This window comes from Pungitius pungitius, chromosome 1 (assembly GCF_949316345.1).
Source record: "Pungitius pungitius chromosome 1, fPunPun2.1, whole genome shotgun sequence".
Classification (NCBI taxonomy): Eukaryota; Metazoa; Chordata; class Actinopteri; order Perciformes; family Gasterosteidae; genus Pungitius; species Pungitius pungitius.
In genome coordinates this window covers 13,300,413-13,436,558 of record NC_084900.1, presented here as the reverse complement: position 1 = coordinate 13,436,558, position 136,146 = coordinate 13,300,413, and the positions used below count along the sequence as shown (strand labels likewise).

General features: G+C 43.1%; 7 protein-coding genes and 2 long non-coding RNA genes across 16 annotated transcripts in view; 7 read left to right on the top strand and 2 right to left on the bottom strand.

The window, feature by feature from the left end:
• The first annotated feature begins 2,023 nt into the window (after positions 1–2,023).
• On the top strand, positions 2,024–18,171 carry gripap1 (GRIP1 associated protein 1). 4 transcript variants are annotated; one of them, XM_037479772.2, is made up of 29 exons: positions 2,025–2,185; positions 2,892–2,958; positions 3,353–3,414; positions 3,594–3,620; positions 3,821–3,928; positions 4,653–4,809; positions 5,109–5,248; positions 5,447–5,483; positions 6,319–6,482; positions 6,609–6,656; positions 6,811–6,842; positions 6,966–7,013; positions 7,190–7,289; positions 7,545–7,622; positions 11,503–11,595; positions 11,948–12,082; positions 12,165–12,260; positions 12,392–12,502; positions 12,727–12,828; positions 12,903–13,016; positions 13,096–13,173; positions 13,850–13,945; positions 14,198–14,254; positions 14,346–14,445; positions 15,044–15,174; positions 15,784–15,900; positions 16,138–16,231; positions 16,331–16,512; positions 16,591–18,171. In XM_037479772.2, exons 1-29 carry the CDS (start codon positions 2,138–2,140, stop codon positions 16,633–16,635), a joined length of 2,667 nt encoding a protein of 888 aa, XP_037335669.2. In that variant the 5' UTR covers positions 2,025–2,137; the 3' UTR covers positions 16,636–18,171. The 4 variants fall into 4 exon arrangements, with proteins under 4 accessions (XP_037335672.2, XP_037335669.2, XP_037335671.2 ...); XM_037479774.2 differs by having other exon boundaries at positions 2,026–2,185; positions 6,412–6,482; XM_037479773.2 differs by lacking the exon at positions 2,025–2,185 and adding an exon at positions 2,396–2,434.
• Positions 18,172–25,903: 7,732 nt separating this feature from the next.
• kcnd1 (potassium voltage-gated channel, Shal-related subfamily, member 1) lies at positions 25,904–51,651 on the top strand. Of its 2 annotated transcripts, none has more exons than XM_062562127.1 (9): positions 25,904–25,990; positions 28,426–29,450; positions 36,221–36,466; positions 37,347–38,059; positions 50,009–50,171; positions 50,359–50,442; positions 50,625–50,714; positions 50,843–51,081; positions 51,260–51,651. In XM_062562127.1, exons 2-9 carry the CDS (start codon positions 29,295–29,297, stop codon positions 51,453–51,455), a joined length of 1,887 nt encoding a protein of 628 aa, XP_062418111.1. In that variant the 5' UTR covers positions 25,904–25,990; positions 28,426–29,294; the 3' UTR covers positions 51,456–51,651. The 2 variants fall into 2 exon arrangements, with proteins under 2 accessions (XP_062418111.1, XP_062418110.1); XM_062562126.1 differs by having other exon boundaries at positions 25,904–26,196.
• A 1,545-nt stretch (positions 51,652–53,196) lies between these two features.
• On the bottom strand, positions 53,197–56,927 carry LOC134129036 (uncharacterized). The gene is made up of 3 exons (XR_009956212.1): positions 56,822–56,927; positions 54,067–55,864; positions 53,197–53,831 (listed from the first exon to the last, which is right to left on the bottom strand). It is a non-coding gene; the product is annotated as an uncharacterized LOC134129036 (long non-coding RNA).
• Positions 56,928–56,992: 65 nt separating this feature from the next.
• LOC119222841 (suppressor of tumorigenicity 14 protein homolog) lies at positions 56,993–90,283 on the top strand. Of its 2 annotated transcripts, none has more exons than XM_037479780.2 (19): positions 56,993–57,125; positions 58,034–58,196; positions 58,340–58,470; positions 58,686–58,756; positions 58,972–59,156; positions 59,228–59,263; positions 59,436–59,664; positions 60,159–60,295; positions 60,409–60,506; positions 60,650–60,750; positions 61,447–61,580; positions 61,691–61,795; positions 62,256–62,363; positions 62,437–62,553; positions 63,002–63,127; positions 63,411–63,594; positions 64,062–64,333; positions 65,009–65,145; positions 89,403–90,283. In XM_037479780.2, the coding sequence occupies exons 1-19, from the start codon at positions 57,084–57,086 to the stop codon at positions 89,562–89,564; spliced, it is 2,538 nt and encodes an 845-aa protein (XP_037335677.2). In that variant the 5' UTR covers positions 56,993–57,083; the 3' UTR covers positions 89,565–90,283. The 2 variants fall into 2 exon arrangements, with proteins under 2 accessions (XP_037335677.2, XP_037335675.2); XM_037479778.2 differs by having other exon boundaries at positions 61,447–61,589.
• A 1,951-nt stretch (positions 90,284–92,234) lies between these two features.
• Positions 92,235–100,438, top strand: LOC119222851 (tyrosine-protein phosphatase non-receptor type 7-like). 3 transcript variants are annotated; one of them, XM_037479796.2, is made up of 11 exons: positions 92,235–92,430; positions 95,040–95,222; positions 95,546–95,726; positions 95,822–95,906; positions 95,997–96,076; positions 97,306–97,443; positions 97,519–97,680; positions 97,817–97,992; positions 98,149–98,262; positions 98,346–98,430; positions 99,483–100,438. In XM_037479796.2, exons 2-11 carry the CDS (start codon positions 95,122–95,124, stop codon positions 99,591–99,593), a joined length of 1,233 nt encoding a protein of 410 aa, XP_037335693.2. In that variant the 5' UTR covers positions 92,235–92,430; positions 95,040–95,121; the 3' UTR covers positions 99,594–100,438. The 3 variants fall into 3 exon arrangements, with proteins under 3 accessions (XP_037335693.2, XP_037335694.2, XP_037335692.2); XM_037479797.2 differs by having other exon boundaries at positions 95,037–95,222; positions 95,825–95,906; positions 99,483–100,437; XM_037479795.2 differs by having other exon boundaries at positions 95,037–95,222; positions 99,483–100,435.
• A 352-nt stretch (positions 100,439–100,790) lies between these two features.
• On the top strand, positions 100,791–105,295 carry LOC119222857 (ADP-ribosylation factor-like protein 8A). The gene is made up of 7 exons (XM_037479806.2): positions 100,791–101,226; positions 102,440–102,520; positions 102,660–102,733; positions 102,914–103,007; positions 103,369–103,436; positions 103,720–103,790; positions 104,109–105,295. Exons 1-7 carry the CDS (start codon positions 101,104–101,106, stop codon positions 104,159–104,161), a joined length of 564 nt encoding a protein of 187 aa, XP_037335703.1. The 5' UTR covers positions 100,791–101,103; the 3' UTR covers positions 104,162–105,295.
• Positions 105,296–106,204: 909 nt separating this feature from the next.
• LOC134127710 (uncharacterized) lies at positions 106,205–108,458 on the top strand. Its single transcript, XR_009956204.1, has 2 exons — positions 106,205–107,598; positions 107,650–108,458. It is a non-coding gene; the product is annotated as an uncharacterized LOC134127710 (long non-coding RNA).
• A 4,944-nt stretch (positions 108,459–113,402) lies between these two features.
• Positions 113,403–121,326, bottom strand: gpr37l1b (G protein-coupled receptor 37 like 1b). The gene is made up of 4 exons (XM_037479794.2): positions 119,961–121,326; positions 118,342–118,656; positions 115,841–116,209; positions 113,403–115,284 (listed from the first exon to the last, which is right to left on the bottom strand). The coding sequence occupies exons 1-4, from the start codon at positions 120,597–120,599 to the stop codon at positions 115,111–115,113; spliced, it is 1,497 nt and encodes a 498-aa protein (XP_037335691.2). The 5' UTR covers positions 120,600–121,326; the 3' UTR covers positions 113,403–115,110.
• Positions 121,327–132,134: 10,808 nt separating this feature from the next.
• LOC119221695 (tyrosine-protein phosphatase non-receptor type 18) overlaps positions 132,135–136,146 on the top strand; it is a 4,581-nt gene continuing 569 nt past the window's right edge. Inside the window, exons 1-5 of the mRNA XM_037477739.2 lie at positions 132,135–132,464; positions 134,068–134,184; positions 134,496–134,632; positions 134,708–134,785; positions 135,631–136,146. The exon at positions 135,631–136,146 is cut by the window's right edge and continues 569 nt beyond it. Of these exons, the coding sequence (XP_037333636.2) occupies positions 132,397–132,464; positions 134,068–134,184; positions 134,496–134,632; positions 134,708–134,785; positions 135,631–135,704 (474 nt within the window). The 5' untranslated portion in view covers positions 132,135–132,396 and the 3' untranslated portion in view covers positions 135,705–136,146. The remainder of the gene's footprint in view (positions 132,465–134,067; positions 134,185–134,495; positions 134,633–134,707; positions 134,786–135,630) is intronic.

The window sequence follows — 136,146 nt, the reverse complement described above, 5'->3', positions numbered from 1 at the left end:
CAGGTGGAGCGAGTAGGGAATGCTAATTGGACTGTGTGAACTACTTAGCACTCACTTTGTAGTTTAACTTTCTTGAAGAAATTCTACTTTCTCGTTGTTCATGTAAATGTGAAGTGTGTGTGTGTGTGTGTCTAGGGGGGAGGGGGGTGTATGTGTATGTGTGTGTGTGTGTGTCTGATGGGGGTCAGACGCATTTAGATGAAGCAGAAATAAAAAATGAAGGCCGCTGGATGGATTTTCTATCTGAACTTCTCTGGAGACTTCAGACCCGATGAGGTCGTCTAACTGGGACGAGACCGAAGTAAACAGAGGAGTCAAGAGTTCCTCCTGTCATCAGGTCATTAGAACCTCCTTCTTGCTCCTCTCCTCCTCTCATTAGGTCATCAGAACCTCCTTCTTGCTCTTCTCATCAGGCCATCAGAACCTCCTTCTTGCTCCTCTCATCAGGTCATCAGAACCTTCTTCTTTCTCCGCTTATCAGGTCATCAGAACCTCCTTCATGCTCCTCTCATCAGGTCATCAGAACCTCCTTCTTTCTCCGCTTATCAGGTCATCAGAACCTCCTTCATGCTCCTCTCATCAGGTCATCAGAACCTCCTTCTTGCTCCTCTCATTAGGTCTTCAGAACATCCTTCTTGCTCCTCTCATCGGGTCGTCAGAACCTCTCTGACTCTGTTCCTTTATCACATGCATTGGAGCTCTGAAGCCAGGAGAACCTCCTCCTCTCACGTAGCTGAAGAGGATCAGATTGTCTCCTCTTCTTCTTCTTCAAACCAAACAGAAGGATTTAGATCGGATTTAAGAGAAAGGAGGAATTTCACACTCTGTCGTTTCAAATCGCCTTTTTCCACCAACTTTCCCTCCCATATAAGGTGTGTGTGTCTGTGTGTGTGTGTGTGTGTGTGTGTATGTGTGTGTCCGCTGACCCCTGCCGTCCTCCATGCCTTTCCACTGAAGAGACTGACAGCCTTATATAGAGCTGAGAGGACTGAGCAGGACGGAGAGTTCTCTCACCTCCTCATCCACCCCCATGAGGGAGAGAGGGTGGAGGAGCTACACCTGTAGAACCTCCTCAGCTCCACGTGTACGAGCAGAAGCATCATCACAACTCAAACAAACAAAGACACGTGACAACAGGACAGGAGACAGGAGACAGGGGAGAGGAGACAGGAGAGAGGAGAGAGGGGAGAGGAGACAGGAGACAGGAGAGAGTAGAGAGGACATGGGGGGAGGAGAGAGGAGACAGGAGAGAGGAGACAAAAGAGGAGACAGGACACAGGAGAAAGAAGAATTATGTTGTATTAATTAGTATTTTATTTTCTGAATAATTTTGTTTGTAAATTTCGTCCGAACCTCAACATGCAGCGATTTGATTTTGATTTACATGTGATAATAATATAATGTTAGTCTCAGCTTTAAGCTTTTACTGCAGTAAGTAAACTGAGTTCTGAGTAATCTAAGAACAATGTGGACACCCAGTGGGGAGAAGTGGAACTGCACATCTTAAAGAATCTGGATTAGAAATGAGAATGCTCAAAATGGTTGTTTGCCTCATATTATAGTTTATTTTACTTACTTTTGGTTGCCCTTCCCCTGTGTATCTTTATTTGTCTCCTTATTTAACCATCATATTACACAAATAGAACAAAATCTAAATACATAAAAGTATAGAAAATGTTTACTTTGCACGTGGTGACTCTGTCAGCTGCTCCACAGGTGAACAGTAGAACCAGGGGCCGAGGTTCCCTTCCTGCTTCTGGAATAGTTTGTAAAAGCTGCACCACGAATTTCATGGTGACCAGACTAAATAGTAAACTAAATATAGTATACTATATAGTCCTCTGCGGCCTAGTGGTCTGGACTCCTGGTTTAGATTGTATTTCACTGGCATACTTTGACTATAGAAACATTTGCAATTGCACTTTGACTTGTAGTTGACTATTTTCACAATAAATCTAAACACCTCCTCCACCTCGGCAGCAGAAAACCCTTCAATTAAAATGCGTTTCATTCTTGGTTTCCGGGAAACGGTCAAAGTGAGACGTCGTCGCGCGGCTCCGCCTCTGTGCTGCTCTGCTACGTCTCCTCCTCCGCCGCAGCTAGCTTAGCCTCCTGCTAGCTAGCCGCTCCGGTAAACATGGCCATGTCGCAGGCTCTGTCGGAGGAGGAGTTCCATCGGATGCAGGTGAGGCCGACGAACGCAACAGGTGTGCCCGCAAGTGTGCGGGTCCGTAGCTGGAAAAAGGCGCGCTACCTGTCAGTGCTGCTGCCAGACGCGGCACCACCGACCGGGACGTTAGCTTGCATGCTAACCGTAAACCTTTAGCAGCTAACGGGATTTTTAACGTTATGCTTTGAATGACGTCACGTCAATCTCAACCGAGGTATCGATCAGATCGACCACAGACTGATGGAGGCGTCTGGGACTGACAGTGTAAGGGCGGGTCATGCTGGCCGGCTGGTCCGCTTTAGTTTAGCGTAGTTTAGCCTAGTTTAGCGTAGCTTAGCCTAGCCCATGGGAGGAAAGGAACGGTTCCGTGTAGCGTTAGCTTACCGGAAGCTAACGCTTTTTTTTTTAGCCTCGAGCTACGGCGTCAGCATCCACGACCCAACATGCATGCACGCGCCCACACGCGCGCCCACAGAGCGAGATCAAATATTATATAGCATAAATATATCAAAAGTACACATGGAAGAAGTACTCTGAGGCCTTCCTGTTGGTTTATTCTACTATGAATACATTCACAATACATGATGCCATTTTAAGTATATTTTTGGCCAAGTTGAAGTTATTGAGCATATGATCAGAAAAAGCCCCATCATAAATGAACCACTTAGTGGATAAATGTATAATAATAAATGTATAAAATAGTGTGTGTGTGTGTGTTCAGACTCAGCTGTTGGAGCTTCGGACTCAGAACTACCAGCTGTCTGATGAACTCAGGAAGAACTCAACAGGTAAATGTATTATAAAATCAGGACCTTCCTGCGCCCCCCCTCCTCCTGACTGACATCCCACCGGTCACTCCCTTCACACTCCACATACACTTGTCACTTTCTGTTTTTAACTTTTTATTTATATATATAACTCCTCTTGCACTATGTTGTCTTATCTGTCTTGTTGTCCTTTGTCTTACTGTCTGATGTTACGCACCAAACGCAGAGTCAAATTCCTTGTAGTCTGACATATTTTGGTAAATTTTGGATATATTTCCTCTTGAATGATATGTGTACATATATTCTGTTATATATTATGTGTACATATAGTTTGTTTTTGATCATCATGTGTTTAGTAACGACTCAGTTTAAACATTCATTAGTTATGATCAATGACTGATCAATGTGTTTTCAGAACTGAACGCTCTCCGTCAGAAACATGTTGTTTTGGAAAGAGATTTTGTCAAAGCACAGAAGGTAATACTTTGTTTGCTATCATTATAATAAATAATTCCTATTTTTATGAACATAAAGTAATTCATCACTGTAATTGTTTTAATTTCTTTTGAGTTTCCTGATTTTAAATCAGATTATCAAATCTAACTAAAATCTTAAACCTGTTCTAAATAATATTTATTCATGTATTTTTCCTTCAGGCTGTGAATAAGAGCAAAAAAGCTCAAGTAAGTTTTGTCTTCTTTTTTCCAATTCATGTTATTAGTTATTTTTTCAGTATTTTATAAGTTATTCTATTTATTTTAATTCTATTTCATGTTTTGATTTATTTTTGTCCTGATCTGCAGCATTTGTGTGGTGCAAAGACAAACAAGTCTAAATGTACACGTATTAATATCTATTGAGCCCATTGTTGCCGTGGTTACAGGAGGTGGAGGCGTTGCTGAGTGAGAACGAGATGCTTCAAGGGAAACTCCACAGTCAGGAGGAGGACTTCCGCCTGCAGAACAGCACGCTGATGACGGAGCTCTCCAAGGTACCTTTGGGGGGTGCGGGGGTGCATCCTAATGAGGACCTGGCCTTCTGGTCTACGTGGGTCGAGTCCTCCAGAGGCAGCATAAACTGAACCACAGCAAGCGGTCTGTGAAAGGACACCGCTCCTGCTCGCATCATCAGCTTTACCTCCTGTTGCCTAGCAACCTGCTGAGCTTAAAAAAAGTCTTAAAACGCAAAAAAACGGCTTAGATCACACTAAACTTAGTATATAGTTAGTTTCAGACTAAACCTCGACTAAAAACACCAACAAACTGTAGCACTTAAACTGTACTTATAATAAAGAGTTGTAAGAGTTGTAAATCAGCTAATTTGATGAAATTTCACTTTGTTGTTTCTTGTTCTTCTGGGTTTGTTTTCTTATGGTTGAAATGCACTGACTTGAAAAGTCACTTTGGATAAGAGCTAAATGACGTGATGTGACTACCGCACCATGTGACTACTAGGGCCGTCAAAATTGCTTCAAAATGACGTTTGAATATTCGCTTTAAAACCGCACATATTACGTCACGTCCAGACTGAAAGTCATGAGTACATTTGAACATTGAACGCTCTGAGCTGTGCTGAGGTAAACATGGAACTTGTTCTTTGCATGAAATGGCAAATGATCAAACTAGTGCATGAAGCTGTTTTATGTCTATTTTATTCATGCAATATATACATTTGAATATAGAATATTCGTTGACTACTCTTTCGTTTGTTTCCAGCTGTGCACACAGATCGAACAGCTGGAACAGGAGAACAAGGGCCTAAAGGAGGAAGGAGCATCCTCAGGCCATCCATCAAACCCCGCCTCCATCTGCGTTGACGGAGAGCTGCTCCGCCTACGGGCCGAAAACACCACCCTCCAGAAGAAGATGAAAGGTGAGCTGTGATTGGCCGATGCTGAGGTATGTTGTGGAAGCTGAGGAACAGAATCAATCGAAGTGAACTGTGTCCAATCAACATTTAAACATTTGATACTAATTCTTGAGCTGTGGGGGCGTCACCTGGACTTTGTGATTCAGAAGGTTGATTTTCAGGATGAAGAGTTTATAATTAGGGCTGTCGATTTTGTTACTTTAATTTGAACGTGACGCGCATTTGATCATCTTGGAGGTTGAATTCTACCAATAATCAATAAATACGTAAATCAATTAATTAGCTGCAGATTTCTCCTTCAGGCTTCCAGAAGCGCTACGACCGGGCCAACCCGGGCGTTACCACGGAGACAGATGGGGCGGCCGGGGCAAACGGAGTCTCTGGCGTCACAGGGAAGGGGGAGGAGCCACAGGCCGAGGGAGCCAATGAGAGGCTGGAACAGGTGACCAATAAGTTTACTTGTTTATTCCTTATTTATTTTACTTTACTGTTTACTTTTGAACATACCCAGCTGATGTTTATCAGAAAATGTTTTAAACTCTATATCAACATTTCCTGAATGGAATCTTACGTCTTTATTCTTATGTGTTTGTATGTGTGTGTGTGTGTGTGTGTATGATCATCTCTATGATCTCTGCAGGAGGCGCAGCTGGAGCTCTCAGAGAAACGGATGCACGGTGAGTTCACTCCTCATTTATCAGATCTTTATTAATCCTCCACTGGATTTATGCTAAGCTAACAGCTTAGGAATCACCCCCTGCAGTCATTTCCTCATAGACGTCTATGGGAGCAGAGGAGTCGCCCCCTGCTTGTCACTACACAGAATGACGCTTTTACATGTGGAGCTCTGACTTCATTTGAAGAAGCGGAGCTCCACATGTGAACTTCCTTAATGACTCGTTAGATCTGCACTAGATGAGTCACATCTCTCTCATGATGATGTCATAGGCTCAGATCCATTCTCTATGAATCAACCCTCAGATTTCTTTAGGTTTTGCTTTGGTTTGTGTGCAAATGATCTGATGAAATTTTGCAAATTGAATGATTAATTTACAGCACAGAGGGCATAGACATTTAATTCTACCTGTGTTCCTAACAATGGACTCGTATAAACCCAGCTGTTCTAAACAGCTGTTTAGTGGGCAGGACAGAACTCTAAGCCCCTCCCCCTCCCGTCAAGAGCGGATGAAGCGAAGCACCACCGTTGGTCCGGCAGGCGGCGCAGACCTTCTCTCGTGTTTTGTTCTGACTGCACCTTCAGCTCGCCTCAAGTATTATTATTTATTAAGAATACTAATAATTAATTATTATTCATAAAATAAATGATTATTTATTAAGAATACTTTGACCCAAAACCTGATGAGCGTAGTTTTGTAAGTGTCAACATCTTCAGCGCTGGGACGAACGAGATGTCAGTGAACGCGCTGCGTGCTCCGTAGTTTGCGTCTGGCCCTGATGGACTGATGCCCCCCCGCCCCACCCCCACCCCCACCCCACCCCACCCCCCTTCAGGCCGGTCAGAGAAGAGCGTAGAGGAGATAGTAGCTAAGCAGGCAGCGATAGGCTGGCCGGCTCTCTGTCCAATAACACACTGCTTTGGACCAGAGACGGAGACAAAGCTCCACACGGAGCGGGAGGAGAAGAGGCTGCTGATGGAGCAGGTCCAGAGGGTGGAGGTACTGAGTCACACACACACACACACACACTATGGATCCTTTACCTTATTTCAACACAAAATGTTAATATTGAGTTTTGTATAACGTAAGATTTTAGTTTAATAATTGAAAACATCTTGTCTTCAGGAGTCCAAGCAGGCCGAAGTCACCAAACTACAGGAAGAGATCACCAAGGTAATCCAGTTATTGATCACCTATCTGTTCATATTCTAAAGAAGGATTTCATAAAACATGTTTGAATGATAATGTATTTTAAAAAGAATGCGAGAGATTATGAGGAAGATTTGAATCATGATTTGCTGTCTATGTGTCTCTGTCCGTCCTCCAGCTGTCTGACAAGCTGAAGAAGAAGCAGGAGAGGTGAGGCGTGGGTTTAGCCTGATGTGTATTAGTACATGAAGATGTTTGTGTATCCGCTGTAGTTCTACTTGAAACATCCTGAAGAGGAGCTTTGATATCTGACCTGTTGTTCTGTGTTTGTAGTTTCCAGCGTCTGCAGGGAGAGAAGGAAGCTCTGTACAACGACAGCAGGTCACTACTCCATTAGAACTTCTACACTAGTACCACCACAACTAGTGCAGCTACTGCGCTCTGCATTATACTTCTACTGGTACTACTGCACCAGTACAGCGACTCTTTGTCACTAGCAGTACCATTACCTGTGCGTGTTGTACATCACATGTTGACATGTTGTTGTTTACCTGCAGGACAAAGATCGATGAGATCAACCAAAGAAAAGAGGAGGAGCTTAAAGCCACGAACATCCGCATCCAGAAACTACAGTCGGACGTGGTGGCAGCCAATCAGGTCGGCCCTCAAGCACAAAGTACTACAGTAAAAGGAGTACCTTAGTGAAGACGTACTAAAGTAGTACTTTAGTACCACAGTGAAGAAGAAGTACTCTGGTTTTTACTCTTTTTTTCTTTACTGATCAGAGCCTGAACGCATCACCATGAACTCAATGGAACCACCGTTAGCGGATTTTTACATGGAGCAAATACTATTCAATTGAAGTAAAAGTACCTCAAAAATAGCGAGCTGACGTGTGTGTTGTGTTTTTAGACGACGGCTGAACTGAGAGAGCAAATCCAGAGCAGAGCAAGAGAGCATGAGGTGCTGGTCCACACCATGAGGGATCAGGTAAAACACACACACACACACACACACACTGAAGAGAAGTGCTTTTCATAATTCAAGGATTTCCTTCTACTCCCATTTTCCTCTTTTCTTCTCCAACGTGATTCAGTTCTGAAACATCAGTATTTGTTTATAATAAGGGGATGAAATCCAGCATTCTGATTGGTTCAGAGTGAGTCACGGGGTGAATTGAAGTCCTGTACGCCTGTTTGCATGGACTTGAGCGTTACACATGAGTACACAATAATAATAATAATGATAACAACAGTTAACGTTATCGTTGAAAAAATTCTAGAAACACCACAAATGGTCCGTTTGGGGCAATGCGAGCTTTCACAACCGATTTAGGGCACCTTTTAGCTAAAGAGTCATGAGCGATGTGAATGAATGAGACAGTTAAAGAGGAGCCTACGCGAGTCGGACACAAGTCCATGTCCTTGTTTTTGAGACATTGGATGAGTGGCGATAGTCCGAAACTAAAGACAAAATGAGTGACTGTCCCACTCAATGCGTGACACTTGAGAGCCCAGCTTTAATACTTTAATATTACGGCTGTTAATAGATAAAAGAAATAAACTAATTAATCGCACATTTTGAAATTCATTCATCATGATTAATGGCCATAATGAATGTTGTTTTTAATGAATGTCTTTCTTCTAAAGACTAAATCATGCAAATAATGAGTAATAACTTTAGAAAGTGTGTATTTTAGACACTGTTGTTTAATTGTTAACGTTATTTTAAACACAAACTGCCCCCATGTGATCATGTTGGAGGTGGAACATGTTGAACTAGTGACTCTTCCTGATGTCCTCGTGCACTTTGCTCTCATCTCTCCATCATTTAACAATGTCCCACATTCAGCAGGACGTTTTCAAACCACTGTCAGCATGTGGTCCTCTGTAGATGTTGAGATGAGCCTAGCTGGTTGATCCATACTGGTTAACGAGGATCCATTGGAGGGAAAGTCTGGTGCCAGCAGCCGCGGTAATTCCAGCTCCACCAGCGTATATTAAAGCTGCTGTAGTTAAAAAGCTCGTAGTTGGATGTCGGGATCGAGCTGACGGTCCGCCGCGAGGCGCCACCGTCTGTCCCAGCGCTGCCTCTCGCTGCAAGAAGCACGAAAGCATTTGCCAAGAATGTTTTCATTAATCAAGAACGAAAGTTGGAGGTTCAGAGATATTGTTAATATCCACATTAACGTTTGAACAACGTTACCATGGGAGTGAAGAGTTTTCAGAACGCTTAATAACGTTTGATTTAGCACGGCCCGATCTAGTGGATGCATAACGCAGCCCCAGTCAAACCTTTTACTGCAGTATCTTCTATTCTATGCGCCTTATAATCCGGTGCGCCCTATATAGGAAAATAGGTGATTCATTGAAGGTGCGTCTTATAATCCAGTGCGCCTTATAGTCGTATATATATATTTCACTGATATTCTACTAACTGACTGACCTTTGCAGAAAGCATGACCTCACAGCATCTACTGTCCTATTTGTTATGAAAGCTCAACGTAGCGTCGGCTCTTAATATATAACCTTGTATCCTAATACACTGCACTATACTGAGTGTATATATAGACATTCACACAAATCATCAAAAGAAAATATATTTGATAACGATTAGTTATTTTAATTTTTTTAAGGGTAAAAACTCTCCAAATATGCTCCACTCTCCTGAAGCATAAAATACACAATGTATTGAGTTTTTACATTACATGTCATTTAGCTGATGCTTTTATCCAAAGCGACTTACATTGCATTATAACCCATGTGTTCTTGCCTGGGGAGCAGTTAGGGGTCAGGTGTCTTGCTCAGGGACACTTTGACGTGGCACATGGAGCAGCTGGGATTCAAACCATAAACCTTGCAGCTCCCAGCACATCACAGTACTCCATTAATATGAATAATATGTATTTCCAGTAACACTTGTGTTTGGGATGGTTCTTCTTGGATGTTTCCTTTTGAGATAAACATTTGTCTCCGGCTCCTTCTCCGCTTCAATAAGTCGACAAAGAGTAGGGTTGAGTATCGTGGATCGAGTATCGATTGGAATCGGGACTAGATCTGCGATTTACCCGGAATCGTTCAAAAGTTTAAAATTCGATTCCTAGTTTCGATTCTCAGTCCGCCGGCGCCGACCGGAAATAGAAACCGCTGAACACCAACGAAGAAGCGTCCACCGGAAGTGTTGGCGTAACAGAGCGATGGAACATGAATAGCGTGCGTCGGCGGTCCAAAGTGTGGTTACAAAACGAAAACTCGGCAAAATGCAACATTTGCAGCAAAAAAATTTCATGCATAAGAGGGTGCGCGTCAAATATGATTAAGCACCTCCGAGGTCATGGAGTGGAAGTAAATGTGTGCCCTGTCTTACCTGCAGTATCACACACTCATGTGTAGAGCTGCAACTAACGATTATTTTAATAATCGATTCATCTGTCGATTATTTGTTCGATTAATCGATGAATCGGATAAAAAAATAAATAATGTAAAAACATTAATTTCCAACCCTTTATTGAAAAATAGAACTGACTGTGCACTTTCTAAATATGTTTTGCACTAACAGATTGCTCCTTGAACATCCCTAAGTAAGCAAATAAAATGGACTAACACAAAAAACATACACACATCGCGTGATGTATACTTTATAGCCGCCAAATTAAATATATTAGGTAAAAAATCATGAATCATCCCCGTGGTGCTCCCGTGCCAGGCCATGTCGCTTTTGCATATCTTACAATCAGACATGTCAACCCTCCCGAATTTCAAAGCCCCTCCCGAAAATATCCCGGACCGACCTTTCTCCTGATTTCCACCCGGACATCAATATTGCTGCACCACCCGTCACTGGGCGCGCTGTTTCAGACCGAACAATAATAAAGGTTACTCCTTGAAGTCGAGCGCGGCGATTAGAACGTAAAACTACTGGCGCTGCAAAGAAAACCGCAGCACCCCACACCCCCCCCACACCCCCCCGTTGCCCGCTAGGACCCGCACCCCCCATTTCAGATCGCATTGGCTTCTCTTCCTCCGCATGTTTCAGAACAGTAGTACGGGTCTCTCCGATGTTCTGCTGTGCGAGCGCTCAACTTTTTTTTCTCAGCTCTGCGCGGCGCGCGCAACTTTCTTTTAATACTCAAAGATAATAGTCGCGCGACACAACGAATCGATAATGAAATTCGTTGCCAACGCTTTTAATAATCGATTCTAATCGATTTCATCGATTCGTTGTTGCAGCCCTACTCATGTGTAAATGTGTTTTTGTGAGGTTTCAAAAATAAAGCTCTCTTGAGGAAAGTGTACCCCTGTTAAAATATATTCATAATTTATAATGTTTATACAATATTCAAGTTCATAGTTTGATATTTATATTGTAGTTGAAAACAGCCCTGTTAGAAATTCATAGTAAAGTTAATAAAAAGTAAAAAGTTCATAGAATTAACATTGATGGAGAAGGTCAGACTATTTCCTTCAGAAAGACCCTTGGTTAGATAGCTCATTTAAAATATCTTAAACTTAAACTTTTTTGACTCTGCCTCTTAAAAGAATCGGAATCCAGAATCGCTGGGAACCGGAATCAAAACAAGGAATCAGAATCGGAATTGTTCAAATTCAAACGATACCCAACCCTAACGAAGAGTCAGCTGGTTCTCATCGGAAATAAAATCCATTTGAGTTTTATGAGAAAATGAGAAGAAATGACTCCTGGAAGACTTAGAATATGACTGTGGACATGCTGGTGTTATTTCTACCTACTGCTCTGTGTTTCTAACTTTCTCCTTCTCTTTTTTCTGTTCTTTGGTTCTGGTTCTTTGTTCTATTCCTGGGTCTTTGTGCCGTGCTTTCTGCCCCCGCCCTGCGGCTTATGGGTACTGCAGGCCGCCAATCAGAGCGCAGTCAGTCAGGAGCAGGTGGACAACATCCTGCAGGAGAACGATGCTCTGAGGACTAACCTCGCTGCTCTAGAACAGGTAATAGGCACAGAGAACTTTAAATAGAGCATCACACTACTTCATTTAGAACTTCATGGCTATGACGATGGAACCATAATGCTATAATGTAGTGATAAACAGCTTTTACCGAGCTACTTTAGAACCGGTGATAAACCTGGAAAACCTCAAGGCTTCATCCCTAAACTTTGGTCTGAACTCACCTACCTGCCGTAAACCCCCCCCCCCCCCCCCACCATCTGACAGGAGAACTGAGCTGGGTTTCCTAAGGTCCAGAGAAACTAAGCGTGTGCTCCACCCTCACCTCCGTCACCACGCTGAGCGGGTGGTCTAACGGAGTAAATTAAATGCTGCTTCTCCTCGTGGTGTGCAGATCCAGACGGTGAAGACGCAGGAGGTGAATCTTCTCCGCGAGCAGCAGGAGGCCCTCACGCAGGAGCTGCAGCAGAGACGAGCCGAGCGGGAAGTGATGTCGGCGCAGAGGGACGACCTGGAGTCCCAGCTGCAGGTACACACACACACACACACACACAGAGGAAACGAGGCCTTCAGGGCGAGGTGAGGTCTTCATATCTTCTTCTCTCCTGCAGGAATCCAGTTTTGCCAGCAGGAAGTTGTTGGAGCAGTTAACTGAAGAAGGACAAGAGAAGGAGAAGCTGCTGAGAGACCTGGAGGAGGCCAAGAAGGTACACACACACAGACACACAATACGCACACATACATACTCACAGTGTGAATATATACACACTTGGTTGTGTGATGTACATGAAGCCATTCAGCGTGATGGTTGTGTTTCATGTGTGTTTCATGTGTGCAGACGGCAGAGAAGAGGAAGGCCATGCTGGATGAGATGGCCATGCAGATGAACCAGGAGAAGTTTGACCACAAGGAGGCGGAGTCAGAGCTCAAGCTGCAGCACGAGAAGGAGGTGAACTTTTCTTCTTCTTCTGCAGTTCCACTCCTCACTTTCTTCTTACCTTCATTCTACTTCTGCTCTCCTTCACATTGTTAATTGGACTACAGAAAGTCAGTAAAGTCTGAATAATGATCCTGTTTTTCATGCGTCCCTCCTCTTCCTTCCTTATTTTCTCTTTCTGTGACCTTCTGTCCGTCTCCTCTTCTCAATTCCTCTCCTCACCGTCACCCCCTCAGGTCCTGGGGGTGAGGGCTCGCTACGAGAAGGAGCTTCGAGGCCTCCACGAGGACAAAAACCGCTCTGAGGAGGAGATCCGTCAGCAGCTCCGAGAAGAGAAGGTATCAATATATCTCGTATAAAGATCAGTAACCCTTGAGTGCACATAATCAATAACTTGTGATCGTGTCCTGAGGCCCGGGCCAAAGAGCTGGAGGGTCTTCAGCCTCGAGTGGAGGAGCTTCAGACTCAGGTTCAGTCCATGGAGGGAACCAGAGGCTGGTTTGAGAGGAGACTGAAGGAGGCTGAGGTTAGCACTACCGTTAGATTAGCATCACTCACTGCTATCCATAGCTGAAACGCATTGATTATTGATTTGTTCTTTGCAGGAGAAAATAGAAACAAACTCGCTGGAACATCAGGAGGAGATGGAGCGAGTGAAGAGAGGACACCTACTGCAGCTGGAGGTACACACACAAACACACACACACACACACACATGTCGTGCTAACCCCGCCCCCTTTTATTAAAACGATCATAGTTGATAAAACAAACAACTTTAAACTGCGATGTGGTAAATGTTTCAACGTGTTGAAGAACCAATGAGGGGAGTTCTCACAGCGGGGGGGAGGGCTTTAACATTTAAAAAAATAGTTCACAGTAACCGTGTTCATGAGTTCAGACGCTGAGACTTTATAAAGTCCTGAAAACATTTAACGATTAACTCGTCCAGGCGGGAGGGCGCCACCCTCGTTATCGTCAGAGCCCCCCCCCCCCCAAAGGAGAGGCGCTAATTACGTTATCAGTTAATTAACGACAGTCCAATTAGCAGTGGGTCAGGAGTCCCTCCCACAGACCACCAGGGGGCGCTTGATATTATCAGCTGCTCTTTCATTCCATTTCTATGAACTATGTTTTCTTCCCTTCTGTTTCTTTTATTTTAAAAGTTTATCAACTTATTAATTCTGGTAGAAGAAGGAAATGAATTCACACTTAAATGATTCCTGTATGCCATTCAAAAGAAAACTCCATTTTATTCAAATGAATATGATGTTGTACGAGTTGATAGAACATCACAATCACATCTGAGGAGTTCCTCCATCAGACCTGAGATCAGCTCCTCCTCCTGTGTCCTTCCTGCAGGAGAAGCAGTCGGAGATGGAGGAGGTGAAGCAGCAGCTGATGGAGGCGGAAAAACAAAAGGACGGACTCAACGACACCATCGAGAAGCTCAAACAGGTACAAGTACTACAGCGTATGTACAAGTACTACTAGAACCGCTGCTGAGCACCAGGGGGCGACGTCTCCCTCCAACACCACACCTCACTGATCACATGTGAACACACCATGACAACGCTGTAATTCCTTACTGAGCCTGAACGCATCATGGCTGTGCTTTAGCCGTTAGCAGCTACACGACTTTTTGACTGAATATCAACGGTTAAAGACGTAATCTCACAAACATATATTGGTGTGGTTTTGTGTCTGCAGGAGATTAAAGACACGGTGGATGGACAAAGGATACTTGAGAAGAAAGGAAGTGCTGCGGTGAGTACTGGGGGGGGGGGTCATTTGCAGAGTAATTTAAGATCAATCGTGGATGCAAAGTAATTATCGTAAAATAAGTCTCTGTGTGAAGCTGAAGGATTTGAAGCGGCAGCTTCAGCTGGAGAGGAAGAGAGCCGACAAGCTGCAGGAGAGACTTCAGGAGATCCTGACCAACAGCAAGACCAGGACAGGTACACACACTGTGAGGTCACTGTGACGTCACTGCTTCCCCCGCTCCACCCACCAGCTGTTTGTCCAAACTCATGAGGTGCAATCACTTCAGCCGGGAACCCGAGGCGCAACTAACGGAGCAGTATTTAACATCCACTAACTGGACGAGTTGCCGTGTGTGTGTGCGTGCGTGTGCGCGCGGCTGAGATGTGATTGTAAGGCGGCCTGCTGACCCTGCAGCAGGTTCAGGTTCAGTCCAGAACCTGCTGCTCAATATTTAATGTGGCGGTCTGATTCCCAGTGCTGACGTGGACACACTGGCGTCTGCTGGCAAAGCGCACACACACACACACACACACACACACACACACACACACACACACACACACACACACACACACACACACACACACACACACACACACACACACACACACACACACACACAGGGCAGTCCTTTGGATCATGTATAATCTATGAGGAGTGATAAATGTTTAAGAGGCTCCTGCCTCTTATTTATGTTCTGCTGCGTCGGAGGGACGCTGCATCACATGAATCAGTTTTCATAATTTGTTAATAAAAGCAATTCTCTGCACATGAATCAATCGTTGTCTGCAGGTCTGGAGGAGCTGGTTCTGTCAGAGATCAACAGTCCCAGTCGGACCCAGCAGACCGGAGACTCGTCCTCAGTCTCCTCCTTTTCCTACAGGGACATGATGAAGGAGGCCCAGCCGACCAATCAGAACAAGGTGGGCGGAGCCTCTTCAATACGACCGGTGTATTTCTGTTTCATTCTCTTCCTTCGTCATTGAAAACTGTTACTCAGTGTCTTGATATCAGCGGAATAAGCTAAGCTAACGTTAGCATCAGACATCTGGATCTTGAATTGACACAGAAACTAGCTAAGCTAACGTTAGCATCAGACATCTAGATCTTGAATTGACACAGAAACGAGCTAAGCTAACGTTAGCATCAGACATCTGGATCTTGAATTGACACAGAAACTAGCTAAGCTAACGTTAGCATCAGACATCTAGATCTTGAATTGACACAGAAACAAGCTAAGCTAACGTTAGCATCAGACATCTAGATCTTGAATTGACACAGAAACAAGCTAAGCTAACGTTAGCATCAGACATTTAGATCTTGAATTGACACAGAAACGAGCTAAGCTAACATTAGCCATGAGCTTGTTTTATTGATTCTTCAAAGCTTCAAAGCTCCCCACTTTGAATACAACTTTCTTGAACTTGTACAAATGTGTCCAGCTGTTTTCTTTACGCTCAGCGTCCCTCAGCCGACTTCCTCCATCTTGTCTTTTGTCTCTGGTGTGACGCTTAATAAAGTTGTTTTTTTAGTCGGGGGGGGGCAGCCCTCAGTCCCAGCGGCCCGCTGAGCTGTCGGACGACGAGGTGGGGGAGCTGTTCCAGCGCCTGGCCGAGGTCCAGCAGGAGAAATGGATGCTGGAGGAGAAGGTGAGGAGAGCTCGCCCTGATCCATTTCCTGCTGCTTTCTGATTCTGGTTGTACTTTTCACTGCTCTGCAGCTTTACTGTAACTTTATTAAATGAATATAGAATCAACTGAATACAGGTGACTGAAAATACCTGTAGATCATTTAAATAAGCTCCGCCTCAAAGAGAAGAGGAGGGCTTTTGGTTTGGGTAGTATTACTGCAAAGGGCTGAAGTATAAAACTGTGTTCCTCTTTCAGGTCAAACATCTGGAGGTCAGCTGCTCGTCGATGGCTGAAGACATCTGTAGGAAGAGCTCCATCATCGAGACCTACGTGATGGAGAGCCGCATAGGTAACACTGACACACACACACACACACATTACCTGCTAAAGCTTGCATGCTAACAGGCTGAGAGCTATTCCTCACCTCCTTGGGTCCTCGTCTCCTCAGACGTGTCGGGCGGCGCCATCGGAGGCCATGGAGGTCACGGGGGCTCCCAGGGCGAGCGGGGGGGTCTGGGCTCGGTCCTCAGAGATCTGGTGAAGCCGGGAGACGAGAACCTGAGAGAGATGAACAAGAAGCTGCAGAACATGCTGGAAGAGCAGCTGACCAAGAACATGCACCTGCAGAAGGTGAGAATCTCCTGATCCACAATCAATAACCAATGACAGCAGAGCAGTGGATGTGATACATCTGCCGTCTCTCTGTAGGACCTGGAGGTTCTCTCCCAGGAATTAGTCCGTCTCAGCAAATGAGGATGAGGCTATCGTCTGGATCCATCCATCCATTTCTTTGAGTTCTCACCTCACCTGGAAGGAAAGGGATGACTAACACCTGGAATCAACATTGCTTCCTTTTCCCATTCCCTGCGCAAGCAGACTTGTATCATCTCTGGGCTCAGACTAACGTCTGGAGCCTTCATGATTTCCGTATCCTTTAGGTTACAACTAAATGCTGGGACCTGTTCTTCAAATAAACAGAACCAACGGTAAGTTTCCAAGGCGTAGAAGAAGAAAAAAAGTGAGATTTGAAAAGTTGGACTCATTTGTGTTGCTATTGAATGTACTGTAATTAGACTGTACCACCCAGTTCTTCTGGGTCCTGGCTACAACCTGGAAAACCTCCATTGTAACTGACAAAATATTTTTGTGACTAAGACTAATGTCTGTGTTAGGTCCTGGCTATGTCATGGAGTACAAATGTTATTTTGTTTTCCTTGTGCAGTCTGTTGTGATCTGGCTATTTCCTGGCCTCTTTGTATGCAACCTGATACTTAAGCACTGATACTCGGGTGTGGCTATTTCCTGAATCCCTGCTGTTCACATGAACTTCTCTGCATCCCTTCCCTTGTTTACAACTTTTAGAACACTGGTTATTGATTGATCATTTCTCCTTGAGATTAAGCGGCGATGACATATATTTCTTTTCAATTTTAAGTTTGTACAATGGTCAAAACACATCTGTAAAATATTTAGATATATATAGGCTTTAATGAGAATTATAATTATCCAAAAATTTTGTTGTGTTGTTTTTTCTTTTTTTTTCTTAAAGAGGCACGACGTTAAACGAAATATATGAATCATAACAGTATTCAATTTAACTGCAGCTAAATGTACGATGTTTAATGTCGCAATTTAATTCTAATCCCGCCCACCCATCCTGATTTATTTTTACGGCGTGTGTTTGTCTTTTCATTCTATTCCTGGGATGCAAAACTGCTCAATGAAACCTAAATGTTTTTTCTTTGTCTTTGATTTATCTTCTTTCGATAATTCTGCAGGGATGTGTCTATGTCTTGGACCACATGAACTGTAGCTTGTCTTGCACTTTTGAATTTTGTTGTGTGTCTTATTTCCATCCCCACTGGGGACACCAAATGGTGCAGGAAAAAAAGTGAAAAACTGTCTTCTTGCATGCTAATGACTGAAATCATGGGCCATGTCTACTTCCTGCTTAAAACCACGTGTATATTATTTTGTTTTTAGTTCTCGCTCTTCGGTCCACGAGCTTGACATGTCGCCAATGCAGCTTTTTATTTCTTTTAATGGGTCCGTTCAGACGGCCAAAAAGAAAAGGAAATATTAAAGATGAGGACTCATTCATTCTGAGGGAGCGGGGTCGGCCTATGTGCTGGACGGCGGCTTGGCCCTCTAACGTTTAAATATATATTCACGCTGTGATATGTCTTGTACCTGTATTTAGAATCAACTGATCTATTTATGAGACTGATGATGCAAATTATTGTAACATCAAGAAGAAATATTGTTGATAAAATATTATGTGGAAAAGCTGACTTGTGTCTGGTTTTCTTTTAATTATATTTTAATTAAAAAGAATAATAGTTCCTTTCTTTTAGGCCCTTAAATGTAATCGAGATCCTGCATATGGGTTGAAAAGGTTTCAACAGATCAACTCTGGCTCTGTCTACGTCCTGGAACACGTGCCGTAATGGAGTTCATTAATTCTGCAGACCAACGGGCAGGAGGACCTAACCACCCCCCCCTCCCACAATCCTCTCTGCTCGTTTGATTGAACTCTTTGTGCTTAAGGTTAAGTTTGGAGACAGCGTCTCCGCTTCGCTAATTGTCCGTCCAGCACTTCCTGTCCCGCAGAGACAGACTGATTAGTGAGGTGATGAGGTCCTCCTAAACGAGATAGCGCCTGATTGGCTGAGCAGAGGGTTAATTAAAGTGGAGCAAGTCGATGATGAGTTCTTGGATATGTGCTTTTAATTCCAATGAAAGTTCAGAGGGACTTTTTCTGTCTGTCCACTGTGATGGAAAAAGACAGAACATTAGTCTACTTCTTTGATTAACACATTAAATATATATATATATATATATATATATATATATATATATATATATATAAAGTTTAGTTTAGTTATAGTTTTATGTAATATTCAAACCAGCTGTTTAATTTTAATGTTAACTAAATATTGATCTAAATTCATTCTCCATCAGAGTGCAGCAACACGAGACAGTCAATGGCGTCCTTACTGTCCGACCAGCTTCTGTAACACACACACACACACACAGTGTGGGTCCACCTGACGAGGTTAAAGGAACATTTCCTCCTCAATGTGGATGTTTAGCTGAGATCTGATCATCTGGTTCAATGATCACATGAGTCTGTCCCTGCAGTCCAAGGGTCCAACTTGACTGGCAGCTTGCATCAGAGACATCGGAACATGATCACGTGTGTTGTGTGTGTCTCACCTGTCTGTCTGCCATCTGAGAGACGGACTGGTGGACGGGCTCAGCGATGTTTGGTTGAAGACGGACTCATCCACGTAGACGTAGATGCTTCAAAGTTCCATTCTATCCGGAAGACACCAAATGAGTTTTATCAATCACATGCCTTTTCATTTTGGACAAACGGAACCGTGTGCAGCTGCTTCGTGTTCATGTGTCATGAGACGCTGACGCTGATGTTTGTCCTCTGTAATGAAACTCTTTGTCTCCCTTGGTCTCATGGCGTTGTTCCTACAGCCTCCACCGGTCCAGGTGGGAAAAAATAGAAATGCAAAACACAAAATTGAGTAAGACAAGATGTCAAGAACATGCATATGTCCTCAGCCTCTGCTGCCTCTTTCTGACCTCCCAACTCCTCTTCATCTTCCTCTTCCTCTCCTCTGTGATTGTTGACTCGGTCCAAGTCCTTGTCCTTCCATTGTGTGGTGCTCCAGCTGTGTATATATTTGGCATTTGATGGTTCATGAGATACACCTTCGTTAAATATGAAGTCAAGATTCACCTGGGAGCAATTTACAAAAATGTGTAATGTAAATGTAAAGAAACATGCTGGACGTTTCATGTCAACTTGTTCAATTCCTTTTCAATTCAATTCATTTTATTTTGTAGAGCCCAAAATCTCAAATAACAAATTAGCCTCAGAGGGCTTTACAGTCTGTACACATGCAACATCCTCTGCCCCAAAACCCTCACATCGGCACAGGAAAAACTCCCCAAAATATGAAAAGCCCTTCAATGGGGAAAAAAGGGAAGAAACCTTAGTGAGAAGGTCAGAGGAGGATCCTTCTATCAGGATGGACAGACTGCAATGGATGTTATGTGTACAGAATCAACAATGTAAAAAATGTACAATACATTCAATTCCTCTAACAGAAATTATACAAATAATTGCAAGTAGCAGAACAAGTGTACAGCAGGACCACTGCAGGGACAACCACCATCAGATAGAACCACCATCAGATAGAACCACCATCAGATAGAACCTCCATCAGAATTTAGCTGATCGAGTCTGCCCCCCGGACTGAAAGTGGAAGCTGAAGGAGCTTGAAGTGTGAAGTTTCAGAACTTGCTATAGATAAGAGTCATTATAAGTCCAGTTTACGGTCTACAGTGTGTTAGTGTTTTAGTGGAGGTTTAGTCTGAAGAGGTGTGTCTTTAGTCTGAAGATGTAAAGGCTCTCTGTGGTCCTGATGTCATCAGAGAGCTCCTTCCACCATGTAGGAGCAGGACAGCAAAGAGTTGTGATCTTGTCGAGTGTTTTGCTCTCAGTGAGGGAGGAACAAGCAGCTTGATGTTGGGATGGAGGGTTTGACCATGTCCTGGATGGAGACTGGACCCCATCCATTCACAGCATGCTACGTGAGCACCAATGTTTTGAACTGGATGAGGCAGCCACAGGTAAGCAGTGAAGAGTAGTAGTAGTGTGGGAGAACTTAGGAAGGTTGAAGACCAGTTGAGCTGCTGCATTCTGGATGAGCTGCAGAGGTGGAATGGAGCAGAGAGACCTGCCAGGAGAGAGTTACAATAGTCAAGGAGATGACAAGAGCCTGAATCCGTACCTGCGCTGCCTTCTGAGTGAGAAGGGGTTGTATTCTCCTGATGTTGTGGCTTGAGCGTGAGCCTTCACTGTCCTCTCTAGTGATGTCCCTATGTCCTCTAGTGATGCCTTCACTGTCCTCTCTAGTGATGTCCCTACGTCCTCTAGTGATGCCTTCACTGTCCTCTCTAGTGATGTCCCTACGTCCTCTAGTGATGCCTTCACTGTCCTCTGTAGTGATGTCCCTATGTCCTCTAGTGATGCCTTCACTGTCCTCTGTAGTGAACCCAAACTGAGGGATTCTGATCTTTACAGAATGTGATTTTATGAAATGATGCTGTTCTTGTCATAAAATGTTGGAAGGAGTCACTCTGATGATGTCACTAGGAGTTCTAGAACACGTCCACTGTGTTTAATATTTGGCCCTCCAGTCTCTAGTTTCACCTCCTATCATCTTGTCTTCCCTCCTTTTGACCTCCCCTCTAATTTTATCTTTTTTCTCCTCCTCCTTTCCCTGGTTCCTCCTCTGTCATTTCCTTAGTTCCTTTTCACCTCCTTATCTCTGAGTTCATGAATCAAACTTCCTGAACTCATTGTAACGTTTACAGACATTGAACACCAGGACAGAGACAGACATTGAACACCAGGACAGAGACAGACATTGAACACCAGGACAGAGACAGACATTGAACACCAGGACAGAGACAGACATTGAACACCAGGACAGAGACAGACATTGAACACCAGGACAGAGACAGACATTGTGAGGATGTTTTATAAAGTTGAATTTAGTGAGAGAAGGAGAATCCACCAGCTGTGAATTTCTCTCTCCCATTGTCCCCATTGTCTCCCATTGTCTCCCTCTGTCTCCCTCTATCTTCCTCTGTCTCCCTCTGTCTCCTTTTGTCTCCCTCTGTCTTCCTCTGTTTCCCCTTTGTCTCCCTCTGTCTCCCCTTGTCTCCCTATCATCTCAGGAATCTGAATCATTGTGAGTCCACAGAGTCCAGAAGGTTGATGTATTTTTTCATCTTGTACAAAGCAGATATTCTGTTTAATAACTTTTGCTTATGAGATGAAATGAAAAGATAAATCCATCTTCAGGACTCTGTGGGTTAGAAAAAAGAAAAGGTTGCCAATTTGATCTGTTTCTATTTTCATCCTAATAGTATAAATCCCTTATTATTATTCACACAAATACTTACGTATCTGTACTTATTCCTGTTCTTTTAAATCCTTTAGGGATTCACTTTTTTCACATTTCTTACAGCTATATTAATATTTTATGTATTCTATATATATATATATATATATTTCTTACTGGAGCTCTAATCCACCACTAAAGTATTGAGATAAGATCAGTAGCTAGCACATATACAGTATGTGAAAAAGTGTATCAACTCTGTCTGTCCCATAGACGTCTATGAGAAAATTACTTCTCTCTGGACTTCAAAGTCCTCTTCTTAAGCAAAGTCTGTAGGGATTGGCTGAAAAAATGAGACCTGAAACACTTAGCCGCTAGCTACGCGCCTCGTTAGCATCAAATGAATCAGCCTCGATGACCTTCTCCTCTGATGGAGGCCACCTCCCCTCACAGCGCATAACAACATTGTGTTTTGTTCTTTATCATTATTATTTACCTCCATGTGGTCAGTGAGTTATTAGTTTTTCTCCATCGAGGCTTCACACCAGACTAATAAAGCGCGAGGTCGGTCTGATTGAAGGAGGAGGTCGCCGCCGCATGTTTGTTGACGAGATGAGTTTTAACCTTGTGACTTATGGCGGGGGACGGAGTGGGAGTCGAGGAGGGGGACGGAGACGGGGGCTGGTTGGCGTAACGACGGAAGAGAGGGAATAACTTTCATATTGCATTTTGCTCAGATGATTCTTACTGTTCTTCATTCATAAAGTATTTCTTGAATGAAGGATAAACTGCTCTTTGCTGTTAATATTGTTACATATAGAATTATCATATACATTCTTATATAAATATACACATATATATCCACATAGCGCCGCAGCAGTCTAAGGCCTGCCCCCAAACGCTCTCATTGGTTGAGAAGCGTGAAGACGCCCCTCCCAAGCCAACAATTATCAACACCCCCCTCAGTGTGACCCAGAGTGTGTCTGTATGACCAGCCTTCACAATAATAATAATTATATGTTTAACTATACAATTGTCAGCGTTAATTAATGAATGCTTTAAAGTATCCAGCCTTATTATAGAGACAAAATACACACCATAGACACACACACACACACACACACACATGGGTAAATTCATCATTCATGTGTTTGTTACCCTTCTTCTTTCTCAAGATTACTGTTTTCATCGTCCCTCGTCCCAGAATGCACTACTCTAAATTATTAATAACATCTCACACACAGACACACATACACACACACATTGAGTGTGTCTCCTATTTCGATCAATACATCCGCAAAAAGCTTCCCCTCCTTCTCTTCCTCCTCATCCTATAATAGTACATATAACATTGTCTATTCTTCTACTTCCTATAACAAAATACGTGGTTGATCAACAGCAAATTTAAATCCTTTGCTACATAGCTTAGTACATACATGTAGTACTACATCATACATGTTCTTTTAGCACCAGACGCATGTACTTCAGTCAAAAGTACCAAGAAATAACTTTACTTTTTGATTTTATTTTAATGATCAAAACAGGAAATGGGATAATGACCTATTGTTTATGTTTGTGTGTAGGTGTGATGGTTTATGTGTTTGTGTGTATACGTGTGTCGGTGTGTGTGTGTGTTTTGCGTTGAAGGCTCAGTTATAAAACGTTTTGAACTCACAAACATTAAACTTTAATGCATTAGCAGCTGGTGAGTGTGTAAGTGTGTGAGACTGTGTGTGTTTGTGTGTGTGGGCGTTAACACATGCTGCACATGGGCCTTTCTGTGAGGGCGTGTTTTCTGAATGTCTTCATTCAGGCGGACGATATCTCTATTTTAAAATGCATCATCTGAACTCCTTAAACTTAATAATAATTAAATGAACTGTGTTATAAATGTCGAAAGAATCTGTTGATTGAGAATGTTTGTTTTCAAAGCGACGTAAATCGCGAGAATAAGTTTGTCCTTTCTGTACATGTCTGAAGGTTTAGATTTTAAAATACAATAATAACTACATGAATGACGTAATGCTAATAGATAAATGCTGTAGCCGAACATTATCATTTTAACAGAAAATATTATTAAGTTTAAATTCGTCTCAAAATCTCGCACTGGACGTCCATCATTAAAAACCTTAAGATGACATTATTTCAGATGACAGGGTATCATGGGGATCAGAGGAACAGGGTATCATGGGGCATCAGAGGAACAGGGTATCATGGGGCATCAGAGGAACAGGGTATCATGGGGGATCAGAGGAACGGGGTATCATGGGGGATCAGAGGAAAAGGGTATCATGGGGGATCAGAGCAACAGGGTATCATGGGGGATCAGAGGAATGGGGTATCATGGGCGATTAGAGGAACAGGGTATTATGGGGGATCAGAGTAACGGGGTATCATGGGGGATCAGAGGAACGGGGTTTCATGGGGGATCAGAGTAACAGGGTATCACGGGGGATCAGAGGAACAGGGGATCACGGGCAATTAGAGAAACGGGGGATCGTGGGGGATCAGAGGAACAGGGTATCGTGGGGGATCAGAGGAACAGGGTATCATGGGGATCAGAGGAAAGGGGTATCATGGGGGATCAGAGCAACAGGGTATCATGGGGGATCAGAGGAAAGGGGTATCATGGGGGATCAGAGGAACAGGGTATCATGGGTGATCAGAGGAACAGGGTATCATGGGGGATCAGAGGAAAGGGGTATCATGGGGGATCAGAGGAACACGGTATCATGGGGATCAGATGAAAGGGGTATCATGGGGGATCAGAGGAACAGGGTATCATGGGGGATCAGAGGAACAGGGTATCATGGGGGATCAGAGGAACAGGGTATCATGGGGGATCAGAGGAACAGGGTATCATGGGGGATCAGAGGAACAGGGTATCATGGGCGATTAGAGAAACGGGGGATCGTGGGGGATCAGAGAAAAACAAATTTTAGTTTCACTCTACTGGCACCCGTGCATTTCAGAATTTATTTAAAAATAATTTAATTTGCTTTGAAATCTCTAAATGGTGCCGTCAGTCACACCCACTATTAACGCAAACCCATTTTAAAGATTAATGTTCTCCTAAAAATAAATGATTTGGGGGGGGGGGGGTGTGGATGACTGTTGCATGAAAATGTCAACAGGTTTGTCTGTTTGAGGAGCTGCTGAAACCTAACTGTTACGGTTCATTGTGTCTGAAATAACTGCTTTGATCAATATTAAGCCCTGATTTAACTGCACTACAGGCTGAGTCCTAATTGAAGAAACCTGAAATGTGCTCTTTATAATTTTATTTTGTATCGCACTGTTTGGCAATGATGTTTTTAGTAAAATAAAACATTTGCATGGAGCAAGCAAAACCATAAGAGCAATAAAATAAAGAAAAAAATTAAAGAAAAATTTAGAATAGATAAAAATGTGATTCATTGTGATTAATTTTAACTATGACAGAAATTAATAGATTAATATATATATATATATATATATATAATATATAATGAAAATACAGCTGAGCAGCAAAAAATTACATGACTTCAAAACACTGTAATCTATATGATGATTAGCAACATAATGCTTGAAGGGAGGAGGACGGGTCGGACACATGACTTTCATGCTGTTAAGGTCCTGTGTGTAACTCTTGTCAACGACAAAGCAAAGTACTTTTGTGCTGATTGAGCAGGACAAATAAGTGTTTAGTTGAGTTGGCTTAATTGTGTAACTGTAGAAACACCAGGGTTCTCCACAGGGGGCGCCAACATCACATCTACATCAACTTCATTGTTTTTATAAAGAGGGTAAAACAATATTAACAGATATTCTCTCAATGTTCATGTTTGGATTCATAATGCTTCTCTCTTCTTTTTCTCTCGACATGAAACTCTGATCAGTCTGTTTAATGTGGAGCAGAGTGTGTGTGTGTGTGTGTGTGTGGAGAGAAAAAGGAGGGCCATGAGGGAAAGAAGAAGAGAGTGACAGCAAACAGAGTGAGAGAGAAAAAGAGAATAGACGGAGGGGAGGGTTGAGCAAATGGGAGGTGGAGCCACAAAGAGAGAAAGAGAGGGGGAAAGATAGAAAGAAACAGAGAGAGAGACAGAGAGAGAGAGAGAGAGAGAGAGAGAGAGACAGAAGGGAGGAAGACAGTCGATGTGGTTGTTGCCGCGGCAGCAGAGAAGGACCGTTCTAAGACAGTAACTCTCCACTCCTCCTCCTCTTCCTCCTCCTCCTCCTCCTCCTCTTCCTCCTCCTTCTTCTTCTTTCTTATTATTCCTCCATCGCTCCATTTGTTTCCACCTGGAGCCAAAACTAACAAAACAAAACAGTTTCATCTTCCTCTTCTTTTAGTTCTTCACCTTCATCATCATCATCATCATCACGGCCACCATCATCAGCGGCGGTAAGTAATGCTCCAGATACCGGCGCTAGCTGAGAATAGAACAAGGAGAAAAGGGGGAGAAAGAGGAGGAAGTTGTGGAGAAGAGAATCGAGTCAGAGAAGAAGTGGATTCAAGGGGGGGGGGGGGGGAGAAAAGTCTGATAAGAGAAGAAGACGGACAGGATACTGAGGGATGAATATAGTAGTATAGTGTTTGATTAAACAATTAAATATGGACAAATAAAAGAATAACTGGTAGAAGAGGAAAAGATGAAAGATGATTGTGTGTGTGTGTGTGTGTGTGTGTGATAACCACCGTTAATAGCAAACACAGAGAACTTCATCACTAATTCATGCTGCTGGATTACATCAATCTCCACACACACACACACACACACACACACACACACACACACAGACACACACACACACACACACACACACAGACACACACACACACACACTCGGTTTATGTCGTCCTACTTAGAGCAGTTATCTCCTGTTTCTTCTATAAAGCCTTTGTAATATACGGTGGTGTCCTCTGATCAGCTGATGTGGTCTCTTTGGTCTCTTTGGTGTGTTTGTTTGGTCTGACTTCCTGTCGGCGTCTCATTGGTTCATTCTGAGGTCGTTAGTCTGCTTCAGTCCAAACCATCCGGATGAAATCCACACTTTGTTGGCGGATTAATCTGAAGAGTTTTTATATGTGAGGAATAAATTACAGCGTGATGATGATGAGGTTGGCCGTGAAGATGAAGGCTCCTTGGAGAGGTTCTTGTCAGTAGAAAGAAATGAGACACTGAAACACACGGCTCTTTATTTGTTTTCATTGTCTTCATTGAAGCTTTTTAGTAAACAAATCCTTATCATCAGTATCGGATCAAATATTGGCGACGTTGTGACATCGTGACCTTAGGGACGGATAGGCGATGGTTCCTGTGGCTCCTTCTCAATAAAAGCGTCCTCCAAGTTCGTCCATGTGGAGCAGCAGGAAGTGGATTGGCGGATTACGTCATGAAACTGTGATTTCAGGACATTATCGACGACAACTAGTGTCAAAAATGTGCTTTCATTTAATCACAAGGAGGATTTCAACGTTTCCTCAAACATCGGTTCCTATGCAGCGCCACCTGGGGGTCACTACAGAGAAACACAATGTGTGTGTGTTTGTGTGTCTGCGGTGTGTGAATGGGTGTGTCTGTAAGTGTGTAAATATGTGTGTGTGTGTTTGCTGAAGTGAAGTGCTGCTCACTGATGTCGTCTAATGGTTTCACACAAACCTTGTGACTGACCGGCCAACTGTGTGTGTGTGTGTTTGTGTTTTATGTTGAGTGCAGTTTCCATTCCAGCAGAAACACTTCTTCTCCTCTCGTTACTTCGATTGAGTGACGACACGTTTTCAAAGTTTAAAGAAATAGTCGCTTGTTTTTAAAAAAACGTTTTAGCTCCGAAAGCTAAGTACTTATTATATAGTATTACCAGGGATTAGAAGTACTCTAATAGTGTACTTAAACATAGTATTACCAGGGATTAGAAGTACTCTAATAGTGTACTTAAACATAGTATTACCAGGGTTAGATGTACTCTATTAGTGTACTTAAACATAGTATTACCAGGGTTAGATGTACTCTATTAGTGTACTTAAACATAGTATTTCCACGGATTAAAGCAATAAATATAAACACATAATGAAATAAATTTAAATAAAAGAATAGAAAAATGTTTTTAATTAAATCAAAGTAAATGTAAAAACAAAAATAACAAAAAACACACACATATATATATATATATATATATATATATATATATATATATTGTGCTTGTACAAATATTTACATTCATGTATTTAATCAGCCAATCAGAAGCAGCTTTTAAGAAATGGTTAATGACCTTTTGACCTGTTGGTTTCAGTCTCAGTAGGAACCAAAGAGCACAGACAGGAAGTGGGACAGAGTTGAAGGACGGACCAGCAGCAAGTTTCACTCTCATATTGTGATACTCAAGTTTTTACATTTTTAAGATTCATTTCAGAGTAAAAGCTCCTGACTCCCTGTCTCCTTCCTGACACCTCTCTCCTCTCCTGCTCCTCCTCTTCTCCTCATCTCCTATTCTGTCGCATCCTCCTTCTCCTCCTTCTCTTCTGTCTCATCCTCCTTCTACACTCCACTTTCCGATGAAGAATCTCTTTCTCCTCCTGTCCTGCTGGTTTGTCTCTCACACACTGTCTGTCTCTGTTTGTGTCTCCTGACAGGACGGCCATACATGGACATGGAGTAAGAGCCGCCTGACGCCTCCTTCTCCACTAGTGCCCCCCCTCCCCCCGCCTCCCGAAGAGACACAGATGGAGGAGCAGTAGAGAGTGCAGAGCAGGAGAGGAAGCTCCACTTAGAGGGAGGAGGACATTCTGTCTACCGGCAACTTCAGAAACCATCATCACAATTTAATAAGAATCTGAAAGGCTGCGGCGCTGCAACAAACCTGTCTTCAGAGGGGGGGGCTGTGGAGAGAAAGAGAGAGGGGGAGGGAGAGAGGGAAGGAGAGACAGAGGGGATGGAGGCCTTAAAACTTCCTTCCTCTGGATGTATTTCTTTGTCTCCAGTCCCACAGCAATAAAGCTGTGAGAAATAACTGTTATTATTGTTGGTGCGTGTCGTTGGTGGCTCGGGTGGAGGGGGGCGGGGGGCTCTGACTTGGAGCAGGACTCTCACTTCTTTCAGGTTGAGAGTTTGCAATCGGATGAAACGGAAATACTTCTGGAGTTTTTTTTATTTAAAGGCTCCAGTTAAGTTCTTTACTTTATTTTGAAAAGCAACAGGAATCCGATGGATGCCAGGAACCTGTCAAAATAAGACGATTGGAAACGTACTTGTCGGATGGATTGGCTGTCACTTTCCTTCCTGTTTTTTGTTTCATGGCTCAACACCTGCCTGCCCTCTGACCCGTGCTCCCCCGCTCCCCCCAATGCCCCTCCCCCCATCATCAACATGTCCAACTACGTCCTCGCTTTCTGCCTCGCCCGCTCAAGGACATCAAGGCAAGAGAAGAAGTGAGGATTTGATAAACACACACGAAGCAGCCCCCCCCTCACACCCCAAAAACACCTCCCGCCTCTGATTAGAAATGGCGGCCGGCGTGGCCACATGGCTGCCGTTCGCACGGGCCGCGGCGGTGGGATGGCTGCCGCTGGCCAAGAAGACGATGCCAAAACCCCCCGTGGACAACTCATCCAAGTCAGATGAGATCCTGTATGTCAACGTCAGCGGTGTCCGGTTTCAGGTGGGTGCGGCCACCAGGTGTGAAGGGGGGGGTCATTAAAACTCTTCAAGGATAAAGTAGCATAGAAATACTGTGTCGGAATTCCAGAAGGTTTGAACTTTGTCTTGGTCACAGAGGTCGTCCCTCATGATCATTTGCTCTTCCATGAACTATCAGCGGAAGTTTTGTGTTGATACTGAATTGTGCATTGTCTATTAGAGACCTGTCAATCAGCGTTAGGCCCTGCCCTAAAGCATCACCTGCTTTATAGTCTGTTTGACTCTAATGACGCCTTTCCACCGAGCGGTACGGTACGGGTCGGGTCGGTACGGGTCGGGTCTGTACCGGTCGGGTCTGTTAACCATGATTTGGCAAGCGTTTCCACCGCCAACAGTACCCTTTCTTGATAGGCGTGGTGTACTCCAGAAAGTAGTGGTAACGTAACTTGATAGGCGTTGTATTGGATGGAAAGTAGATTGACGTCATTCGATGGCGCGAAAACTGAAAGCTAACTGCAAACAACAATGGAGACATAAGGCCGATCCTGTTCTTGCTTCTCGATATGTGGCTGTTAAAGTAAATGCTGCGCAGCGACATTGTTGCGACGGTGTTGTAGTTTAAAAATGGCGCTTCGTGTGTTGTCTTTCCCCTTGCGGCATGCGCAAATGACGACACTCTTTCAACCAATCAACGGTCTGCAGTGAGTCTAGCTCCACCCTTTAGTACCAAACAACTGTGCCAGGTACCCCAACGGAAGGGTACCCAAAAAGTGGTACGGTATGGATTTTTGGTACTTTTCTCAACTTTTGGCAGTGGAGACACAAATAAAAGGGTACCGACCCGACCCGTACTGTACCGCTCGGTGGAAACGCGCCATAAATGGACCATCATTCACTATATGAACATAATGCTGCATTGAAGAAGACGAGACTGAGACCATAAACTCATGTTTACAATGTTTACTGAGGGAATAAATCAAGAGAGAGTCATTTCCTCATAGACGTCTATGGGAGCAGAGGAGTCTCTACAAGTATCGTTCGAAGTTCAGATACAATGGACCAGGAACTTCAAACATTCTAAAGTCTTGTCTGTAGACGCTTCTCTTCAATGTGAGGAGGAAGTCTTTTTTTTTAGCTTTACATTAACGCAGTGATTCTCAAACCTTTCTGCAATGACCCACTGTGGAAGAAGAAAAATGGTCATGCCCCAACAAATTGTACATTTTTATCAAGACAATTTTTTGACTCCTCCATATATGCTAGAATAAATAAATAAATAAAAAGCTTTCAAGTAATCACTTTCAAGTAAACCAGATTGCTCTATCATACAAAAATTCAACAGAAAATGTACAAATCTTTTTACAACAATACAAGTGTAGTTTATCTATAAACTACAGCAGTGTCAGCAGTGAGGCGTCTCTCTGTGGTGGAAATTAGTGGATTAGCCCTTGTGAGAAATCAAAAGTATCTTAAACTGGCTTTGTGATTAAGTATTTATTACTAACTAGAATAATGAAAAGTCATAAAGAATTCAGAAATCATCAACACAACCTGTAAGTACAGACAGAAGTTTAAATGACTCAATTCAGCTGAAAAGGGACAGATTGTTCCATCTCCCACATGTTGTCGACTGAGCTGCCTTGGGGGTCTTTCTTATTTAATTCCGCCTTCCCATTTCATTTTTATTTACTTTCCTTTATTTTCAGGGATGTAACGTATATATTTTTTTCCACAGTGACATAACAATGATAAATACTTCATTTCCCATGAGCCTCTGTCGCTATTTCAGCCGGAGAATTCTACTTGCAGTCCTACAATCCTGAAATGGATGTCATGTGACCGTGAGGTTCTTTTATAGTCCAACATGAAGTGATGTGACACCGCGGTGGAGTTCCTTTATAGGCTAACATGTGACCGTGTGGGGGGAGCATGGTTAGAAAAGTGAGGGGATAACTTGGCTGAGGAGGTGGATAGAAGGGATATTTTGGGGGGGGGGGGCTAGGGGGAAGGAATCAAGGGAGGGGAGAACATCTGTGAGTGAGAGTAAAAGGCAATGTTAGAAAAGGGGTTAAAAAGGGTGGGGCTCATGTAAAGGAGGGGGTGCAAAGGAGGTTCTGAAATGTCCTCTGTAAGACCTGAATACGTTCAGGGCCTGTCAGACTGCACTAATCAGCTAATACGGATCAGCTGTGAGTCAGCACGTGTGTGAGTATTACATTACATTACATTACATGTCATTTAGCTGACGCTTTTATCCAAAGCGACTTACAATAAGTGCATTTCCACATAGAGATACAAACTACACAAGTACACAACGAACAAGTAACAAGAAAGTACAATTTTCATCAAATAAGCAGTTTCAAAACATGTTATAGAAAAGTTCCATTATAAGTACAATTTAAGTGCTACCATTTGTTAGTGCTACGGTTTGCCAGTGTTTTAGTCAATGTAGAGTCTAAAGAGGTGTGTCTTGAGTTTTCGACGGAAGATGTAGAGGCTCTCTGCAGTCCTGATGTCATCGGAGAGCTCATTCCACCATCTGGGAGCCAGGACAGCGAAGAGTCGCGATCTTGCTGAGTGCTTTTCTCTCAGTGAGGGAGGAACAAGCAGCTTGGCAGATGCAGATCAGAGTGTGCGGGTTGGGATGTAGGGTTTCACCATGTCCTGGATGTAAACTGGTCCCGATCCGTTCACAGCATGGTATGTCAGTACCAATGTTTTGAACTGGATGCGGGCAGCCACTGGTAACCAATGAAGAGAACGGAGAAGTGGTGTGGTGTGGGAGTATTTCAGAAGGTTGAAGACCAGACGAGCTGCTGCATTCTGGATGAGCTGCAGTGGTCGAATGGCGGTAGCAGAGAGACCTGCCAGGAGAGAGTTACAGTAGTCAAGGCGGGAGATGACAAGAGCCTGAATCAGTACCTGCGCCGCCTTCTGAGTGAGAAGGGGTCGTATTCTCCTGATGTTGTAGAGCGTGTATCTACAGGATCACGTTGTCGCTGTGATGTCAGGGAGAGTTGGGAGTCAAGTGTCACACCGAGGTTCCTGGCATTCTGAGTGGGCGTTAACACGGAGTCGCCGAAGTTAACAGTCAGGTCCTGAGTGGGAGAGTTTTTTCCAGGGAAGAAAAGTAGTTCGGTCTTGTCTGGGTTGATCTTCAGGTGATGAGTGGACATTCACTGGGAGATGTCAGTCAGACATGCAGAAATCCGTGCCGCCACCTGAGTGTCCGAGTCGGGGAAGGAGAGAATTAGTTGGGTGTCCTCGGCATAGCTGTGATAGGAAAAACCATGCAAGCAAATGACGGAGCCAAGAGAGTTGGTGTAAATTGAGAAGAGGAGGGGACCCAGGACGGAGCCCTGAGGAACTCCAGTATTAAGAGGACAAGGTTCCGACACGATCCTCTCCAAGTTACCTGGTAGGTGCGACCATCAAGGTAGGATGAGAGAAGAGAGAGCGCGAAACCTGTGACACCAAGTTCCTGAAGGGCAGAGATAAGGATCTGGTGGTTTACTGTGTCGAATGTTGCAAAAAGGTCCAGAAGGATGAGGACGGAGGAGAGAAAGGCGGATCTAGCAGCGTGGAGTTGCTCCGAGACAGCGAGGAGAGCAGTCTCTGTGGAATGGCCCGCCTTGAAGCCTGACTGGTGGGGGTCAAGGAGGTTGTTACGGTGGAGATAGGAGGAGAGTTGGTTAAAGATGGCTCGTTCAATGGTTTTGGACAGGAAGGGAAGAAGAGATAGTTGTTTTCTTCAGAAGGGTTGAGGGTGGGTTTCTTCAGGAGTGGGTTAAGTCTTGCCTCCTTCAGAGTGTTGTAGAAACAGCCAGATAACAGAGCATTGTTAATGAGACAGGTGAGGAAAGGAAGAAGATCGGGGGCAATCGACTGTAGAATGTGGGATGGAATGGGGTCGAGGGGGCAGGTGGTGGGACGGGCAGAGGTTACCAAGGTAAGAACTTTGTTAGGAGACAGGAGTGTGAAACAGGGAAGTGAGGGCGATTGAGGCGAAGTCTGTGGGATATAGTTGGAAGGAGGTGGGTTGGAGAAGGAGGAGCGTATGTCAGCTATTTTTTTGGTAAAGTAGGTGACAAAGTCTCCTGGAAGAAGGGTGGAGGGAGGAGGAGGACTGGGGGGTTCGAGGAGGTTAGTGAAGATAGAAAATAGTTTTTTGGGGTTGGAAAATGAGGACTCAATTCTGGATTGGTAGAAAGCGCTTTTTGCAGCGGAGATGGAGGCAGAAAAACAGGAGAGAAGCGACTGAAACGCATGCAGGTCATCAGGTACCGGTTCAGACAACCACGGAACTGGAGGGGATCTGCCAGTCTGTCGAGTCTTAAGCGATCACAGCGAGTCGAGTGAGGAGGACAGAGTATCCACGGCAACAGAGCACCTGCGATCAATAACGAGCTCAGAGGGCAGAGAAAGACAGCCATTTACACATAATCCACACCTTAAACAAGTGTCCTCTAGCACAGCGGTTTTCAATAGGTGAGGCGCGCCTCCCCTGGGGGGCGCCAAACAGCCACAGGGGAGGCTTGACACATAGGGTTGCCAACTCTCCCAACCCCAAATCAGGGAGACTTTCGCGGGCTGACGGGGGGTGCTAGCTGTCGGCGGCCGGGCTGTGTATCATTTCACAGTGTAAAAGGTTTAGGTTTTTTTTCTTTGCAGCGCCAGCCTCACTGCTCATTTTAACAGATAGGACCGTTCTCACCTCACATACTCCGCTCTGACCCGGCACCTACGCACACTGGTCTGATGCGTCACAACAACCAGGAGTTTTTATCGCGTCATTGACTTAGGGGGCTGTGATTGGAAAATGGGACAGGAGCTGTCCCGGATGGAACAAATCAAAATTGCCCATAATTCGAGGTGTCCCGGGTAATACGGGACGGTTGGCAACACATGAAGAAAAAATGTATTAGCTGTAAAATGTATTAGCTGTAAAATGCATCGTTTCCTCGTCTTAAGAATGGATATTTATAATTTATACATAAATAATAATAATTATATATACATATACATACATGCAAAATATTGAACATTGAACAAACAAACGCTGATTTTAGCCACTGACTGTCGTCTGCGGTAGCTTTAGTGCCGATTACACGTAAAGCGTGTTTTGTTGACTTGTTGATAGGCCTGTGTTCAGTGATGTTAAAAGTAGCCTCAATCAGGCTTGCATGAAGTTGCACATTATTTGCTGTTGCAAAGAATTGTTTATGAATGCACTTTTAAAAAAGTTGTAGAAATAAAATGTCTTCAAATACAATATTAAAGAAAGATATTTACATTTATCATTTGTTATTGAACCTTATGGAATTTACTGCAAAGGCATGTGTGGGTTAGGGCTGGCGGACGGGATTTTGGGGAAGGGGGGGGCTCGGCTATCCTTACATACTCTAAGGGGAGGTTCACATTCACCCCATTTGAAAACCCCTGCTCTAGCACAAAACTATAACGGTTATCTAAAAAATAAGGTGATTTCATATGTCTGTTTATATGTCTGTCCGGTAATAAATAGGCTCTAATGGCAGTTTATAAAACGTGTACCTTCTTTATTTGAGAAATATGTCAGCAGATTTGTTTCTCCGGGGCTTGAGACAGATGTCTCACTCTCCGGCTCCTCAGGCCATAAGTAAATAATTCCAATATTTTTTTTTACCAGATTCTGACACTGGTACCCACTCTAGATGTTTAGCCCTCACTCTAAGAAATGCAGTACACACGTCGTAAAACTCAGAAACTAAAAAAAGTCAGTGGTTATGAAAAAAGTAAAATATTTGTATGAATATTTGTGAAGGAGTTGAAAGGTGCAACGAAAGAAATAGAAGAAGATGTTGTATAAAGATTCAAAGAACTATACTTGGAATGCTTCATTTCAACAATAATCCAGAATCCAACAGAAGTAGTAACCGTGACTTCCTGTTGACCATCAAAAGCCTTAAACAAATGAATTCATCCAACATCTAATTTGTCCGCCATTCGCAGCCTATTGTGTAAACAAACTTGTATTTCTCTTCATTTAAACCTTTGTTTCTATATAATACTTGTAATACTTGACTGTGAATGTGAGATATGCGTTTAGTCATGCGCTTGGGTTCAAGGCGTTTAGCCACTTAAGCTTTTTGGTTCTTCAGATTTAGTTTATACGTCTTCTGGTTTAGTGATGCTAAGCTAAGTTCAAACAAAACTTGACTCTTCAGCCTCTTGCTTCCTCCATGACTCAGAAGTTGAAGACCGCAGCTTCCTGTAGTTGGTAGGTTCGCCATCTCCAAAACAAACACCAAGTAACCCCAAAACAGCTTTGAAGACTCCAACTATGTCGGTGATGGTAGAGTTAAAGTATTATTTCTGAAATGCACAGTAAGGAATCAGGAATGTGGAAACATTTATTACCAAAATATGTCAGACCTACAAGGAATTTGAGTTGGTGGTTGGCGCATAACAGAAGAACAGTTGGACAATGGACAACACGACAAGATGACAACATGACAACACAGTGCAAGAGGAATAAAATAAAATATATATTGTAATGGGTTAGTACATAAGGCTATGGGTTAGTAAGCAAAGAAAGCTACATATAATGAATCCTCCCCACCTGAGCGGCAGCAGATGATTCAGACGTTAGCATCTCTACACCTCTGGACTTCAGAAAGAGAAACATCATGTCCTACATTCGACTCGCTTCTTGGGGTTTGTTTGAGAGCTTTGTGATTCAGCAGCAGAACGCCCACATCAGACCCACTTTTGGAGCTCCTTCTTTCACTCTCTCCTCCTCTGTTTCTCCAGACATGGAAGAACACTCTGGACCGGTACCCGGAGACCCTGCTGGGCTCCTCGGAGAAGGAGTTCTTCTACAACGAGGACACGCAGGAGTTCTTCTTCGACCGGGACCCCGAAATGTTCCGGCACATTCTGAACTTCTACCGCACAGGGAAGCTCCACTACCCGAGGAACGAGTGCATCCAGGCCTTCGATGAGGAGCTGGCCTTCTACGGCATCGTGCCTGAGATCATTGGAGACTGCTGCATGGAGGTAAACCTGCTGAGGGGCTCCACTGAGGGTCTAGACCAGGGTCCCGGGGGAGAAAGTGAGAGCAAGAAACTTAACACAACTAAACATCCAGATGATGACGTGTACAACTCCTCCATGTTGCCTCAGTGGATCCAGTGACTTCTGACCTCTGACCTTCCTCTCTCATGAGGTCTCTTTGATGACGGATCATCGTCCCCATGAGTCAGCTTAGGATGGGCCACGAGGCTCTCGTGTCCTCTCGTCCTCTTGTCTTTGATGTCGGTGTATAATCCACATCCCACTGATGGCTCTTTAGATGTGGCAACAACAAGGGATGGTAGGGATGGGATGATGGGGTTTATTTCCCCTAAATGAGTTCATGTTGTTTGAACCTGGGTGAGGCTGGTGCAGTGGGCCCTGCTGAGAGAGACCCAGTCAGTCAGAGTAATGAGGCAGGAACCCAGCCAGCTGAGTGGGAGGGTCGTCATAAGAAGCTCGGCCATTTTGTATCCTTCTGCATTAAGTCAACTAGCAGGGTTAAGAGAGTTCATTTTATATTATTCTTTGTTTGCTTCCTGGCGTGTGTCGTGCTCCGTACCGCTGAGGAATCCAATATAAATAACATGGGTCCATGGTGCTGAAGTAGAGGACCTGTAAACACAGAAGGTATTTAATGTGCTAATGCTACCTATTAGCTAACAGCTAGCTAGTCGACTAGCTTGATTGACACAAGTACACCAACGAATTTCTACGACCATCTTTGACCTTTTCTTCGACACACTACTTTCTGATGACGAGTCCGTGTGCTGTGATGGTTGAGACGAAGAAGAGGATTCTTAAACAACGTCTCATCTTCATCATGTGTTTTAGTTGCCTCATCTGGTCCTCCTCTTCCTCATAGGAATACCGCGACAGGAAAAAGGAGAACCAGGAGCGCCTAGCGGAGGACACGGAGGCCAACGAGGCGATGGATGCCCCCCTGCCCCCCCACAGCTCGTCCAGGGAGCGCCTGTGGCGGGCCTTCGAGAACCCCCACACCTCCACCATGGCGCTGGTCTTCTACTACGTCACCGGTTTCTTCATCGCCGTCTCCGTCATCGCCAACGTGGTGGAGACGGTGCCCTGCCGCCCCCCCAAGGGCAGCGTGAGGGACCTCCCCTGCGGGGAGAAGTACCAGCTGGCCTTTTTCTGCATGGACACGGCCTGCGTGCTCATCTTCACCTTTGAGTATCTGATGCGGCTCTTCGCAGCGCCCAGCCGCTGCAAGTTCATGCGCTCGGTGATGTCGGTGATCGACGTGGTGGCCATCCTGCCGTACTACATCGGCCTGGTGATGCCAGAGAACGAGGACGTGAGCGGCGCCTTCGTCACGCTGCGCGTCTTCCGCGTCTTCCGCATCTTCAAGTTCTCGCGCCACTCAGCGGGCCTGCGGATCCTGGGCTACACGCTGAAGAGCTGCGCCTCGGAGCTGGGCTTCCTGCTCTTCAGCCTCACCATGGCCATCATCATCTTCGCTACCGTCATGTTCTACGCCGAGAAGGGCACCAAGGACTCCAGCTTCACCTCCATTCCGGCCTCCTTCTGGTACACCATCGTCACCATGACGACGCTGGGGTGAGTCCCGTCGCTCTCGTGCTTCTTGTGTGTGTGTGTTGGTTTGTTTCCCGGGCGACTGTGATGCCTGCACTGATTATTTTTATTTATTCTATGTTGCCGCTGTTGATGTGATTGCTATGGCAACGACAGCGCGTCCTGGTCTCGTGCTTTGTGATATGTTGATATTATTGGAAACGAAAGACAGCTTTAACAATCTGTTTCCACCACGAGGCGAGAGGAAGTGTGATTGTGTGCGTGCGTGTTGTGTGTGTTGGCCTCCCACGCGTTACTTCTCGACTTTGGTCCACACACACTGCTGCGGTGTGGATGTAGCGTGTTTGTGTGATGAGGATGTTGATGAAGGTGATGTGTTCAACCTACAAGATCTATTATCTGCTCTTCAAAGAGCCTTTGGATACTTCAGAAATAAAGAGTGAATCAGTGACACATCGATGAGCTTCCACCATGTGGCATTCTAACAGACACACGACACACACACTCTCCATTTAGCTGCAGACTACCTGTCTGTGAATGGAGATGCATTGAGCACAGGGAGAGCTTCTGCTCAATGAGTGTTCCCCCTGAGGGGAGGGGCCGCTCCCTGATGGTCCGTTGTGATGATGTCACCCTGGACCTGTGATATCTGCTTGTTATATTGATGATGTTTAATAAGGTGAGAAGGAATCAATAATCCATAGAATCTGCCCCCTGTCACCGCCTCCTCTCCTCCTCCTCCCTCCTAGCAGCTCCTTTGTCTATCTCCTCCTATCTTTGTTTTTGATCCTGATGTTTTTATTGCTTCGCTCCTTGTTTTTATCACTAAATAATCAAAACTAATCATGAAACTATTTCAGCTCCTGCAGAGTTCATATCTGTGAGAGAGGAGCTCGTTGTGTCTGCAGAGGATCCTCCTCCTCCTCCTCCTGCAGCAGTACCTATTAAAACAACTCTCTCATCTGGATGGATCTGTTATACGATAAAGCTGGAGGGAGAAGAGATTATTTAAACTCCTCCTCCTCCTCTTTGTCTCAGTAAAGAGTCCTCAGCTTGTTTCGTAGTTTTATTTTTGAGTTGTTCCAAGTTGGATCAACACACCAGCAGCACATCTTCCTCATTTTGTCTTTTATCGACAACGCCGCCTGCTCGAGTTTCAAATTAAAATGTCCATTTAAAGGCGCGTTGAGCCCCTCCCGATGCAAACATTCGCGTGAATGTTCAGCCCTAAATGTTACATTGTGTTTGAGATGCTTTAGAGATGTTGACATAATTCACCACTGATAAACATTTGTTGATTTTGACTGTTTTGGGTCGACTTGATGTTTGCTCCATCACTTCTCATTAGATTAATATTGGAGACACTACACCTCTGAACAGATTCTGGTCCACGGAGCTTAAACCAGGTGGGACGGCTCTGTCTCGGCAGGATGCTCCTTCAGTAGGACTTGAATGTAAATTCCTTGAGTTTCTGGGCCCAAGCAGGTCTCGTCTTGTTGTTCTTGTTCTTCCTCAGTAGTGCTTCTTGGCAGCCATTGGACCACGAAGGCCTGATTTAGTCTCCTCTGTACATGTTGAGATGTGTCTGCTACTAGAACTCTGAGAAGCATTTCTGTGGACTCTAATCTGAGCCTTCTGAGGCTGGTAATTATGGATTTGGTTCCTCCTGGTCTTCCTGTCCTGGGGGGTCCTCATGAGAGACACTTTGATCACAGTGTTTGACGTTATCTCGACATCGCTAGAGACATTCAAAGCTCTCGAAAGGTTCCGGATGGACTGACCTCCGTGTCTTGAAGTCACAATTTACTGTCCTTTCTCTTTATTTTGTTGATGGCTTTCGCCATCATTTGGTTGATTTATCCACAACACAACCCTGCACATCACAACACATCTGTCAACAAGGGCGGATCAAGGGCATGGAGGTAGGGACGCAGAGTTTAAGAAAATAAAAGAACTTTAATAGTCAAAAAACAAAACTCAAAATCACTCCAACCAATAAAAAAGGGCGAGAAGGAGGAGAAAACAATTAAAGCAAAAACAGGGACCTGGACTTGAAAACAACAAAGGACTTTAAATGGCATGGGGGGACTTGACAGTCACAGGGGTAGACAGGACAAGGCAGGAAGTGAAGTTACCCCAGGGACACAAGAGACATGAAACTACAAAATAAGACAAAACAAGAACCCAAACCGTGCATCACAGCCCTGCACATCACAACATATCACAACCCAGCACAAAACAACACAACACAATACAACACAACCCGGCACAACACAACTGCTGCTAATGGAGAACCTTCCAGGTGACTCCATCATGGAGCTGGATGAAGGAGGGTCAAAGCTAAAAAAAAACGTTTTCTTTTGTTTATCATACAATTCAGTATTTGTTCTTTTTTTCTTTTTGTAGTCTTCCATATAATCATCATCATCATCATAATATAATCTAGAATGTAGAAAAAACAACTTTTGATTGGTATAGTAAATATAATATTCAACTGCTATATCTCCACATGCGTCTTCCATAGCTTGGAGAAGGGGTATATGTGTTTGTGGATTTTGGTCATACACTTTAGATCTCCAGGCAGAAAAGAATTCTTCTATAGGATTGAGGAATGGAGAACATGGAGGGAGAGAAACAACTAAAAAGCGATACAAACCAGACCAAACAGTCCCAAATGACAACGTACCTGAGCTGCTCTGGGCCGTCTATTTGATCTGGTGGAACGAGTGTGTTGTGTAGGGTGTCCAGGAATCTGATCAGATGGGCAGTGATGGATGACGCCATGGTGGGTAATCGCTGCACACATTCCCTCCACACTAGGCCGATGATGTTCCTTCCCCTTGTCGTTTTGTTAGGTTGAATCCAACCTCGTCAATTAAGATGAACTGGTGCTCCACTGCAGCCACCTCTAGCTCAAGGACTCTCTGAAACAGACATGGAGTGGTCACTATTGTTGAAGCACAATTGTTATAATTACAATACGGAAATATGTATAATTTATGCAGTGTTGAGAGTATACATCAGATGTGGGATTTTATAGGACCCACTTGCACATAGTTATACCACATGGTCAACCTAAGTGGCTCGGATCTCATCAGAGATTACGGTCCTTGGCCTTCCTCGTCCTTGTCCTTGTCCTTGACCTTGACCTTGTCCTCCCCGTTCTCCTCCTCTTACTCTCAGTCCTCTGCCTCTGGCTCTGTTGTTGGCATCCATTGCTCCAAAACAGAAGAGCTCACCTGTTGCCCTTTTATGCTGAAGCTCTGATTCCTAATTGTAACAATGTGTGACACGTGTTTGCCCATGTGACGAGTCAGTGTGCATAGTAGGGCAATTGACTTTAGAATTTTGAATGACAGTGTGTTTCTTGTGAAAACAAGGTTTTCTTCATGAAAATTGTGCCAAATGCAGAGAATTGTATGTAGTGTTTTGAAAAAAGTGTGTTTTAGAACTGCAATTTGAGTGTAAAGCAAGAATTGTGCTTGTAGTTTAGCACAATTGGTTCAGTGGGTTGGTGCATGATTTACATGTTGTGGTCATTGTGTGTCAAGTACCAGTATTTGTGTGTAAACAATTGAGAAAAACTGTGAAACAAGTATGTTAAAGCTGCATTCTGTGTAGTAACCAGCAGGGGGACTCCTCTGGTCCCATAGACGTCTATGAGGAAATGACTCTACTTCTGGGTAGTGACCAGCAGGGGGCGACTCCTCTGCTCCCATAGACGTCTATGAGGAAATTACTCTACTTCAGTGTAGTGACCAGCAGGGGGCGACTCCTCTGCTCCCATAGACGTCTATGAGGAAATGACTCTACTTCTGGGTAGTGACCAGCAGGGGGCGACTCTCTCTGCTCCCATAGACATCTATGAGGAAATGACTCTACTTCTTTGTAGTGACCAGCAGGGGGAGACTCTCTCTGCTCCCATAGACGTCTATGAGGAAATGACTCTACTTCTGTGTAGTGAACAGCAGGGGGCGACTCCTCTGCTCCCATAGACGTCTATGAGGAAATGACTCTACTTCTGGGTAGTGACCAGCAGGGGGCGACTCTCTCTGCTCCCATAGACGTCTATGAAGAAATGACTCTACTTCTGGGTAGTGACCAGCAGGTGGCGACTTTCTCTGCTCCCATAGACGTCTATGAGGAAATGACTCTACTTCTGTGTAGTGAACAGCAGGGGCGACTCCTCTGCTCCCATAGACTTCTATGAGGAAATGACTCTACTTCTGTGTAGTGAACAGCAGGGGGCGACTCCTCTGCTCCCATAGACGTCTATGAGGAAATGACTCTACCTCTGTGTAGTGACCAGCAGGGGGCGACTCCTCTGGTCCCATAGACGTCTATGTTTCTTTAGTTGTGTATTTTGTCCCCTTTGGAGGTCCATACTTGTGATTAATGGAAACAACTCAGCCAGATTGAAATCAATCAATAAAGCTGAATGATCACATGATACATCATGTACTACAGTACTAATATTACCTCTTCTCTCCTCCTCTCTTCTCCTCTCCTCCTCCTCTCCTCTCCTCCCCTCTGACCCTTATTGCTGCAGCTGCTGAGTGAGTGAGGAGATAAGCAGATAAAAAAGTCAAGGAGAGAACTCTTCCTCTCATCAATTATTTCCTCTTAGTGTCTGAGTGCACCCTCCTCCTCCTCCTCTCCATCCTTCTCCTCCTTTACCTCTTCCTCCTCGTCTTTCCTCTCCTTCCTGTCTTTCCTTAAACCCCATTTGTCTCCCTTACTTCCTTTCCTTGTCTCCACTTCCTCATACATTCACTCATTTCTGTTTCCTTCTTCCCTCTTTCCTTCTTTCCTTCCCTCCTGTAATTTCTCCATCTTTGTTCTTCTTCTTGTGCGACATTTTGAAACAGTTACCACACATCATGTGATATTTAAACATTGTTTGAGGTAAAAATAAACACAGAGATGTGGATTATGCAAAATGAACAAATGAGACCTTTTAGAGAAGCAAGCTTCTTATCAGTAAATAACAAAGAGGGAGAGAGATGGGGCGGGGGAGACAGAAATACAGGAGAAAGAAAGATGTAGAAATAAACTTCCAAAATATGAACTCAGCCATATGATTAAGATAATTATTATGTTTTAGAATCACAGCAGAACCGGGTCGGTTCTGAGATCACTGAGGGCCTCATGTGGGCTTTGCAGACCCTTCAGGCATCGTTCTGTTACGTAAAGGCCTCGCGAGGTACAAACAGGAGGTGAAACCCATACTGCCAGTCGCTGCAACTGAAAAGACAAATGACGTTTTCTGTGTCATGCATTCACAGGAGGGTCAAGGGAAAAGTGGGAGTTTCCCATAAAGAGATAGGAGGGGATTCGTAAAGTGCCTAATTATGTATTCCGCCGTATGTACAGACAATTGTCCTCAATACAGTTACTGGAAGAAACGTGACGATGACGTTGCATCTCCGACTCAGCGTCCACATTCCATTCCAGCAGGTGTTGAACTCCTGCTACTTTACACTTATTGGATCAGGACCATTTGAAACCGTTAGTCTGCACTCTGCAGCATCACAGCACAAGTACACAACGCTTTGCTAGCGCACTAGTCAATGTGCACGTTTCAACCACTGATGCACAAATCACACATCAGGTTCTGTGTCACTGAGTCTTTGGCTGATCCACGATAGAAAGAGAGAAGGAGGGCTGTTCAATCCGCGTTTGAATCCGATGAGCCGCAGGTTTGTAAATAAACGTAAACTGAAGAAGCGAGCGCTTCCTGCGTGTCACTGATATCAAATGTACCAATGAGAACTTGAGTGTTTTCCTCTGAAGGTTCTGAAGGCTCAGATATCAGGATGTTTGTGTGTGCCATAAATAGAAAAAGAGGAGGAGAGAAGTCAAAAAGGATGAAAAGAAAATCAGGAAAACTTAAAATAGATCAGCAAAAACAGCTTATGGATTTTTTTAATGTAAAATATGTTCTCATTGTTTAATTTTTCCTATCAATGAAACACAATCAGGAGTTGTGTCAAAGAATGATGCCATCACATGAGAGTGGTTCTTATTGTTTGTCTGATTTCTTTGAATGATTTAATGTGACTGCACGTCGCCATGGTGACGCCTCTCTTTGGTTTTTCATAGTTTTGAAGCCTTGAGATCTACGTTTTCGTTGTCGCCATCGTGTTTTTTGGCAACCAGAGGACGGGAAGTGACCATATATGGATAATGTACGTCTCTGGGACAGACCTGTCCATCAGTGTGTAGCCAGGCCCTAAAGCATCCCTGAGAGAGAGAGACAAAGAGAGGGAAACATGGAAGTACCATCCATCCTCCTGAAACTTTCATCATCACTCCATCAATTAAACATGTGGGTGGGTTACACTGAGGAGAGGACGGGAGGGTTTAAGGAAAGGCAGGAAGGTGACGGAAAAGAAAGACGATGAGGTAGAGAAGGAGGAGGCGGAAGAGGGAGGCTTTTAGCGGACTGCTGTAACCCAGAATAGAAGAGTTCAGAGCGGAAAACAAACTGAGCCGGTCAATACCAACGTCCTTGTGAAGGGAGAGGAGGAGGAGGGAGGAAAAGGAGAGGAGGAGGGAGGGGACAGAGAGACTTTGACATTTGTTTCAGGGTTAGGGTTAGCATGGTACACAGGGGTGAAAGTAGTTTTTACTTCTTGGTGGTACTATACAGTACAGAAGTATTGTTATGATAAACAGCGCTGGCAGCAATGAGTTTTAGAAGTGTTTAGGGTGAGGGTTAAACTGTTTTCAATACAGGTGCACGTTGAGGGTCAGGCAGTCAGGTACAGCACATGCGAGTGCCCAATCGGCAGAGTGCCATCATATGGCAGCTTTGTTGATTTGGGCAGAAAGAAATGTGTCCCGCTAGAATGACAGTTGAATGTCACTTGTTTTTTTTAAACTCTATTTAAACAACACGGCACTGCGGCAAGTTAAAACTAAGTCTCTGTCTAACGGACTAACATAAACATATGTTTGCTAGCCTACCTGCAAAATTACACCAAGTAGAGCTGTTTCATCCAGTGTAATTTATCACTTACCACTATCTTGTTTTTTATTATCCTCCTCTTTCTTTCTCTTCTTCCTTTTTTGGCTTCCTGAAGCATAATTCCGCGTCATGATGACTGCCGACCGACGAGGTTTTGTTTTTTGCTCCTGAGAGGGGCCCCTTGAGGGGGATCCCGATAACAGTGTCATTGCACTTTACTGCATTGACTATCAAAGGGGCGCTCACACAGTTTGTCGTTGCATTTTATTCTTATCCAGTCGTTGTCTTGGGGCCCCAAGCAGTTGCTTGTTTTGCTTGCCTTGTCATGACGGGACTGTGTGTGTGTCGTCATTTCTTACTGGTACGGCGTACCGGCCAGTACCGGCTTCCTTTCACCACTGATGGTAGACTGGTCAACATTTTAGCATGCTAGCATTGTTGAAATAGAGCTATGTTGTGACCTGGTTGAGTGTTCAGGTTTCCTTTCCCCTGTACCAGCGGTTCCCAAACCTTTTAGCCCCCCCAAAACCCCACCTTCTACATCTCCATTTTAAAAAAAGCCTATTTCATAGCTGCATTAAATGGACCAATGAGAGGTGTATTTAAAAGCTGTTAAATCTTGCAGTTTGAACACATACCGAACAAACATTGGATCAAATGAATCTTGAATCGGAACAAACAAACAAGCTGGTGGGAAAAAGCCCTGAAACACTTAAACAAAGTTTCAATAAATTCCAGTTACGTCACTTTTATACAGCAATAAGGACGGCGAGGACAAATGCACAGGCTCAGTGGCAGATTGCATCACATTTCAGGTTTATTTACCAACGGTCACACTAAATAAAATTAAAAATTAGTTACACATCACGATTGATCGTCAGAGGTCTGTGAATTTGAAATTGTAACGCTTACCCTAACCCCTAACCCTTGAAAGACCCGAGTAAAGCTGCGCAGTCAAAGTGTCACATTTAAATCACAAGTGTCTTTTTTTTAGCTTTTGGTCCGGATCCATCAGTTAGTGACCTCTGATCTAGAGGCTGCTCGCACCAAACTTTGGGAATTTCTTTCAGTCTTTGACTCTCTGTATGTATGTATGTTTGTCTCTTTGTCTCTATCTTTGTTTCTGACTCTTTTACCGTTTACCTCTTTGTGTCTTTGTATGACTTTATAAATATTGATTGTTGTACCTTTAGATCTCTTCGTCTTATAATTGGAGGGATATAATTGCCCGTCTTGCCCTCTATAAAATGATTACTATTGGCTGCCTGTCTCTATCAGATTGTGGTTGCTCGGCTCTCCTCTCAGAGGCAGGAGATAGGTATCGGTCGGTGCGTCCGATTGGCTGACTAATGGCTTCCTATCTGCTCCAATCAGTGAACGGCAGAGGACTGAGTTGTTGCTTCTCTCTTCGTATTTGTTCATCCTATCTCAGTTAGTACTCAGTACTGCACCAAAGTACACTTCTATCTGTTACTACTACTCTTATTACATAACATGGTAAATATTGTTTTCTCAGAGGTACATATACTACTTTTCATTGTACTACTTCTCAGAGGTATGTATTGTGCGTTTCACTGTAAGGAGCGAATTGTACAACATCTTGCAGGTACATTGAAAGTGCACTTTAAGCAGATTGTGAAGGTCGTACTTGTACCTTTACTAGATTAAGAGTGCAGGATATACCTGATATGTACACTGTAGCACTACTACCTGTACCTGAGTAAAGGATCTGAGTACTAAGGGCAGCTCTGGTTGTGTGTCTGCATGGTGGCTCTGGCTGACATAATCCCCATCATGAAATATTGAGAGTTGTGGGGGAGCGGCTCAGAACAACCGGCTGACCCGGGCCTCCTGCTCCCTCCCACGTTCTCCTTCTTTCAGTTTCATGCAAAATCAGAAATCAAATTTTCGTAACATAACTTCTCTAGTTATTTTAAAACAAATGTAGTGTTTCAATATTTTCTTGAAATTAAGTAGTTTTATTGTCTGAATAAATCTTTGTAGTGGTCGCCATTTTGTTTATTAAAAACTAGTGAACAGGAAAAGACCATATGTGGACTGAGGAAAACATAGACACCGTCCTTTCTTCTTAGGAAAGTTCCTCTTTGAGTCAAATGAAGTGAAGTAGTGTAAGTGGGCGCCATGATATGTACTATTCTTCAATGCTAAGGAATTGAGCTTCAATGCTTCCTTACTTATCTCCTTTAGCGTAGGAAACACTGGACCATCCTTTACCAAAGAAAAAGAGATAATTCCTTGCGGCAGCAATATTTAAATGACGTATCATTGGTCCGTTCATGAGAAATACTGTTACAATGATGACAGAGAAACGCAGATCATGTGAGAAACCATTAGCATGACTCATTTATGTTAATGAAGTTTTACTTTGAACCTTTGTGTCGTCTGTATGACTCAGACTGTAAAGACACATGAAGGCATCTCAGATGCTTCTTTGTAGCCGCTGCAGACTGACCTCACTGACATGCGTCTCCTCCATCACAACTATGCAGCTTAGTGCAAGTGGAGTCGATTCACTAAACACAATTTGAACCCAGCCTGGGTGTGAATGACCTGTCAATCAGCGTGCAGCACCGCCCTAAAGCATCTCCTGCTTGGTCTGTTTGACTCTACATGGACCAAACTGTACGACATGAACATTCTGATGGGGGGAGGGGAGGAGAGTAGGGGAGCGACAAGAGAGAGGAAGCAAATAAAGCAAATGTGTCTAGTGAAGGAAGAGGATACAAACCTTCTCCTCCCTCTGTGTCTCTAACAAGCCTTCGAATGCTGCATCCATTATTTACCACACAAACACACACACACTCACACACGCTCTGGTTTATTCACCCCTCTCTGCAGAAACAACCTCCTATATTTAAAACTCATGTTTTAGTGACCTCTGCTTGCTGAAAAGGTTCACAGCACGCTAATGATTGATTAACGATAATTATGAGGACATATGTAGCGGCAGGAATGTTAAAATAAGGAAGTGAGACAATATGCAGTGCCATCTTTTTTTGTAATATCGTTATAATCACCTTATTGTTGGTCATAACAAAAGTTAATAACTTTAAATTATATATATGATGAGAAGATATTTTCTAAGAATAAATCAAGAGAGAAGTAGTCCCTTTTTCACAGAGCCGGCAGATGTCTGTGACCTTCATTTGTTTGTTGTTCTATTATGTTGCATTAATTTGCACATGGTAAATTCAGCATATGGAAGTTCTGAGTCAGACAAACAATAGTCAAACATTCGACAGATGCTGAGGTTAGTGTCGCTAACCTAAGGACAACTAATCTTACAGAAAAGATAACTCAACAGTTTAGCTGCACTGAACCGTTAGCTAATCTGAATTTTACTAATCTGAAATTTACTAATCTAAATTTTAAATCTTCAAACTGAATTCCCAACAAAACTGAATCAAACTGTTTCAGTTGAACTGCACAGTCACACCTGGAAACGCTGCTAACTGACTGACTAAGCTAACTGTGTTAGCTAAACTAAACAAAGCTAACCTGTGATTGTGGTGGTAAAGTGTTACTACTTGGTTTAATCATCTGACTTAAAGGCCACCACTTAGCTCCGATGTTAGCTAGCACTCAGCTCTAACGTCAGCTAGCACTTAGCTCTAACATTAGCAAGCACTTAGCGCTGGCGTTAGAAATAGATTAACAGTTTTTGCTGCTAAGATGGACTCACTTCAACCAAATGGTTTCTTCAGTATATGAACACAGCAATTCATCCAGCTCATTTATTTTGAAATTAATGACGGTTTGAAATTAGGAACAAAATGGTGGTTCTGTGCATAATTTCTACAAAACCAGACAGAGACTGAGCTCCTAAACCCTGACTCACAAATCCCTGAGTTTATTTAAGCCATTAACTGCCTTCATCGCTTTTGTTTTAATAATTCTAAAAATCATACAAGCAATCCCATTGTTCCTTTTGAGGAAGAATAAGATTATGGAAGTAAATCTGTGTCATCGGGGGTTGAAAGAAAAAGGTGATTGAATTTCTAGCACTGAATATTTATGCATTGAAATAATGTATCTGAATGTTTTTCAACGTTAAAATACTGCAAAAAAGTCAACCTAAAAAAAATCACTGTTAAAATATTCAGCCGCAAAAAAAATCATGGTTACAATATTCAGCCCAGAAAATTCAGCCGTGACACACCAACATCCGGGACACTAAGGAAGAGCAATCGATTCTAGATTCAAGATCAGGAGCGTGCGTCAAGCTAAAGGAGCGAGCACCCAAAACACCTTCGGCTTCGGATTGTAGCCATGTCCAATAATAACGGGGCTTTAACTCTTCTTTATGCCAGTGTGGTTTGTGTCTGTAAGATTCCTTAATTCCTTAAGACAGCTGACATTTGTACATTAACAGACTGTATTGGACATGAACTAAGCGGAAGTTAAACGAGAGCATACAGCCGCTCACAATACGCCTCTTCTTCTAGTTTTGAATTAATTTAATGATGCTGAGATCCTTCGACAAGCTGTTAGGAGTGATTGGCGGAGTTTTGAAACCAGGAACGCGCTTGAAGAGGCAGATGAGCCACTGTAGCGTAGTGGGGGGGGCAGCGGCTTTAGCGGAGCGTGCAGACGCATAAACCCGACAGGACATGCAGGAATAACCGCAGTAGCGCCGAGTGCGGAAAGTGGTCGGTGGAAGGATCCTTTTTCTGAGCGGCACAAGCCGATCTCAGTTGGGTATTAAGCAGCATTCAAAGTCCACGTAACGTTAAATGAGTCTTCATGACCATGGTTAAACTTTATTGAGGATCTGGCACAACACAGCGACCTGCAAGTAGCGCAGAGTCTTAAATAAAGGGATGTACGTGTTAATGCGAGGCTTTAGAATTTATCTCAAAGGGATCCTGTATTTGCTCATAAAGTCTGAAACAAGAACCCATTTTCAGTGACGGTGTTACATGCCTACTGGTTTTTGAACTACTGGTTTGGTGTGACGGTGTGACCCCCCCCCCTCCCCCCAGGTATGGAGACATGGTTCCTAACACCATCGCAGGGAAGATCTTCGGCTCCATCTGCTCTCTGAGCGGCGTGCTGGTCATCGCGTTGCCCGTCCCCGTCATCGTGTCCAACTTCAGCCGCATCTACCACCAGAACCAGAGGGCGGACAAGATGAGGGCGCAGCAGGTGGGGGTCCGGGTTTCTATGTCAGCACGCTCCTTCATCCCTCAAACTGTTTCTAAGAGTCATCCATGACAACCTGGCTCTGCTAGCTACATGCTAGTTAGCGTCCTACAACTACAGTTAATGTGCAACTGTCTGTGTGTATGTGTCCTAAATGCTGACGGGCCTCCTATGTGTTTGCGTCCCTCAGAAGGTTCGCATGGCTCGGATCCGTATGGCGAAAAAAGGAGCTGCTAACGCCTTCCTGCAGTACAAAGAGGACCGGGCCCTCGGGGTGAGACGCACAGTCACACACACTCAACGAGCTGATAATCAGGGAAATAAAGAGTAACTGCAGGAGGAATCGTATTAATATAAACTCAATATACAACTCTTTAATGAATAGTTTTTATGTGTTATTTCTGTTGTGTTTGTCTGATGACACACTGAGGTTGTGTGGTCTTGTTGTGCATTCAGGACAGCGACACTACAGCTCTGTGTGTGAAGAACAGGTCGGCCTTTGAGTACCAACACAACCACCTGCTGCACTGCCTGGAGAAGACCACGGTGATATTCATAAGATATAAAGATATACATATTGATATGTATATATCATATAAACGTCCGTGTATATATAGAAGACATCACTGAAGCTCTACATGTGTGCCCCCCTCCCCCCCCGCCCCCTCCATCAGAACCACGAGTTCACCAACGAGATGAACTACAGCGAGCTGTGCACCTCGGACTCGGCGGGCTACCGGACCAGCCGCAGCACCTCCCTCTCCAGCCAGCAGGGGGCGACCGACATCTCCACCGGCTGCTGCCCGCGGCGCGCCAGGAGGAGAGCCGCCATGCGCCTCGCCAACAGCACCGTGTCCGTGAGCAGGGGGAGTGGCCAGGAGCTGAGCACGCTGCACACCAAGACGCCTCAGAGGTACACAAAGGCACACAACCTGCACACAAACACACAACCTGTGGAAACTTTTGGAGGTTCCCTTGGTCTCTCGTGTGAAGTATAACCTTCTGGAAGTTCTCTTGGGTCCTTGTGTCAAGTAGAACCTCCTCCAGGCTCGTCTGAAGTAGAACCTGTTACGTCTCTCTTTCTCCTCTAGTCGTTCCAGTCTTAACGCACAGACGGTGGACCTGAAGCTGAACTGCGGCACACCGGATTTCACCGCCGCTATCATCAGCATCCCCACGCCGCCCGCAAACTCGCCCGACGACAGCCCCGCCCCCGCACCCAGCATCCTGCGCAACACTCGGGCAACTGCCTACACCCACGACACCTTCAAGATCTCCTCCTTATAACGTACGACCTGCCCCCCCCCTCCCCTAAACCCACTTTTTCACTTCCTCTCTGTGGATTGACGGCTTTTTATAACACAAGCTGGCAAAAACAAAATCAAAGGAATTTGTAAAGAGAAACAATAATTGTCCTGTTGAAGAGCACCCCATGTCCCTCCCAACCCCCCTGCTGATTTTGGGGCGGTTCTTCTAAACAATGCCAAGGCACCCAAAGGGACCCCCTGCGGTCCGTCCTTGCATTTCTACTGGTACCGGGGACACCAAGCAGGTTCTGGTGGTTCAGTGGTTCAGTTTCACAGTGAATCTGAAGGACTTCAGAGTGCCTAAGTCCGTCGAACCCTTCTTTCATTGGATGAAGACGACGACTCTCCCCCCACCAGCTTGGGACTCATTAGTTTCTCTGGATGTTGGCCAGGACAACGCGGATCCACAACGACACTTGAATTGACGCGTTGGACCTATTGTGTTTAACAGGTTCTAGGTCTGCACGCAGGATCTCGTCTCCATGAGAGGTCACCGCACCAGAAGGACCATCCAGACCACGTGAACCCAACTGCCCCAGGTCTACCTGATCTACGCAGAGCTTGAGCCCCGGTCACCACACTGAGCTGGACTAGACTCTGGGGACTCAAACAGGACTGCAGAGGCATAACGGGTTACAGGAGGGACTCCGGATCCATGCGGGTCCGACGTTGGCTCTTCCAGTCCAGCTGTAGCTCAGGAGTGTTTGTCGGTGCAACACTGACGTCTAGACCGGAAACAAAAGCCTTTTACTTTTAAAAATATGCAACATCACGACAAGCAGGAAAATAGCACCAACATGAACAGAATAATAATAATAATAGTGTATGTGTTACAAAAGTACAGCAATCATCATCAGGGGCCGAGAGACTCGTGTGTTGTGGGATCTTTCCGTGGCCGAGAGGAGACAACAGGTATTCACAGCAGACTATGGAAAAGAAACGCGTCGGCAGACCCAGTGAGGTGCACTCTGGGGGAAACAAGGTTCGATTTCAACACCTTCATGAAGAAGTTGCTTCAGTCTTATTTAACAACGATGCTTCGTAACATCTTCAAACTGTGACCTCAGTGGCTACTGAAAATATGCAAAAAGTTTATATTCAATCTGATGCACACAAGCAATTATACTAGCTTTTAGTATTATGTGAGTATTAGTACAACGGCTCAACAAGTTCCAACAAAATGAGCACCGACTCGAACAAAACGTTTAGTTCTGGAACATTATGAGATTTGCCCCATTGATTGTCTCGAAGGCGCTTTAGCTTAGCTTCGCCAGCTGAGCAACCACCTGTCTCCAGCCCCCCCTGTGGTACGCTCTGGTACGTAGCGTCCGTACAGGTGTGTGTTGACACCAATTAGCACATTCAAGATCCCCTTTGTCCCTAAAGAGTGCACGCTGTCGGCGTGTTTGGCTCCGCCTCTTTTGACCAATCGGTAGATGAGCGAACAGACTGTAACATATTTTGTATCATAAACATTCACCCGAATCTTCTGAATGAAAACCCTCAACTAAAAAAGAGACATTAAAATACATGAGGTGGAGCATGTGGACGTAGCACTACTGAGCTTAAAAAACACACGACACTCATCATCCAACCAATAGCATGAGCACTTTCATTTGTTTCTCTCCTCTCATTGGTTGGTCCAACCCCCCCAAGACCTTTCAAAGAAGAGTGTTTGCATCATGACAAGAAGCTAAACAGATTTTAGAAAAAATATCATTCAGGCATGTTGCTCAACTGAGTGTGTTTGTGTGTGTGTGTGTGTGTGTGTGTGTGTGTGTGTGTGTGTGTGCGTGCGTGCTCACTAATATGCATGGGTACCGTTGTAGGTATTTTTATCTGTTTTTTCCAGCGGCTCAAAGAAACAAAGTTCACTGGATGAAACTTTTCAATGTTTGTGTCTTAAAATACATCTTTTTTTAATATGGTTTGTTCAGAAAGTGGAAACAAGACATACTTGTTTTGTGTTTGTTTTAAAATGAGTTTTACAAGCTGATCGCTGTGTTATTTTCATTTAACCCTCCAACACTGAAAACTTTCCTTCTGAATACCAATCAGAATTTTTTATTAATTCATTCAAAACACTGGTTTAACAGCATTCATTTTATTTTATTGTATCCTTTTATATCATCAGTAGACATATTTGAACTGAATTTGAATTCAAACCCTGCAACATGCAAAATGTACTTGGAAAAAAAAAAGTTACTTATTTCTCTAATGAATGGATGGGTCACGTTTCTTATTGTTATTTAATATTATTTATAATGTGGGGAGTATACAAGATATAACGTATAAAGTGATGGATCAAAGGGGACCAGCAGTCCTTCAGCTGAAAACCAGAGCTTCATCCAGTGAGCTGACGGAGGAGAGGAGGAGAGGAGGAGAGGAGGGGGAGTAAAGGGAGAATGGAGGAGAAAGCAGCTTTAAAGCACACAGGTGTATATTCCATTCCACTAATAAAGACTACAGAAACCATGTGCTTTGTTCTTGTCCAATCAGCTGTCTGCTGAATTTAACAGCATGAACTCATTGACACGTTTAAGTCCCCATGATGTGGTTATTTAATAATTCTTCACAGTGTGCATTATTACCTGAGGATGACCCCATGGAGGGATGTGAAGGACACTCAGATGTGATTGTGGCGCATGAAGTACTGTGATGTGCTGGAAGCTGGAAGGTTGATGGTTTGAATCCCAGCTGCTCCATGTGCCACGTCAAAGTGTCCCTGAGCCAGACACCTGACCCCTAACTGCTCCCCAGGCAAGAACACATGGGTTATAATGCAATGTAAGTCACTTCGGATAAAATCAGCTAAATGACATGTGATGTAATCAGATCTATCCTTAACGGCCCAGCATATCCCAGCATGCAGTGCGGGCCAAGTTTACTTTTAAATGTAACGTAATAGAATTCACTCGAATATCTACCGATAGGAATGTTATAATATAATTAGGGCCGGGACTCGATTAAAAATATTAATCTAATTAATTAGAGCCTTTGTAATTAATTAATCGAAATGAATCGCATTTTAATTGCATAAATATTTGACCTGAGAACAGTGAGAAGTAATTTTTTTCACATGGATTTTTATTTTTGTTCAACCAATTCCAGCAGACAGGTGTAGCAATAGCATATTTAGAAATATAGTACTTTCAGAAATTCAGGTAGCCTATAGGTAAGTAGACCTTCTGTAAACTATGTTTTTTTAAGTAGACCAATACTTTCAAGTACATTCAGAACATTGGTTATTTTTTCAGACGTGGACTTAGTTACCCTGGTCCTTAAACCAGTCATCTGGTGCAGTGTGGGTTGGGTGTGGGTCCTTGTACTCGTCGGGCTAACGTCCACGCTAGCTGCTAATTGTTTTGCGTTGAGGTGATACTTGAGGCTCGATGTGAATTCCTTGTTGCACAGCTTGCACACAACCACGCTCTTATCGACGCTTTCATCCCTGTGTTTATTACAATAAGATTTCCCATTCACGGGGCCACCCGACACGGTCTCGTCAGCTTCTTCGTTCATGTTCACTGTGGTTTGTTGTTGTCTGAAGTCATGAACGCTAGTTGGTGCTCCAGTATAATCGGTCCTCCGAAACTCATCCAGTGAGAAACGTTCCGCGGTGCAAAAAATAAGTGTAAAAATGCGGAAAAAATGTCTGTGTTATTTTTTGTGTAATTAATTAATCTTAATTCACATTGTAATTAATTATTGTAATTAACGCGCTAAAGTCCCGGCCCTAAATATAATATATAACATATCACATCTTAGTTTATGAAATCTATGAACCTGAACCCTCCTGGGTCCATGTTCTTATGAACATCAATGTACCAACACACATTTAAACAAACACACAACGAGCAGTTCGTCTGTAGTTATTAGTGAAAAGTCACTTTAATGCCTTAAGTTTCACACTTTAGAGGCTGACTAATATCTTCCTGAGTTGTTTTATATTAAGTTTATACTTCATATTATGAACAGAAATCGATCAAAGTGAGCTCACAAATATCACTAAGTGAGTAACGTTCTTCCCTCAGCCTGAAATATATCACGCTCCAGAAGAGGAGCGTATCTCCCTAAATTAAATGAACTAAGAAGTTTATCTTCCTTATCTGTACTTTATACGTTTTTCGGGCCAGCAGGTTGCTAGGCAACAGGAGCAGTGAAGGTAAAGCTGTCCTCCGTAGGACAGACCGTCCCATGTCAGAGACCTTCTGGTTCAGCCTGTGTGGTTGTTGGAGGAACAGCTCAGGTCTACGAAGGCTGCTGAAGGCTGGAGGCTACAAGGATGCAGACTAGAGATGCAGCTAGAAGGTGGAGGTCTGACCTGATGGAGCAGCGCTCTCTAGTGGACAGCAGGCGGCGGCAGGTCGGCCACTGAAGAGCTGCCTCCTTAAAATGAGATAAAGGATTAAGAAATGAGCCCAAACATGTGATCAGAACTGGTGTCCACTCTGTAATGTTTGTGATGAAGATGAACAGGAGCAGCTGAACTTCACTGGATGACACTGACAGAAGTGTATATAAAATATTTATTCTCCTGACACGTTGCTGAGGTGAACCTTTTATTGAGGGCTGTTGTATGACATCACACTGCAGTACTTTATAAAGGTTTCATCAGTTACAGAAGAGGTTTGATGAAGTAACAATAATGAATCAGTTCCTATTTTAACACACACACCTACGGGGAGCAATGATGCAACACGTGAACATTGTCAAACAATGAAATGAAACATTTTCAAGCATATAAACAGCTGACCACACATGTCAGACATTAGAGGGAAATATTCAATGATTAATCTTTGTTAAATATGTATTTATTATTATTGCAGTTGAAGCTTTAGCGTCTCAATGACAGTCGTCATGACAATGACGGTTTCCTCACGTCCTTTAATGAATTAATATTGTTTAATCCTTGTACTTTAATGATATTATTAGTATTTCCATTTCCTGCCACTTCATACTTGTCCTTTACAATATCTGAAGTAGTAGGTAAATTACATAGTGTACATGGGTCTGAAAGATTTAGTTTCTTTGCATATTGAATTTATTAATAATCGTATTGATTAAAATAAAACGCTATTAATTCAATGGTAAACCAGCCCAGTAGGAAGTAAACACAATGAGAATTTAAGTGTTAACACATAAATATACAATATAACATTATACATAATATATATATATCATCCTGTTTGGTGTGTACTTTTAATATGGGGCTTTTTAAAGTACTATAAAGTAGGCCTTGTACGTGATCAGAGTATTTCAGGTACTTCTACTACAACTATTCAAAAATGATTCATTTTTAAGCCTCTGTTGCGCGGTGCATCATGGGAGTGCAGGTGCGCCTACCTGCTCTCACCACCCGCAGGTCTCCGCAGGTGTGCAGTCGTGCGCTTCCTCCTTCTCGGTTGTTTCCGCATCAGAACCGAGCTGCGCGTCCTCGTCCGTCCTGAAGCCGTTTACACCGTGAACCGGAACCGTCACCGAGCAGCTCGTCACCCCGCCGAGGAGACACCTGCTCACCTGTCGTCGCCCCGGGACGGCAGCAGTGCGCGAGACGCGACGGGAGGAAGACGGAATAAAGGAAATAACTGTTAAAGTTCTCACCAATATGGATCTGCTGGACTCAGGACGGAAGTTCAGCCCGAGACAGGTGAGATCCCTCACTTGGGACGTTACCCCGCTGTGACGTCACACCCTCTTTACCGGTTCTCACAGCAGGACCAACTGGTTTTAATGCTGTTATGGTTTTAATAATCCATATTTAATACAACGTTCATCTTTAAAATGATCAACTAACTCACAATAAGGAACTAAATGATCAAATAAAATGAATCATTTAAAATAAATCTAAAACAAGTCGGCCGGTTCAATACATTTGATTATTACAACTGAAATCTATTCTAATAAATAAAAGTGGAAGTAAATTTACTGAAGTGTTGTCAGTATAACTTCCTGTTTTTCATGTGCTTAGCTTAGCTTAGCACAAACACTGGGAAAAGGGGGTGGGGGACTGCTAGCATGTTCAGAAACCTAAATGTAAAGAGGAGTCAATGAGGTCTGGTTCTGTGCTGCTTTCTCCTGGTGAGGAGCAGCTCTACGTCAGAAGGAATCAAGGTGTGGGAACTAACATTCCTGTTTGACTGCTGCTCCCACTTTCACCTTCACACAGAGGAACAGGTTCACAGAGACAACACAACATGTGTCTGTGCAGTGCAGCACCAGGAGAGTCTGTGTGGTGTAGCACCAGGAGAGTCTGTGTGGTGTAGCACCAGGAGAGTCTGTGTGGTGTAGCACCAGGAGAGTCTGTGGGGTGTAGCACCAGGAGAGTCTGTGTGGTGTAGCACCAGGAGAGTCTGTGAGGTGTAGCACCAGGAGAACCCATAGACCAGTTTTATAGTCATGGTGCAGTCCAATGGATTATAACTAAAGCATAAATAATTCATCATGACCGGTTGTAAAATCAAGCATTCAACTTTCAACAGAGAATCAACTTTCCAACAGTCCTTGATTGCTTCTAGTGCAATAAACTGTACATTGACTTGTTGGTATCCCCCCCAGGACCAGGACTGTGACCCCGCCCTCCAGTTCTTGCCGGCTTCGGACCCACAGCGGCTGCAGAAGAAGCCGGGCCGCCGGAGGACCATTTGGATCGGAGTGGGTTTGCTGCTCGCTGCGACCAGCGTGGCCCTGCTGACCGGACTGCTGGTGTGGCACTTCCACTGTGAGACCCTTCATCACCATCATCATCATCATCACTTTATTTAAACACGATCTGGTGGAATTAAACGGACAAATGACTCGTCAATTCTTAATCCTCATGGTGTGGATGTCTGTATAATCTATATGGATGTTATTCCTTCTCAGTACGCAGTGACGTCCGGGTGAAGAAGCTCTACATCGGCTCCATGGAGATCCAGGACCATGTCTACCTGGTGGACTACGAGGATCCCGGCAGCCTGGGCTTCTCTCACCTGGCCTCTCTGGTGGATCAACAGGTAAGAACACTTCCGCTGTGCCGGAAGTAAACTAAGTAGCACTAAAATATTTTAGCGCATCGATCTCAGCCACATTAATCACAATAATTAATGCTCATTTTAACAGCCCAAATAATATATATGTGTGTGCGTGTGTGTGTGTGTATGTATGTGTATATATATATATATATATATATGCATATGTTGCATTTATTTATGACCTTTTTGTCATTCAGCTGAAACTGATCTACTCCAAAAACTCTGTGCTGGCGAAACACTTCAAAGGCTCCACAGTGCAGGCCTTCAGGTACGAGTCACATGACCTGCTCTAGTATCCATATCATTATCATTTTCACTCCTTCGAGCACACCTTTCAAAATAAGTCCAAAACCGGACATGTTTAAGAACTCTGGACGGAGCTATGCTAGCAGTTCCCTCCAGTGCTTATGCTAAGCTAGGCTAACCTTGGAAGCGGGAGGCATGAATATATATATATTAAAGGTAAACTCCTCGTGTCTGCAGCGAGGGGGGCGAGGACGGGGGGGGCGTGGTGGCGTACTACCAGTCAGAGTTCGACGTGCACCTCCTCCAGCAGGCGTCTCTGGACGCCGCCGTGGAGTCCCTGGAGGTCAAAGGTCAGCAGAGACGAGGGCGAGTGCTGCTGAGGCCCAGCGACGCGCTCGTGGTCAACAACATGGTGTCGAGAGGTAAGTGTGTGTGTGTGTGTGTGTTAAAAGTCACTTTCATCGATCTTTATACTTAAACTCTCCGCCCACAGCCATCGACCCACGCATGACCAGGAAGTCTTTGTTGGGTAAGAAACGATAATACTTTCAAAGTAAAGGCACAAAGTTCATGTGTTTATTCTACATGAAGAGCATCCTCCGACACATTGAGAATAGTATTTAAGTATTGTAGTGTATTTACTAAGTATTACAAAGTATTTATGAAGTAATGAAAAAGTCAAGAGACTTTTCTCCCTCCAGTGAAGCAGCCTGTCAACGTGCACGTGGGCGAGGGGGGGGTGGTCCAGTCTCCAGGCTTCCCAGACTCCTCATACCCCCCCAACGTGTACCTGCAGTGGCGGCTGAGGGCGGAGCCTGGCCACCGGGTCCGCCTGGACTTCCACACGCTGATCCTGGAGGACGACTGCCAGAAGGACTTTGTCCAAATCTACGACTCGCTGGCCCCCATAAGGGAGCGGGTCCTCACAGAGTGAGACCTGCACCAGATCCCCAGGGATCCCCAGGGATCCCCAGGGATCCTCAGGGGGCCAACGGTCCTTCATTGCTAAATTTATGCTAGTGACTTTCATGGTAGTGACCAGCTTCTTTTGAGACTTAAATGCGAACATGTGACCCAAATATGAGATTCAACATGTGATGAACTGTATTTTACACACATGTACCATTTACTTTAGTCCAACTGTATTTATTGTTTTTATTATGTGGTTAAACAACCTTTTCTTCTACTTCCGTCCCAACATGGACACAACAAAATCACACAAAGTGGTTTATATTAAGTTAAAACAGAGAATAAAGTATAAATATATCAATTTAGGACCAAATAGATTAAAATAGAAATGTATTCTTAGCGAGATGAATAAAAAAAAACTGTGCTTTAGGAATTAGATTTAATAGTAAATGGTACAGTTTGTGTGTTTATTCAGTGTTGTTGTTTACTGAGATGTTCTTGTTGCTCCTCCTCAGGCAGTGTGGGTACCCTCACGAGTCTCTCTCCTTCCTCTCCTCCGGAAACGTGCTGCTGCTCCTCTTCATCGCCAGCGAGGGGCAGAACTTCCCCGGCTTCAGGGCCAACTTCTCCCAGATCCCTGTGGGGGGGCTCGGTACGACTCCACTCGCCAAACATTTACGGTTGTGGTCGTGACCAGTGTAACTGAGGGTTACCGGTGTGACCTTTGACCTCTGCGTCCTGCTGAGGTCTCCTTCCTATTTTCAGAGTGTGGAGGGACGCTGAGCGGGGACCAAGGATCCTTCTCGTCACCTTTCTTCCCCTCCAATTATCCTCCTCAGACCAAATGTGTGTGGAACATCAAGGTAGGTCCACCACCCTAAGGGGATCATCCTCTGGAGAGCAGGTAGATTTTATTCCTGTTAAACTGATTCATATTTTACTCAGATATGAATTTCCATTTGAGCCTCTGTAATTGTTTTGTCTCTGTTGTCCATTTCTTTTTTAGGCCCCAAAAGAAAAGTTTTTGAAGGTTCATTTTAAGAAGTTTTTCTTGGGTAACTCCAGCAGCCAGTGCAGCAATGATTATGTAGAGGTCAACGGTCAAAGGTCAGCAGGCTGTTTTTACTTCAGCATCTTCATGGTGTTAATTCTGAGGATTTGAAACATGTGATGATGTGACTTAAACCCAAAGCTTTAGATCTGACCACATGGTGACTGGGAGAGAGTGCTTTGACTCAGACATGATGTCATTAAAGTTGTTGTTCTTGGCCTCTTTGACTGAGCCAGACACTTTAATGAATCAGTGACCTGCCAAGATAGGACAAAGTCACTGAAGCTCACATTAAATCTGAAGTCCACCAAGTCCAGACCACCAAGTCAAGAACAATAAGTTAAGGTAATTTGACATTTAAAGAGTAGGTAAAAACCTACTCTTGAAATGTCAACAGGTCTTCCAAATGTAAGTCCCTAGTCTAGTCCGCCAGGTTGAGATCACCAAGTACACTTGCAAACTAATAAGCTTCAAGTCTCAAGTTATAAACCAAATGAAGATCTACAACTTGAAACTCAAAAGTCCTAAACAAGAAAAACAAGTTCCAAGCACCAGAAAGTTCGATCCAAAATCTCAATCAGGAATCATTTTTGCCAAGTATGTTAACACAAGAAAATAATTTGATTGATGGTGATTGAGTCCCAACCAGCAAGGTTCATGTCAAGTCCCAAACATATACCAGTTTTTGAATTAATTTTTGACAGGAAAACCAATCATTTCTTTTATTATTATTATTATTATTATTTTTTTAGAATGTGTGGCAGAAAACCCCAAAGCACCGTGGTCACCAGCCGAAGCAACGAGATGAGCATCATGTTCAACTCGGACTCGTCCTACGTGGACCAGGGCTTCACTGCTGAGTACGAAGCCTTCGTCCCGACCAATCGTGAGACAAGTACATCTCAACTACTTTTAACCCAATATCTAGCAATTCTATCCATTTCCAACGCATCCCCTTCCTTTGTGTCATCCTCACCCTATGATGTCACCGATCAGCTTGTCCTGGAAGGTTCCAGTGCTCCAACAACCTCTGCATTAACCAGACGCTGCAGTGCGACGGCTGGAACGACTGCGGAGACAGCTCTGACGAGGACAACTGCAGTGAGTTTTACCCAAATGTAAAACGGAAATGTAAAACGTTTCTGTCACTCTCAGAATTCTCCTTTAAGTCTTGAGGAGACCGTAGAAATTAAAACTCAATTTAATTTAGTCACAATTAGTCTGTAGAATGAGCAAACCAATGAGATCCAAAAGCCCCTCTGGTCAGAGACCCTTGGAACATCCCAGTGACAGCCCTTATAAGGCATGGGTCCATCGATCTCATTGACAGCCCTTATAAGGCATGGGTCCATCCATCCCATTGACAGCCCTTATAAGGCATGGGTCCATCCATCCCATTGACAGCCCTTATAAGGCATGGGTCCATCCATCCCATTGACAGCCCTGATAAGGCATGGGTCCACCCTTTACATTCCAATGGTTCTTCTGGTACCTCCTCAGGTGTTGAGTGCATTTCCTCTCTTCTCAGTTATTTCCCATCATGTCTTGTTCTCCATCGCAGAGTGCGAGGCCTCTCAGATGAAGTGTAAAAATGGCCGCTGCAAACCCAAGTTCTGGGAGTGTGACGGGTTCGATGACTGTGGAGACGCCAGCGACGAAGAAAACTGTGGTGGGTGGAACCGCTGAGAAGAATCCACGAATATATCCGCATCCAAACTATGAAAACGTTCCTCTGTCTGCAGGGAAATGCAAAGCAGGAGAGTTTTCCTGCAGAAACGGCCGCTGCGTCCCAGAAAGGTCAGAGTGCAACGGGAAAGACGACTGCTCAGACGGGTCGGACGAGTCGAGATGTGTGAAGTGTAAGTTGATGAAACGTCACTGCTGTGATTGGCTCCTCGGCTCCACTTCTTCTTCTCTGGTTTCTCAATGCGTTGTCCTGCATGATGATAGTTCAGTCACACATAAGGAAGTGTGAATTTGTTCGTCTGGTGGGTTATCTTCCTCTGTTTTATAGAGACACTCTATTAATCAACTATCATAATCAATGGGCTCTGCTGGAGGCTTCATGACGTCACCATGACTACGGCCACATCTCATATACAGTCTCCATAATCAATGACATCACAATGACCTCATCACAGGACCCACCTAAAGGAAAAATAAAAGTTTGTTTAGAATGAGCAGTGGTAGTAAGAGTTTTACTACTACTACTAGAACTACTACTACTACTACTACTACTAGTGTCCTGGCGTTGCAGCACCATTGGTAGCATTGGTAGTAGTACTTATACTGTGTCCTTTCCTTCAGCCCTGGTGTTGCAGCAGTGCTCTGAGTTCACCTTCCGCTGCAAGAGCGGACTCTGCATCAGCAAAGTGAACCCTGAGTGTGACGGAGAGCTGGACTGCGAGGACGGGTCCGATGAGAACGACTGCAGTACGTTACATTACATAATTTCATGTCATTTCATGTCATTTAGCTGACGCTTTTATCCAAAGCGACTTTCATTGCATTTTAACCCATAACAGTTTGCCTGGGGAGCAATTAGGGGTCAGGTGTCTTGCTCAGGGACACTTCGACATGGCACATGGAGCAGCCGAGATTTGAACTGCCAACCTTGCGGCTCGCAGTGCATCATGCTACTCCTCGCCCCCCTTCCCCCCCCCAAACACACACAGACTATGACCTGTGTGGCTTTTTCCTGTGTCTGTGCTCTCAGCGTGCGGGATGAGGCCATACCGCAGCTCCCGCATCGTGGGGGGGGAGGCGTCCCGGGAGGGCGAGTGGCCATGGCAGGTCAGCCTCCACGTGGCGGGCACGGGTCACGTGTGCGGGGGGTCGGTGCTTAGCAACCGTTGGCTGCTGACCGCTGCTCACTGCGTCCAGGACAACGGGCCTAACAAGTAGGTGCATTGAGCCTGTTTCATGGGCGTTCTGTGATGTTTCTAGTTTTTTTCTCTGATCTAGATTTTCAAAATGCAAGTTCTGCTCACAACCGTCATGACTAGAAGTGGAACTCAAACAGACAAAAGACAAAATGTCTGAGAGGACAAACCCCACAGAGAAATAAGACCGTTACCGTTTTCTGTGAGAGGGACACTTCTTTAGACACTCCCAACAGAAAGGAACGTGTTGTACTTTAAGTAGCTCACAATAACCATTTGGACATGTCAGTGGTAAGGAGCTCATCTGGAGGACGTAAATGATGTTGAAGTTGCCCGTAGCAACAGTGCATTGAGTTTTAAAACGCTGTTGCCCAGGTGAGACATAAAGACGAGGAAAAAAGTGTCCAGGTTGGGAAATACCAAGGTTACCCCTTAAAGCCACGAGTGACTACCTGGACCTTTGAGCTCTGTGTGTAATGACCCAGGTACTCCCAGGCCGACCAATGGGAGGCCCTGCTGGGTCTGCACGTGCAGAGTCAGACCAACGAGTGGACGGTGAGGCGGAAGGTGAGGCGGATCATCGCCCACGCGGACTACAACTCCTTCACCTACGACAACGACTTGGCCGTGATGGAGCTGGACGCCAACGTCCCCCTCAACCAGAACATCTGGCCCATCTGTCTGCCCTCCGCCACCTACGACTTCCCAGCAGGCCGAGAGGCGTGGATCACCGGCTGGGGGGCCACGAGGGAGGGAGGTGAGTCAACGGCGTGCGCCGCTCACAGGAAGTGACCTGCTTCATGTTTCAGAGATGTTGTCCAAAACTTTTTGATGATGATTAATATTCATGTTTTCAAACGTAAAGAAACACAATGAAGCACTTTAATAATAAAATCTCCCCTATAGTTTTTTAAAAGTTGAACAAATTATACAGAACGCTGCTGTAAAAATCTGCATCAGCCTTCAACAACTAATATTTCAATAGAGATTAAACCGTATTGTTCAGACAACAGATGTTTTATTTATAGTAAAATTCTTTTTAAGGATAATCACGCAGAAGTAGTTGTGATTACTGATCAATAAATATTGATTGAAGAGGTTTAAAGTGATTCCACGTTCCCACGGTAACCAACTCTGAGGAATAGCTTTGATAAAGTCCACTCCAGATTCTTCTAGGATGCTTTTATTGTGAAACCCTTGATACTGGAACAGGAAGTTGTTCCAATTTAAATCTAAGCTTACATTGTTGCACATGAGATCTGTCGCTTTCAATTGAACCATTGAACAGTTGTGTTCTCTATCTACTAAACTAAGCAACATCAATCAGTAAAGAGACTCCCTCCAATCCTACAGTGGGTTGTAAGTGTTAATGAGCTTCATCAGATTGCATGTTAGTCTAAAACGTGGTAACATCTGATGGTGTCGCCTATAGGCCTGGCTGCCACCGTCCTGCAGAAGGCGGAGGTCAGGATCATCAACAGTACGGTGTGCAAGAGTCTGATGGGCAACCAGGTCACCGACAGGATGCTGTGCGCCGGCGTTCTCAAAGGGGGCGTGGACGCCTGTCAGGTAACGCTGGTCACACAACACAAATCTGTGGGGATGAACGTACCCTGTGGACCTCACGCAGACCGCCAAAGGCCATCAGGCAGGGGAGGCTTTAGGGCGGGGCTACACGCTGATTGACAGGGCCCCATTAAAGCAGGGGATGCTTTATTAGTTGGAATGCTTCAAGCATTCCAAGTATTGTTCTTCTAATCTTTATTCCGCCTTATTAGTTGGAATGCTTCAAGCATTCCAAGTATTGTTCTTCTAATCTTTATTAGTTGGAATGCTTCAAGCATTCCAAGTATTGTTCTTCTAATCTTTATTCCGCCTTATTCTACTATTTCTTCCGCCGCACCTTTCAACTCCTTCACACTTTCAGCTATTAAGACCATTCAAATATTAAAATGTTCAGCTCATTCAGGGGAGGGGTGCTATGACTTTTCAGCTTTTTAGCTCTTATAATTGAATTAATATAAATTAATATCTTCAACCTTTTTAACATGGTTTCCTAATGGATTAAATTTTCAAATCCTTTCAAAACTTCTTCAACTTTCAACTTTTTCAGCTTTTCCAATCTTTCAGCTAGAGACACCATTTAAACTTTAAAATGTTGACACAAGTCTTAACAATTTTATTAAAAAAACAGCTTGTTGATATCTATTATACTTTTTTCATAATCACTAATTATGTTTCATTAGTTTTGGGGTTCTTTTTGAATTTACAGTGCGCGCTAGAGTGAGGAGAAAGTCAGACAACAAAAGAAGGTCCATGTTTTGTAAACTGCTGGTAGAGCAGTTTTAAAACACATAGAGACATAAAAACTACACTCAAACGTTCGGTAGAGTCTTGTGTCTCTCAAAATGTCATTATTTTTTGGCTACTCCAAATAGTTTTGCTCCAGAAAGCATTTGTTTGACGTGTGGGTTCTCAGTAACTCTCTGTGAGCTAAGTGCAGCTGCTGCGTTGCCGCGCCAACGAGCTGGGGCTCTGTGACTCACAGCTGATCCTAATTAGCTGATTAGTGCAGCCTGACATGACCTGCTTCTCTCCACCTTCTCTCATCATTTCAAAGCAACCCCCATGGAGGGAGTTCTTACTGTAATGTTTGATGAGGCCTATTAAATAATATATACTGTCTCTCAACCCCCCCACCCCCCCACCCACTCACCCAATACCATCATTTCAAAATAAAAGCTGCAATGATTATGTTATTTAAACATGAAGCTTAGGATTCAGCTGTTTTGTTAAATACTTATTGGGCTTTCAAATAGTACTACAACCACTACTAATATTTCTAGTACTTCTTGTAGTACTTATAGTATTTCAACTGGTATTATTACTAAATGACTTTTACTACTACTAATATTACTAGTACTACTAGTATTTCAACCCAATGGAGGGAATTCTTACTGTAATGTTTTATGAGGCCTATTAAATAATATATACTGTCTCTCAACCCCCCACCCCCCACCCACTCCCCCAATGCCATCATTTCAAAATAAAAGCTGCAATGATTATGTTATTTAAACATAAAGCTTAGGATTCAGCTGTTTCGTTGAATACTTTTTGCGCTTTCAAATAGTACTACAACCACTACTAAAATGTCTAGTACTTCTAGTAGTACTTCTAGTATTTCAACTGGTATTATTACTAAAATACTTTTACTACTAGTATTTCAACCCAATGGAGGGAATTCTTACTGTAATGATTGATGAGGCCTTCTAATATATTCTGTCTCTCAACCCCCCCACCCCCTCACCCAATACCATCATTTCAAAATAAAAGCTGCAATGATCATGTTATTTAAACATGAAGCTTAGGATTCAGCTGTTTTGTTAAATACTTATTGGGCTTTCAAATAGTACTACAACCACTACTAATATTTCTAGTACTTCTAGTAGTACTTCTAGTATTTCAACTGGTAGTATTACTAAAATGACTTTTACTACTACTATTACTAGTACTACTAGTATTTCAACCCAATGGAGGGAATTCTTACTGTAATGTTTGATGAGGCCTATTAAATAATATATACTGTCTCTCAGCCCCCCCCCACCCACTCGCCCAATACCATCATTTCAAAATAAAAGCTGCAATGATTATCTGTAATTTAGCCATGACGCTTAGGATTCAGCTGTTTTGTTGAATACGTATTGCTCTTTCAAATAGTACTACAACCACTACTAATATTTCTAGTACTTTTAGTAGTACTTCTAGTATTTCAACTGGTATTATTACTAAATTACTTTTACTAGTACTACTAGTATTTCAACCCCCATGGAGGGAATTCTTACTGTAATGTTTGATGAGGCCTATTAAATAATATATACTGTCTCTCAACCCCCCCCCACCCCCCCACCCACTCGCCCAATACCATCATTTCAAAATAAAAGCTGCAATGATTATCTGTAATTTAGCCATGACGCTTAGGATTAAGCTGTTTTGTTAAATACGTATTGCTCTTTCAAATAGTACTACAACCACTACTAATATTTCTAGTACTTTTAGTAGTACTTCTAGTATTTCAACTGGTATTATTACTAAAATGACTTTTACTACTACTAATATTACTAGTACTACTAGTATTTCAACCCCAATGGAGGGAATTCTTACTGTAATGTTTGATGAGGCCCATCAATTAATAACTTTTTAGTTTTCTTAGCTTAGGGCGACTGTGGGTGAGTGGGGAGCGCGGGCGGCCGTCCTCCAATCAGAGGGTTGGCGGTCTGATCCCAGGCCTGGCTAACCTGCACGTCAATGTGTCCTTGGGCAAGACACTTAATCCCAACATTGTTCCTCTAACGGTGACTACAGTGTGTGAATATTAGTTACTGATGGGCAGGTGCCACTGTGTATGGTAGGTCCTGTCATAGGTGTGTGAATGGGTGAATTATGTAATGTAGTGTTAAGGTGCTTTGAGTGGTCAGAAGACTAGAAGAGCGCTGTACAAATCTATTTTACCAAGTCCATTTGCTTTGAATAACAAACATTCTGTCTCCCAAACCCCCCCCCCCACCCAATTCCATTATTTAAAAATCAAAGCCTCAATGATTATCTGTACCTCAAAAATAGGTACACCACAATTGCTTTCAAATACTAGTGAAACTAGTGAAACTAGTACTTACTTCTTCTACTGCTGCTAGTACCACAATTACAGCTATAGTACTAAACCTTAAATTACTACAAAAAAAAATATTATTTCTGTGTTTTCAAATTCATAGAAGCTTCTCCCATTTCTGTTCTTTTGCAATTCTTTCAAGTTGATTTCAGCTTTTCTCATTTCTGTATTTTCAGCCATTTTTAAATGTATTTCAGCTGTTTCTATTCTTTCCGCAATGTTTATAATACTTTCAGCTTGTTTCATTTCTGTACTTTAAGCAACTTTTTGAAATTAATTTCAGCTTTCTGCATTCCAACGCATTTTCAGCAGGAAATGCATTTTCTAGTTAGTTGGAATGCTTCAAGCATTCCAAGTATTGTTCTTCTAATCTTTATTCCGCCTTATTCATCTTCTTCATATTATTCTATTTCTTCCGCCGCACCTTTCAACTCCTTCACACTTTCAGTTATTAAGACCATTCAAATATTAAAATGTTCAGCTCATTCAGGGGAGGGGTGCTATGACTTTTCAGCTTTTTAGCTCTTATAATTGAATTAATATAAATTAATATCTTCAACCTTTTTAACATGGTTTCCTAATGGATTAAATTTTCAAATCCTTTCAAAACTTCTTCAACTTTCAACTTTTTCAGCTTTTCCAATCTTTCAGCTAGAGACACCATTTAAACTTTAAAATGTTGCCACAAGTCTTAACAATTTTATTAAAAAACAGCTTGTTGATATCTATTATAGTTTTTTCATAATCACTAATTATGTTTCAGTAGTTTTGGGGTTTCTTTAGAATTTAGAGTGGAGTTTTCCGGATTGTCCCGGCATTTAGAGTGAGCGCCGTGTCAGGATTCAGTAAAAAAAAAAGAGGCACTTTTATCTTTACGGCCACAATATTCACTTTTCAGCCTTCATTTAAAAAGAAAACATTAGCCGTGCTTGTGCTGGTTGGACTCGTATAAGTTTGAAATCTCAGAGTCATTTACTTTTTGCGTGAGGAGCCTGATTGTCAGACAAAGTCTGCCCCGAGCCCCATAAGCTTCCATACAAATCTGCCGACATTTAAAAAAAAAAAAACACAGCCGGTACACTTTTTGTAAACGGCTGTTTGAGCCGTTTTAAAACACATAGAGACATAAAAACTACACTCATGCGTTTAATAGGGTCTTGGGTCTCTCAAAATGTCATAATTTTTTGGCTACCCCATATAGTTTTGCTCCAAGAAGCATTTGTTTGAGGTGTGGATTTTGTCTAAATCTCTTCACTCTCTTCGCCGTGAGCTAATTAGCGACCAGCTGTTGATCGATGGCCATAAAGACGTAGCTCAGGGACGTGTAGGTTTAACCGTGGTTAGATAACGGTACGTATGGACGTGCAGGTTTAACCGTGGTTAGATAACGGTACGTATGGACGTGCAGGTTTAACCGTGGTTAGATAACGGTACGTATGGACGTGCAGGTTTAACCGTGGTTAGATAACGGTACGTATGGACGTGCAGGTTTAACCGTGGTTAGATAACGGTACGTATGGACGTGCGTGTCGTGAGTTGGGACGGAGACCCGGGATGAGCAGACCGTAAGTAATGTGGAGGCTGGACCGTAAGATATTTGAGACATGTGAGAGCCATAAGTACTAGAGTGCTAGCTAGCTAAACTGCTAACAAGGCTACTCCCCGCTGGAGACTTAAACCGTGGGTGTGACGTTGTTCATTCGGTGTTGTCATTAAGCTGCAGGCACGTGAGTTTATTTTCTTACGCGAGTGATACTATTAATAACCTTTTCGCGGACCGCAAGAAGGTCCGTAGGTTAATAAGCACGTCAAAAGTTACGGGGAGTGGCGTGACGTTGTTCCTTCGGGGATTGAGCTGCAGATACGTGAGTTTGTTTTCTTACGCGAATGACAGGAGATCGTTTGGTCTTTATTTTACGCAACAGAGCGTCAACTTAATATACTATTAATAACCTTCATCGGACCGCAAGAAGGTCCGTCAGTTAATAAGCACGTCAAAAGTTACGGTGGACCAGCCGGGGTTAGGGGGGAGGAGGGGGTCCGCTGGTGGGCGAAACTGCGCACTGAGGAGTGAACAATTGTAATCGAGATGGGGGCTGTAGAATTTGTGTGTGTCCACTAACATGTAATTGTCCAAGTGAAACACGTAGTACTTGTATTAGTCATTGGCGCTGTATGCGTCCATCTTTATTTCACAAAACCGCGCATCTTTATGACATCATCAAGACATGACGGTTAACTTATCCGGAAGTATCCAGGGGCGTTTTTGATGGGACCGCCACGAAGCTTTCAGTAATTTCTACACTATTTGCAAACTTTTGAGGCACTCACCAACCATGCAAAATGTTTTTATATTTTATTTTGACTTGTTGCCAGGATCTTCTCCTGTCTTGTTTATTCTGTGCACATGGGCAGGTGCCACTGTGTATGGTAGGTTGTGTCATCAGTGTATTAATGGGTGAGAGATGTCATCTAGTATTAAAGCGCTTTGAGTTGTCAGAAGACTAGCAAAGCGGTGTACAAGTTCATTAAGTTTGAATGAAAAAGATTCAGCAATGTTTAGAAGTAATTTAAGCTTTTATTAGTTCTGTATTTTGTCAAATTCATAGAAGCTTCCCCCATTTCTGTTTTTTCCAATTCTTTCAAGTTCGTTTCAGCTTTTCTCATTTCTGTATTTCAGCTTTTTCTATTCTTTCAGCAATGTTTAGAATAATTTCAGCTTGTTGCATTTTAAGCAACTTTTTGAAATTAATTCCAGCTTTTATTATTTCTGTGATTTCAAATTCATAGAAGCTTCTCCCATTTCAGTTTTTTTGCAATTGTTTCAAGTTCATTTCAGCTTTACTCATTTCTGTATTTTCAGCCATTTTAAAATGTATTTCAGCTTTTTCTATTCTTTCAGCAATATTTAGAATAATTCCAGCTTGTTTCATTTCTGTACTTTAAGCAACTTTTTGAAATTAACTTCAGCTTTTTGCATTCCAACGCATTTTCAGCAGGAAATGCATTTTCTAGTTCCGACTTATTCATCTTCTTCATATTCTATTTCTTCCGCCGCACCTTTCAACTCCTTCACACTTTCAGCTATTAAGACCATTCAAATATTAAAATGTTCAGCTCATTCAGGGGAGGGGTGCTATGACTTTTCAGCTTTTTAGCTCTTATAATTGAATTAATATAAATTAATATCTTCAACCTTTTTAACATGGTTTCCTAATGTATTAAATTTCAAATCCTTTCAAAACTTCTTCAACTTTCAACTTTTTCAGCTTTTCCAATCTTTCAGCTAGAGACACCATTTAAACTTTAAAATGTTGACACAAGTCTTAACAATTTCCTAAAAAAAACAGCTTGTTGATATCTATTATAGTTTTTTCATAACCACTCATTATGTTTCACTAGTTTTGGGGTCCTTTTCGAATTTAGAGTGAGCGCTAGAGTGCGGGCAAAGTCGGAAGACAAGAGAGGGTCCATGTTTTGTAAACTGTTGGTAGAGCAGTTTTAAAAGACATAAAGACATAAAAACTACACTCAAACGTTCGGTAGAGTCTTGTGTCGCTCAAAATGTAATTATTTTTTGGCTACTCCAAATAGTTTTGCTCCAGGAAGCATTTGTTTGAGGTGTGGGTTCTCGGTAACTGTCTGTGAGCTAAGTGCACCTTGCTCCGTTGCCGCGCCAACGAGCTGGGGCTCTTTCTGTGACTCACAGCTGATCCTAATTAGCTGATTAGTGCAGCCTGACATGACCTCCTTCTCTCCACCTTCTCTCATCATTTCAAACCCCCATGGAGGGAGTTCTTACTGTAATGTTTGATGAGGCCTATTAAATAATATATACTGTCTCTCAACCCCCCCACCCACTCCCCCAATACCATCATTTCAAAATAAAAGCTGCAGTGATTATGTTATTTAAACATGAAGCTTAGGATTCAGCTGTTTCGTTGAATACTTATTGCGCTTTCAAATAGTACTACAACCACTACTAATATTTCTAGTACTTCTAGTAGTACTTCTAGTATTTAAACTGGTATTATTACTAAAATACTTTTACTACTAGTATTTCAACCCAATGGAGGGAATTCTTACTGTAATGTTTGATGAGGCCTATTAAATAATATATACTGTCTCTCAACCCCCCACCCCGCCACCCACTCACCCAATACCATCATTTCAAAATAAAAAGCTGCAGTGATTATGTTATTTAAACATAAAGCTTAGGATTCAGCTGTTTCGTTGAATACTTATTGCGCTTTCAAATAGTACTACAACCACTACTAGAATGTCTAGTACTTCTAGTAGTACTTCTAGTATTTCAACTGGTATTATTACTAAAATACTTTTACTACTAGTATTTCAACCCAATGGAGGGAATTCTTACTGTAATGTTTGATGAGGCCTATTAAATAATATATACTGTCTCTCAACCCCTGCACCTACTCACCCACTCCCCCAATACCATCATTTCAAAATAAAAGCTGCAATGATTATCTAATTTAGCCATGAAGCTTAGGATGAAGCTGTTTTGTTAAATACGTATTGCTCTTTCAAATAGTACTACAACCACTACTAATATTTCTAGTACTTCTAGTAGTACTTCTAGTATTTCAACTGGTAGTATTACTAAAATGACTTTTACTACTACTAATATTACTAGTACTACTAGTATTTCAACCCCAATGGTGGGAATTCTTACTGTAATGTTTGATGAGGCCCATCAATTAATAACTTTAGTTTTCTTAGCTTAGGGCGACTGTGGGTGAGTGGGGAGCGCGGGCGGCCGTCCTCCAATCAGAGGGTTGGCGGTCTGATCCCAGGCCTGGCTAACCTGTATGTCACTGTGTCCTTGGGCAAGACACTTGATCCCAGAATTGTTCCTCTAGCTGTGACTACACTGTGTGAATGTTAGTTACTGGTTGGGCAGGTGCCACTGTGTATGGTAGGTCCTGTCATTGGTGTGTGAATGGGTGAATGATGTTATGTAGTGTTAAGGTGCTTTGAGTGGTCAGAAGACTAGAAGAGCGCTGTACAAATCTATTTTACCAAGTCCATTTGGTTTGAATAACAAACAGTCTGTCTCTCAAACCCCCCCACCCAATTCCATTATTTCAAAATAAAAGCCTCAATGATTATCTGTACCTCAACAATGGGTACACCACAATTGCTTTCAAATACTAGTGAAACTAGTACTTACTTCTTCTACTGCTGCTAGTACCACAATTACAACTATAGTACTAAACTTTATATTACTACAAAAAATGTATTTTTTAATTCTCAGCTTTTCCTATTTCTATTATTTCAGCTTTTATTATTTGTGTTTTCAAATTCATAGAAGCTTCTCCCATTTCTTTTTTTGCAATTCTTTCAAGTTCATTTCAGCTTTTCTCATTTCTGTAATTTCAGCAATTTTAAATGTATTTCAGCCTTTTCTATTTCAGCAATGTTTAGAAAATTTCTGTATTTTCAGCCATTTTTAAATGTATTTCAGCTTGTTTCAATTCTGTACTTTAAGCAACTTTTTCATATTATTTTCAGCCTGCATTCCAACGCATTTTCAGCAGGAAATGCATTTTCTAGTTAGTTGGAATGCTTCAAGCATTCCAAGTATTGTTCTTCTAATCTTTATTAGTTGGAATGCTTCAAGCATTCCAAGTATTGTTCTTCTAATCTTTATTCCGCCTTATTCATCTTCTTCATATTATTATTCTTCTATTTCTTCCGCCGCACCTTTCAACTCCTTCACACTTTCAGCTATTAAGACCATTCAAATATTAAAATGTTCAGCTCATTCAGGGGAGGGGTGCTATGACTTTTCAGCTTTTTAGCTCTTATAATTGAATTAATATAAATTAATATCTTCAACCTTTTTAACATGGTTTCCTAATGGATTAAATTTTCAAATCATTTCAAAACTTCTTCAACTTTCAACTTTTTCAGCTTTTCCAATCTTTCAGCTAGAGACACCATTTAAACTTTAAAATGTTGCCACAAGTCTTAACAATTTCATTAAAAAAACAGCTTGTTGATATCTATTATAGTTTTTTCATAATCACTAATTATGTTTCAGTAGTTTTGGGGTTTCTTTAGAATTTAGAGTGGAGTTTTCCGGATTGTCCCGCGATTTAGAGTGAGCGCCGTGTCAGGATTCAGTAAAAAAAAAAGAGGCACTTTTATCTTTACGGCCACAATATTCACTTTTCAGCCTTCATTTAAAAAGAAAACATTAGCCGTGCTTGTGCTGGTTGGACTCGTATAAGTTTGGAATCTCAGAGTTATTTACTTTTTGCGTGAGGAGCCTGATTGTGAGACAAAGTCTGCCCCGAGCCCCATAAGCTTCCATACAAATCTGGCGACATTTAAAAAAAAAAAAACACAGCCGGTACACTTTTTGTAAACGGCTGTTTGAGCCGTTTTAAAACACATAGAGACATAAAAACTACACTCATGCGTTTGGTAGGGTCTTGGGTCTCTCAAAATGTCATAATTTTTTGGCTACCCCATATAGTTTTGCTCCTAGAAGCATTTGTTTGAGGTGTGGATTTTGTCTAAATCTCTTCACTCTCTTCGCCGTGAGCTAATTAGCGACCAGCTGTTGATCGATGCCCATAAAGACGCAGCTCAGGGACGTGCAGGTTTAACCGTGGTTAGATAACGGTACGTATGGACGTGCGTGTCGTGAGTTGGGACGGAGACCCGGGATGAGCAGACCGTAAGTAATGTGGAGGCTGGACCGTAAGATATTTGAGACATGTGAGAGCCATAAGTACTAGAGTGCTAGCTAGCTATACTGCTAACGAGGCTACTCCCCGCTGGAGACTTAAACCGTGGGTGTGACGTTGTTCCTTCGGTGTTGTCATTAAGCTGCAGGCACGTGAGTTTATTTTCTTACGCGAGTGATACTATTAATAACCTTTTCGCGGACCGCAAGAAGGTCGTAGGTTAATAAGCACGTCAAAAGTTACGGGGAGTGGCGTGACGTTGTTCCTTCGTGGATTGAGCTGCAGATACGTGAGTTTGTTTTCTTACGCGAATGACAGGAGATCGTTTGGTCTTTATTTTACGCAACAAAGCGTCAACTTAATATACTATTAATAACCTTCATCGGACCGCAAGAAGGTCCGTCAGTTAATAAGCACGTCAAAAGTTACGGTGGACCAGCCGGGGTTAGGGGGGAGGAGGGGGTCCGCTGGTGGGCGAAACTGCGCACTGAGGAGTGAACAATTGTAATCGAGATGGGGGCTGTAGTATTTGTGTGTGTCCACTAACATGTAATTGTCCAAGTGAAACACGTAGTACTTGTATTAGTCATTGGCGCTGTAAGCGTCCATGTTTATTTCACAAAACCGCGCATCTTTATGACATCATCAAGACATGACGGTTAACTTATCCGGAAGTATCCAGGAGCGTTTTTGATGGCACCGCCACGAAGCTTTCAGTAATTTCTACACTATTTGCAAACTTTTGAGGCACTCACCAACCATGCAAAATGTTTTTATATTTTATTTTGACTTGTTGCCAGGATCTTCTCCTGTCTTGTTTATTCTGTGCACATGGGCAGGTGCCACTGTGTATGGTAGGTTGTGTCATCAGTGTATTAATGGGTGAGAGATGTCATCTAGTATTAAAGCGCTTTGAGTTGTCAGAAGACTAGCAAAGCGGTGTACAAGTTCATTAAGTTTGAATGAAAAAGATTCAGCAATGTTTAGAAGTAATTTAAGCTTTTATTAGTTCTGTATTTTGTCAAATTCATAGAAGCTTCTCCCATTTCAGTTTTTTTGCAATTGTTTCAAGTTCGTTTCAGCTTTTCTCATTTCTGTATTTTCAGCAATTTTTAAATGTATTTCAGCCTTTTTTATTTCAGCAATGTTTAGAATAATTTCAGCTTTTATTATTTCTGTGATATCAAATTCATAGAAGCTTCTCCCATTTCTGTTTTTTTGATATTCTTTCAAGTTCATTTCAGCTTTTCTCATTTATGTATTTCAGCTTTTTCTATTCTTTCAGCAATGTTTAGAATAATTTTAGCTTGTTGCATTTTAAGCAACTTTTTGAAATTAATTCCAGCTTTTATTATTTCTGTGATTTCAAATTCATAGAAGCTTCTCCCATTTCAGTTTTTTTGCAATTGTTTCAAGTTCATTTCAGCTTTACTCATTTCTGTATTTTCAGCCATTTTAAAATGTATTTCAGCTTTTTCTATTCTTTCAGCAATATTTAGAATAATTTCAGCTTGTTTCATTTCTGTACTTTAAGCAACTTCTTGAAATTAACTTCAGCTTTTTGCATTCCAACGCATTTTCAGCAGGAAATGCATTTTCTAGTTCCGACTTATTCATCTTCTTCATATTATTCTATTTCTTCCGCCGCACCTTTCAACTCCTTCACACTTTCAGCTATTAAGACCATTCAAATATTAAAATGTTCAGCTCATTCAGGGGAGGGGTGCTATGACTTTTCAGCTTTTTAGCTCTTATAATTGAATTAATATAAATTAATATCTTCAACCTTTTTAACATGGTTTCCTAATGGATTAAATTTTCAAATCCTTTCAAAACTTCTTCAACTTTCAACTTTTTCAGCTTTTCCAATCTTTCAGCTAGAGACACCATTTAAACTTTAAAATGTTGACACAAGTCTTAACAATTTTATAAAAAAAACAGCTTGTTGATATCTATTATAGTTTTTTCATAAACACTAATTATGTTTCATTAGTTTTGGGGTTTCTTTCGAATTTAGAGTGGAGTTTTCCGGATTGTCCCGCGATTTAGAGTGAGCGCCGTGTGAGGATTCAGTAAAAAAAAAAGAGGCACTTTTATCTTTACGGCCACAATATTCACTTTTCAGCCTTCATTTAAAAAGAAAACATTAGCCGTGCTTGTGCTGGTTGGACTCGTATAAGTTTGGAATGTCAGAGTTATTTACTTTTTGCGTGAGGAGCCTGGTTGTGAGACAAAGTCTGCCCCGAGCCCCATACGCTTCCATACAAATCTGCCGACATTTAAAAAAAAAAAACACAGCCGGTACACTTTTTGTAAACGGCTGTTTGAGCAGTTTTAAAACACATAGAGACATAAAAACTACACTCAAACGTTCGGTAGAGTCTTGTGTCTCTCAAAATGTCATTATTTTTTGGCTACTCCAAATAGTTTTGCTCCAGGAAGCATTTGTTTGAGGTGTGGATTTTGTCTAAATCTCTTCACTGCGAGCTAATTAGCGATCAGCTGTTGATCGATGGCCATAAAGACGCAGCTCAGGGACGTGCAGGTTTAACCGTGGTTAGATAACGGTACGTGTGGACGTGCGTGTCGTGAGTTGGGACGGAGACCCGGGATGAGCAGACCGTAAGTAATGTGGAGGCTGGACGGTAAGATATTTGAGACATGTGAGAGCCATAAGTACTAGAGTGCTAGCTAGCTAAACTGCTAACGAGGCTACTCCCCGCTGGAGACTTAAACCGTGGTTGTGACGTTGTTCCTTCGGTGTTGTCATTAAGCTGCAGGCACGTGAGTTTATTTTTTTACGCGAGTGATACTATTAATAACCTTTTCGCGGACCGCAAGAAGGTCCGTAGGTTAATAAGCACGTCAAAAGTTACGGGGAGTGGCGTGACGTTGTTCCTTCGGTGATTGAACTGCAGATACGTGAGTTTGTTTTCTTACGCGAATGACAGGAGATCGTTTGGTCTTTATTTTACGCAACAAAGCGTCAACTTAATATACTATTAATAACCTTCATCGGACCGCAAGAAGGTCCGTCAGTTAATAAGCACGTCAAAAGTTACGGTGGACCAGCCGGGGTTAGGGGGGAGGAGGGGGTCCGCTGGTGGGCGAAACTGCGCACTGAGGAGTGAACAATTGTAATCGAGATGGGGGCTGTAGTATTTGTGTGTGTGTCCACTAACATTTAATTGTCCAAGTGAAACACGTAGTACTTGTATTAGTCATTGGCGCTGTATGCGTCCATGTTTATTTCACAAAACCGCGCATCTTTATGACATCATCAAGACATGACGGTTAACTTATCCGGAAGTATCCAGGAGCGTTTTTGATGGCACCGCCACGAAGCTTTCAGTAATTTCTACACTATTTGCAAACTTTTGAGGCACTCACCAACCATGCAAAATGTTTTTATATTTTATTTTGACTTGTTGCCAGGATCTTCTCCTGTCTGGTTTATTCTGTGCACATGGGCAGGTGCCACTGTGTATGGTAGGTTGTGTCATCAGTGTATTAATGGGTGAGAGATGTCATCTAGTATTAAAGCGCTTTGAGTTGTCAGAAGACTAGCAAAGCGGTGTACAAGTTCATTAAGTTTGAATGAAAAAGATTCAGCAATGTTTAGAAGTAATTTAAGCTTTTATTAGTTCTGTATTTTGTCAAATTCATAGAAGCTTCCCCCATTTCTGTTTTTTCCAATTCTTTCAAGTTCGTTTCAGCTTTTCTCATTTCTGTATTTTCAGCAATTTTTAAATGTATTTCAGCCTTTTTTATTTCAGCAATGTTTAGAATAATTTCAGCTTGTTGCATTTTAAGCAACTTTTTGAAATTAATTTCAGCTTTTATTATTTCTGTGATTTCAAATTCATAGAAGCTTCTCCCATTTCTGTTTTTTTGATATTCTTTCAAGTTCATTTCAGCTTTTCTCATTTATGTATTTCAGCTTTTTCTATTCTTTCAGCAATGTTTAGAATAATTTCAGCTTGTTGCATTTTAAACAACTTTTTGAAATTTATTTCAGCTTTTATTTCTGTGATTTCAAATTCATAGAAGCTTCTCCCATTTCAGTTTTTTTGCAATTGTTTCAAGTTCATTTCAGCTTTACTCATTTCTGTATTTTCAGCCATTTTAAAATGTATTTCAGCTTTTTCTATTCTTTCAGCAATATTTAGAATAATTTCAGCTTGTTTCATTTCTGTACTTTAAGCAACTTTTTGAAATTAATTTCAGCTTTTTGCATTCCAACGCATTTTCAGCAGGAAATGCATTTTCTAGTTAGTTGGAATGCTTCAAGCATTCCAAGTATTGTTCTTCTAATCTTTATTCCGCCTTATTCATCTTCTTCATATTATTATTCTTCTATTTCTTCCGCCGCACCTTTCAACTCCTTCACACTTTCAGCTATTCAGACCATTCAAATTTTAAAATGTTCAGCTCCTTCAGGAGAGGGGGGCTATGACTTTTCAGCTTTTTAGCTTTTATAATTGAATTAATATAAATTAAAAACATCAACCTTTTTTAACATGGTTTCCAATGGATTAAATTTTCAAATCCTCTTAAAACTTCTTCAACTTTCAACTTTTTCAGCTTTTCCAATCTTTCAGCTAGAGACACCATTTAAACTTTAAAATGTTGACACAAGTCTTAACAATTTCCTAAAAAAAACAGCTTGTTGATATCTATTATAGTTTTTTCATAACCACTCATTATGTTTCAGTAGTTTTGGGGTTTCTTTCGAATTTAGAGTGGAGTTTTCCGGATGGTCCCGCGATTTAGAGTGAGCGCCTTGTCAGGATTCAGTAAAAAAAAAAGAGGCACTTTTATCTTTACGGCCACAATATTCACTTTTCAGCCTTCATTTAAAAAGAAAACATTAGCCGTGCTTGTGCTGGTTGGACTCGTATAAGTTTGAAATCTCAGAGTCATTTACTTTTTGCGTGAGGAGCCCGATTGTGAGACAAAGTCTGCCCCGAGCCCCATAAGCTTCCATACAAATCTGCCGACATTTAAAAAAAAAAAACACAGCCGGTACACTTTTTGTAAACGGCTGTTTGAGCAGTTTTAAAACACACAGAGACATAAAAACTACACTCATGCGTTTGATAGGGTCTTGGGTCTCTCAAAATGTCATTATTTTTTGGCTACCCCATATAGTTTTGCTCCAGGAAGCATTTGTTTGAGGTGTGGATTTTGTCTAAATCTCTTCACTCTCTTCGCCGTGAGCTAATTAGCGACCAGCTGTTGATCTATGGCCATAAAGACGTAGCTCAGGGACGTGCAGGTTTAACCGTGGTTAGATAACGGTACGTATGGACGTGCAGGTTTAACCGTGGTTAGATAACGGTACGTATGGACGTGCGTGTCGTGAGTTGGGACGGAGACCCGGGATGAGCAGACCGTAAGTAATGTGGAGGCTGGACCGTAAGATATTTGAGACATGTGAGAGCCATAAGTACTAGATTGCTAGCTAGCTATACTGCTAACGAGGCTACTCCCCGCTGGAGACATAAACCGTGGGTGTGACGTTGTTCATTCGGTGTTGTCATTAAGCTGCAGGCACGTGAGTTTATTTTCTTACGCGAGTGATACTATTAATAACCTTTTCGCGGACCGCAAGAAGGTCCGTAGGTTAATAAGCACGTCAAAAGTTACGGGGAGTGGCATGACGTTGTCCCTTTGGGGATTGAGCTGCAGATACGTGAGTTTGTTTTCTTACGCGAATGACAGGAGATCGTTTGGTCTTTATTTTACGCAACAGAGCGTCAACTTAATATACTATTAATAACCTTCATCGGACCGCAAGAAGGTCCGTCAGTTAATAAGCACGTCAAAAGTTACGGGGAGTGGCGTGACGTTGTTCCTTCGGGGATTGAGCTGCAGATACGTGAGTTTGTTTTCTTACGCGAATGACAGGAGATCGTTTGGTCTTTATTTTACGCAACAAAGCGTCAACTTAATATACTATTAATAACCTTCATCGGACCGCAAGAAGGTCCGTCAGTTAATAAGCACGTCAAAAGTTACGGTGGACCAGCCGGGGTTAGGGGGGAGGAGGGGGTTCGCTGGTGGGCGAAACTGCGCACTGAGGAGTGAACAATTGTAATCGAGATGGGGGCTGTAGTATTTGTGTGTGTCCACTAACATTTAATTGTCCAAGTGAAACACGTAGTACTTATATTAGTCATCGGCGCTGTATGCGTCCATGTTTATTTAACAAAACCGCGCATCTTTATGACATCATCAAGACATGACGGTTAACTTATCCGGAAGTATCCAGGGGCGTTTTTGATGGGACCGCCACGAAGCTTTCAGTAATTTCTACACTATTTGCAAACTTTTGAGGCACTCACCAACCATGCAAAATGTTTTTATATTTTATTTTGACTTGTTGCCAGGATCTTCTCCTGTCTTGTTTATTCTGTGCACATGGGCAGGTGCCACTGTGTATGGTAGGTTGTGTCATCAGTGTATTAATGGGTGAGAGATGTCATCTAGTATTAAAGCTCTTTGAGTTGTCAGAAGACTAGCAAAGCGGTGTACAAGTTCATTAAGTTTGAATGAAAAAGATTCAGCAATGTTTAGAAGTAATTTAAGCTTTTATTAGTTCTGTATTTTGTCAAATTCATAGAAGCTTCCCCCATTTCTGTTTTTTCCAATTCTTTCAAGTTCGTTTCAGCTTTTCTCATTTCTGTATTTTCAGCAATTTTTAAATGTATTTCAGCCTTTTTTATTTCAGCAATGTTTAGAATAATTTCAGCTTTTATTATTTCTGTGATTTCAAATTCATAGAAGCTTCTCCCATTTCAGTTTTTTTTATATTCTTTCAAGTTCATTTCAGCTTTTCTCATTTATGTATTTCAGCTTTTTCTATTCTTTCAGCAATGTTTAGAATAATTTCAGCTTGTTGCATTTTAAGCAACTTTTTGAAATTAATTCCAGCTTTTATTATTTCTGTGATTTCAAATTCATAGAAGCTTCTCCCATTTCAGTTTTTTTGCAATTGTTTCAAGTTCATTTCAGCTTTACTCATTTCTGTATTTTCAGCCATTTTAAAATGTATTTCAGCTTTTTCTATTCTTTCAGCAATATTTAGAATAATTTCAGCTTGTTTCATTTCTGTACTTTAAGCAACTTTTTGAAATTAACTTCAGCTTTTTGCATTCCAACGCATTTTCAGCAGGAAATGCATTTTCTAGTTCCGACTTATTCATCTTCTTCATATTCTATTTCTTCCGCCGCACCTTTCAACTCCTTCACACTTTCAGCTATTAAGACCATTCAAATATTAAAATGTTCAGCTCATTCAGGGGAGGGGTGCTATGACTTTTCAGCTTTTTAGCTCTTATAATTGAATTAATATAAATTAATATCTTCAACCTTTTTAACATGGTTTCCTAATGTATTAAATTTCAAATCCTTTCAAAACTTCTTCAACTTTCAACTTTTTCAGCTTTTCCAATCTTTCAGCTAGAGACACCATTTAAACTTTAAAATGTTGACACAAGTCTTAACAATTTCCTAAAAAAAACAGCTTGTTGATATCTATTATAGTTTTTTCATAACCACTCATTATGTTTCACTAGTTTTGGGGTCCTTTTCGAATTTAGAGTGAGCGCTAGAGTGCGGGCAAAGTCGGAAGACAAGAGAGGGTCCATGTTTTGTAAACTGTTGGTAGAGCAGTTTTAAAAGACATAAAGACATAAAAACTACACTCAAACGTTCGGTAGAGTCTTGTGTCGCTCAAAATGTAATTATTTTTTGGCTACTCCAAATAGTTTTGCTCCAGGAAGCATTTGTTTGAGGTGTGGGTTCTCGGTAACTGTCTGTGAGCTAAGTGCACCTTGCTCCGTTGCCGCGCCAACGAGCTGGGGCTCTTTCTGTGACTCACAGCTGATCCTAATTAGCTGATTAGTGCAGCCTGACATGACCTCCTTCTCTCCACCTTCTCTCATCATTTCAAACCCCCATGGAGGGAGTTCTTACTGTAATGTTTGATGAGGCCTATTAAATAATATATACTGTCTCTCAACCCCCCCACCCACTCCCCCAATACCATCATTTCAAAATAAAAGCTGCAGTGATTATGTTATTTAAACATGAAGCTTAGGATTCAGCTGTTTCGTTGAATACTTATTGCGCTTTCAAATAGTACTACAACCACTACTAATATTTCTAGTACTTCTAGTAGTACTTCTAGTATTTAAACTGGTATTATTACTAAAATACTTTTACTACTAGTATTTCAACCCAATGGAGGGAATTCTTACTGTAATGTTTGATGAGGCCTATTAAATAATATATACTGTCTCTCAACCCCCCACCCCGCCACCCACTCACCCAATACCATCATTTCAAAATAAAAAGCTGCAGTGATTATGTTATTTAAACATAAAGCTTAGGATTCAGCTGTTTCGTTGAATACTTATTGCGCTTTCAAATAGTACTACAACCACTACTAGAATGTCTAGTACTTCTAGTAGTACTTCTAGTATTTCAACTGGTATTATTACTAAAATACTTTTACTACTAGTATTTCAACCCAATGGAGGGAATTCTTACTGTAATGTTTGATGAGGCCTATTAAATAATATATACTGTCTCTCAACCCCTGCACCTACTCACCCACTCCCCCAATACCATCATTTCAAAATAAAAGCTGCAATGATTATCTAATTTAGCCATGAAGCTTAGGATGAAGCTGTTTTGTTAAATACGTATTGCTCTTTCAAATAGTACTACAACCACTACTAATATTTCTAGTACTTCTAGTAGTACTTCTAGTATTTCAACTGGTAGTATTACTAAAATGACTTTTACTACTACTAATATTACTAGTACTACTAGTATTTCAACCCCAATGGTGGGAATTCTTACTGTAATGTTTGATGAGGCCCATCAATTAATAACTTTAGTTTTCTTAGCTTAGGGCGACTGTGGGTGAGTGGGGAGCGCGGGCGGCCGTCCTCCAATCAGAGGGTTGGCGGTCTGATCCCAGGCCTGGCTAACCTGTATGTCACTGTGTCCTTGGGCAAGACACTTGATCCCAGAATTGTTCCTCTAGCTGTGACTACACTGTGTGAATGTTAGTTACTGGTTGGGCAGGTGCCACTGTGTATGGTAGGTCCTGTCATTGGTGTGTGAATGGGTGAATGATGTTATGTAGTGTTAAGGTGCTTTGAGTGGTCAGAAGACTAGAAGAGCGCTGTACAAATCTATTTTACCAAGTCCATTTGGTTTGAATAACAAACAGTCTGTCTCTCAAACCCCCCCACCCAATTCCATTATTTCAAAATAAAAGCCTCAATGATTATCTGTACCTCAACAATGGGTACACCACAATTGCTTTCAAATACTAGTGAAACTAGTACTTACTTCTTCTACTGCTGCTAGTACCACTAGTACCACAATTACAACTATAGTACTAAACTTTATATTACTACAAAAAATGTATTTTTTAATTCTCAGCTTTTCCTATTTCTATTATTTCAGCTTTTATTATTTGTGTTTTCAAATTCATAGAAGCTTCTCCCATTTCTTTTTTTGCAATTCTTTCAGGTTCATTTCAGCTTTTCTCATTTCTGTAATTTCAGCAATTTTAAATGTATTTCAGCCTTTTCTATTTCAGCAATGTTTAGAAAATTTCTGTATTTTCAGCCATTTTTAAATGTATTTCAGCTTGTTTCAATTCTGTACTTTAAGCAACTTTTTCATATTATTTTCAGCCTGCATTCCAACGCATTTTCAGCAGGAAATGCATTTTCTAGTTCTTCTATTTCTTCCGCCGCACCTTTCAACTCCTTCACACTTTCAGCTATTAAGACCATTCAAATATTAAAATGTTCAGCTCATTCAGGGGAGGGGTGCTATGACTTTTCAGCTTTTTAGCTCTTATAATTGAATTAATATAAATTAATATCTTCAACCTTTTTAACATGGTTTCCTAATGGATTAAATTTTCAAATCCTTTCAAAACTTCTTCAACTTTCAACTTTTTCAGCTTTTCCAATCTTTCAGCTAGAGACAACATTTAAACTTTAAAATGTTGACACAAGTCTTAACAATTTTATTAAAAAAACAGCTCGTTGATATCTATTATAGTTTTTTCATAATCACTAATTATGTTTCATTAGTTTTGGGGTTTCTTTCGAATTTAGAGTGGAGTTTTCCGGATTGTCCCGCGATTTAGAGTGAGCGCCGTGTCAGGATTCAGTAAAAAAAAAAGAGGCACTTTTCTCTTTACGGCCACAATATTCACTTTTCAGCCTTCATTTAAAAAGAAAACATTAGCCGTGCTTGTGCTGGTTGGACTCGTATAAGTTTGGAATGTCAGAGTTATTTACTTTTTGCGTGAGGAGCCTGGTTGTGAGACAAAGTCTGCCCCGAGCCCCATACGCTTCCATACAAATCTGCCGACATTTAAAAAAAAAAAAACACAGCCGGTACACTTTTTGTAAACGGCTGTTTGAGCAGTTTTAAAACACATAGAGACATAAAAACTACACTCAAACGTTCGGTAGAGTCTTGTGTCTCTCAAAATGTCATTATTTTTTGGCTACTCCAAATAGTTTTGCTCCAGGAAGCATTTGTTTGAGGTGTGGATTTTGTCTAAATCTCTTCACTCTCTTCACTGCGAGCTAATTAGCGATCAGCTGTTGATCGATGGCCATAAAGACGCAGCTCAGGGACGTGCAGGTTTAACCGTGGTTAGATAACGGTACGTATGGACGTGCAGGTTTAACCGTGGTTAGATAACGGTACGTGTGGACGTGCGTGTCGTGAGTTGGGACGGAGACCCGGGATGAGCAGACCGTAAGTAATGTGGAGGCTGGACCGTAAGATATTTGAGACATGTGAGAGCCATAAGTACTAGATTGCTAGCTAGCTAAACTGCTAACGAGGCTACTCCCCGCTGGAGACTTAAACCGTGGTTGTGACGTTGTTCCTTCGGTGTTGTCATTAAGCTGCAGGCACGTGAGTTTATTTTTTTACGCGAGTGATACTATTAACAACCTTTTCGCGGACCGCAAGAAGGTCCGTAGGTTAATAAGCATGTCAAAAGTTACGGGGAGTGGCGTGACGTTGTTCCTTCGGTGATTGAGCTGCAGACACGTGAGTTTGTTTTCTTTCGCGAATGACAGGAGATCGTTTGGTCTTTATTTTACGCAACAAAGCGTCAACCTAATATACTATTAATAACCTTCATCGGACCGCAAGAAGGTCCGTCAGTTAATAAGCAAGTCAAAAGTTACGGTGGGCCAGCCGGGGTTAGGGGGGGAGGAGGGGGTCCGCTGGTGGGCGAAACTGCGCACTGAGGAGTGAACAATTGTAATCGAGATGGGGGCTGTAGTATTTGTGTGTGTCCACTAACATTTAATTGTCCAAGTGAAACACTTAGTACTTATTTTAGTCATTGGCGCTGTATGCGTCCATCTTTATTTCACAAAACCGCGCATCTCTATGACATCATCAAGACATGACTGTTAACTTATCCGGAAGTATCCAGGGGCGTTTTTGATGGGACCGCCACAAAGCTCTTGGTAATTTCTACACTATTTGCAAAAAGATTTTTATATTTTATTTTGACTTGTTGCCAGGATCTTCTCCTGTCTTGTTTATTCTGTGCAAATGGGCAGGTGCCACTGTGTATGGTAGGTTGTGACATCAATGTATTAATGGGTGAGAGATGTCATCTAGTATTAAAGCGCTTTGAGTAGTCAGAAGACTAGCAAAGCGTTGTACACGTCCATTTACCAAGTTCATTTAGTTTGAATGAAAAAGATTCAGCAATGTTTATAAGTAATTTAAGCTTTTTTCGTTCTGTATTTTGCCATTTCTGTTTTTTCCAATTCTTTCAAGTTCATTTCAGCTTTTCAAATGTACTTCAGCTTTTTCTATTCTTTCAGCAATGTTTTGAATAATTTCAGCTTGTTGCAGTTTAAGCAACTTTTTTAAATTAATTTCAGCTTTTATGTCTGTGATTTCAAATTCATAGAAGCTTCTCCCATTTCAGTTTTTTTGCAATTGTTTCAAGTTCATTTCAGCTTTTCTCATTTCTGTATTTTCAGCCATTTTTAAATGTATTTCACCTTTTTCTATTCTTTCAGCAATGTTTTGAATAATTTCAGCTTTTTGCATTTTAAGCAACTTTTTGAAATTAATTTCAGCTTTTATTATTTCTGTGATTTCAAATTCATAGAAGCTTCTCCCATTTCAGTTTTTTTGCAATTGTTTCAAGTTCATTTCAGCTTTTCTCATTTCTGTATTTTCAGCCATTTTTAAGTGTATTTCAGCTTTTTCTATTCTTTCAGCAATGTTTAGAATAATTTCAGCTGGTTTCATTTCTGTACTTTAAGCAACTTTTAGAAATTATTTTCAGCTTGCATTCCAACGCATTTTCAGCAGGAAATGCATTTTCTAGTTCTTTGTAACATTTGCCATTTTGACTTTGAGTTTTTTTAGTTAATTGTCAATTTTTTTTGGTACTGAAAACATCTTATTCGCTAGCTCCGCCCTCTCGTGTCACTTCCAGTTGCCAAAATTCAACATCGGCAACAGCTAAATAGACAGATGGATCTAGCCAGAAAGCAAGATGGCGGTGACCATGAAGCAGAACTCCACCCAGAAAGGAAGTCCAGAAGTCTGTGTGTGACTTCTTCTGCGTTGTGAGAGAGCGTTCTGATACTTAGAGAGTACTTCTACACTCAAGCTGGTAGCCAACTTGCTAAATGAAATGTACATGCACTTCACTGCAATACACCGGGTGAAATAAGTATTGAACACGTGACCATTTTTCTCAGTAAATATGTTTCCAAAGGAGCTTATTGACATGAAATTGTCACCAGATGTTGGTAACAACCCAAGTAATACATACAAAGAAACCAAAACAGAGAAGTTCAGAAATAAAGTTATGTGTAATAATGTGAAATGACACAGGGGCAAAGTATTGAACACGCTTACTGATATTTATTCAATACTTTGTACAAAAGCCTTTGTTGGTAATAACTCTGGACTCTTGAATGCTTCAAGACGCCTCCTGCGTGGAGAAACTAGTCGCATGCATTGCTCTGGTGTGATTTTGTTCCATTCTTCCACACAGTCTTCAAATCGTGAAGGTTCCGTGGGCCTCTTCTATGAATCTTGATCTTCAGTTCTTTCCATATTTCAATGGGATTTAAGTCAGGTGATTGGCTGGGCCACTCTAGCAGCTTTGTGTGTTTGGGATCCTTGTCTTGCTGAAATATCCACCCTCGTTTTATCTTCCCCATCCTGGTAGATGGCAGCAGATGCCTCTCATGAATTCAATTATGTGAAGTTTGCCAGTACCATTTGCTGAAAAGCAGCCCCACACCATGATGTTCCCACCTCCAAACTTCACTGTTGGTATGGTGTCTTTAGGGTGATGTGCAGTGCCATTTCTCCTCTAAACATGGTGTGTATTACGGCATCCAAACGGTTACATTTTCCAAGAGCTCCAACATGCTTTTTTTTCAGCAATGGAGTCTTGCGTGGTGAGCGTGCATACAGGCCATGGCGGTGGAGTCATTACTTACTGTTTTCTTTGAGACAACAGCACCTGCTAATTGAAGGTCTTTTTGAAGCTCCCCACAAGTGGTCCTTGGCTCTTGGACAACTCTTTTTCACTCCTATGTCCGAAATCTTGCGAGGAGCACCTGGTCAAAATACATTTATGGTGAAATGATTGTCTTTGGCCCCAACAGTGCTCACTGGAACATTCAGAAGCTTAGAGATGCGCCAATAACCAATGCCATCATTGCGTTTTGCAACAATCAGGTTGTGAAGGTCCTGAGACAGCTCTTTGCTTTTACCCATCATGGGATGTGTCTTGTGTGACACCTTGGCAATGAGACCTTTTTGTAGGCCATCAGATGGGACTGAACCAGCTGATTTTAATTTGCACTGACGAGGGTCTGGATTGCTTTTTAATTACTAATAGTTTTCAGCTGTTGTCTTGGCTTTCCATACCTTTTCGCACCTCCCTTTCTTCATGTGTTCAATACTTTTTCCCTGTGTCATTTTCTGGTGAAAATTTCATGTCAATTGCTCCTTTGGAAATATATTGAAAATGGTGACGTGTTCAATACTTATTTCACCCGCTGTATTGCAGTGAAGTGCATGTACATTTCATTTACCAAGTCGGCTACCAGCTTGCGTATAGAAGTACTCTCTAGGTTGTTAAAATGTTGTCTTTTATTTCAACAGACATTAGTTTAACTCTCAAAGTGAAATTCCAGTGTATCAGTCCTCTAAAGGCTCAAAGCCCCCCCCCCCCCCCCCCCCCCCCTCCCCCTGCACGGGTGTAGCTCAGGCCACCTCCACCTTAACATGAGAGGGCAGCCTGTTAGAACTAGAAACCAGACCTGGACGTCTTGTTGACACACTTCCAGTTTCAGAGCCCAACCTGACCCTGTCCCCTCCGGCTCCCTCAGGGCGACTCCGGCGGCCCGCTGTCCGTCTCGGGCCCCGGGGGGCGGGTCTTGCTGGCTGGCGTGGTGAGCTGGGGCGACGGCTGCGCCCGCAGGAACCGGCCCGGCGTGTACACCCGCCTCACCAAATACCGGTCCTGGATCACGGAGCAGACGGGGCTGTAGAGGAGGACACCTGAGGGATACTGTTTGATAACCACTGGCCTAATGAAAAGTAACACAATAATGAGTCATTCACATTTTAAACATTTACAGCTTGAGTATTTTAACATAACGACTAATTGGTCAATTAGTGCCATTTATTATCATGTATGAATCATGAACTTTTGATGAAACTACTGGTTTGAATCTGCCAAAGGAAACAATCCTCATGACTTCATGTGGTTCAGTTAAATTTTGCAAACAGTGTCGACATAAAGTCGGGCAGCAACTTTATACGAGTAAATAGTTCAGAAGTAAAAATAATGCTATATATATATATATGATAAAAATATATATTTTGTGGTGCCAAAATGAAACTGGTATTGAGGCGGATGGGTTGTCGAAGCGATTCTATGTTCGTTTAATGTTTTAGTTTTCTTATCTGTGTTTCATGTTTAAACTCTTAAACTCTGCTCAATGTAATTAATTGTCTTTTACATAGTTACATTGTTGGTTTGGGTTGCAACATAATTAACCACTTTTAAAGATACACGATTCAAAGAAAACGCTGAGTAGCAGAATAAAAGCTTTATTTTGAGGGAGGTTTTTTTTGTTCAGATAAAACATTTAGATAATCACGAATGTACCGACTCACTCATTTAAACAGTAGAAAAAATTGTTTTTTCATGGTTCTTATTGGATTATTGTAATAATTCACTGTTTGAAATAAAGTGTGTGTTGTCTATGCGAGTATTCTGTTTTTATTTTGGATTAATGCCTTGTTGGGTGTTGACGTCTTTCCCTCGATGGAGGACGTCGTGAGGTCACAGGAGCACAGGAAAGAGATTGAGTATTAATATTAGAGAATCCCACTGCACATCCACAGCTCAACTTTATAACATGAGTACGGTGAGGAGCTCGATGCAGGTCCATCAGGTCCACTCACCCTCTCTATGGATGTGAAGTGAAGAACGCAAGCGTCTCGCCTTGAATTCACATCTGAACCAACCGGAGGAAGGTGGTGTGGTGCTGCTTGCTGTTGACACCGGAGAGATCTCCAGCACAGATGAAGGAGCCCATTCTGGACATTCGGCACCTTCCCGATGGTCGTTGTGATCGTTTTTTACGGCGTCGTGCTCTGTGACTATAAAGCTGCATCTTATGGGCTATGGATAGACAAGACATTGAGTTATGTGTTTGTCTGTAGAGAAGCTCGTCCCCCACCATCACACAGTGTCCCACCATGTCCACCCTATCACAGCGACAACACGATCCTGTAGGTCCACGCTCTACAACATCAGGAGAATACAACCCCTTCTCACTCAGAAGGAGGCACAGGTACTGATTCAGGCTCTTGTCATCTCCTTGACTATTGTAACTCTCTCCTGGCAGGTCTCTCTGCTCCATTCCACCTCTGCAGCTCATTCATTCAATGCAGCAGCTCGACTCATCTTCAACCTTCCTAAGTTCTCCCACACTCCTCCACTCCTCCTTTCTTCACTGGTTACCAGTGGCTTCTTGCATCCAGTTCAAAACATTGGTGCTCACGTAGCATGCTGTGAATGGATGGGGGTCCAGTCTCCATCTAGGACATGGTGAAACCCTCCATCCAAACATCAAGCTGCTTGTTCCTCTCTCACTGAGAGCAAAACACTCGACTAGATCTCGACTCTTTGCTGTCCTGCTCCTAGATGGTGGAAGGAGCTCTGTGATGACATCAGGACCACAGAGAGCCTTTACATCTTCAGACTAAAGACACACCTCTTCAGACTAAACCTCCAATAAAACACTAACACTCTGTAGACCGTAAACTGGATCTTCTCTATAAAAAGTTGTACATCAGCCTTATTTGATGAAATTGCACTTTTGTTGTTCCTTGTTCTTTTGACTTTGTATCTTATTGTTTTGTCACTTTGGATCAAGCATCAGCTAAATGACATGTAATATGATGTATCCCACCAGTTCCCCTACTATTGCCCCATGTCCAACCATGTCCACCCTGTCCCTCTATATCCCACCATGTCCCCTAATATCCAACAGGTCCTGTACTATCCCATAGTGTCCCTATAACCATGACAGCAGTGTAAACTCTCCCTGTATGATTAGCAGATGAAGCTAAGCGTTATTTCAGTAGTGAGGACCATCTTCCATCTCAGAACGTGATTACAAGAGAAACCAGTAAAACAGCGACACATCTGATCTGATCCAGTCATTTCGCCTTTTATTGATCACCAGGGAAATTTATAAATCAGCTAATCACACAAACAGGAAGCATTAAGAGACAGGAGGAATGGAGACGAGGAACTGAAGATAAAACTGATTGATAAAAAGTCTTGTGTACTTTGTTGACTCCAAAGACAAAGCTAAAACAAATCATAGCAAATACATCCAGCTTAAAGACATTAAATGAACCAATAGTAAAGAGAAATGTACGGTCGACAACTAAATCACAATAACAGTAGAAGACGTCTCTATGGCGACGGCTAATAGTGCTAGCGGGTTAGCCTCCCTGACGGAGCGGGGGGGACATTAGTTTATACAGCCCCACTGTGAAATGCACACTCACAAATACACTCATACACTGTGTTAGAGCCGGTGGCGTGTGGTCTGAAGGGGACCATAACCTTGGTGTGTGTGTGTGTGTGTGTGTGTGTGTGTGTGTGTGTGTGTGTGTGTGTGTGTGTGTGTGTGTGTGTGTGTGTGTGTGTGTGTGTGTGTGTGTGTGTGTGTGGTAATGAGTGAGTGGGTGGGTGCAGTAAAAAGGAAGTGGCGGAGAAGAAGACAGAAGTGAAGACAAGACGACAGAAAGCAACAGATGAGAGAAAAGGACGAGGCGAAGGAGACCCGTACTAAAGAGGAGGAGAAGGATAGACGGGGGAGACACGAGGAGGTGAGGAACAGGGAGACAAAGAATTGGTCACCTAAAAGAGAACTTTAAATCGAAAGCTTTTTGTTATGTGAATATTTATATTTATGTTATTCATGAATCTCTTTTTTCTCAGAACGTCATCACTTCTTTATCAAGTGGAAAATAACATGTTAAATGTTTTATATTTATATGAACCAGATACGCAAGATTAGAAGCAAATTACAACTATGTCTTCTAAAAGTGTACAACTTAAAGAGTACCTGAGTTATTTAATTCTCCCTCTTGTTACCGGGAAGATCAACAGCGTACAACAATGAAGTTCATTCAAATATTATTTATTAACCAAAAATTACTATTTAAAAAGTGAGACTAGTTACTTTGAGACACCTTACCGTGTCTTGTCTTCATTGTCTCTCATTATGTCTTCATTGTATCTAGTCTTGTCTTCATTGTCTCTAGTCTTGTCTTAACTGTCTCTAATCTTGTCTTCATTGTATCTAGTCTTGTCTTCATTGTCTGTAGTCTTGTCCTAACTGTCTCTAATCTTGTATTCATTGTATCTAGTCTTGTCTTCATTGTCTCTCATCATGTATTCATTGTCTCTTGTCTTGTCTTAATTGTCTGTTGTCTTTTCTTCATTGTCTTCATTGTCTTCATTGCCTCTAGTCTTGTCTTCATTGTCTCTTGTCTTGTCTTCATTGTCTGTTGTCTTGTTTTCCTTGTCTTCATTGTCTCTCATCATGTCTTCATTGCCTCTTGTCTTCATTGTCTGTTGTCTTGTTTTCCTTGTCTTCATTGTCTCTCATCATGTCTTCATTGCCTCTTGCCTTCATTGTCTGTTGTCTTGTTTTCCTTGTCTTCATTGTCTCTCATCATGTCTTCATTGCCTCTTGTCTTCATTGTCTGTTGTCTTGTCTTCATTGTCTGTTGTCTTGTCTTCATTGTCTGTTGTCTTGTTTTCCTTGTCTTCATTGTCTCTCATCATGTCTTTATTGCCTCTTGTCTTCATTGTCTCTTGTCTTGTCTTCATTGTCTGTTGTCTTGTTTTCATTGTCCTTATTGCCTCTCGTCTTGTCTTCATTGGCTTTTATCTTGTCATCATTGCCTCTAGTCTTGTCTTCATTGTCTCTTGTCTTGTCTTCATTGTCTGTTGTCTTGTTTTCCTTGTCTTCATTGTCTCTCATCATGTCTTCATTGCCTCTTGTCTTCATTGTCTGTTGTCTTGTTTTCCTTGTCTTCATTGTCTCTCATCATGTCTTCATTGCCTCTTGTCTTCATTGTCTGTTGTCTTGTTTTCCTTGTCTTCATTGTCTCTCATCATGTCTTCATTGCCTCTTGTCTTCATTGTCTGTTGTCTTGTTTTCCTTGTCTTCATTGTCTCTCATCATGTCTTTATTGCCTCTTGTCTTCATTGTCTCTTGTCTTGTCTTCATTGTCTGTTGTCTTGTTTTCATTGTCCTTATTGCCTCTCGTCTTGTCTTCATTGGCTTTTATCTTGTCATCATTGTATCTAGTCTTGTCTTCATTCTACCTAGTCTTGTCTTCATTGTCTCTTGTCTTCATTGTCTGTTGTCTTGTTTTCATTGTCTTTATTGCCTCTCATCTTGTATTCATTGTCTCTTGTCTTCATTGTCTCTATTCATGTCTTGAATAATGAAAACCAATAGTTTTAGAATTGTATTTCCATATATATACAGTATATTGTCATTACATTTTATTTGAGGGCCAATTTGTATTTTCTTGTGTCAAAATACATTTTGATATATTTTTGCCCATTCTCTGGTATAATCACATCTCTCACGGGGTCTCTGTGATGAAGACCATGGACACTGACTGACTAGGCCTCTTCTTGCATACCTGAAAAGGTCACATGTATATAAATATTAAGGCTGTCAAACTAATTAATCTCAAATATTGAAACTCAAGCTAGCTTAGCATAGCAGCTAGCTTAGCATAGCAGTGCATTAAGTGGTTCGTTTGCCACTCGTTCCCCTTCTGACATGTGGACGACGTCCTCTGCTCAGTTCTTCTGTTTGTTTTACTTCTGATGCAAACAACTCTCTGCATCTAACTGACTGCAGCACAAGGGCTTCAGGGGTCAGGGGTCAACACATACTGGAAGGAAACAAACACATTCACTTGGACAGCCCTAACATATATAATTAATAGACACAACAACCGCTGGTGTGTGTGGGCGTGTGTGTGTGTGTGTGTGTGTGTGTGTGTGTGTGTGTGTGAATGCGTGCGTGCGTGCGTGTGTGTGTGTGTGTGTGTGTGTGTGGACGAGCTGACTTCCTGCTGTGAGGAAACTCTGATGAAGACACACTGAAACGTTTCAGTGTGATGTTGAAACTCACACACACGCACACACACACGCACACACACACGTTGTATGTTTTGCCGTCACATCAAAAATTCAGTCTTGATGTCAGACTTCTTTACTAAACTTTAGGGCGGGGCTACACAATGATTGACAGGCCTCTAGCAGAGAAGTAGGTAGCTTCTCTACGTCCTCCTCAGTCCAGTCCACTGGTGGTGTTGACCATCAGCTGGGCTTGATGCTGATTGGTCAGACTCTAATGGCATCATGTCATGATGGACTGACATTATTTGTCTTCTCTCTCCAGCAGCATGTTGGTGTGATGACCAGCTCAGGACTACTGTAACACACACACAAACACAGGCAGACACACACAGAAACACACTGTCAGTATGTCTGCAGCTCGCTTAGCCTCTCCTCTTTCTGAGGACCTGACCACACCCCCTCCAATGACCACACCCCCACGCAAAGCCTCAGTCCGCCTGCAGGAGAGGTGTGTACTAAACGCACACACACACCTGAATCTCTAATAATGCTTTTAAATCTGTTTGTTTGTTGTTCAGTCTTTTCAAACACCTCTTAAATACACGAAAATAAAGAACAACCACACAAAATATTTACATAATATATTCTGTAGAAATCGCTTTGCTTTCATTATCATTTATTACAAATATTTTCACATGTAAAAAATATTGTTTATTATTAAAAATAAATATCTCCCCACAAATGCTCTTAAAAAGGAGAAGAACAAAATATAACAATAACTTACAGAAATATGCGCAATCATCCCGTTCCTGATTGGTTGTTCTTTTGAAGGCGGGGCTCCAGCCTCTCCCTGCTATTGGACGTCAGTAGCCTTGGGGCGGAGCCCGTGTGTGCCGTCTCCACCCCGAAGGAGGTGTGGCTCCACCTGCTCCACACCTCCACCCGACCGCTCAACCACGAGATGCTGCAGCAGGCCGCCAAGGACACGAGCGCCCTGAATGCAGAGTATCAGGTGCATCTTCACCCTCATCTTTGTCTTCATCTTCACATGAGATCTGTGGGAGAAGACACGTGTGTTCATTTTAACCCCCTCCTTCGCTCCCACAGAAGATCCCCCCAAACTTTGTGAGCGCCGCAGAGCTGGATGTCTCAGGTCACATGATCAAAGACCGATACAAGACCATCCTTCCCAGTGAGTGAGGTCGTCCTGCCCAGCAGGAACCAGCAGGAACCAGTGGCAGCTCTAACCTGTCACCTTTGTGGTTTGCTGCTTACTATTCAGACCCTGAGAGCCGGGTGGTCCTGAGGAGCCTGGAGGAGGAGGCGGGGTCAGACCGCTACATCAACGCCAACTACATCAGGGTCAGAGCCTGTTCACACTAAGGAAGAGGATGGAGCTGTGGTTGTTTCTCTTCCTCTTAGATCTAACGACTTTTCACCACATCGGATCAAAGTTGATTTTTGAGTTAGATTCGCTCTGTGATCATTTCATTTAAAACCTAATCTACAAAACACTTTTATACCAACAAATAAACACAAATCAATACTAATATATAATCTAAATACTAATACTTAAAAAATGTATATGGGTGCGATAGAGCAACGAGTAGAGAGCTGTTAGAGACTGTGTGTGTGTGTGTGTGTGTGTGTGTGTGTGTGTGTGTGTAAATGGTAAATGGACTTGTATGTACAGCGCTTTTCTAGTCTTCTGACCACTCAAAGCGCTTTAACACTACATGACATCATTCACCCACTAATGACAGGACAGGTGTGTGTGTGTGTGTGTGTGTGTGTGTGTGTGTGTGTGTGTGTGTGTGTGTGTGTGTGTGTGTGTGTGTGTGCGTGTGTGTGTGTGTGCGTGCGTGCGTGCGTGCGTGTTTGTGTGTGTGTGTCGGACAGTTAAACAAACAGAAACTGAAATATCGGTTCGTCAGTGTGGGAGTTTGACAACCAGGAAAACCACAGCAAGTAAGAGAGGAAGTGACACGCACCCCCTCCTCCCCCTCCTCCCCCTCCTCTCCCCACCTACGCATCCCTCCCCCACAGATCCTCCTGATGTGTAACAACGTCTACAAACATGTTTGTATTTGTATGTTTTATACATACAAATAAAAACAAACACATGTGATTGTTGTTATTGACAAACAGGTAGGTTACTTCCTGTCTGATCGAGGATGTGGTCTGCTTTCAAAACAAAAGGGATTTGAACAATTTGGGGGTTTCTTCAACCAATTTCTTTTTTGGCAGATGTAAACCTCACTGCTCATCATGATCAGCTACTCAAAGTCACCATCTTTTATTCACTTTATTGATTCCATTGTTCATTGTGTCATTATTTGAAGATGTCATTTAGACCACATTGAAACCATTTAAAGAGAGACTCGCTGAGCATGCTGGGAGCTCACTCTGAATATCTTGATGATGTATTCCGTCGTGCTAAAACTAATTAGTTTCTGTCCTCATCTCATGGATCCTCAGACAGCCTTCGCACACATGGTCTGTGGGTTGATATTTTGGGAGGTGGTTGCTCGATTGGTTGCATAATTGATTGATTGATCGGTAGCAGGTCTGACCCAGTCTCTCTTCTACAGGGTTACAGAGGAGCTCCCAGAGCCTTCATCGCCACCCAGGGGCCGATGCTGCACACCGTGGGGGACTTCTGGGACATGGTGTGGCAGGAAAGGAGCAGCATCATTGTCATGGTGACAAGACTGAAGGAGAAGAACGAGGTGAGGAGACATGACCCCTCCTCTCCTTCCTCCTTTCTTGCTTGTCTTCACAGTGTGCACGGGGTTCTTTTCCAGAAATGCGAGCTGTACTGGCCACAGCCAATGGAGAGGAGCAGGAAGGAGGAGGAGGAGGAGGAGGAAGAGAAAGGAGACACGGGACGTTACGGCAGATTTTTCCTCAGAGTAAGAGATAGCCAAATGAAAGACGGATTCACCATCACCGATATGGAGATCCAGGTACCGCCAAAGTAAAAGCATTTACTCAAATAATGCACTTTAGTATTTACATCACTTTATTCTTCTTTGTTTGTGTTTGTGTGTGTGTGTGTCTGTGTATTTGTGTGTGTGTGTGTGTGTGTGTGTGTGTGTTCAGCTCGGCTCAGAGTGTCGTCCCATCAGACACTACTGGTTCACCTCTTGGCCTGACCACCACATCCCACAATGCACCGCTCCTCTACTGAGACTGGTGGAGGAGGTGGAGACATACAAGCAGTCCCTCCTCCCAACCGTCTCTCAGCCAATCACAGGCCCTGTGGTCGTCCACTGCAGGTTGGTTCCTCATCCGTTATAATCAGAGATGTGAGGAGAGTCTTTTTACATTAACAGCACATCTTAGTTGTGGAGAACGATTAATGTTCTAAGCCGTGATGTAGGTTTGACATGTGGAGGTCCTGGTTTTAATGTCCCGGTGTCTCGTCCTCTCAGTGCCGGCATCGGGAGGACCGGCTGCTTCATCGTCAGCAGCATTGGCTGCCAGCAGCTCAGAGACAGCGGACAGGTGGACATCCTGGAGACGGTTTGCCAGCTCCGACTGGACAGGTCAGACTCACCTGTCCTCTCTGGTATCCGCCTCGGATGTGTCTCCGTCTCTGGAGTAATGTTTGTCTCTCCGTCCTGTAAAGGGGGGGCATGATCCAGACCACAGAGCAGTACCAGTTCCTCTACTCCACACTGGCCCAGTACAGTCACCAGTTACAACACTGCCAGGTACACGCACACAACCAGTGAACAGGAAGTGACCATGCCGTGTAGGTCTTTGGTTAATCCTGTCAATCAGCGTTAGGCCCCGCCCTAAAGCATCCCCTGCTTCATGCTCTGTTTGACTCTAAATGGACAATCATTCACTAAATGAACATCATGCTGCATTGAAGAAGACTTGAAACTAGAGACTGAGACCATAAACTCATGTTTACAATGTTTACTGAGGGAATAAATCAAGAGAGAAGTAGAGTCATTTTCTCATAGACGTCTATGGGAGCAGAGGAGTCGCCTCCTGCTGGTCACTACACAGAAGTAGTCATTTCCTCATAGACGTCTATGGGACCAGAGGAGTCGCCCCCTGCTGGTCACTACACAGAAGTAGAGTCATTTCCTCATAGACGTCTATGGGAGCAGAGCAGTCGCCCCCTGCTGGTCACTACACAGAAGTAGAGTCATTTCCTCATAGACGTCTATGGGAGCAGAGGAGTCGCCCCCTGCTGGTCACTACACAGAAGTAGAGTCATTTCCTCATAGACGTCTATGGGAGCAGAGGAGTCGCCCCCTGCTGGTCACTACCCAGAAGTAGAGTCATTTCCTCATAGACGTCTATGGGAGCAGAGGAGTCTCCCCCTGCTGGTCACTACACAGAAGTAGAGTCATTTCCTCATAGACGTCTATGGGAGCAGAGGAGTCGCCCCCTGCTGGTCACTACACAGAATGACGCTGTAAGTTTTGTCTTTTAATGCGAACAAACAGAACAGTTATAGATTATTGCCGATATTTATCTTCCTGCTTTAGATCTTCATCACTGTGTTTGTTGAAAACTGATCTCTAAATTAAGGTTATGCTCTGATTGGATGGGTGTTTCCTGGCATCTTCTCTTCCTTCACTTCTTGTCCGGATTTGTTTTGTGGCCTATGTTATCTGATAAAGAGAACGCATTCCTCCAAATAAAAGCCTCGATCTTTCTCTGAACCATGGAGGAAGGTCACCAAACCTTTTGTGGCCTAGATGTGAGGACTTTGTCTTCTGTAACAGCAGAGTTTCTTCTTCCCCAGGAGCAGAACCAGAACAGAGATGACCAAGTCATCATCCAGCTACAGAACCTCCATCTGAGCAACACACGGAGCGAAAACCTGCAGAACCAACGAGGGCACGTTGACACCTAATGACATTGGACCTCAAAACCAGCAGGAGACCAAACTCCTGTCAATAACAGAACCAGAGAGATGGAACCCCCTGCACCACATTGAACTGGATATATAGTACCGGTTCAGAGCAAAGAGAACCCGTAGAACCCCGAAAGTCCTCATTGGACTCAGAAAACTGAGCAGAACAAAGCAGGAAAAAACACAACAGGGAAAATGTTGAGTCAAATCAAATCAAATGTGGTTTTTTGACGTAAATTGAAGATAAATAAATAATTCTGACTCTTGAAGGACTGATCACGTGACGCTGATGGAGCAGAGTTTCTATTTCTGCCTTAAACGTCCTAAACCTTCTGACGCTGCCACTGCACCTCTCCTTCTAGTTGTTAAAGCATCAACTGAATTAATTAGAAAGACGTGATAAAAAGTAATGAAAGCGTTTAATGGCCACACAGGGCGGGGAGAATTAAGATGTTCACTCTTTTTATAAATAAACCTTCCTTCATTGTCCATAGTTATTGGGGACTGATAAAAACATCCCTGAGGTTCACTTTACTGCAGTAGAATTAGTAAACATTACAGTGAAGTGACCACCAGGGGGCAGCACGTCTGCCCTACCCCCCTCTACTCCTTTTCCTCCACAAACCCCACCCAAACCGGAAGTAAGGCCAACGTTAAAAACACACCGGACTCACTGCAGAACCGGTTTTCCCTTCTGTGTTTCATAATGAACGTAGAAGAGATCAAGTCAGTTCACATTCCATAACAAACATTACATTAAATGACATTACATTTAGATTTTATCCAAAGTGACTTTTAATTTAATTTTAATAATTTCATTTCAACCGTAGAGATACAAACTCAGAACAACAATTTTCGTCTAAAACATGTTATAGATAAGTGCCATTAAAAGTACAATTTATGTGCTACAGTTTGTTAGTGTTTTAGTCAAGGTTTCAATATGAAAAAAATACATTCACAAGGTGTCAGTTACAGTTCTGTGCAAGAATTGGGAATTTAGAAAAGGTTAACATTTAAAATAATTTAACTCAGATCTTCAAATTGAAAGTCTTCAATTTGACTGATTTTAAGATATCAAGTGAAGGAAAGTAATATATAACCAACATATAATATTTATTTCCTAAAAACTAATTAAACGACTAAAGGATGTTTAGACTGAAGTTGGTCAAACCTACGTCGACCTTTTATTCTGAAGGTCTGTAGCCGGATGTGTGGGCCGGTCTGAAATCTAGCTGGACGGAGCTGGTAGGAAAAGGCGTAGCTAGTAAACATCACCACGGACATTAGAGCCCGAAAACACCGACTCATTCGACATCCACCTCGGTTCATCACGAGTCCGCCGGTGTCCTCTGCGAAGCTGTAACCGCCCGCGGTCGTCACCGTGACTGTCAGTGTCCCCGAAAAACACCCGACTGTCGGGGCGTTAGCAAGCTAGCTTAGCCACCTAGCCGTAGCAGGAGATTCAAGCTAGCGTTAGCTTCGGAACGTACACAAAAAAGAAAAAGAAAAGATGATAGCGCTAATCAACAAACTGCTGGACTGGTTCAAGGCGCTTTTCTGGAAAGAGGAGATGGAACTGACCTTGGTGGGGCTGCAGTACTCGGGGAAGACCACCTTCGTCAACGTGATAGCGGTAAGAGTTCTGGGGCTAGCTCCCGGTGTGCTAACGCCACAGCTGTCAGTTCGGTAGCGTCTGGTTGCGTCCATTGTTGCTAGCGCCGTAGCTAGTTGTTACCTAGCTAGCGTCTGGCTGCTTCCATTGTTATCCCCGGCGGGGGCGAGGTGAGCTACGTTAGCTCTCGGTGTTCCGCACCGGCGATATGGTTAACAATCAACCACTTTAAGCTAGCTGTGCTCAGCACGTAGCGTTAGCTTCAGTCTGCTACTGGTCAACGTATCACTTCTGCACCGGATGTAACGTGTGAAATGAGCACATCTGCTGTCACACCTGCACGTTTTAAACCCCATGAAATGTGAATGTTTTCATCATAATAATGGAGGGCTGGTTTCTTGGGGGGGGGGGGGGGGGGCGTATTATTAACCCCGTGGTGATGAAGCCGAGGGTGGGGGTCGGCAGTTCTGGAGGTGGAGAATCGATCGCCTCCATCCTGTCGTGGTGACCTTCCTGCTGAATCCAGCATCTCCTTCCCGTGTGCACATTGAGTGACTAACATAGATTTGACTTTTTCTCTATCAATATATAGTTTTTTGACAAATTCCTCGCTCTCTAAACCCACTTCAATGCATCTCTACATGTCTCTGATCATCTGCTATTTCTAAAACACTGTATTTGCAATAAATGACAAATATAATCTCACTTTCATAACATTTGTATTAGTACACAAAACCTGGAGCATCACATTAACAACCATTAGGAGAAGCAACAGCAAGGCTGACTTAATCTCCTGAGTCATGTGACATAATCAGGAATTATTACCAAAATATGTCCAATGTACAAGGAATTTGTCTTAAAGACTTGTAACCAATGAGCATCGAGCTCACCCATGCACGGATGAAGTTACAGTGACGCTGCATTCAGTGACTTTAGCTCAGCTGTGTCATAACCCAAAGATCAATGTTGTATCTAACATCTCATTCTCAGATCACTAAGTCGCTGTGTGTTGGTCCCGTATTCCACTACTGAAGCTTACAGGACTCTGTTAGCATTTAGCTTAGCATGTAAACAAGACTGTTGGTATTGGGGGCAGCTGTAAAATAAAATACAGCCCAGTTTCCCTCCCTGGCCTTTGACCTTTATTGTCATAAACCAAATCCTCCAATAAGGCAAAGTGTGTGTGTGTGTGTGTGTGTGTGTGTGTGTGTGTGTGTGTGTGTGTGTGTGTCAGTCTGGCCAGTTCAGTGAAGACATGATTCCTACAGTTGGATTCAACATGAGGAAGATCACAAAGGGCAACGTCACCATCAAGGTTGGTAGTTCCATTCTTCTCATGAATATGAGTTTCTGATTATTTATTGCTGGTTTTCTCATTCTGACTCCTAATGAGATCATTTACAGTAAGTGTTGTTTACTATGGACTCCAGAATATGTCTGCTCTGTGTCTGTAGTTGTGGGACATCGGGGGTCAGCCTCGGTTCCGGAGCATGTGGGAGCGCTACTGTCGAGGAGTCAGCGCTATCGTGTAAGTGGCGGTGTCCCTCTGATGGACCCGAGAAGGTGGACGTGGACGGGGGACACAGGCTGATGTTCTACAACTTCCATCTGTTCTTTAATGCGGTTCACAGTCGAGCCCAGAGGACACATTCAGAACTTCTACAACCGTCTTGTGTTTTTAAATGATGTCGTGTTTGTCCCTTTGCAGCTACATGGTGGACGCAGCCGACCCAGAGAAGATCGAAGCCTCCAAGAACGAACTCCACAACCTGCTGGACAAACCGCAGCTGCAGGGCATCCCGGTAAGAGCACTGGGAGCCGGACCGAGTTAATCAGAACTTACAACAACTTCACAGATTCAAGAAAAGTCCAGAGAATGTGAGGCAGTCACTTCTTAGAACTCTGAGCTAATCAAAGCCAATACAGCTTCTTATTGATCCTTGATCTTGATTTGTCTGTTTTTCAAAGCTTATCAGAAATGATTTAAATCCTCCTGGACTCGTTCTCTTATTTAGTGCAATTCTTCCATCGAGGTTATCACCAAAAAAAACAATTAATTCAAATGGTTAGGACATAAAAGGTGTCTCTATGTTCAGGTATTCCTGTGGAGTATTAATTTTGTGAATCCTTTATATGTGTGTTCTCGCCTCCTGTGGGCTCCAGGTTCTGGTTCTGGGGAACAAGAGGGACCTACCAGGAGCTCTGGATGAGAAGGAGCTCATAGAGAGGATGTGAGTAACATAATAACGTAACTAATCACCTCAAAACGAATTGCATTGTGATTAGTGATGCTTTCATGTGTTCATCAACTCATTATCACTATCTGTCTGATGACTTTGCATTCATATGTACTTTTCATTATTGATCTGAATAAAACTCTTGCGTTAATCCATTACAATGCAACTTCATTCCTTAGTTGCAGTAAAAAGTACAATAATGGAGAAGTTTATATAGTAGAAGTACATCAACATGATGCAAAAGCTTTCATGTTAAATTTTTTTATGTTTGAATCAGGAACCTGTCGGCCATCCAGGACCGAGAGATCTGCTGTTACTCCATCTCCTGCAAGGAGAAAGACAATATCGGTACCACACACTCACATGAAACCTATTATTATGCATCTCGTATCTATTTTATATTTATGTGAAAACATTGATTTATTTTGGTGTGATTACACATCACGATGACGTTCTCAGTCGATCAGAGCCTGAATGCATCATGACGTTACTGAAGTGAACCTTTTAGCTGTTAGCCGCTAGCGGTGCTGCTAATGATGTCATCATCAGTGATTCTACTGATTATTGAGCGATCGTCAGTGAATTGTTTATTATATAGCGTCAGCTGTTTCTGGGCTTAACCAATGAAAACAACTTGCTGTTTGTTTGTTGTCCCACACGCTGCAGACATCACCCTCCAGTGGTTGATCCAACACTCCCGGACTAAGAGGAGTTCCTGAGAACAGACGCCCCTCCACCTGACCCCCAACAGAACAGGCCACAACCACCTGTCTTACACACACTTGCTCTTTGGTCAGACCCCTCCCATCTACCCTTCCTCCTCCCCCTGTGACTCCGCCCCCTCCAGATGCGTTGATTCCCCGTTTCAGAGCCAATAGACTCAAAGCCTCTCGATCCATTTCCTGTTTCGATCCCGTGGCGCGACGCATTTCTTAGTTCTTCTCTCTGTTCTCTTTTCCTCTGATTTCTTGCAGAGGCGGTTCTGAACACATGCTGATAATACCAGATTTATATTGATTATATTGATTTTTAGAGGACGGCGTTGCTCCTGTCAAAGTAACACAGGAGGATCAGAAGCATTAACCACAGAAGAAGACGGAGATTCAGAGATCTCGCTGAGAACCCACAGGACACACGGTGAAGTCATTTCCTGCTGTGACATCACAGGTCACACTACAAAACCCTTGGCTTCATTTGCACAGCAGTCAAAGCTTTATTTAGGAGTCTGACAGACGTCTCTGGATAGAAGCTACGAGTTGAGCCTCTGACCCGAGCCATCGGTGCATCCCCCCCCGCCCCCCCCCCTCACGGATCTGCCTTCATGGTTCCCCTTCTACCTCCACATGTTCATCCATCCGCACCCCCTTTGTTTGCTCCTCATGTCATCCCCACAAGCTCCTCCTCCTCTGTGTTCCCTCTGTCCTTTCCTACCCTCCTTTACTTTTGGATGTTACCTCCTTCCTCTCTCCTTGCTGCCAAGCCCCGCCCCCGTCGCCTGGGATAAGAAAAACTTTTTATTGCACTGTTTGTTTTTTTTGTAAGATATTAATAAGAATAATGTTAATAATCTTGTTATTGTGACATAACCTGGTGTGTCCAGATTTAATGGAAGTGGTACTCTTAACTTGAGAGGGAGAAATGTTGTTTCTGTAATAAGCTTTTTATTCTTATTTGTTTTATATTGTTATTTTTGTATTATGTTTTTCTTTTTTTTACTCTCTGGATGTGAACCAGAGGTCAGTGTTTCATGCTCTGAGGCGCCTGCTGATTGGACCTCGAGTGTCACGTGATCACACACCATGTAATAATTAACCGTTGGATCCCCACATATTAAATGTTTATTTTAAAATTCATCCATTTAACACGTTTTCAGCCTTTTGTTTTTCCTCCTGATTCATTTGAATGATTCTTGACCATAATAATTATAACTAATCATTACAATGTAACTTCATATTCATTCATTTCAGAAATGAAAGTATGAATTTTATTCATAGTAGAAAGGAACTAAAGTCAAGACAAATCTACTCCAGTTTGAAATTGAAACGGTCCACGTGAATTCTTATTATAATTCTATACACATTATAAATACTTAAAATTTGGATATTTCTCACGACATAAAAAACACAGTTGGATGTCTAATTTCTAAAATGATTTTGACCCGTAGACTCAGACGGATGTTTATCAATGTTGCCGTTACCGTAGCGACGTGATTCAAGACATCCACTTAATCTCTTTATTTACCTGTTGGTGCTCCTTTAGCTGCTCACGTGAGAAATATCCTTCATGTTGTCAATAGTGAAGATAAAGATTCAAAGCATTTACGTTTTAAAAATATATACACTCACCGGCCACTTTATTAGGTACACCTGTCCAACTGCTCTTTAACACTTAATTTCTAAGCAGCCAATCACATGGCGGCAACTCAGTGCATTTAGGCATGTAGACATTGTCAAGACAATCTCCTGCAGTTCAAACCGAGCATCAGTATGGGGAAGAAAGGTGATTTGAGTGACTTTGAACGTGGCATGATTGTTGGTGCCAGAAGGGCTGGTCTGAGTATTTCAGAAACTGCTAATCTACTGGGATTTTCACGCACAACCATCTCTAGGGTTTACAGAGAATGGTCCGAAAAAGAAAAAACATCCAGTGAGCGGCAGTTCTGTGGGCGGAAATGCCTTGTTGATGCCAGAGGTCAGAGGAGAATGGCCAGACTGGTTCGAGCTGATAGAAGGGCAACAGTGACTCAAATAACCACCCGTTACAACCAAGGTGGGCATAAGAGCATCTCTGAACGCACAGTACGTCGAACTTTGAGGCAGATGGGCTACAGCAGCAGAAGACCACACCGGGTGCCACTCCTTTCAGCTAAGAACAGGAAACTGAGGCTACAATTTGCACAAGCTCATCGAAATTGGACAATAGAAGATTGGAAAAACGTTGCCTGGTCTGATGAGTCTCGATTTCTGCTGCGACATTCGGATGGTAGGGTCAGAATTTGGCGTCTACAACATGAAAGCATGGATCCATCCTGCCTTGTATCAACGGTTCAGGCTGGTGGTGGTGGTGTCATGGCGTGGGGAATATTTTCTTGGCACTCTTTGGGCCCCTTGGTACCAATTGAGCATCGTTGCAACGCCACAGCCTACCTGAGTATTGTTGCTGACCATGTCCATCCCTTTATGACCACAATGTACCCAACTTCTGATGGCTACTTTCAGCAGGATAAAGCGCCATGTCATAAAGCTGGAATCATCTCAGACTGGTTTCTTGAACATGACAATGAGTTCGCTGTACTCAAATGGCCTCCACAATCACCAGATCTCAATCCAATAGAGCATCTTCGGGATGTGGTGGAACGGGAGATTCGCATCATGGATGTGCAGCCGACAAATCTGCGGCAACTGTGTGATGCCATCATGTCAATATGGACCAAACTCCCTGAGGAATGCTTCCAGCACCTTGTTAAATCTATGCCACGAAGAATTGAGGCAGTTCTGAAGGCAAAAGGGGGTCCAACCCGTTACTAGCATGGGGTACCTAATAAAGTGGCCGGTGAGTGTAGATCTGTATAGATATAGATCTATACACACGTCTCTCTGTTCTCATTGCATCCGGACAGCAGCCATCTGAGCGGGAAGTGGCTTCTTTGTTGCGTGCGGATCTGTCATTAGAGATGCTTCAGGAGAACATCTGGTGTTCTGATGAAAATCTTCAGCGGGCTGATCTATCAGAAGGATTTGAGGAAAACCCTTTGAAACCCTCAATCGACTCCAATGTTCTCCTGGTTCAGACAGAAGTAGTAGAACCAGGTTTTTCTACTCCGATGTTCTCCTGGATCAGACAGAAGTAGTATAGCCGGGTTTTTCTATTCCGATGTTCTCCTGGATCAGACAGAAGTAGTAGAACCAGGTTTTTCTACTCTGATGTTCTCCTGGATCAGACAGAAGTAGTAGAGCCGGGTATTTCTATTCCGATGTTCTCCTGGATCAGACAGAAGTAGAGCCAGGTGTTTCTATTCCGATGTTCTCCTGGATCAGACAGAAGTAGTAGAGCCGGGTATTTCTATTCCGATGTTCTCCTGGATCAGACAGAAGTAGTAGAGCCGGGTGTTTCTATTCCGATGTTCTCCTGGATCAGACAGAAGTTGTAGAGCCAGGTGTTTCTATTCCGATGTTCTCCTTGGATCAGACAGAAGTAGTAGAGCCAGGTTTTTCTACTCCGATGTTCTCCTGGATCAGACAGAAGTTGTAGAGCCAGGTGTTTCTATTCCGATGTTCTCCTTGGATCAGACAGAAGTAGTAGAGCCAGGTTTTTCTACTCCGATGTTCTCCTGGATCAGACAGAAGGCGTAGAGCCGGGTGTCTCTACCCCAATGTTCTCCTGGATCAGACAGAAGTAGTAGAGCCAGCTGTTTCTATTCCGCCAGATATTTGCTCTTTTTATTTCCTCCATTTATTTAATCCGAACCAGGAAGTGACCCCTAGCTGCTCGGTTCTAATTGGCTCTTGTCTCTTTCTGTTTACGCACCCACGCAGACAAAGTAAACAAGTTATTTTCGATTCAGCTTTACCAATAAAATGATGATAACTAAGATCATTGTGACGAGACGTTTGACCCTGACTGTTGGAAGGTAAATAATTGCTAAGTAGTTCAATCCTCCACATTAGTGGAGATTACTGAGAGTCGGTACCTTTGACCTTGAAACAAGTTTATAAGGTTAAAGAGGCTTTTGTAGAGTTCTACAAAAGCCTCTTTAAAGTTGTGTACAAACTAACTGAGTTTCTAGTTCCTTTATCAAACCTAAATAATAAAATAAAGAAGTTGAAGTCTAAAGTTGTAGGTATTTTTTGATTGAGCCCTCCGGTTCTCATCCTGCAGAGGATTGTGTTATGTTTTGGCGGCGATATAAAGCTGAGCTGGTTACTGTACATTATTGTTTTATTCCATAGATATAATGTGTTTTAATAGAAATGCTTGTGGAAGATACCAATTAAATACTATGATGAAAAACATTAACCAATTGTTTGGAGTTATTTGTGATAAATGATTAATACAAATTATTTTTACTTACAATATTACCGATGATATTGAGTAAAACGTTACAATAATATAAATAGGATTGAAAGCAATTTTCATCATTTTTAGCTTTTGGACACTTTTTATTAAATACAGACTTATAAAATTCTTTGTTTTTCTCTATTCAGTTAGTTTTCAAGTGTTAGATGTCTTTCTGATTCTGAGCTGCAGGGGGAAGCACACACACACAAACACACACACTAACATACACACACACACACACACCCCTCAGAGATTCCTCTAAAGATGGAGGATATAAAGTCTGTTACAAAAAATTCTACAACTTCCATCTGTTGTTTTTAATTATATTATAGTATATCACATATGGTCATCACATGTATATACACATATATACGTTATGTATTTAATGTATATATATATATATATATATATATATATATGTTGTTTATGTACATCGTTGACAGTTTAAAAAACAGATTAATTAAAAAAAGAGACAAACTGAGAAGCGGTCTGTGTGTGTGTGTGTCTGTATTTGTGTGTCGCTACTATTAGCAGCCAACAAAGAAAAAGGCCTCAGTGTTTCCTGTCTGCAGTACTTGGTGGTCTCACCAGTGTGTGTCTGTCTGCATGTGCGCACATTCGTTTCCCAATGAGACTCAACCTAGCTCTCCATCGGTGGACCCCATGCTCGTTGTCAAGGCAACAGTATTCCCCTCCTCCTCCACCTTCTCCACTCATGCCTTCCCTCACCAGTTTTCCCACCGAACAAAACCAACATTATTCTCCTGGTGTGTGTGTGAGAGAGAGAGAGAGACATTCAGGTCAGATTAGTTTGTGTTCATTGAGCTTCTCTACGAAGACACAGAGACACACACTCAGTGCTTTGGTGGGATTCACACCAAGTGGGAACTCCAACACTCTTGTTTTTAAATTTTCACACAGTCGGAGTTTCAAAGCGAGGAAATCGCTCTTGATTTATTCCCTCAGTAAACATTGTAAACATGAGTTTATGGTCTCAGTCTCTAGTTTCAAGTCTTCTTCAATACACCATGATGTTCATGTAGTCAATGATGGTCCATTTAGAGTCAAACAGACCATGAAGCAGGGGATGCTTTAGGGCGGGGCCTAACGCTGATTGACAGGTCTCTGCCAAAGACCTACACGGCATGGTCACTTCCTGTTCACTGATTGTGTGCGTGTACCTGGCAGTGTTGTAACTGGCGACTGTACTGAGCCAGTGTGGAGTAGAGGAACTGGTACTGCTCTGTGGTCTGGATCATGCCCCCCCTTTACAGGACGGAGAGACAAACATTACTCCAGAGACGGAGACACATCCAAGGCGGATACCAGAGAGGACAGGTGAGTCTGACCTGGCCAGTTGGAGCTGGCAAACCGTCTCCAGGATGTCCCCCTGTCCGCTGTCTCTGAGCTGCTGGTCAGAGACGTGGACGGCGTCTCTACGGCCTCATCAATCCTTATATGGTTACTTCCTGTTTACAAGCAGAACTGGAGGCTTCAAAAGATCCCCAACCCTAAGAAAGACATAACTGACGGAGAGGTTATCAAGTATCGTAAAGTCAAACACAGCAACACAGATTTGTGAGTTAAGGGGTTGAAACTTTTCGTGATCACGCGTGTCTTTGTGGAATCGGAGCTGCAGGAACAAAGTGTTTCAGGAGGCCGGGATGTCGTCCTCATTAGTAGTGATGAGGGTTTGCCCCTCAGATACAAACCACCGAACAGACCGCCTCTGTTCACTAATTACCCCCCCCCCCACACACAAAGACTAGACCTCCATCGGTCATACATGGACCTCTCTGCGGAAGACTGGACGGGAACCAACTGAAGTTATGTAACTTCAGAGGTCACAGGTTCGAGTCCCAGCTTGATCACTAGGTGGGTTTGGTGTTACACATCCACCTCCATTCTTCTTTTTTTAGGGGGGGTTGTAAGTTCATTTAGATTCCACTACTTTACACCAACCAATAAGCTTAAAGGGGGGTTTAGGGGGGGGTACTTGGCCGTGGCTAATCAAACAATAGATTATTTATATCTACGTAGAGAGCTCCACCATGTTTCTACGGAAGCGCTAGAGCAGTGGTTCTCAACTGGTGGGTCGCGTTGACAGATCGATTTGGGTCGCGGCTTGTCACTAAGGGGTGATGGTGGGTCCCGGAGCCAGACCAGTTGAGAACCACTGCACTAGTGGTATTGATACACTCCAACGTTACTGCTGCTTTTTATTAGTGCTTCTCATTGTTGGGACGTTGCTGCTCCCCCAGCTACACAAACACATAGACACAAATACACATGCACACAAACTACGTCGTTAAATATAAGCAGTTATATCAACATAGTAGTTATATATTTGCATATTTGCAAAAAACAACATTAACATTCAGCTGTGAGCAAAAGTAAAACCTAATTCAATCAACGCCATTTCTACAAAAACGCTAACGTTAAGCTTGCAAGGGCCAAAGTCAATAAAAAACGGAGAGTATATTTAACGTTAGCGACTATGCCTCAGCCGTAGAGCAGTCGTCCTCCAACAAGAGGTCGGCGACCTCGCTAATCCTCACTGATGTGTCCTTGGGCCAGGCTCTTAACTTCTCTCTACGGGACACACATCGTCCTTCCCACCGCCTTCTCAATTTCTAAGAGACTCACATCGAAGAGGGAGAAGTTTATGTTTCTAAATGGACAGATCTGTGTGTGTGAGCATGTGAATTTGGGTCAGTATCCCATGGCGATGGGACAGGGGTGAGGTCATTGTAATGCAGCTCAGCCGCTCTGAGGGAAAGAACCCGGGCCTCTTCACACCGTCTGCAGCTAAACGATGGACAAAAGTTTAACAAAAACAATCATCCCGGTGCTATGATGCCATAAGGTTAGTGCTAAACATTTAACTCAACTAATCGCATGATTTCCTGTGATTAACACAGGATTAATTGCACGATTAATCGCATTATGCGCAGCATTTTGTGTAGTGTATTGGGTGCTTATATTTTAAAAACATGTTATCATAACATTATAGGAGTCAGAGCAACAGCAAGTTAACACACAGGATATATCTGTTGAGTAGTAAGGGTCCCTGTTAGTGAGGTAAAGTGTCAACTTTCTTCTGGACAACATGACCAGGAGGGGGAACCTTCCACAGGTGTTGGGGACGCCTCATGCGATTCAATGGACGCTTCATTCTTCTTTGTTGGTTTGTCCACAGTTCTCTCACACGTAGTCCTCCCAAGTCTCGCTCCCCTGGTTGTTTGCCCCTAATACTCCAGACTCATTGTACTTCAGGCTTGTAGTACTTAAGTCATAGCTTAACTCAGTGTTTGTGCATTGATAACTGCTAGTGTTAGCAGTTAGCTGTTAGAATAAAGCCTAGTTTATGCTTCTGAGTTTTCAGAGAAACGCAAGTACACACACACACAGAGCCTCTTCGGTGCGTCAACCCGTTTTTCTAGACTTGCGTCAAAAGCTTTGCGAGCTCACACAGCCCACAAGGCTGTGATTGGTCTGCTATCTACATCCTTTCAGGAGTCTCACATTTTCATGTCATTTCATAGCATAATTCCGGCATTATTAAGATTTTTTACGAGAGAATGAATCAGTTTGAAGAGCTTCTTTCCAGGAGTTTTTTGTGTTTTCTCGCCAAGCAGGTCTCCGTAGATCATAGTTCTGTTTGGACGGTGGTTCTGACTCCAGGCATGGCCCTGCTGACGCCTGCTGCTGCCAACGTTGTTTTACATAAGTTTCCTATTACTATCATCATAAACCAACATCTTTCTGCTCTCCCTCCCCACAGAAGCCTCTGTGGATGGTGGTTCTATTTTATGATGGTTCTCTCTGAAGAAGGTTCTATCTGATGAATGTTCTATCTGATGTTAGTTCTATTTGATGATGGTTCTATCTGATGAAGGTTCTATCTGATGGTGGTTGTCCCTGCAGTGGTCCTGCTGTACACTTGTTCTGCTACTTGCAATAATTTGTATCATTTCTGTTAGATGAATTGAATGTATTGTACATCTTTTACATTGTTCATTCTGTACACATGACATCTATTGCAGTCTGTCCATCCTGATAGAAGGATCCTCCTCTGACCTTCTCACTAAGGTTTCTTCCCTTTTTTCCCCACTGAAGGGTTTTTCATTTTTTTTAGGAGTTTTTCCTGTGCCGATGTGAGGGCTTCGGGACAGAGGATGTTGCATGTGTACAGACTGTAAAGCCCTCTGAGGCAAATTTGTAATTTGCGATTTTGGGATATACAAAATAAAATTAATTGAATTGATACAACCCGTCACTGGCGGACTATAAGGACGATTTGCCGGATCGAGGGGTGAACAAAGGAGGAAAATATGGGACAAATATGTCCGTGAAAAAAAGGCAGTGAAAAGCAGCAGTGGCAATGCACAGGGCAAAAGAGTCTCTGATAAATAAACAAACCAACGACTTCCACACATAAAGACGTCACTCTCTAGGTTGTCTTTGAGGAAACCACCTGGTGTTCTGGAGGTGAAATGCTTTTTAGAACCATGAATTGAAACAAGTCCGTCGACACAACGCAGACGCAGAAGCATGTTCCCGCATTAAGTATGTGTTTGAGTTTGGATTGGATCATGATTTAGTTGTTTTCAATTTAGTTACGGCAGTTCTGTTTTAATATTTAACTTTGAGTTATTATAAGTCTTATACCAGACACAGATTTAAAACATGTTTCTTTCTGTTTGCTGGAAAGAAGTGTCTCCCCTAGGGAGAGAGAAGTCTTGTTCGTAGAGGTGATTGGTTTCTGGAGGACAACGGAGAAGAGATTCACAGTTTATGTTAGAGTAGTTTTGGTATCTGAGGAATTTCTGATGTCAGGGTTAAATATATAAATGAGAGTTCTTCTTGAGTGAGACTTCTTAAGACACAGTGACACACATACAAGTAAAAAGCATTTATTTCTCTGTAGAATCTCATTCACAAATGTGCACAGAAAAAGACAAAGGTTAGTGTGTTTGTCTGGACTGTCCCTTTATTAAAGATTTATGAAAAAGTGGCCTTAATGTGAACTTCATAATAATCGCTAACAAAACAATAGGATATGTCAATATGTCTCCTTTCTTTTGTTCAGTTATTGTTTGAAAAAAAAAATGTAAAAGCTTGGCCACATAATTGGACACTTATATATTCACCATTTATAGTTGAATGAAACCAAAGGGAGGAATAATAATGTTTATTTGTGATTATGATGAATAAAGAAAATTTCAAATTTGAACTTACTTTTGTAAAAGGTTTCACGTATTCAAACTTGTTATTATTTGTTTTGTTGTTTTTATTTCCAAGGCAACTGGAAACGAACTAAGCATTAAATGAGCTTTTCCATCAAAGATGTTTCATCTCTACACAATAATACTTTGAGGAGGCACAAAGGCTCTGACAACATTCATATGGTTTTAACATCATGTCGCTGAACATACAAAGACATAAACAATCTTGTGACAAAACATGATCTCATTTGCCTTCACAAAAAGATGTAATTAGTGATTCACTAATCTGCTCTAGTGGTTTGATTCTGACAGTCTGAGTGAAAACTGCTGTACTAAAAAATATTAATACAAGTTCCGCTTGTTTCACTTCCTGTACAAAGAGGCTGAGAAGGTCTGAGTCCTTTTAACAATGCTTCTCTCCTTCTTTCCTTCACTTCTTACCTTTTAGAAAACATTCACCAAGTCAAGACTGTTACAAGAAGTCATGATCCAAAGTTTAGTGAGCCTACTTAATGCTTCAGCGACCCTGCGTAACTAGTGGCATTAAAGCATGTTGGAGTTCCCAAGATAGCGGCTAGCATTCAGCTGGCTCATTAGCTAGTGAATAGCTGGATAGTTAGCTAGCTAGCAGCAGGGCTAAGTCTAACTGTCCCTCCATCTCACTCCCCGTGGCTCTGGAGAAGGATTGGGGTGTCAGTGTAGCATCAAAGCATAGTGGGACTAGCTAGCCAATTAGCTAGCTGTACACTATCTAGATACCTAGGCAGCTGTGCACTAGTTAGCTATTTAGCTCCACCCTGTTTTGATGCTACAATGATTACAGGAAATTAGCCAAAAAATAGGCAGCAGAAGCGCCTCGTCCAAATGTCCCTCCACCACACCCCCCATTGCTCCGAAGGACAAACAAGCTAGCTAATTGGCGTACAGTTCGCTAGTTAGCAAGCTAGCTAGTTCCACCGTGCATTAGGAAAACAGCAATATAACTTTCACACTGCTAGTGTTAGAAATAAGTGCTAACGCTCTTCTTAGCCTGGTTTAAACGGTGTCACTAACTTCCTCATCAAACAGGTAAAAAATTTAGCTTCGGACTGACTGAAAAAGCACTTTACATCAAACATTATTATAGCAGGAAGAGTCTGTTCGGCAAATCCTGAAACAGCTGGTTGTACAGCAACTTATCTACCATTACTACTGATTAAACGTCACATTCTGTGCGTCCAGTAAGCTGGAGAGAGAATCACTGTGTCCGTAGAGGAATATCATACACATGGAAACTCTGGAAAGATGGAGAAGAGGTGTTTGTAGAGGAGAGAGGAAACTGGAAGGTTAAACATGGAAGAGGAACCGTAAAAATTGATTGATGGAAAATGAGTGAGTGGGCTCTAGCTAGAGACGGACAAGATGGCGGACGTGTCTTTAGCCTTGTCAAAATAGATGGATGTCTCAGTGACTGCGTTCAGTTTGACCTGGGCAGAGGTTGGCGAGTCCTGGGCGCTGGTTGGCTGACACTCCTGACAGCAGCAACAGCAGCAGTCCATGAAGGCTTGACCGAGGGCCTGAAACAAGACAACAGTACCGTTAGCTTTTCACGCTAGCCAATACTACATTCACACTATCACACTGAAGTTTAGCTCAAGTGCTCGTTGACCTAGTTTCTTTCTTAATTAGCGCTGGGAACTTATATACATGTTGATGATCTGCCGACCTAAAGCATCCCCTGCTTTATGGTCTGTTTGACTCTACTTGGACCATCATTTACAAAAGAACATCATGCTGTATTGAAGAAGACTTGAAACTAGAGACTGAGACCATAAACTCATGTTTACAATGTTTACTGAGGGAATAAATCAAGAGAGAAGTAGAGTCATTTTCTCATAGACGTCTATGGGAGCAGAGGAGTCGCCTCCTGCTGGTCACTACACAGAAGTAGAGTAATTTCTTCATAGACATCTATGGGACCAGAGGAGTCGCCCCCTGCTGGTCACTACACAGAAGTAGAGTAATTTCCTCATAGACGTCTATGGGACCAGAGGAGTCGCCCTCTGCTGGTTACTACACATAATGACGCTTTAACTCATGTAACTCTGACTTCACTTGGCAGCACCAACCTACCTTACACAGACACAGCAGCAGCACGGGGGTCACTGAGGACTTGAAGAATAACAGGAAGTGATGCAGCAGCGCCAGCATGGCAGCGGTGTCCTTGGAGACGGCGATGCGCGCGTAGGCCACCGTGATGTTGCACACGTGCTCGGGCAATGCACAGATGCCGTACACCACCGCCAGCGCCAGCAGCGTGCAGTTCAGCTGGCGCTCTACCACCTGGTGCCGCTTCTGATTGGAGGATGTGCGGTCGTCGTGGCCGCGCTGCTTCTGGGCGGAGCTTGAGTCACTGTTGACGTTGCGCGTGGCCATTTGGCAGAGCACGGTGAAGAGGATGGGGAGGCAGAAGTAGCAGCCAAAGCACCACCACATCCGACCCTGGAAACCCCCGGGGGGAGTAATCAGATTACTCCACAAAAACAAAATACTGGTTTTGTTCCTTGAAAGACAATATTTCTTTGTGCACATTTGTAAAGCACATTTCAACAAGGCAATTCAAAGTGCTTCACATAAAACCATTTAAAACCTCCAAACACAAAGCAAGGAGCTTTACAAACAGTTAAAAACATTGATACATTAATAAATAAAAGAAGAAAAAAAACGGAGATTTAAAATAGAATAAATTTGCAATGTAGTTTAAGAATGTCTTCCAAGAATTCCAAATTGTTAGGGTTAAGGTTAAAAGGTCCAAAAGGAATTAAAGCCTTCTGGGACTTTGTTCCACATGTGGAGTAGAAGAACTGAAGCTGCTTCTCCATGTTTAGTTCTCTGGGACCAGGAAGTAGACCCGTCCCAGACGACCTGTGGGGTCGTGGCGGTTCATCAGTATCAGCAGATCAGAAATGTACTTTGGCCCTAAACCATTCAGTGCTTTATAAACTAGCAGTAGGATTTTTAAGTCAATTCTTTGTGTGACAGGAAGCCAGTGTAAAGACCTGAGAACTGGAGTCATGTGATCCTTTCCTGGTCCTATGAGTACTCGAGCTGCAGCGTTCTGGATCAGCTGGAGCTTTCTGATTGACTTTTTACCGAGTCATGTAAACACACCGTTACAGTAGTCGGGTCTACTGAAGGTCAATATACATGGACAAGTTTTTCCAAATCTGGTTGAGACATCAGTCTTCTAATTATTGATATATTCTTTAGGTGATAGTAGGATGATTTAGTAACTTGATATGACTGTTCAGGTTGAGGTCCGAATCCATTATTAAACCTACATTTCTAGCTTGGTTTTTAACGTCAGTGATTGAAGCTCAGCGCTGACTTTCAATCGTTGATCCTTGTAACCAAAAACATTTTTTGGTTTCAATTGTTTAATTGAAGAAAGTTTTGACACATCCAGTTGTTGATTTGCTCAATGCATTTACCCAACCCCTGTATTGGATTGTAGCCCCTGGTGATATAGTTATATAGATATGTGTGTCATCTGCATAACAGTTTTGTCACGGTTTGGGTCCTCTTCCTGTCTTATTTTGTAGTTTTCTTGTCTCTCGTGTCTCTGGGTGAGCTTCACGTCCTGTCCTGTGATTGCCTGATTGCTTCCACCTGTGTCCAATCACCTGCACCTCCCTTGTGTATTTAAGCCCCGTGTGCCTGTCATTGTCTTTGTCAGTCGTCGTTGGAGCATGCCTCTGTTCCTGTTCCCGTTCCCGTTGTGTTTAATAAAGAACACATTCTGTACGAATCCTGCGCCTGGGTCCTACTTCCTGTTCCGCCTGCACCAGCGAACCATCCTGACAAGTTTGTTGTTTTCCATAATATGAGCCAATAGAAGCATGTAGATGTTGAACAGAAGGGGCCCCAGTATTAAACCTTGGGGGACACCACAAGTCATTTTCTCCAGCTCTGATGTGTAATTAGCTACAGACACAGTATTTTTGGTCTTACAAGTAGGATTTAAACCAGTGAAGTGCTGCCAGACAGTCTCACCCAGTTGATTAGTCTATCTAGTAGTATGTCATGGTCAACCGTGTCAAATGCTGCGCTCAGATGCAGTAAGACTGAAATTCTGCCATTTTCTGTGTTTAACAGGAGCTGTTTCAGTACTGTGGTGCTGTCCAAAGCTTGACTGGAAGGCATCAAAACTGCAATATGGGGCCAAGAAATAGTTTAACTGTTGAAAAAAAACGCTTATTCAATTATTTTACTTAAAGGCAGGTTTGATATTGGCCTATAATTTTTCATTGTTGTGGCATCTAGCTTATCCTTCTTTAGGAGTGGTTTAATAACGGCAGTATTAAGGGCATGTGGGAAGAAACCTGAGAGGGGGGATGTTTTACAATTTGTAGGTGATCAGTGCAGTTTGAAATATTTTTGAAAATATGTGTTGGAAGAATATCTATGCGGATGACTTGTATAATGCCATCTAGGCCTGTGTGGTTGATGAATGAAACTATGTCAGTGTTTGAACAGATGTTATTCTGAGATTGGGCTACAACATCTCCTGTGTTAGGTGTGGAGGCACTACCTGCTTGTTTAATTGTCTGTATTTCATCCACACCATGACTCACCTGGTGATACCTGAGCAGCAGGGAGTGCAGGGAGTCGGGCAGGTAGAGTGACAGGGGGGACGAGGGGGTGACTGTGCAGGAATCAACCAGCCGGCCTGTGGACGGGGAGACAGAGCGGTTCGGCTGCCACAGGAAGATCTCTGGGCTGGACAGTGTCAGCGAGGAGATCCACACCAGCAGCAGCTTCAGCAGCACGGCGCCACAGCGCTCCACCCGCCGGGCCTTCAGTGGGGAGGTGGAGGTGGAGGTGGCGGCGAGGAAGCGGTCAATGCCGAGAGCGCACAGCGTGAAGGAGGTGATGCCCAGAGACACTGCCTGCAGAGGGAGGGAAGAGGTCAGAGGTTGATGAGGTCTCCTCCAAAAGGAGGACATTGGTTCTACTGATCTGCATGTAGTGGTCGATAGGTGGAGGAGTGCTAACCTCTGTTAGCATTTGCATTGCAAATAGAGACATGTTTTAACTTGGATGTCTTCTGATCTTCTTACAATGTTATATTGTATAATATGAATATTTCTGCATGAAAGAGTCAAACGTTGGTAAAAAACTCAACATGTAGACCCAAACGTAAAGATCATTCCTCAAAGGTCAACATCGGCATATCTTGGAGGTTGGGGGATCACATGACCAGATTTCACCTCTACGTTTTATGCAAGAAACCCAAAGAATGCTAACTCGGTAACTTGACTGTAATATTTGAAGGCTCTAATCCTTTCAATTGTTTTTCAAATGCATACTCAAATTACAAATCTACAGGCTTGACCTTTTTATTAGACTGAGTAGAGTTTTTTCCAACGCCGAGAAGGTACTTCTTCTCAATTAAATATATTTATCTTCATTTAATGATCCTTTTGACTTTTCTAAAACGCTCCCACTGGGAAATAAACAGTTCTTCCACAGGAAGAAACCACATGTGCTGAAGTTTATAAGTACTGGTAGCTTAGACTGTTGGTGACAAACCCTCCTCTGAGCTGAAGACATCCAATATGGCCGCCAGAGACATGGGGTAACAAATCATACAACATATTTCCGCCTCTAATTTGTTGTGTCATCACCATCAGCTCATGGTTATAAAGATATACTGTATTCTCTTCTGAGGGGCGCTTGTTTTCTATGTCTCTGTCCCAAGGGTGGTGATAATGGTGGTGGTGGTGGCGATTGTGGTCAATTCTTCTATCTGACTATTCTAATGATCTAAGGAACGACTTCCTACTGGGTTTGAAGACCAACTGGCCACATTTTGAAAGTCAAAGCTCACCGTGACCACAACTTAAGGAATCTGTTACTGAGCTTTATTGAGGACATGTTGAATACAATAGCAAAACGTTGAAGGTCACCGATCAAAGCTTGGGTCCTAGTTCCTGAGGACCAAATGGAGTTGTGGAGACAAATGACCTGACCTTTTCTAGACAAACTTTAGATCAGAACGCTAAACATACAACCAATATAGTGAAGATAACAGTCAATAACCAGTTAATCCCAACAATACCTTTAAAACATCTTCATGAAGAGGCGATACCATCTCCTCTGGAGCCTCTACAATATAGTATTTACACTATAAAAACACAATATCCCACTCAACTGGTCTCACCACCTCTACTACCACACAAGCCCCACCCACCTCCATGTAGGGCACCATACGGCAGGTAATGTCGCCCAGGATCCTCCTGTGGGAAAGCTGGTTGAGGACCACCACAGGGAGGCAGAGCACCAGGACAAGGAAGTCCCAGAATGCCATGCTGGCCAGCAGGTAGTTCCAGGCAGACCTCATGTAATAGTTGTTCCACACCACGCACATGACGGCCATGTTTCCCACCACGCCTACCGCCAGCACCAGGCCAGCCAGGAAAAGCACCGCGTAGGCCGAGTACGAGCTGTCTGCCAGCGGGTAAAAGGGGTTGAAGAGTCCCGGGTGATCGGGTGGGTCAGCGCCCGAATCGGAGGCGTTTCCGGCCCCGACATTCGTCCCGTTGGCAAACTCTGTGGCCTGTGGCGGTGTCACCGAGTCGTTCTCGAAGGACTGGCCAAAGGTGGACTGCTGCTCGTCCTCCTCGGCACCGCGGGCCGGGCGGCGGTTGTGGCTACGGCGGGCCTGGTCCAGGTCCAGCACGTCGGGGATGGGCCGGCCCTCCTCCGTCCCGATCCAGAGGCGCTCCAACTGGATGAGGGAGGACGGCTCCTCCGATCGCTCGGTACTCCCGGCCTCTGTGAAGATCAGCACCAGGCTGATGCACAGCCACAGGGCGACGGGCGGCACCATGGTGGGTTCTTCAGACGGAGAGGTGGAGGCTTTACACTGAGAAGTGGAGGATTCAGACCGAGAGGTGGAGGCTTCACACTGAGAGGTGGAGAATTCAGACCGAGAGGTGGAGGATTCAGACGGAGAGGTGGAGGCTTCACACTGAGAAGTGGAGAATTCAGACCGAGAGGTGGAGGATTCAGACCGAGAAGTGGAGGCTTCACACTGAGAGATTCTCAGGGAGGATTCTGGTTCTGTCTCCGAAAAGTCAGGATGAACAAAAAGCGACCGGATGAAAAGGAGAGTCTCAAAAGCCTTTCAGTGAGCCGCAGGTTCAAAACCACGAAAAGACAATTCCAGGGAAACGGTTAAAAGACTTCTGAGCTTCCAAAAGAAGACGTTTGTAGAAGGAGCTCTCTTCTCCTCTCCTCACACTTCCAGACTGCCAATACTCCCCTGAAGTTTCCCACTTTAAAACCGGGCTCTGCTCGTCCTGTCCATCAGTAGCCGAGCAAGAGCTCCTGGAGGAGGAGGAGGGGCAGGGTGAGGGTCTGAGTCTGCGTCAGGCGGCTGGGTCGGTGGAGACGGCGGAGACACTAGAAGTCCTGGAGCTCTGAGGCTCTGTGAGGGTCTGTGGGAACAAGCAGCCCTCTGCAGTCTGGTTGGATGGAGCCTTTGTCGAGACACACACACAGACACACACAAACTCACGCACACTGACAAGCATACTAACAAGGTTGGCTCACACATACACACACAGTCTGCACAATCATGCATACTTTATTTTGCACTTTTGGCTCTCGCTTTTTGTCTCTTTCACACACTGGAAACACACACATTTAAACCTACTCACAGGTCTGCTGCCCCCTGGTGGTCTTTACTCCAACGGAGTCCACTGAAACATAAGTGTGTGTATGTGTGTATGTGTGTGTGTATGTGTGTGGGTGCACACTCTTGTTGTGAGAACCAATTGAACCACAGTGAGAACCTTCTTTTCTCATGTTGAGGACTCTGGCTACTCTTCAGTGAGAAGGTGGGAGTTGGAGAGAGAAAGAGGTGGAGAGAGGAGAGAGGGGTGTGGTCTCTCTTCTCTGTTATTCCTCACTGACCTGCAGCAGAGCATCATGGAGCTTCTCTCCTCTCTGAGGAGCATAGCGATGGAGACTCTGGACCAGGAGTACAACGTGAGAGTGTGTGTGTCTATGTGTGTGTCTATATTTCGGTGTTGACTTGTTGATATAATTGACGTGAGATTTCAGCCTCTTAACTTAATAATAAGTGAACTAGTTAATAACCAGTTCATAATGACACTTCATGAACGCTGAAGGGGAAGTGACCTCAGCAGTGCTGCTGAAGGTGCAGGTCATTGTGTGTTCATGATATGATCTCAGTATTCAAATGAGGTTGGAGGAATGATGCCAGAGATGCAAAGGTAAACTCTCACGAAGCTGATGTTGTTCACCTGGAGCACACTCTGTTTTTATTATTCCCTATAAAAGCATAACCTTATTTACATGAACATAAAAAAACACATTGTCTAAGAGGTTCTGGTCTCTAAGCCGTTATCACCAAGAAGACCTCCAAGGGGTTCTGGTCTACTCCAAGACCTCTTACCAAGAAGACCTCTAAAGCAGTGATTCTCAACAGGTGGGTCGCGACCCAATGCAGCGGAGTGTCATTATTTTTGCTGGCTTGTCCGTCCATGTTTTCAGCAGCATGTGCCAGGTTCAGTCAAACCATTCTGATATGGGGGAGAGTTTTTTTTTTAAACATTCTGAATATAAAACATAAAATTCAGCTTATGAACTTGATTTTGAATAGTTGAGAAGTTGAGAATGTTCCTCGATTTGGGTCGCGGCTTGGCATTAAGGGGGGATGGTGGGTCCCGGAGCCAGACCAGTTGAGAACCACTGCTCTAAAGGGTTCTGGGCGGGTACTGGACACACTGGTTGTCGGAAGTAGATATTATGAATAATGTCAATAATATGAAATGTTTAAATCACAAAGACACCCAGTGTTGATATGATCAATTATTTTGAATTAATCAATAAAGAAAACTGTTTTCCTAGACTCCATCTCTGTGTATGTCTGTGTGTGTCCCTGTCTCTCTATGTGTGTGTCCCTGTGTATGTGTCTGTCTCTCTATGTGTGTGTCTCTGTGTGTGTCTCTGTCTCTCTATGTGTGTGTCCCTGTGTGCGTCTCTGTCTCTCTATGTGTGTGTCCCTGTGTGTGTCTCTGTCTCTCTATGTGTGTGTCCCTGTGTCCCTGAAAACATCAGACTCAGACTCATCTCAACGCCAGCTTCATCCCGGTGAGAGCTGCTTACTTCCATCCTTCCTTCTTTGTTTCCTCCATACGTTCCCCCCTTTCTTCCATCCTTCCTTCCTCCCTTTCTATCAGAGAAGTTCAGTTCTTTACTGAGCTCATATTTGGCCGATGGTGTAACACCTCCTCTCGTCCACTAGGGGGTGACGTCACACCGCCGTTACATCGCCTCGCAGCGACCCCTCGCCTCCACGTGCACGGAATTCTGGAGGATGATCTGGGAGAATGACGTCAAGGTGCAGCATGAAACACATAATGTATCATTATTGGTGATATTCCACCTGTTTGAAGTTGTTTTGGTGATGAGCTGAAGGAGGCGGGGACTAACGTCTGGTTCTGTGTGTTCCAGGTGATAGTCATGGTCTCCAGAGAAATAGAGATGGGGAAGGTAAGATGGAAAAAGAAACAACACCAGTTGGTCGCGGCTTACGTCACTTTATTACATTATTTTGGTCACGTCTTTAAGTTTGACTCCATTTTTCGTTTTTAAGATCACAACCAAATTGTGACTTTATGGATGCAACTGGTGGTTTGTTTCCTGCAGATGAAGTGTGAGCGTTACTGGTCACCAGTTCAAGAGGAAGCTCCTTATGGGGCCTTCAGGGTGTGCAACGTGAGGACACACACTGAGACACACACACAGACGTATAGACAAACACACACAAACACACACACACACACACTGAGACACACACACGGACGTATAGACAAACGCACACAGACAAACACACACATCACATTTTATTACATGAAGCTTAAGCGAAAATTCAGTCAGGAAGACTGGACAGGCGTTGCCATTCCCAGTAGGCTTCCACTCTCCATGGGGGCACACGGCCAGCTGATTAGGGGCGGGGTCAGGTGGTACCAGCCAACCAGACGTGGGTGATGTTACCATAAACCAATTGCATCAGTGCTGGCAAACGTTAAAAGACTGTTCTCTCTCTCTGCTGTCAGTTGTCATTTCAGCGCGCACCAAAGGCGCCCGCCACCACCCCTGACACCTCCAATCTACAGCAGTACGTGGCACATCAGGAAATTGGAGCAAATTCTCTACCACCATCTACAAACATCGTGATCAGAGTTCTGACTGTCTCCTACCAGCAGGTATATGTATATAAATTAGGGCCGGGACTTTAGCGCGTTAATTACGATTAATTAATTACAATATGAATTAAGATTAATTAATTACACATTTTTTACGCATTTTTACACTTTTTTTTGCACCGCGGAACGTTTCTCACTGGATGAGTTTCGGGGGGACCGATTTTACTGGAGCACCAACTAGCGTTCATGACTTCAGACAACAACAAACCACAGTGAACATGAACGAAGAAGCTGATGAGACCGTGTCGGGTGGCCCCGTGAATGGGAAGTCTTATTATAATAAACACACGGATGGAAGCGTCGATAAGAGCGTGGTTGTGTGCAAGCTGTGCAACAAGGAATTCACATCGAGCCTCAAGTATCACCTCAACGCAAAACAATTAGCAGCTAGCGTGGACGTTAGCCCCACTCCGGGTACAAGGACCCACACCCAACCCACCCTGCACCAGATGACTGGTTTAAGGACCAGGGTAACTAAGACCACGTCTGAAAAAATAACCAATGTTCTGAATGTACTTGAAAGTATTGGTCTACTTAAAAAACGTAGTTTACAGAAGGTCTACTTACCTATAGGCTACCTGAATTTCTGAAAGTACTATATTTCTAAATATGCTATTGCTACACTGGAATTGGTTGAATAAAAATAAAAATCCATGTGAAAAAAATGACTTCTCACTGTTCTCAGGTCATATATTTGTATGTATAATATATGCGATTAATTTCGATTAATTAATTACAAAGCCTCTAATTAATTAGATTAATATTTTTAATCGAGTCCCGGCCCTAATATACATATATATATATATATATATATATATATATATATATATATATATATATATATATATATATATATATATATATATATGTATATATATATATATATGTATATTAGTGCTGTCGTTTAACAAAACCCATTTGAACTTTTTCCACGCCAGGACCAGGACGCTATAAAGGGACCCGAATGGCAGGACCATTCATCTCTATGCCTTCATCTAGTGCGTGTGAAGTTTGACTAGTAGTAATGGCTGAGCGGTTTGTCCAGGTGTGCCCCCCCCGGCCACCTGTTTTTTTACGGGCATTTTCCATGCAGAGAGTTGGGCTATTACAGCCGCCTCTTCATTGTTTCGGAGGAGGATGGGGGTTCGCACTCGCAACGTGAAGTGAGCTTCAAGATGCTCACTCTCAAACAGATCGTGTCACTGATCAGGTCCGAGGACTGATTTATCACGATAGATCTTCAGGACGCCTACTTTCATTTACCCATCCTCCCACAACACAGGAATTTCCTGAGGTTTGCTTTTGGGGACAAAGCTCACCAGGACCGGGTTCCTCCGTTTGGCCTAGCCCTCTCACCCCGTACCTTTACCAAGTGCGTGGATGCAGCTCTGGAACCACTGCGTTTCCAGGGCATCCGCACCTTGAACTACATCGACGACTGGTTGGATTTAGCGCCATCCGAGCGGCTGGCGGCCCAACATCGAGATGTTGTGCTCGCCCACATCAACCGTCTGGGGCTGAGACTCAACGCCAGGGAGAGTGTACTGTCCCCATAGCAAGATAGCAAGGGACCACCTTTCTGGGCGTGATCTGGGATTCAACCATGACGCGGGCACATGTCTCCCGCTCGAGTAATTTCGATTCTCTCTGCAACCAAGCAGGCCAAGCTAGGCCAGCCACTCACTGTGAAACAGTTTCAGAGACTGTCAGGTCGGCTGGCAGCGGCATCCAACGTGATCCCTTGCGGGCTGTTGCACTTTAGACCGTTACAGTGGTGGCTCAGAGCCAAGGGGTTCTCCCCGAGGGGAAACCAGCGCCGTCTGATCAAGGTCACTCGGCGTTGCCTGCGGGCTCTGGCCATATGGTGGTCTCTCGGGAAACTCTGCTCATTGTGAGCGGTTTATATCCCAGGGTAGCTGCCCCCCTACCAGGGGGCAGACGCCCTGTCGAGACAGGGGCCCGAGGCCCGGGGACCGGAGACTCCACCCCGAGGTGGTGGAGCTACTGTGGAGAGGCGGTCTTACAGAGGTGGACCTGTTTGCCTTCAGAGAGACCACTCACTGTCCTCTGTGGTTCTCCCTCACGCATCCTGCCCCACCAGATGCAGTGCAGGTGCAGGCGTGGCCGAGGTCGTGTCTGTACGCCTTTTCCCCGGTTGCTCTGCTCCCAGGGGCTCTGGAGAGGGTCCGTCAGGACGGCGTCAGCCTACTATTAGTAGCCCCGTTCTGGCCGGCCCGAGTATGGTTCGCGGACCTTATGTCGCTTCTCGCAGGTCCTCCGTTGGAGATTCCCATCAGGGCGGAACTGCTGTCTCAGTCGTCGGGGTCCATCGAAGCCGTATGCCGGTAGGTGGAGGCTTTTTGCCACTTGGTGTGGGGAACGACAGCTAGACCCAGTTAACTGCCCAGTTGGTTCAGTACTGGAGTTCCTGCAGGAACGTTTCTCCTCAGGTTTATCCCCGTCTACTATCAAGGTATATGTGGCGGCCCTGTCGGCAACTCATGCTAGATGGGCGTACTCTGGGGCAGCGCCGGCGCTCCGCACACGCACATCACGCACTGCGCGTAAGGCACCAAGTGCCTGGGGGGGCATCAAAAAATCTGGGATGTGAAAAATCATCACAGTAGGCTACTAGTATAAATAACAAATCAAATATGTCTAAAGCATGTTAATATGCAAAAGCGATACAAAAGTAATAGGCCTAGACCAAATTAGTGGAGAAAAAGGGGAACCTCCTGTGCGGCCCCCCTCCCCTCCCCCTCCCAGTGGTTTGTTCGATTATGCCTCAAATCTCAAATGTGGCAGACAGCTTTGAAATGGCTTCGAAAAGGCATCAAAAGTCGGGGGCGGAAAAAAGAAAAAAGAAGAGACAGCGGGATGATGCTCGCGCGTCGCTCTCAGGTAAGACAATGTTTTAAATCATGGGTCCCCAAACTTTTTCTTGTGAGGTTGCCAGCGGTCACCGGGCGGCCGGCTGGCCGCATATACTCACGCTCATAATGTCCGCACGGATCGGCGGTGGGCCGTATTCGGTACTCGTCCCCGGGCCGTTACCGTTACCGTTTTTGTTATCATTTGTTTTTTATGTTATTATTATATAGTTTTTGTTATCATTGATGTTACCGTTATCGTTTCTGTTACCGTTAGCAATAAGACTAGCAATCATTCCTTAGGTTGCTAGCTAGCTAGCAATGGTATTTCTAGAGCTGCAACTAACGATTATTTTAATAATCGATTCATCTGTCGATTATTTGTTCGATTAATCGATGAATCGGATAAAAAAATAAAAAATTTAAAAACATTAATTTCCAACCCTTTATTGAAAAATAGAACTGACAGTGCAAAACATTTAGAAACTGCACAAACAGATTGCTCCTTGAACATCCCTAAGTAAGCAAATAAAATGGACTAACACAAAAAACACACATTGCATGATGTATACTTTACAGCTGCCAAATTAAATAGATTAGGCACAAAAAATATTTAGATTAGATTTTTCCAACATGTTTCCGTTTAAGGTGCTGAATCATCGCCGTGGTGCTCCCGTGCCAGGCCATGTCGCTTTTGCATATCTTACAATCAGACTCCCGAATTTCAAAGCCCCTCCCGAAAATCTCCCGGACCGACCTTTCTCTCGACTTCCACCCGGACAACAATATTGCTGCACCACCCGTCACTGGGCGCGCCGTTTCAGACCGAACAATAATAAAGGTTACACCTTGAAGTCAAGCGCGGCGATTAGAACGGAAAAAGATGAGACTGGCGCTGCAAAGAAAAGCGCCAGCGCACCCCCCCCCCTTTTTTTTAATACTCAAACATAATAGTTTCGCGACACAACGAATCGATAATGAAATTCGTTGCCAACGCTTTTAATAATCGATTTTAATCGATTTCATCGATTCGTTGTTGCAGCCCTAGGTATTTCTGATTATGCTTGTCATCAGCATCAATGGGGACGTGGCTCAGAAACTGTCATATGACCTGAAGGCTGATTTTGCAGCTAGGAAATGCAGGCGTGTGCCTCTGTAGGGCCTTTGACAACTGGTGGTAGTGAAAATGTTTGTAATATAGTTCGGATAACAGAATGGTCTCTTTTATAGAGATGGTAAATTAAATTTTACTGTGCAGTTTGTACTTATGTATGGTTATTTGCACTTTAAAATTTGCACTTTATTATTATTATTTGTACTTATGAATATTATTTACTGAAGAAATGTGCACATTATTACTTACACGGTTATATACTTGAATACTTTCTGCGTTTACAATGTTCAGTTCCAAATCTGTGTTTTTATTAATTTATTAATTATGTAAATTATTTATGTTTAGAATTTATTTGGGGAATAAAGAGAACCTAAGAAATTCTGAATGGTTGTTAATTCTTTGGCGGTGGTTCGTTGGTTGGGGGGGGGCACCACCAAGCATTTGTGCTTAGGGCACCCAAATGGCTAGCGCTGGCCCTGCTCTGGGGAGACACCCACTGGTATCCCTCTGCCTTTGTGGCACCCTGAGGCTTAGGCCAGCAGCCAGCACTAGAGTTCCCTCCTGGGACCTGTCCATCGTACTAGAGGGTCTCTCCGGTTCTCCTTTCGAGCCCATTGCAGAGGTCACAGTGAAGCATGTGGCTCTTAAGACCGTCTTCCTGCTTGCTATTTCTTCCCTCAAAAGAATTGGAGATATGCCCTCTCGGCGGCCCCCTCGTGCTTGGAATTTGCACCCGGCATGGTGAAGGCGTTCTTACTACCTTCCCCCAGCTATATTCCTAAGGCCCCGTCCACTACGGTCGGGCCTATTGTGCTGCAGGCATTCTGTCCTCCTCCTTTTCTGACGTCGAACCAGGCGAAGCTCAACCTCCTCTGCCCAGTTAGGGCCTTAGACTTATATGTTCGCAGGACCGCCCTGTGTAGGCTCTCCGAACAGTTGTTCGCGTGCTTCGGGCCGCCCAATACTGGGGGCCCGGTGTCTAAGCAGAGGATGAGCAAGTGGGTGGTTGAGGCCATCACACTTGCTTACGAATCGGCCGGCCAGCCTGCACCTTTGGCTGTACGGGCCCATTCTACCAGGGGTATGGCGGCTTCTAAAGCCCCTTTGTCGGGAAAAGTATCGCTGCACAACGTTTGCGTGGCGGCAGGCTGGTCCTCTCCCCACACGTTGGTGAGGTTTTATCGTCTAGACCAGGCCTGGCCAACCCGCGGCTCCCGAGCCGCATGCGGCTCTTTGCCTGGTTTCATGCGGCTCTAACGTTCATATCGAAGTTTGGGTTTGTGTTTTTTTAATGTGCGTGTTCGCTTTGCTTGAGTTCAATACGGTACTTTTGGCAAACGCGCATGCGCGTTAAGATGAAAATACCGCAAAGTTTCCCAGTAGGGAAAAGATATTTTAAGTAAACAATTTGTGTCGAGTTCGCCTTCAAAATGGCAGGGAACTGGATCAAGGGCTTTCAGGTGACCTGCCGCTGCACTGCACTGTGAGGTGGCTATCAAAAGGCAAGGTACTTTCTCGCTTCTTTGAGCTTTTGGATGCCGTGAAACTGTTCATGGAAGAGAAGGACAAGGACTATCCCGAGCTCTCGGACCACGAGTGGATTATGGATTTGGCCTTTTTGGTCGACATGCTGTGTCACTTGGACAGACTGAACCTGACCCTGCAGGGTAAGTTTAAAATGCTGCCTGACCTGGTGCAAAGTGTGTTTGCGTTTGTCAACAAACTGATGCTGTTCAAGGCGCATATTAAAAAGGGAGATTTAACGCATTTCCCCACTCTGCTAAAAGCCAGCGGGCAAGTCACCAGCGTCGCCCTGAATAAGAAAAGAGCTAGATATGCAACACTGGTTGAAAACCTGCACGAAAGCTTCGTGACCCGGTTCCGTGATCTTCAACTGAAAAGGCCACAGATTGCATTCCTCGTTGACCCATTTAATGTGGAGACGCACTGTTTGAAAGCCCCGCTAGTCACAGATGAGGCTGCGGCTGAGTTGGAGATTAGCGATCTTTGTGAGGAGGACCAACTGAAACCTGCTTTAAGGGAAGGGGCCATTGAGTTCTGGAAAAGTGTGCCAATGGAAAAATACCCCAATGTCAAACGGGCTGCGCTTAAGATACTGTCCATATTTGGGTCAACATACGTCTGCGAGTCTGTGTTTTCTATCATGAAACACGTGAAATCAAAGCATCGATCTGTTCTGACTGACACCCATCTGAAAGAATTGCTTCGAGTGGCAACAACTGAATACAAGCCAGATTTGAAGAGGATTGTTCAAGGCAAGGAATGCCAGAAGTCCCACTAAGCAACATATATAGTAAGAGAAAAAAAAGATATTTTAATTATTATATTTTTGTTTGTGGACTTGGTTGAACTGAGAGTTTGTTTGTGTGTGTGTGAGACAGTGCACACAATGTTCATTGTTGAAAATGACTGGCCCGTGGTCTGTAGAAGTCAAGTTCTGTCATTATCATGTTGGTGTGTGACATTTACAATAAATCTGGCTAAGCAGAGGTCTGTGTGTGTGTGATGAAGTGATGAGGTGATGTTCATGTGTGCCCATGTGTATGATGTGGCTCTTTGCGATAACACAGTAAAAAAATGTGGCTCTTAGGCTCTGACTGGTTGGCCACCCCTGGTCTAGACCTTAACTCTACGCCTGGAGCACAGGTGCTCTCGTCTGAGTGTGCGCACTAACTTCACACCACGGTCACTTGCTCATATGGTGAGTGGGTATTGGCATTCCCACACCGTTTTTACGCAGCTCGAGTTCCCTGAGAGGGAACGTCTCCGGTTACGAATGTAACCTTAGTTCCCTGAAGGGAACGAGACACTGCGTATCGTTGCCATACTCCCGGCCTGCCCGTGGCACTCAATTCGGCCGTTCAGAGATGAATGGTCCTGCCTTTCGGGTCCCTTTATAGCGCCCTGGTCCCGGCGTCGCCCGCCTATGACGTACCAGCTCGCTCAACTTGATCAACTTTAAGCCCTGGTTTACCTGAAATGTGCACTTTATCATCTTATTTTGTACTGCACTATTTGGCAATGATGTTAAATAAAATAAAACATTTGCATAAGAGCATTAAAATGAAATAAATAAAAATGAAATAAAAGTCTCTTGAAATAAATAAAAGTGCCAATATGAAATAAAAGTACCATGAAATAATTAAATGTATTTAATATTTATGTATTTATTGCCTCATTTATTTATTTCACGATGTGTCAAATGCATATTTCATGTATTTATGTATTTATTCATTTATTTAATTGTGAATTAAACGGCATTCCATACAGACACACTCGCATAGACACACACACACACACTGACAGCAGGAGGCTGTGAATATGCAGCAGGTAACACTTGCTAACGATGTCACAGCTAGTACGCACACTGCATCTGTTCCTGTCTGTGTGTGTCTATGTTAATGTGTGTGTGTGTGTGTGTGTGTGTGTCACAGTGCGGGCTGTGGGAGGACCGGAGTCCTCTGTGTTCTTGACTACATCCACGACATGCTGGTTACCAAGGTAACGAGTAACCACAGGAGGGAAGTACTGCCTTCTGTGGGACTTCTACTTCATTTTACCGACGACACATTTTCTTATTTTACTTCCAGATTAAAACATAACTCTATCAAACAGTCAAACGCACTCAGGAAGTAAGTCAATCGATCTAACAACAATAAATACGAATATATCACTGTAATAATACTGTTAGACTGTTAGAAGTAATGCAATACTTAACACATACCATGTTACATGTAAGATACTAATACTAACACCTACGTAAGTACTATGCTCCAGTCACATTACTTATACCTCAGTGTACACATTACTATGCTCCATTCACAGTACTTATACCCCAGTGTACACAGTACTATGCTCCAGTCACAGTACTTCTGTGACTGGAGCAGACTTCAGCATCAAGTAGCTGGTACAGGACATCAGGAGACAGAGACCCTCCGCTGTCCAGACCAAAGTAGGATAAATATCGCTATTCGTTGATAATGTTGATCCTATGAATCTGTCGCTCTCCATTATGGGCTATACATTGATTGACAAGTCTCTGATAGACCATTAAGCAGGGTTCCTTTTTCAGGGAGGGGCATGGTGTGATTGACAGATCTCTACCAGAGACGTATATAGTGTTTCTACATCCTCTTTAGTCCATATATGGTCACTTCCTCTTACTAAAACACAAACAAAAACTAGACCGTGTGGTGAAGTCACTCTGGGACACTAACAAGGAGGCGCAGGCTTCTTTCAGGAGTAGTACCGCTTCGTTTTCACCGCCGCCACCTGCATGTTGGAACGAGTGCTCCTGTGCAGCCCGTCTGAGGTAAACATCACAGTCTGCAGGAGGAAGTAGACGCAGAGCACTGCTCAAAGAGGAAGTGATCTACTTCCTGTATGCCAATCCAGCGCAGACGGTTTATAGTCAGAGAGGACTCAGCCTATCGTAGGAGACGAGCTGACAGGTAGGAGAACCTACACCTACTCTACCACTATTACGGGAGAACCTACACACACCACCACAACTACAGGGAGAACCTACACACACCACCACCACCACAGGGAGAACCTACACACACCACCACCACCACAGGGAGAACCTACACACACCACCACCACAGGGAGAATCTACACACACCACCACCACAGGGAGAACCTACACACACCACCACCACTACAGGAAGAACCTACACACACCACCACCACCACAGGGAGAACCTACACACACCCCCACCACTACAGGGAGAACCTACACACACCACCACCACCACAGGGAGATCCTACACACACCACCACCACTGCAGGGAAAAAACCTCCACACACCACCACCACTGCAGGGAGAACCTCCACACACCACCACCACCACAGGGAGAACCTACACACATACTTGCCAACCTTGAGACCTCAGAATTCGACGATATATATATATAGATATATATATATATATATGTATATATATATATATATTAGGGCTGTCAAAAATAGCGCGTTAACGGCGTTAATCAGCTGTTTGTTGTTAATTACGTCCATTTTTTTGACGCATTTCACGCATGCGCAGTGTGACAAATTATTCAGGTCAGTAAAGTGCCTCTTCCTCTAGGGAATGCACTTCATCCTATACAACACATTACTGCCACCTGCAGGCATACGTCAGGCCGTCAGGTTCAGCAAGTCGTTTGCGCCAGAGACCCGCACCCCCCCCCCCCCTCCCCGTTCTCGCGCAGCAGAACAGAGAAAAAAAGCTCCGCCCAGCAGAGCTTTGCTAAGAGCAGCGCTGAGGTAGAGGACCATCGGAGAGACCCGTAATACTGTTCTGAAACATGCGGAGGAAGGGAAGCCAATGCGATCTAAATCCTCCCAGGTATGGGAATATTTCACACTGAAATGGGGGTGGTAGCGGATTTCTTTGCAGCGCCAGTCGTTCTAATCGCCGCGCTCGACTTCAAGGTGTAACCTTTATTATTGTTCGGTCTGAAACGGCGCGCCCAGTGACGGGTGGTGCAGCAATATTGTTGTTCGGGTGGAAATCGGGAGAAAGGTCGGTCCGGGAGATTTTCGGGAGGGGCTTTGAAACATCGGGAGGGTTGACATGTCTGGTCATGTCTGGTCATCGCAGCCCTGAACCATCAGGAGCACAAACTCACAGCAGAGTGGGATAAACTGCAGAGGCTCGAGACCCTTCTAGAGCCATGCAGGGAAATCAGTCTGTGACTTATCAAATAACATTGCTTTGATTATTTTCTGAAATGAATTTCTGAAAAATCAAATATCAATAACATGTATTTATGTAAAAAATAATAATGATGATAATAATGATAATTATGTATCTGTGTCCTGTTATTTATCTTTAGTATGCATTTCAGAAAGAAAAAATGGTTAGGATTCAGGTGTGATTAATCATGATTAATCCACTGAAAATTCTGATTAATTTGATTAAAATTTTTAATCATTTGACAGCCCTAATATATATATAATTTGTTTATTTAATCCGAAGTTAAATATCTTTTGGTTTCATTTAAACAGTTGTGTAATATTTCTGATGAACATTTTCTTCCGCCATATTTTCAGGGACTCGCCGCTGACTGCCATGAATGACACGTACGCTGTGGTCAATAAGCCCCCAAAGCCCCTCCCACCTGCAGCTGACCCCGCCTACTCCCTCGTAGCCCCGCCCAAATTCAGCAGGTAATCACACCTGGTAAAAACACCTGGAGGTCCAGATGGCACAAAACGCCACCAGTAATTATACATTTAAATATTTTAAGTGGAAAAAAGTTAACTTTAAAACGTCAGTTATTGTAAAGAAGTTTGTAAATGCAGAAAAAGCTGTAAACAAAACATACAATAAAAATGTTGACTTGTCAAAGTTATTAGTCAACATTATATTATTATTCTATAATCCTTATGTCATTATTTGGTGAGTTGTTGATGAATGATAATAATGAATAAAGGCATGACAAATGATGATGATGATGATGATGATGATTGACCCTCAGAACTCTACCTTTGTCCCATCACTATGACAACGACCCTGCCGGAGCATCAGTTGCTCCTGTGTACAGCGTTGTCAGACCTCGAGCTAAACCGCCCTTGGCCACACCTCTCTATGACGAGGAGTATCCCCTGAGTCCAGGTAGGAGGCGGAGAGAAGGACAGATGTTGGGCCGAGGTGAAGGTAGACCAATAATAATGTTCTTCTCAACCGAAGGATCATCACAAATCGACCACGATTATGAGGACCTATCCCCTACGGAGGCCGACGTCATCGGATTACCTGGTGGCATCGGTGAGTACACCTGTCTCTTAAAGGGACATGCCGCCCCTTTGGACTCAACATTAATGGTTGAACATTAAACTCTGTCATCTGCATATACAGTATACCAGGAACCTTGAGGAGAGCTAGTTAACTTTACCTGTTAGCATGTGAGTTAGTCACACTATAGTTTAGCCTTAGCCTAAATAACCTTAACCCTACTCTACTTTGTGTAGAGTGTGGGCAGAAAAAAGATCTTTCCAGATCTTTTTTTCGCGTTTGGATCTTTTCTTTTCACTTTCAGACTTTTGACCCCGATGTGGCGTAAGTGGTGGGGCGTCATCTGGGAGGGGCGTATACATTAGGGCTGTCAACATAAACGCAATAATCTTTTCAATTAATGTGGCCGAGATTAATGCAACAAAATATTTTAGGGTAGTTAACGTACTTTTTCAGGTACATCAAGATGGAGAGAGCTTTTTGCTTTAGAAGTAAAACAAACAGGAGCGACATTCAGCAGAGGACGTCCTCCACGTGTCAAACAGAAGGGGGACGAGTGGCAAACAGACCACTTAAAGTCTGCTATGCTAAGCTAGCTGTTAGGCTACTTCCATATAAAACATCTACCTGCAGAGAACACCACTGTGTCCCTAAGATGGTGGTTTGAAAACGTCCTGCTGAATGTGGGACAATGTTGGACATAAATGATGGAGAGATGAGAGCAAAGTGCACGAGGACATCAGGAAGAGTCAGTAGTTCAACATGTTGATTAATCGCAATTAATCGAGATGAATGAATTTCAAAATGTACCATTAATTAGTTAATTTCTTGTATCTATTGATACTAATATATTCCGTAACAATTTGTGTCTCTTTCAGGGTTTAACTGTCGTATTCAGAAGCCAAAAGGACCCAGAGACCCTCCAGCTGAGTGGAGCCGACTGGAGAGATGAACTGGTTATTACTAGAAGATGACCTGGTTATTATTTTCAGATGTACCTATCTGACAGGTAATATACAGGGTATATTAAATATCTAAAATCAATAGTTTCACCATTTGACGTAATTAAAGTAAGTAAAGAGTATTTCATTTTTTTATTCCAATTGTTAAAATAAAAAGTTTTATATTTTTATAAAAAGAAGAAGAAGGAATCCAATGGGAAGCAATGACAAACATAATTACATGAGCAATTAGTCCAGACTGTGACGAGGTAATCACAGGAAAACCACCCAACACTGATGACATCATTGTGACATCATCAGCGTATTTGATTACACACACAGGAAGAAGGTGGTTTCAATTAAACCTTTGGCATGAAGATTGCACTGTGTGTAAGTGTGAATGTGTGTGTGCCTGTATGTGTGTGTGTGGGAGTGTGAGATCATCATTACACA

What these genes read in the sequence shown, in the direction of transcription:
- gripap1 (XM_037479772.2), top strand. Translation starts at nt 2,138, where the DNA reads ATGGCCATGTCGCAGGCTCTGTCGGAGGAGGAGTTCCATCGGATGCAG. An exon ending in ACCTCGCTGCTCTAGAACAG is followed by an intron (nt 11,596 to 11,947) that starts GTAATAGGCACA and finishes CGTGGTGTGCAG; the next exon opens with ATCCAGACGGTGAAGACGCA. An exon ending in ACCTGGAGTCCCAGCTGCAG is followed by an intron (nt 12,083 to 12,164) that starts GTACACACACAC and finishes TCTCTCCTGCAG; the next exon opens with GAATCCAGTTTTGCCAGCAG.
- kcnd1 (XM_062562127.1), top strand. Translation starts at nt 29,295, where the DNA reads ATGGCGGCCGGCGTGGCCACATGGCTGCCGTTCGCACGGGCCGCGGCG. An exon ending in TCAGCGGTGTCCGGTTTCAG is followed by an intron (nt 29,451 to 36,220) that starts GTGGGTGCGGCC and finishes CTGTTTCTCCAG; the next exon opens with ACATGGAAGAACACTCTGGA. An exon ending in ACAAGATGAGGGCGCAGCAG is followed by an intron (nt 50,172 to 50,358) that starts GTGGGGGTCCGG and finishes TGCGTCCCTCAG; the next exon opens with AAGGTTCGCATGGCTCGGAT.
- LOC119222841 (XM_037479778.2), top strand. Translation starts at nt 57,084, where the DNA reads ATGGATCTGCTGGACTCAGGACGGAAGTTCAGCCCGAGACAG. An exon ending in CTCTGACGAGGACAACTGCA is followed by an intron (nt 61,796 to 62,255) that starts GTGAGTTTTACC and finishes TCTCCATCGCAG; the next exon opens with AGTGCGAGGCCTCTCAGATG. An exon ending in CGAGTCGAGATGTGTGAAGT is followed by an intron (nt 62,554 to 63,001) that starts GTAAGTTGATGA and finishes CCTTTCCTTCAG; the next exon opens with CCCTGGTGTTGCAGCAGTGC.
- LOC119222851 (XM_037479796.2), top strand. Translation starts at nt 95,122, where the DNA reads ATGTCTGCAGCTCGCTTAGCCTCTCCTCTTTCTGAGGACCTGACCACA. An exon ending in CCCTGAATGCAGAGTATCAG is followed by an intron (nt 95,727 to 95,821) that starts GTGCATCTTCAC and finishes TCGCTCCCACAG; the next exon opens with AAGATCCCCCCAAACTTTGT. An exon ending in TCAACGCCAACTACATCAGG is followed by an intron (nt 96,077 to 97,305) that starts GTCAGAGCCTGT and finishes TCTCTTCTACAG; the next exon opens with GGTTACAGAGGAGCTCCCAG.
- LOC119222857 (XM_037479806.2), top strand. Translation starts at nt 101,104, where the DNA reads ATGATAGCGCTAATCAACAAACTGCTGGACTGGTTCAAGGCGCTTTTC. An exon ending in CGAGGAGTCAGCGCTATCGT is followed by an intron (nt 102,734 to 102,913) that starts GTAAGTGGCGGT and finishes GTCCCTTTGCAG; the next exon opens with CTACATGGTGGACGCAGCCG. An exon ending in CGCAGCTGCAGGGCATCCCG is followed by an intron (nt 103,008 to 103,368) that starts GTAAGAGCACTG and finishes TGTGGGCTCCAG; the next exon opens with GTTCTGGTTCTGGGGAACAA.
- gpr37l1b (XM_037479794.2), bottom strand. Translation starts at nt 120,599, where the DNA reads ATGGTGCCGCCCGTCGCCCTGTGGCTGTGCATCAGCCTGGTGCTGATC. An exon ending in GTATGGTGCCCTACATGGAG is followed by an intron (nt 118,657 to 119,960) that starts GTGGGTGGGGCT and finishes CTCCCTCTGCAG; the next exon opens with GCAGTGTCTCTGGGCATCAC. An exon ending in TGCTGCTCAGGTATCACCAG is followed by an intron (nt 116,210 to 118,341) that starts GTGAGTCATGGT and finishes GGGGGTTTCCAG; the next exon opens with GGTCGGATGTGGTGGTGCTT.